This window comes from Petromyzon marinus, chromosome 54 (genome assembly GCF_048934315.1).
Source record: "Petromyzon marinus isolate PM22_M1 ecotype Great Lakes invasive population chromosome 54, UKy_Petmar_22M1.pri1.0, whole genome shotgun sequence".
NCBI lineage: Eukaryota > Metazoa > Chordata > Hyperoartia > Petromyzontiformes > Petromyzontidae > Petromyzon > Petromyzon marinus.
The window spans coordinates 6,677,599-6,779,694 of record NC_133720.1 but is presented as its reverse complement, the minus strand read 5'-3'; the positions used below and the strand labels follow the sequence as shown (position 1 = coordinate 6,779,694).

The 102,096-nt window shown below is 50.0% G+C and overlaps 1 protein-coding gene and 1 long non-coding RNA gene across 4 annotated transcripts; one reads left to right on the top strand and one right to left on the bottom strand.

Annotated features, from left to right (window-relative positions):
* Positions 1 to 17,858: 17,858 nt before the first annotated feature.
* Positions 17,859 to 92,333, bottom strand: LOC116954274 (forkhead box protein F1-like). Of its 3 annotated transcripts, XM_076052140.1 has the most exons (4): positions 91,529 to 92,333; positions 85,244 to 85,513; positions 25,147 to 26,759; positions 17,859 to 18,173 (listed from the first exon to the last, which is right to left on the bottom strand). In XM_076052140.1, exons 3-4 carry the CDS (start codon positions 26,447 to 26,449, stop codon positions 17,992 to 17,994), a joined length of 1,485 nt encoding a protein of 494 aa, XP_075908255.1. In that variant the 5' UTR covers positions 26,450 to 26,759; positions 85,244 to 85,513; positions 91,529 to 92,333; the 3' UTR covers positions 17,859 to 17,991. The 3 variants fall into 3 exon arrangements, with proteins under 3 accessions (XP_075908255.1, XP_075908256.1, XP_075908253.1); XM_076052141.1 differs by lacking the exon at positions 91,529 to 92,333 and having other exon boundaries at positions 25,147 to 26,459; positions 85,244 to 85,829; XM_076052138.1 differs by lacking the exon at positions 91,529 to 92,333 and having other exon boundaries at positions 85,244 to 85,821.
* LOC142905437 (uncharacterized) lies at positions 53,329 to 60,511 on the top strand. Its single transcript, XR_012929614.1, has 3 exons — positions 53,329 to 54,719; positions 59,220 to 59,303; positions 59,669 to 60,511. It is a non-coding gene; the product is annotated as an uncharacterized LOC142905437 (long non-coding RNA).
* Positions 92,334 to 102,096: the final 9,763 nt, after the last annotated feature.

The window sequence follows — 102,096 nt, the reverse complement described above, 5'->3', positions numbered from 1 at the left end:
CCCGATGATGCTGGATGTAATTACCAGCGAAACGTCGTACTCAAACTGTAAATGTTGTGGATTCACTCTTCAACACACCGGTGGGCTAAAGTAGTGAATTATTTGTCTTTTGTCAACGTGACACTTTTTTTGCTGATTGGCCGTGTCGGGTGGTGGAGGGTTACGACACATTTATAAATAACGCGATCTAACCCAAAAAAACCTTTATTATGAATAGTTACAAATGTAATCGATTTTTCAGTAGTCACAGTACGCCGTGAAGGAATCGATTCCAACGATAGCGACACTACTGATGAGAAACGAAAGAGTCGAAGCCGTTGACGAGTTAAGACGCACTTCCCAGAAATCTGGGCCAATGGGTTTTGTAAAATGCGTGGGGTTTCGTTGTTGTTGTTGTTATTGTTGGTCTGACCCGCTCCACATCGGGCCCAGTCTGTGAGAAAAAAAAGAGGTTCATGGCCCCCATCGGATTCCGCCTCCGATATAAGTAAAGATTCTGTAAACGCGTAAAACTCGGCTACTCTCAGAAGGGCCGTTGCCCGATACGTCACCGATTACAGTTATATACCCCGGTTTACGTCGGTGGGGTGGGGGGGATGCGTTTGTCGCCAGTGTGGTTGTGTTACTAAGCAAACTGTGCATATCAAATTTTGGTTTAAAGCTTTCGTGACTGCAGTAATTCATATTCTTAGCTCTTTCGGTAAAGTCACGTTGAAGGGAAACAATAAAATAATAAAAAATATATAAAACAAAAAATTCTCACGACGTGGAGGAAAATTCTCACGACGTTTCGACCATAGTTATGGTCGAACCATAGTTATGGTCGAAACGTCGTGAGAATTTTTTATTATTGTTTTATATATTTTATTATTTTATTGTTTCCCTTCAACGTGACTTTACCGAAAGAGCTAAAAATATGAAAAAACTGTGCATATATTATTCGCACGACCGTATTGGGGAGGGTTATAGGCAGTGCCGGATTAGGGGCCGTCCATAAATGACGTCACGCGATTTTTGACGATTTTTGACCCCCCCGCCTCGTCACACGGCGTCACAAAAAGTCAGACCCCCCCTCAAATATGACGTCACAAGGCTCTGCCCCCCCCCAAAACCATATTTCCATTTTGAAAATAAAACATGCTTCAAATCGCTTTAAACTATTGTCATTGTAGTGCGTACTTAATGTGGCGCTGCATTCTGATGTTGTAGGAGAAAACATTTATTAAAAAGTATATTTAATTAAGAAGAACGTGTTGTCTATATTTATTTAAAATTGCGCATTTTGATGTGACGTCAAATTTCTCAACCCACCCCCCCCACCTCGTCACACATCGTCACAAATGTCTGACCCCCCCCCCCCCTAGGTGCGTGACATCATTTATGGACGGCCCCTTATCCCAGTAGCAAAAGTAGCAAATGCTACGGGCCTATCAATTCCGGTTCAGTGATTCGGCTCGGTTGCCAGAGTCGTGTGACCACTGGGCAAGCAACCTTGAAGAGAGGGAGTCACGTATCGACGGCCAATTGTGACGTCAGCAACGTCGATATTGCGGTCATGTGACGGCCAATTGTGACGTCAGCAACGTCGATATATTGCGGTCACGTGACGGCCAATTGTGACGTCAGCAACGTCGATATTGCGGTCACGTGACCACTGGACAAGAGACCTTGAAGGGAGGGAGGACCGTATCGAGGACCAATCATGACGCCAGCAACGTCAATATTGCAGTCACGTGACCACTGGACAAGGGATCTTGAAGGGAGGGAGGACCGTATCGAGGACCAATCATGACGCCAGCAACGTCAATATTGTAGTCACGTGACCACTGGACAAGGGATCTTGAAGGGAGGGAGGACCGTATCGAGGACCAATCATGACGCCAGCAACGTCAATATTGCAGTCACGTGACCACTGGACAAGGGATCTTGAAGGGAGGGAGGACCGTATCGAGGACCAATCATGAAGCCAGCAACGTCAATATTGCAGTCACGTGACCACTGGACAAGGGATCTTGAAGGGAGGGAGGGCCGTATCGAGGACCAATCATGACGCCAGCAACGTCAATATTGCAGTCACGTGAGCACTGGACAAGGAATCTTGAAGGGAGGGAGGACCGTATTGAGGACCAATCATGAAGCCAGCAACGTCGATATTGCAGTCACGTGACCACTGGACAAGGGATCTTGAAGGGAGGGAGGACCGTATCGAGGACCAATCATGACGCCAGCAACGTCGATATTGCAGTCACGTGACCACTGGACAAGGAATCTTGAAGGGAGGGAGGACCGTATCGAGGACCAATCATGAAGCCAGCAACGTCGATATTGCAGTCACGTGACCACTGGACAAGGAATCTTGAAGGGAGGGAGGATCGTATCGAGGACCAATCATGACGCCAGCAACGTTAATATTGCAGTCACGTGACCACTGGACAAGAGACCTTGAAGGGAGGGAGGACCGTATTGAGGGCCTATCATGACGCCAGAAACGTCGATATTGCAGGGTCCGTTGGCGTTCCTGTGCGCTGGGAGTCTCGTCAACCCCTCGGGAAGTCCTCGCGTGTGCGCACGCGGCCGGCGGTGGGAGCGAAGGAGCTGAGTCGTGTCGCAGTTGACGAAGGTAGGGGGAATCACGCGGCAGAGGCAAAGGAGGACGACGCGGGGGCCACTACCAAAATTTGTATTTCGTTATTGATCGATGGCCGCCGACCCTGTGTCCTCGATAGCGATCACGGCCGAGAAAGATCGAGGCACAGTGGGCGTGGGTCACGTGCTCCCGAAAAGTGCGACGGCGAATATCGAAACGACGACGCATAACGAGAAAGGACGACGATGATGCTGTCGGCGACGCACGTGTGTGGGTTGAGGCGACGCCAATCACGTGGTCGGGTTAATAAAGTGACGACGTACTTGTGAAACGACGTGAAACGGGGAGACGTAAATCAGGATATTACTGTACACTGTACGACAGAACCCCTCTTAACGGCCATCCCTGTTGACGACTAATCGCTTAACGATGGGCCTCCATCGAGCATAATGTGTAGTGTATAGTGTAGTGTATAATAGTGTATAGTGTAGTGTATAGTAGAACCCTCTTAACGACCACCCCTGTTGACAACTAATCGCTTAACGACGGGCCTCCATAGAGCCCAATGTGTAGTGTATAGTGTAGTGTATAATAGTGTACAGAGTAGTGTATAGTAGTTTAGTGTACAGTGTAGTGTATAGTAGTGTAGAGCAGAACCCCCCTTTAAGACCACCCCTGTTGACTTATCACTCAAACAACACGCCTTCATAGAGCCCAATGTGTAGTGTATAGTAGCGTATAGTAGTGTAGTGTATAGAGTATAGCAGTGTAGTGTATATTAGTGTAGTGTATAGTAGTGTAGTGTATATTAGTGTAGTGTATAGTAGTGTAGTGTATAGTAGTGTAGTGTATAGTGTAGTGTATAGTAGTGTAGTGTATATTAGTGTAGTGTAAAGTAGTGTAGTGTATAGTAGTGTAGTGTATAGTAGTGTAGTGTATAGTAGTGCAGTGTATATTAGTGTAGTGTATAGTAGTGTAGTGTATAGTGTAGTGTATAGTAGTGTAGTGTATATTAATGTAGTGTATAGTAGTGTAGTGTATAGTGTAGTGTATGGTAGTGTAGTGTATAGTGTAGTGTATAGTAGTGTAGTGTATATTAGTGTAGTGTATAGTAGTGTAGTGTATAGTAGTGTAGTGTATAGTAGTGTAGTATATAGTAGTGTAGTCTATAGTAGTGTAGTGTATAGTGTAGTGTATAGTAGTGTAGTGTATAGTAGTGTATAGTGGTGTAGTGTATATTAGTGTAGTGTATAGTAGTGTAGTTGTATAGTAGTGTAGTGTATAGTAGTGTAGTATATAGTAGTGTAGTCTATAGTAGTGTAGTGTATAGTAGTGTAGTGTATAATAGTGTAGTATATAGTAGTGTAGTGTATAGTAGTGTAGTGTATAGTAGTGTAGTGTATAGTAGTGTAGTGTATAGTAGTGTAGTGTATAGTAGTGTAGTGTATAGTAGTGTAGTGTATAGTAGTGTAGTGTATAGTGTAGTGAATAGTAGTGTAGTGTAGTGTATAGTGTAGTGTATAGTGTAGTTTATAGTAGTGTATAGTAGTGTAGTGTATAGTGTAGTGAATAGTAGTGTAGTGTAGTGTATAGTGTAGTGTATAGTGTAGTTTATAGTAGTGTATAATAGTGTAGTGTATAGTGTAGTGTATAGTAGTGTAGTGTATAGTGTAATGTATAGTAGTGTATAGTAGTGTAGTACATAGTGTGTGTATAGTATAGTGTAGTGTATAGTGTAGTTTATAGTAGTGTATAGTGTAGTTTATAGTAGTGTATAATAGTGTAGTGTATAGAGTAGTGTATAGTGTAGTGTATAGTAGTGTAGTGCCTCCACTGAGCCCAATGTGTTCGCTTACCGATCATTCCCCTGTTGTAGGTACAGTAAATATGAATGCGTGCATTGATTAACCGTGTTCATTTTAATATTACGTGTTTATAAAGTTGTTAGCAACGTTATGCATTAATATCGACTGTTTAAATATTATAAAGTACGTTTTTCTGGGTGAAACATTTTAACTTTCGATGCTATCGGAACGCATGAAGCCTTTAACTTCTACTTCCTGTACTCGCTGAACGACCAAATCACTCAACGACAGGCTCACTGAAATAAATTACTGTCGCTAAGAGGGGTTTTTATTATTCCTTTTAAGGTCACAGTGATATTAGCGAATATGTTGAGTTTAATTTGTTATTGTACTTGTACACCACTGTCATCGGAGCAGCAGCATCACCAAATAATCTCTTACAGCTTACATAGTGCTGTTTGTTACTGGCCGCTTGGGGCTTTGGGCATTTGATGAGAAACTGTGTTACAAAAAAAAGCGTATAATGTGTCAAGGCGCTATTTCTTTTGTTATTCACAGAATAAAGCGTGGTGAAAATCGATTCCTTCAGCATCAGTAATATCATCATCATCATCAACCATGGTGGATGAAGGCCTCCCTCCCCGAGTCGTCGCCATCTCTCACGATCCTGCGATGCAAACAATCTGTTTAGCACCTGCACATGAGCTGATTTACTCACTTCCCAGGAACCACGGAGCGTTGAGCCCAACGTTGATCCAAGCAAATGCCAACGTTGAGCCCAAAGTTGATCCAACCACATGGCAACGTTGGGGCAACGTTCATTCAACCGCATGCCAACGTTGATCCAATCGCATGCCAACGTTGATCCAACCACATGCCAACGTTGATCCAACCGCATGCCAACGTTGATCCAACCACATGCCAACGTTGATCCAATCACATGCCAATGTTGATCCAACCACATGCCAACGTTGATCCAATCACATGCCAACGTTGATCCAATCACATGCCAACGTTGATCCAATCGCATGCCAACGTTGATCCAACCGCATGCCAACGTTGATCCAACCACATGCCAACGTTGATCCAATCGCATGCCAATGTTGATCCAACCACATGCCAACGTTGATCCAACCACATGCCAACGTTGATCCAACCACATGGCAACGTTGCTCCAACCTTAATCCAACCACATGCCAACGTTGATCCAACGTTAATCCAACCACATACCAACGTTGATCCAACGTTAATCCAAGCACATGGCAACGTTGAGCCCAACGTTAATCCAAGCACATGTCTGTGCACGCTACATGGCTATACAGTGCTGTACACGGGCCTTTCATAATCCAGCCATGATTTAATCGCTCCTTCTCCGCGCGGGGGACGTCATCCCAGACGCGTTCCATTCCTCTGGCTGCCAATCCGTCACTACTCTTGACCCTCGGCTACCGTCCTGCCCAAGCCCCTCGACTCTGACTTTTCTTGGGGCGGCGCGGTGGCGAGATGTTATCACCCTCGCCTGGTATGCATGATGTCGTGGGCTCCATCCCGACCCAGACGATGCCCACTGTATATTTGGAGTTTGCGGTGTCTCTCTCTCTCCCGGTGGTCACGTGGATTTGCCTCCGGGTCCTCCGGTTGCTCCCTAAACATTTAGAATTGACGCGCGTTCAAGGTGTTTGGTTGCCATAAATTTCCACGTGATAAGCCACTTCGTTGAGCTATCATTCGTGATAGCCAGGTCGCTTCTTAAGAATCGCTACATATTTTGATTTAAAGCTTTCGTGACTGCAGGGATTCATATTCTTGGTTCTTTCGGTAAAGTCACGTAGAAGGGAAACAATAAAATAATAATAAAAAAAATTATTATTAAAAATTATATTTTTATTATTTAAAATAATAAACAATTGTATTATTATTTAATTGTTTCCCTTCTACGTGACTTTACCGAAAGAACCAAGAATATAAGAGCTACATAGCTCAGTGGGGCCTTACCTGGTAAACAAAAACAACACAACAGTTTAGTTTTAACAGTTTGATTGATGATCTCACGACTCAGCGCGGGTGTTCTCGTAACCACGTGCTCCTCTTTCTGTCTCTCTCAGTGGAATTCACGGTGTGCATCTACCCATGCTTTTATCATCATCATGGTCTATCCACTGCTACATGGAGATCAATATGATGATGTCATTAACCTGCGTGCGGTTTCTCGTCCACGTACTCCTTTTTCTATTTCAATAAAAATTCCGAGCATGCATCCTCTACCCATGCTCCTTCGCGCACTTCCATTTGATTTCGTGACTTATGTTTAAAATCCACGAAATACAGGGACTCCGCTGCTTACGAACATTCGACTTACGTACTTTCAGAGATACGGACACACCTATCCGTACGTCCAGTTGCCCGCTCGGACCGAGAGTCGTAAGTTCAACCGCCGCGCAATAGATGGCGATGGTGGCATCTAAGTCTGCAGAACGTGAAGACGCCGGTGGCATCTACATCTACAGGAGATTATACAACTTTTAAGCCATTGGCCGTGTATAGTGTGCAAGCCGTACAACGCGTTTGGAATCGACAGGAGTAAAGTTGGACCTACGAACAAATGTACTTACGAACAGACCTCTGGAACTCGTTCGTAAGTAGAGGCGTTCCTGTAGCAGATTATACATCCATATATAGCGAATGTTCCTTAAAACTAAACATTTTTCTTTGGGCGCATTGTGAGTTTACTTTTTATTATCAAGTTTAGTTTTCCGAAATCACTCCTACCCTGCTACGCAGTAAGCATTTGGAACGTTGGGGGCCAACGTTAGGGCAACGTTGACCCCCAACGTTGGGTCAACGTTGAACCCCCAACGGTGCCAACCACTTGGCCACAACGTTGGCCCAACGTCTGCACATTTTACTACATGGGTATAACTTAGCTGCGTGTGAAGTTCCCGTAGCGAACACACAACAGAGACGAAGATCCCCCCCGTGTAGCCTGTAACAGACTGTTGGGGCAAGTGCTGTTAGCGAACGCTTATGAAGGCAGGCACGGCACACGAGGGGGTGGGTGGCCAGCACCACGCCCGGCCGCCTTTGTCTTCCCCTAGTGATGATGTTGACACATTGCACCAGGTACTTATTTGAGGCTGAGTCAACCTATAAAAGGCCCAGGACCGGTTCAGACAATCGTCAAACTGGTGTTGGCCGTAAGCGGGAATCGAACTCGGGTGGCCAGGTTCGTAGTGCAGCGTAGCGCTAACCGCTGCACCACCGCTCCCCACACACACAGCACACACACACAGCACACTCAAATAAACTCCATGCACACGCACAACGCAGGGCAATAGTCTAGAGATGCAAAATTTGACATTTATTGAAATATGTCACAGTATATTACACAGAATAATAATACAATAATGATTATAATTATAACCGTGCAGAGAACGCATGAAACCTTAAAAGTCATATACGTTATCCATCGGTTGAGTGTTTTAATACTGTACGGTAATGCGTTGGATGTGCTGTATCAATTAATGTGAAAATACGTCGATTGAGATCGACAGCGACGGTCTGGGGAAGGAGCCTTCATCTAGCAGTGGATTGACCATGACTTTTGCTGCATAGCATACACAGACACACGCATCACGTACAACAGCCCGGTTTTTTTAAAAAAAAATATCGAATACACTGTTAGATGACGGTGCCAGCTCCTCCCACGTTATTCTGGCCCTGGGAGGCACTTTGACCATACTTCCCCACGCCGGTCCATCAGTGCGCATTTGGCGAAGTCCATAACCCCTCGGTATTCGCGTACAATCGTGTTCACGCCATCTGTTGTGAAGGCTCCTTCACGCCATCTGCTTGGCTCGTGCGAGCTCTGTCCAAATTGACGACAGCACTTCGATTCATCAATTGAACTCATCGATTAATTGGGGGGGGGAGTGGGGGGAGGAGGCGGCGAAAGGTGGGGGTGCATTTGAACCCATTAAGCACAGCACAACATTTCGCCAAACGCAACGCAACACGAGTTCGTTACACGTGCGCTATTTGATGCATTACATAGTGAATACTCGATATTTATCGATTTTGGTGGGGGGGGGGGTGGGGGTGGGGGGGTGGTGGCTACGGGTACGCAGGGTTGGGGGGGGGTCCGGGAGCGGTGGCGGAATGGTTGAGCGCAACTGCGCACAACAGATCGCCCCTGCTCCGAGTTGGATTCCTGGCCACGTTCGTCGACGTCTATCCCCGCCGGTCCGCGGCCCACGTGCTGCGTGTCGTGGGGCTCCCACCCCCCCCCGCCCCCCCCCCCTAGGTCGTCTCAGCCTAAAAAAACCGATTTCGTTTGTTGTACTGCACGTGGCGCCGTGCGTAGTACAGCAACTCGACAGCGTTCCAGCAGCAGCGAAGGGGTGGAGGGGGTGGGTGGGGGGTTACAAAAGGTGGCGGCGGTCAGAGTCGTGGCTGTGAGAGGAGTCCAAAGTGACGTCCCGTGGTGCTGTCCGCACAAGGCGCGGTGCCGGACCCTTAATAGGTGCTCGCTAACAACGACCCGTCGGTCTGCGCGGTGTGCGTGCGTGCGTGCGCATGCTTCTCGTGGCTTATAAATACGTTGATACACACACACACGCAAACATACCCTGAACCCATACTCGACGCTCACGTGCAAAGGCACACACAATGACAAATGTACCCCGTATAGCCTTCGAAGACTTTTGCGGCAAGTGCCGTCGGCGAGCAGCACTTATGAAGGCCGGCACGGCAGACGAGGGGGTGGGTGGCCAGCAGCACCACCACCACCACGCCCGGCCGCCTTTGTCTCCCCCAGTGGCGATGTTCACACACCGCACCAGGTGCTCATTTGAGGCTGAGTCGACCTAGGAGACGCGCAGGACCGGTTCTGATAATCGTCACCCGTGTTGGCGGCCGTGAATCGAACTCGGGGCGCCGGGTTCGTAGCGCAGCGCGCTAACCGCTGCACCACCGACCCCCGAAAGCGCACGCAAAGACAAAGGTCCCCCGTGTAGCCTTTGGCTTTTTTGGGCAAGTGCTGCTAGGGATCAACTTTGAAGGCCGGGGCAGTACACACGAGGGGGTGGTCGGCCCACACCACGCCCGGCCGCCTTTGTCTCACATTAACACATACGTACACACAGACAGGCTTAATACGTTACAAATCAACAACACAAGTCAATTTCAATCAACCAGGCTTCAGAACTGGGGATCGTACCGTAGGGTAGGTGTTGGGTAAAAAAAAATAACAATATTGGATGGGCTGTGTATATATATTGGTGGGCTGTGTATATGTATATTTGGAGTTTAACACGTTGGCTTTCGCGACCAATATCATCTATAACAGAGGGGTTTTTTTGGGTTAGATCGCGTAAATATATAAACGTGTAACCGTTAATTTGCAGCGCTTCTTTAAGCGATCGCTTTAAGCGCCGGCAATAAACGGTTACACATTTACACATTTACGCGATCTAACCACACAAAAAAACCCCTCTATTTATGGATGTGTATTTTATAGTTTGCGTGTCTCTCTCTCTCCCCCGTGGTCGCGTGGATTGTTCTCCGTGTCCTCCGGTTTTACCCCTCCACATTTCTCATCAACATCGCGCATTGAAGAGTATTTGGCTGCTAATAAATGTCCACGCGACGCTAAGCCACTTTGTTTAGCTCGCATTTGTGAGAGCGAGGTCGCTTCTGAATAAGAGCTACGGAGCTCAGCGGGCCTCACTCACCTGGTGAAACGAAATAAATAAAATGTTTACTTTGTAACCCAATGTCCCAACACGCGTTGAAAGTTTGCGCCAATGGTACGTAGTCAGAGGAGACTTTAACTCCCAAATACACAATGGATGAAGTCATTCAACACATTCGTCAATAACGCACACGCTCTCTGTGTGTGTGTGTGTGGCTTTAAAAGTAAAAAAAAATACAACAGCCGACGTTTCGGGCAAACGGCCCTTCTTCACAGCACATAGAGAGGTATCGCTCTTTCACACAGGGTGGCCCAAAAGTCAGGATGCACGAGGTTGTTATGTTCATTTTTAACAAATAGCAAAAGGTAATATCATTTATTTTAACAAATGTTCAAACTCACAATCGGTCAACATCAATGCACGATGCATGCATATACTTTTTTGTTAGATTAATGTATGCATATTGAACTTCCTTTGCACCGTACGTACAGTAGCCATCCTTGCTAATCGAAGGTGCGGGGGGGGGGGACAACAAGCTAAACACAAACATTTAGGATTGTTGTTGTTGGTGTTGTTTTAAGATTACAGGTGTAGAACGTCGAATTATTCATTCAAATCTGTTTCGGCGTCTAAATTCATTCAGGGGGTTTCTTGGCCGCGTTTTGTATCGAACGGATTTGAGGTGACCACCCAACATGAAAGAGAATGGAAACAAAAATCGATATTCGTAGTCAGTTGTAACAGATGGGGATTAGTCCACAATCTTGCCGCACCACCACCTCCCGGCGAGCCACAGTAGATGACCCTCACGGTGGGGGGAAGGGAGTTCCACTACCATCTCCGTGTGAACCACCAACCCTCGCTCTTGTATCCACACGGGCCACGTGGGGCATTAGCTCACCACCGGTATCAGCCCGGCTCTCCATCATCATCATTGTAGCAAAATAGATATTATTAATAATAATGATGATAGTCGATACAAAATACTAACGTAATGAATAATTTAATCAATTGCTTTTAATGCTCGTGTCCTCAACACCTTTGGGCCACCCTGTTATACTCGCGTTTGTGTTTCAAGGTCCCACACACACACACACACGGTGCCGTCATCGGCGACGCAATGTCTTGAGTTCTCGTATTCATGGTTCGGTGCTTTGTGCACTGACAACAACAACAACAGGATTGGTTGAACGCGTAGTTGGGCTTTCGCGACCAATATCATCAATGAAACGTCGTACTCGGAGTGTAAATGTTGTGGATTTGCTCTCCAACACACCGGTGTTGCTGTACTAGTAACGAATTGGCCACGTTCTGTTTACGTGACAACCCTTACAAGTTGGCCGTGTCGGGTGTTGGTCGCGGGTTTTCACGACACATTTATTCTTAAGCGATCTAACCCAAAAAACCTCGATTATGGATTATCTTTATCCGTGGTTTTTTTGATTTAGGTATCATTTATGTTGATTTTGGAAACATTACTTTTTGGTTATTTCGGTAAAGTACACGTACGTAGAAAGGAAATTATTTATTTTATTTTATTTCTATATGATATGACAGTACAAAGACGTGACTTTACGAAAGAACCAAAGAGTAATTCCTGCTGTCACGTTAGCTTCAAATCAAGTTTGTAAACATTGTTGAATCGTTTCGGATATTCCCATAATTGCCGTTGGTTCTCGTCTGATATGTTCCACTCGTGCATACTGTGTGTTCGCAAATGTTCGTCATGTATACATTTCTTAAAACCAGGTCTCCCTGCAAACGAGACGTGTGTGTGTGTGTGCGTGCGCGTGTTTTTATGTTTAATCAAGTTGTATCGCCGAATAAATCATTTGCGAACAATCCTCAACATATCGTTTGCAATTAGTGTCCGTCTGAATGGGCGCCTGTGGGTTGGACGATGATATGACAGGACAAAGACAAAGATCCCCCGTATAGCCTTTAACAGACTTTGGGGGCAAGTGCTGTGAGTGAGCAGCACCTCTGAATGCCGTCACGGCACACGAGGGGGTGAGTGGCCAGCACCACGCCCGGCCGCCTTTGTCTCCCCAGTGGCGATGTGTTACGCACCGCCACCAGGAACTCGTTTTGAGGCTGAGTCAACCCTAGGGGAGGCCCAGGACCGGTTCAGATGAATCGTCACTGGGTTTGGTGGTCGTTCAGCGGGAATCGAATTCGGGTCACCGGGTTTGTAGTGCAATGCGGTAATCACTGCACCACCGCTCTCCAGCGATGACAAGTACACAACAGAAAGGTGCACACACGCAGCGCGAACACAAGACACAAGCACGGGGTACGCGACGCGCACGCAACGCATATACAGACGCACCGTTTACGTGCGCCAACGTGGAAACAACACAAACGCAACACAATTTAAAGGACGCGGACAGAACACACACACACACACAATTGACACACACGTGGAACGCAACGGCGCGCTCGCGAATACACAACGCAACATTGCAAAGGTGCACGAAGTAAAATATCGATTATCTATACATATATAAATAAACCCATAACAATTAACACAATATAATTAGTAGACATGTAACGATGTACACACACACACCGCCGCAGCCCGAATTGTTCGATTAATCGTGGCAACTCGTGAGCCCCCCCTCCCCCCCCCCCAATTAGATTGATTAATCGATTATTAAGTTTTCTCGTTTCGGCTTCGTCCGTTCCATTCGGTCCGGAACTGTAACGTCGGTCACATCTTTGGCATACAATTTGCATACACCCGATGGTAACTGTTTCGGGGGAAGTAATCGACGTTTTGAAATCGATTACTCGACGGGTCGTTATATGCCTACTAGTTCCGTCTGTTCCTTACACGGAAGTAAAAAAAAAATATGCTCATGTTGTCGCTAAAATTCTAGGTGCCAAGAATTCACGAAATATAGAATCTCATCATCTTATAAAAAAAAGTACTTGTCTTGCAATAACGCAATAACTTTAACATCTTTAAAAAAATATTTCTCGCTTCTAGAGAAGATTCCCACTTGTAATTGGATTATTTTTATTATGGAAAAAAAAACATTGGAAGGTGTGGGTGGGTGGGTGGGAGAGGGGGCAATTATGGATGTGAGAAACAAAATCCGGCTGGAGATAGTCAGAAGCTGTTAAAATCCGGTAGTAGTCAGATTTCTGCCGTTAAAAATCCGGTGGTGGTCAGAATTCTGCCGTTAAAAATCCGGTGGTGGTCAGAATTCTGCCGTTACAAATCCGGTGGTAGTAGAATTCCGCCATTAAAAATCCGGTGGTAGTCAGAATTCTGCCGTTACAAATCCGGTGGTAGTAGAATTCTGCCATTAAAAATCCGGTGGTAGTCAGAATTCTGCCGTTAAAAATCCGGTGGTGGTCAGAATTCTGCCGTTAAAAATCCGATGGTAGTCAGAATGCTGCTGTTAAAAATCCGGTGGTAGTCAGAATTCTGCCGTTAAAAATCCGGTGGTGGTCAGAATTCTGCCGTTAAAAATCCGGTGGTGGTCAGAATTCTGCCGTTAAAAATCCGGTGGAAGTCAGAATTCTGCCGTTACAAATCCGATGGTAGTCAGAAATCTGCCATTAAAAATCCGGCGGTGGTCAGAATTCTGCCGTTAAAAATCCGGTGGTAGTCAGAATTCTGCCGTTAAAAATCCGGTGGTAGTCAGAATTCTGCTGTTAAGAGTGAGCGGTCATAACAAGCTAACTCACGGATAGGCCGTCACCGATGTCCCACGTGCACTTTGCAAGATCGTGTCTACCGCTCGTATTTAAAAGGCCTTGCCGAGGGCCTACGAGGGCTCAGCTCCACGTGCGTCATACCCAGGAGGTAACTCAAACTCGTGCCCCCTCCCCCTCCCCCACACGGCAGCACCTCCAATTGGCACGGTTGGCTTACGTACGGTGCGAAAGAAGTTCAACGTACACACACACAGCAGGCTGCTCGTCGTTAAAATCCACCGCAATTAGATGTTATGTATGACCTCGATCTAGCTTACGTTCTTTGGAGGAAGGGGGGTGGAGGTGATTAGGAATTAAACTAAAAACGATTCATCATTTTACCAGGTAAGGCTCCACTGAGCAATGTAGCTCTTTTTCAGAACCGATCTGGCCATCACAAATGACAGCTCAACGAAGCGACCGTGGCACCCACCCCTCCGCGGCCTGGTGTAAGACCTCCCCGCCGGCGTTTGTGCACGTGACAAAAACCCCGCTCGCGCGAATACAACGGGAAGCGCAATAGCGCTCCGCGCATCCCTCGCAGATGGAACGGATGGAGTCCCGCACGCTCTGCTCCAGCGCCTCCTGCTGGCGAGGCGGGGGTGCGCACGGCACCTCCTCGACCGCCACCACCCACCCAGCCAGGAATGGAGTTTGACAACACCTGCGTGTGATCCACCCCTCCCCCGCCGCGATGCCGTTGCCTCTCCACACACAGTGCCGGACTACAGGCCACGGTGCAGTAAGCATAGCGAGCGCCGCGACCGGCCCCGTACATATAACGTCGTTCTGGGGGCTGCTGTTCCGGCTGCCAGTTAAGCACTGGTTACATATATTGCAAACGTAAGTCTGTACGTGTGGGCCTCTGTACAAGCATGTCTATAGATACAACACATATTGCAAATGTTAAGTCTGTACATGTGGGCCTCTGTACAAGTATGTCTATAGATACAACATATATTGCCCGTGTAAGTCTATGCATGCACTGTGCTTTGAACAAGGCCCATTTGCCCGAAGCGGTTTCGTTTTAAGGCCACGTGTTTGATTTTGTTTGCTGTCCACGTAAATATATTGGAGGCTCAACCTATAGGCACATGGGATGAATTGGCAGCCCCGCCTAGATTTACATAGCCACGCCCACGCAGTTCCAGCCCCGCCCACTGCCGACAACCCCCCGCCTACCGTTTAACATAACCCACTATTGCTCGGGTTAAAACCCGCGCCCTCCTTCGGCCGCATCTCGACGAGTCGACCACGTGGCGAATCTGTGGCTTCTGGGGGCCCAAAGCGTGGAAGCGCGAACTCGGCATACACCGCTTCCCAGAGGCAGACTTGGCAGCGGCGAGCATCGGCGACCGTGCTGTACTGATGAGTTCTACTTATGACGAAGCCGGTTCCACGGTTGTCTCATCACTGGTGCCTGTCAGTCGGGTGACATTCACTCAAATTTATTTTGATGGAGTTCTGCAGGAGCTTCTTCTGGTGGCTTGCGCATAATGCACAGAGGCCGCGTGTGCGTTTGTGTACACGCGTCCGCGTGCGATTTGAAACTCGTAGTTTTTTCTCTCTCTCTCTTTCTCTCGTCATTTTACAGATTGGATTATGGCCAGGAGGCAAAAATCTTGAATTTGTAACGAATGCTTCGGGAGGGACAAACGCATGGGACACACTTTCGAACGACCACCAGGCCAAACTGGGACGTTTGGGTAGCCTTAGACATAGGGCTACAGAACAGGTCCTTGCAGGGTGGGCTGGTAGGAACATTGGAATTTTTCACTTCGTTAAAGTATTGAAAGGGGACGGACGGACGGACACATTAATCTATTGCAGGCTGGTACACTCAGTTTACAACTTCGTTCCTACCAGTATAAAGGGACTCCTCTATTTACGAACATTCGACTTAGGAACTTTCAGAGATGCGAACAAAGCTGGCCCGTACGTCGAGTTGCCTGTCGTAAGTTCAACAGCAGCGTAATAGATGGCGGCGGTGGCATCTAAATCTGTAGAACGTAAAGAACCAGTGGCATCTAAATCTGCAGGAGATTGTACAACTTTTAAAGCAATGCCCCGTGTTTAGTGTTTCCCTGCGTTTAGTGTACATGCCGTACAACACGTTTGGAATCGACAGGAGTAAAGTTGGACTTACGAACATACACACCTCAGGAACCTAACTCGTTCGTAAGCAGAGGAGTCCCTGTACACCTATTGTACGTGAAGATCCGTCTATAACGTATCTTGCCCAGTAAAACGTGGAACGTTGGGGCCAACGTTGGACCAACGTTGGATGGCTACCCAGTGAACATGGAACGTCAGGCAAACTTTAGGTCAACGTTGGTCCAACGGTTCGGACCCCGTGGCCCAAGGTTGCCAAAGCGTTGCACGGCTACCGAGTGAATTTGGAACGTCGGGACAAACGTTGGGTCAACGTTGGTCCAAAAGTTCGAACCCTGTGGCTCAACGTTGGCCCGACGTTGGCATGTTTACTGGGGCGTACACGTAGGGACTCTAGCATCGAGTTTTGACAGCGAGGCAAAACGGCAGCAGGTCACCCACCGCTCACAACGGGGCATATTTCCTCCGGAGACTTCGAAACACACACAACAGATAACACAACACGACGCGAAATAATAAAATATATAATGTGTATGCGATGAGTGTGTGTGCAATAATATAATGACCAACTCCACGCCGATTGGGTTAACAAACTGGCGGCACGTGATTGGCCACAATTTGTCCGCGTTGACCTGTGTGGTCACGTGCATAGGAAAACAACAACAATAACAACACGTGACCGTACCGCTTGTTATTTTCAAATTCTACATTCTCTACAGCACGCACGTGCTCACAGCACGTGCCTCTCTTGCACGTCTTATATAGTGGGGGGGGGGCAGTGGGGACAGGGGGGAGGGGGTGAGGTGAGGGTGGAGGGGAAGGTGGGGGAGACCAAAATGTTTATAAAGCGGGCACATTTCTGGTAGGCTCAACCAAGGCCACGTGGCTGCGTCTTGCAAACTCCCTCCCCTTCATCAGCTCCGCCCAAGTTTTGCATAACCACGCCCCACCCAATCAACTTAGCCCCGGTCCACACCATTTACATGGGGGGGGGGGGGGACAACAGCGTGCTGCAGTGTATACTGTACTTTATAAAGCGAGCAAAATTCTGGCAGGCTCAACCCAAAAGGCTACGTGGCCGATTCATAACCACGCCCACTCAGCCACTAGCCCCCCGCCCGTCCATATAAGGGGAGGGGGGCGTGACCTGTCATTAGCTCCACCCACTACTCTGTAGGGCCCCACCCACTCTGCCAACCACGCGCGATGCTTAAGGTAAGGCTATCCCCCCGCCCCCCCATATTAAAGAGTTCGAGCCACGTGGCGAGAGGATGGGAAAAAAAAACCCATTTAAGTCAGAGAGACGACATTCAGACTTTCTTCGCAAACGATGCACGGGGAAGCTCTGGGGCAGACTTCGTGAAACCCACGGAAACTGTCCTGGCCAAACCGAGACGTTTGGTGGCATTGTTCATACGCCGTGCAGGTGTTTATAATATGCATTACAACCGTTTACATGGAGGGGGTTGGGGGGAGTGGTGGTCGTGGCATAGGTGAGAAGGATGGAGGGCAGCTACGGGTATGGTGAATGACTGCGCAGGGTTTGGGGGTAGATAGGCAGGTAGGCACACGTGTGAGATAGGCCGGTGATAGGCAGGTGATCGGCCAAAACAACGAGTGCCTGGCTGGGTGGGGCGGGCGGCCAGGTGATCGAACAGTCACACAGGTGAGCGACCTTACAGACAGGTGAGCGACCTTACAGACAGGTGAGCGACTCTCCAGATAGGCGAGTAGGTGGGCAGCAAGGTTATCGGCAAGGCAGACAGGTGAATGGCTGGACGGGCAGGTGAGTGACTGTCCAGGCAGGTGATTGACCGTATGTACAGGTGGCTAATTGTCCATACAGGTCAGTGCTTGGGTGGGGGGCGGAGGGGGGCGAGTGACTATCCTGTCCATACAGGTGAAGGGCTGGGTGGGCAGGCGAGTGATTGTCCATACAGGTGAGTGGCTGGGCAGGTAGGTAGGTAGGCAGGTGAGCGAGGCTGCCGTCTGTCCACCACGTAGGTGAGTGGCTGGGCAGGCAGGCAGGTAGGCAGGCAGGCAGGTCGGCTGAGCGAGTTGTCCCGACACGCAGGCGGCGAGCGGGGCGTGCTTAGTTGAGGCAGGGCTTCACGTCGTGCAGGTAGGCGGGCTGCGACGAGTAGAAGCCGCCCCCGTGGAGGCCCGCGTGCTGCAGGGGACCCGCCCCGCCCCCGTGCAGGGAGTTGAAGTGGAAGCCGAAGTCTTTGTGCTCGCACAGCGCCGGCGAGGAGCTCCCGTAGCGAGACATCACTCCTGCGGGACAGCGATCGCATTGGTGAGCAAGACAAAGACCACCCGTGTAGCCTTCACAGACTGTAGGGGCAAGTGCTGTTAGCGAGCAGCGTCTATGAAGGCCGGCACGGCACACGGGGGGGGGGGGGTGGGTGGCCAGCACCACGCCCGGCCGCCTTTGTCTCCCCCATTGGCGATGTTCACACACCGCATCAGGTACTCATTTGAGGCCGAGTCGACCTAGGGGAGGAGGCCCAGGACCGGTTCAGGTAATCGTCACCGGTGTTGACCGTGAGCGTGAATCGAACTCGGGCCGCCGGGTTCGTAGCGCAGTGCACTGACCGCTACACCACCGCTCCCCGCACACACACAGACTTTTACACACACACATTGACACACGTGTTATCACACACACACACGTAGGCACGTGCACATATTAGACCAACTTTTGTTAGCCGTGGCCACACCACGGGTAGGTAGGGGGGGTGGGGGAGTAGAATCAAGGATGGAATTATTCGGGAAAAGGGATCGGAGAGGGAAGAGAGGGGAGGAAGAAATGGGGATGTTAGAGGATGGTAAAGTAACAGAGCGAGGAGAGATGAGAGGGAGGAGGATGAGGAGGCTGCTGTGTCAGGGCCTCCACGCTGCTGCTGCTGCTGCAGCTGCACGGAGGAGCGGCGTCTGTTTTCACAGTGGGCGGGGAGAGGGGTTCATCAGAGTGGGAGTGGCCACAACAGAAGCCACGTGATGTACGGGAGGCTTGAGCTGATGTAGGTGTGTCGTTTATTTTGGCGATGCTGCTGCTGTTTTGCTGCGCTGGCAGTAGCAGCACACGCACAATGGCCACCTACTCGACACGTGTCGTCAATAGCAACACCGTGGCCTTGAAAGAAAGCAATAGGCGACGTTTTGGGCGATGGCCCTCCCGTGTAGAACATTGCGCGATCCTTTCGCAAATCTCGAGTGAGCAGCGCCCCCCCCCCGCCCGCCACCCCCTCCGTGTTCGAGAACGGCCAGCGGAAGCAGAGATCACAGAGCTACCACTTAGCTCCATTCTTCGAGTGACCCACTCTGGTCCACGCACAGTGGAGGCCAACACTTGCCCACCCGCCCTGCCATTTGAGAGTTGCGTGACCGGTTAAACCGCAATGTTTCATTTTTATGAGATGGAACTTAGCGAAATTAGGAGCAGAGCCAAACGGAATGTACTTGGGTTGTTGTCGTGTTTGTGTGCAGTGATTGGTGACCGAACTGAGACAATTAACGCGCTGCACTCGAGAACATGACTTAATCACAACTCATTCTACGCGGGTCTATGAGTCTATATGTAAGTCTATGAGTCTCTGTGCAAGTCTACGGGCCTCTGTCTAAGTCTATGGGTCTCTGTGCAAGTATACGGGTCTCTGTGCGAGTCTTTTTGTCTCGCTGTAAGTCTATGGGTCTCTGTGTAACTCTATATGAGACTATTGGTCTGTAGGCGAGTCGATGGGTCTCTGCGTGAGTCTACTGGCCTCTATGTAAGTCTATAGGTCTCTGTGTAAGTCTACGGGTCTCTATGTAAGTCTATAGGTCTCTGTGTAAGTCTACGGGTCTCTATGTAAGTCTATAGGTCTCTGTGTAAGTCTACGGGTCTCTATGTAAGGCTATAGGTATCTGTGTAAGTCTACGGGTCTCTATGCGAGTCGATGGGTCTCTGTGGTCGGCACACTGGCGACCGACACTTGATACCATCAACTCCTGAGAACCCGGTTTCCATCAGTGGCCAATGGCTGGGCTGCCCAAAATTCAAATCCCGAGTGAATACACACGTCTCTTCGATTGTCAATAAATCAAAGCGTCTCATGAACATCATCAGTCACGGGATCGAGCCACGCTGCTGGATGGAGGCTTCACCCAAGCCGCTGCTATCTCTACGTCAGGATTCAGTGCCGTCTGTGCTCTGCCGATATTCAAGTCAGCGTATCTTTTTTTTCTCTCTAAGGTTTTATTTAACTTCGCTCGCGTTTGTCGTGGTAAAATGTTGTAATCGAAAGTTAGTCAACTTCCGCTTGTCCAATCAATTCCAAAATTTCCACAGGTACTCAGATCCGGAGACAACGCGCGCCTGTATCAAAGTCGGCAACAATTCATCAACTAATTGCCTCCTTTCAAACAATTACAATTTTTGCATGGACGCCTTATTACTTATATATAGTTGTGTAAGTGAAAAACACCGCGGGCCCTAAACTGTGGAATCGGCTCGCACAAAACGCAGGCGCCATAGACGTACGTCTCGCACCGTGAGTTAAACGAAGTTGTTAATAATAAAACCGTTGTTTAAAAAAAAAACCTTTTTTTAAGGAGTTTATTTGCTTAAACACGAGGTGCCTTTCGGACACGAATGGTGAATAATACAGGTCCGGTAATATCCGCTTTTTACGCGTCCCCCAAGTACGTCGTCACTTCATGATCAACGCCGTCGCTAGCTTGACGAGCGTCGCCTCAAGCCCCACACAGTCTCACGTCGCTGACTGCGGCGTCGTCCGTCCGTTCCTCTCTCGCTATCAGTCGCCTCTCAGCCTTCACCACCACCCACTACTACCACCACCACCACCCACTACTACTACTACCACCACCACCCACTACTACCACCACCACCACCCACTACTACTACCACCACCACCACCCACTACTACTACTACCACCACCCACCACTACTACTACCACCACCACCCACTACTACTACCACCACCACCACTACTACCACCACCACCCACTACTACTACTACCACCACTACCCACCACTACTGCTACCACCACCACTACTACCACTACCACCACCCACCACTACTACCACCACCACCACCCACCACTACTACCACCACCACCCACCACTACTACCACCACCACCCACCACTACCACCACCACCACTACTACCACCACCACCCACCACCACCTACCACTACTACCACCACTACTACCACCACCACCCACCACTACTACCACCACCACCACTACTACCACCACCACCACTACTACCACCACCACCACTACTACCACCACCACCACTACTACCACCACCACCCACCACCACCCACCACTACTACCACCACCACCCACCACTACCACTACCACCACCACTACCACCACCACCACCACTACTACCACCACCACCCACCACTACTACCACCACCACTACTACCACCACCACCCACCACTACCACCACCACTACCACCACCCACCACTACCACCACTACTACCACCACCACCCACCACTACTACCACCACCACCACTACTACCACCACCACCCACCACTACTACCACCACCACTACTACCACCACCACCCACCACTACTACCACCACCACCCACCACTACTACCACCACTACTACCACCACCACCCACCACTACTACCACCACCACCCACCACTACTACCACCACTACTACCACCACCACCCACCACTACTACCACCACCACCCACCACTACCACCACCACCCACTACTACCACCACCACCCACCACTACTGCTACCACCACCACTACTACCACTACCACCCACCACTACTACCACCACCACCACTACTACCACCACCACCCACCACTACTACCACCACTACTACCACCACCACCCACCACCACCCACCACTACTGCTACTACCACCCGTTAAATCGCGTCGATGTATTGACGTCGTTTCAATATTCACCGTCGCCATCGCACCTTTCAGAGAACACATCCCCGACGTCAACCGGGGGTGGTGGTGGGGGGGGTTATTGCCGTACTCTGATATTTAGTTTTTTTAAAATCATAATCGCATCTCTCACAGTCACTGGGGGACCACAGTTGTCCAAACCTTGTCAAGGCAGCCAGCCAGGCAGGCGGAGAGCCGACGACGCTATCAACAATTGCCCAAGCTCTGCGATCCTCTATGTATATATGTATGTATATTGATACGTGTTCAGCCAATCAATGGAAACCGGAGCACCTGCAGAAAACGCACGCGTCAGAGAGACGGGGAGTGACGCTGTATCCCACGCAGAAGGCACAGATGGAGATTAGTCCGCATTTCTGCTGTACCACCTTCTCCCGTCAGAGTCCGGGCACGAGCTTTTCCTCGATACCGCCCCCCAACGGATAGGAGAAGGGAGCTTCACACAGCATCTGTGTGTGGTCCACCAACCCCCAGCTGCTGCTTCTGCTGCTATCACCAACCCAGTGCTGGGTCACACACACACAGTGCTGGGTCACACACAGTGCTGGGTCACACACACACAGTGCTGAGTCACACACATTCAGTGCTGGGTCACACACACACAGTGCTGGGTCACACACACACAGTGCTGTGCTGGGTCACACACACACACACACAGTGCTGTGCTGGGTCACACACACACAGTGCTGGGTCACACACATACACAGCGCTGGGTCACACACAGTGCTGAGTCACACACACAGTGCTGGGTCACACACACAGTGCTGGGTCACACACACACAGTGCTGGGTCACACACACACACACAGTGCTGGGTCACACACACACAGTGCTGGGTCACACACACACAGTGCTGGGTCACACACACACAGTGCTGGGTCACACACACACAGTGCTGGGTCACACACACAGTGCTGGGTCACACACACACACACAGCGCTGGGTCACACACACACAGTGCTGGGTCTCACACACACACACAGTGCTGTGCTGGGTCACACACACACACAGTGCTGGGTCACACACACACAGTGCTGGGTCACACACACAGTGCTGGGTCACACACACACAGTGCTGGGTCACACACACACAGTGCTGTGCTGGGTCACACACACACAGTGGTGGGTCACACACACAGTGCTGGGTCACACACACACAGTGCTGAGTCACACACACAGTGCTGAGTCACACACACGCAGTGCTGAGTCACACACACACAGTGCTGAGTCACACACACACAGCGCTGGGTCACACACACACACACAGTGCTGAGTCACACACACACACAGTGCTGTGCTGGGTCACACACACAGTGCTGGGTCACACACACACAGTGCTGTGCTGGGTCACACACACACAGCGCTGGGTCACACACACACACACAGTGCTGAGTCACACACACACAGTGCTGAGTCACACACACAGTGGTGGGTCACACACGCACAGTGCTGAGTCACACACACAGTGCTGAGTCACACACACAGTGCTGAGTCACACACACACAGTGCTGAGTCACACACACAGTGGTGGGTCACACACGCACAGTGCTGAGTCACACACACACAGTGCTGAGTCACACACGCACAGTGCTGAGTCACACACGCACAGTGCTGAGTCACACACACACAGTGCTGAGTCACACACACCCAGTGCTGAGTCACACACACACAGTGCTAGGTCACACACACACACAGTGCTGGGTCACACACACACAGTGCTGGGTCACACACACACAGTGCTGGGTCACACACACACAGTGCTAGGTCACACACACACACAGTGCTGGGTCACACACACACAGTGCTGGGTCACACACACACAGTGCTGGGTCACACACACACAGTGGTGTGCTGGGTCACAGACACAGTGCTGGGTCACAGACACAATGCTGGGTCACACACACAGTGCTGGGTCACACACACAGTGCTGGGTCACACACACACAGTGCTGAGTCACACACACAGTGCTGGGTCACACACACACAGTGCTGAGTCACACACACAGTGCTGGGTCACACACACAGTGCTGGGTCACACACACACAGTGCTGGGTCACACACACAGTGCTGGGTCACACACACACAGTGCTGAGTCACACACACACAGCGCTGGGTCACACACACGCAGTGCTGGGTCACACACACACAGTGCTGGGTCACACACACACAGTGCTGAGTCACACACACAGTGCTGAGTCACACACACACACAGGCTGGGTCACACACACAGTGCTGGGTGACACACACACACAGTGCTGGGTCACACACACACAGTGCTGAGTCACACACACAGTGCTGAGTCACACACACACACAGGCTGGGTCACACACACAGTGCTGGGTGACACACACACACAGTGCTGGGTCACACACACACAGTGCTGGGTGACACACACACACAGTGCCGAGTCACACACACACAGTGCTGGGTCACACACACACACACAGTGCTGGGTCACACACACACACAGTGCTGGGTGACACACACACACAGTGCCGAGTCACACACACACAGTGCTGGGTCACACACACACAGTGCTGGGTCACACACACACAGTGCTGGGTCACACACACAGGCAGTTGCCATGTGCAGCAGCAGCGTAGCCACCGCCACCGCCCGGCTATAAACAGAACGAGGTTCACACTAAGAGGGGCCAGGATCCTGAGGTGGTGATTGTTTGTGGAGTGGGGGGGGGGTACATTATACATTAAGCTCGAGTTGCAAGTCCATTAATACCCCGAGTTACGTCTCCCCCTTTAACGTCGTTTTGCAAGTACGTCGCCACTGTATTATATCAACACCGCTACCGCTACCTTGACCTGCGTCGCCTCAACCCCCACACGCTCACGACGCTGACTGTAGCGTCGTCCGTTCCTCTCTCGCTGTCTGTCGCCTCTCAGCCTTCACCACCACCACCCACCATTACTACCACCACCACCCACCACTACCACCCACCACTACCACCCACCACTACTACCACCACCACCCACCACTACCACCCACCCACCAATACTACCACCACCACCCACCACTACCACCCACCACTACTACCACCACCACTCACCACTACTACCACCACCACCACTACTACCACCACCCACCACTACCACCACCACCCACTACTCCCACCACCACCACCCACCCACTACTGCTACTACTACCCCTGTTAAATCGCTGCGATGATTGGCGTCCTTTCGATATTCGCCGTCGCAGCAGCGAGGAGCGTGGTCATTGCTGTACATCCGACAAATTCCACATTCCCAGGCCGGGGGACGTCACGGCCGACTCCCCGAGCGGACTCACCCGAGAGTGCTCCGGGGGGCTCGCGCACCGTGGCGTGAGCGTTGTACATGTGCTCGGGCGACGAGGACGACGAGGCTGCGGCCGACGCTGCCGCCGGGTTGAAAACGAACGGGTTCGGCGCCTGCTGCTGGTGACTGTGGTGGCCGTGGTGGTGAGGGTGGTGGTGGCCCGGGTGCGTGGCGGGGTGGTGGTGCGTGGCGGGGTGGTGGTGGTGGTGGTGATGGTGGTGAGAGTTGTGCCACGCCTGCTGGCCCGACTGGCCCCCTACTCCGCCGCCGCCGCCGCCGCCGCCGTACGAGCCGCCGACATCGAGTCCCGAGGAGACCACGGAGCCGGCGAGCTGCGGGTTGAACTCCACGTAGGGCAGATGCGCGGACGAGGCCTCCGCTCCCGTCGCCGACGAAGCCGACGCCGACGCAGACGTTGCGGCCCCCACCGCCGCCTGCTGCTGCTGCTGCTGCACAACGGCGGAGAGGACGGAGCCGTTGCCGGCAACGCACGGCTCCACACCGGCCAAAGCCTCCTGCAGCGATTGGTGACCCCCCACCGCGAGGCTGCCTACGCCGCCTACGCCGCAGCCGTTGGAGCCGGGGTACTGGAGGCCTCCCATGGGCGCCTGGAAGTCGAAGACGGAGTGGTTGAAGGCGAGGCCGTTCATCATTCCGTACATGGGCTTCAGTGCCTGGCACTTGCGTCGGAAGCCGCGCGGGCGGCGTCGGAAGGAGCCCTCCTCGAACATGAACTCGCTCGCCGGGTCGATGGTCCAGTAGTGGCCCTTGCCCGGGCGTCCGAGTCCCTTGGGCAGCTTCACGAAGCACTCGTTGAGCGACAGATTGTGGCGCACCGAGTTCTTCCAGCCCTGGTAGGCGCCGCGGAAGAAGGCGAAGCGGCTCTGGAGGAACTGGTAGATCTCGCTGAGGGTGACGCGACGCGACGGGGCGCTCTGGATGGCCATGACGATGAGGGCGATGTAGGAGTAGGGGGGCTTCTCGGGCCTCCTCGACCCCGCCGTCGTCTTGCGCGCCGCCGACTTGGAGGAGGAGGAGGAGGAGGAGGCGGCGGCGGCGGCGGCGGCCGCGCAGCCGGCGGACGACGAGGAGGAGGACGAGGAGGAGGCGGACGATGGAGGGGTGGGGAGGCCGCCGGGAGGAGCGTGGCACGCGGGGTCCGAGGAGACGCCGATGGGGGGCAGCCCCGGCACGGCCGTGGCGAGGTCGGCGTGGGAGAGCGAGGAGGAGGAGGAGGAGGAGGAGGGGGCCCGCAGAGTCCCCGCGAGGCGAGACGCGGGGTCCACGGTGGCCATCGCGGGGTGCCTGGTGATGGGAGTGGTGGCGAGCGGAGGTGATGGATGGGCAGGGGAGGAGGGGGGGATGATGGGTGTGATGATGTTGTTGTTGCTGATGGTGATGACAATAGTGGGGGCGATGGCTCTGATGATATTGATGAGGGTGGAGCTGCTGATGATGATGATGTTGTTGATTGTGACCGAGCGGATGGTGATTTGTTAGTCAAGATGAAGATCGTAAGAAGTGATGATTATGATCGAGATATCTGCTGCTGCTGCTGATGATGGTGGTGGTGGTGATGGAGGCGCATAAGCGAGAGGAAGACACCTGTGCAGGTAGGGGACAATGGACACACAACACCTGTTAGCGCTCCATTCATATGCAACCTACACAGCCAGTGCAAAAAAAAAGATTAAGACTAAACGATTTTGTATTTTATCAGGTAAGCAAGGCACACTGAGAGCTACGTTGCTCTTTCTCAGAAGAGGCCTGGCCGTCACAAGTGAGAGCTCAACGAAGTGGCTTATCATCATCAACATCGTCACGTGGAAATGTACAGCAGTCAAAGAGTCTTAAGCGCGCGATGCTTATTCGAAATGTGGAGGCGGAAAGACCGCAGGAGCCGGAGAAAAATCCACGCGACCACGGGGAGGGAGACGCGCAAACTCCAAATATACAGCAGCAGCAGCAGCAGGCGTAATCAGGGTCGGGATCGAACCCACGACCTCCTGCATACCAGGCGAGGTAGTTAACATCTCCTAGCCACCGTGATGATGATGATGATGATGAAAGAGAGAAAGACACGCAAACTCCAAATATTCAGCAGGCATAATCAGGGTCGGGATCGAACCCACGACCTCCTGTACACCAGGCGAGGTGGTTAACATTTCGCCACTGCTGTTAGTCGTGGCCGGGAATCGACTCCCAGGCACGGGCTCAGAGTGCAGCGCCCTAACCACTGCGCCGCCGCTCCCCCAAGATTTTGTCGAGAATATGGAACAAACCCTAGACACGTACACCCTGGCAGACACGCACACGAAGACACGTACACCAAGACACGTACACCCTGACAGACACGCACACGAAGACACACACACCAAGACACGTACACCCTGACAGACACGCACACAAAGACACGTACACCCTGGCAGACACGCAGACTAAGACACGTACACCCTGACAGACACGTACACCCTGACAGACACGCACACCAAGACACGTACACCCTGACAGACACGCACACTAAGACACGCACACCCTGACAGACACGCACACTAAGACACGTACACTCTGACAGACACGCAGACTAAGACATGTACACCCTGACAGACACATACACCCTGACAGACACGCACACAGACACGTACACCCTGGCAGACACGCACACCAAGACACGTACACCCTGACAAACACGTACACCCTGACAGACACCCACACGAAGAGACGTACACCCTGACAGACACGCACACAAAGACACGGACACCCTGACAGACACGCACACAAAGACACGAACACCCTGACAGACACGCACACAAATATACGTACACCCTGGCAGACACGCACACGAAGACACGTACACCCTGACAGACACGCACACAAAGACACGAACACCCTGACAGGCACACGGGGTGGGGGGGGGGTGGACGGAGTCATCGTCACCGGTCGAGGTGGCCGGCGCTTGGAGCCCGATGCGTCCCGCACGCGCGCGGACAAATGACATTTAAGCTATAGAAGAAAAACAAAAATACTCAATTATATAATCTTGAATTTTGATTTCAAGCTTTCGTGACTGCAAGGATCCATACTGTTTTGTTCTTTCGGTAAAGTCGCGTAGGTAGAAAAATAAAATGAAAGCAACTCAATTACATCACGACGTTTCGGAGCCAAAGCAAGCTTCCTTCATCAGATCTAAACATCACAGCAAATTACTGTACTATCCCTAAAGTAATTCCTATTCCTACAGTAATTCCTATCCCTACAGCAATTCCTATTCCTACAGTAATTCCTATTCCTACAGTAATTTTGCTGTGCTGTTTACATCTGATGAAGGAAGCTTGCTTTGGCTCCGAAACGTCGCGATTTAATTGAGTTGCTTTCATTTTTGTTTTATTTTAAGTAACATTTTGTATCAATCTTTTTTTTAGCCTACGTGACTTTACCGGGAGAAAAAAACCAAGTCGTGTAAATCATCTTGATCTGAAGCTTTCGTGACTGATGACCGACGCTTGTGTGACTTCACCGAAAGAACCAGAGAGCATCGATTATATAACGCGACATTATATCGCGTGCACTCGTTTAACGGGGAAAAAATATATATACACGCGATGAAAAACATTAAAATCGCGTTATATAATTCATAAGGATCGCTGGATTGGCCACTTAACGCGACACACCTGCGTGCATTCGAAGCCTCATTAATCACATCCCATCCCTCCAACCACAGACATTTAAATATTAGCTAATTAATTCGCTAATTGCGTTGTGGGTGCAGAGGGGGGCTTGGAAGAGGGAGCTGGGGGGGGGGCTCACGTCGATAACGAGGACAAAGACAAATCAACCCACGTGACAATCAGTGACAACGTCCACTGATTGTGATGATAAACAGTTCTACTGTCTGTGGTAGTCTACAGCTGCGTGGTGGTCTACAGCTGTGTGGTGGTCTACAGCTGTGTGGTGGTCTACAGATGTGTGGTAGTCTACAGCTGTGTGGTAGTCTACAGCTGTGTGGTGGTCTACAGCTGTGGTGGTCTACAGCTGTGTGGTAGTCTATAGCTGTGTTGTGGTCTACAGCTGTGTGGTGGTCTACAGCTGTGTGGTGGTCTACAGCTGTGTGGTGGTCTACAGATGTGTGGTGGTCTACAGCTGTGTGGTGGTCTACAGCTGTGTGGTAGTCTACAGCTGTGTGGTAGTCTATAGCTGTGTGGTGGTCTACAGATGTGGTAGTCTATAGCTGTGTGGTGGTCTACAGATGTGTGGTAGTCTACAGCTGTGTGGTGGTCTACAGCTGTGTGGTGGTCTACAGATGTGTGGTAGTCTACAGCTGTGTGGTGGTCTACAGCTGTGTGGTGGTCTACAGCTGTGTGGTGGTCTACAGCTGCGTGGTGGTCTATAGCTGTGTGGTGGTCTACAGCTGTGTGGTGGTCTACAGCTGTGTGGTGGTCTACAGCTGTGGTAGTCTACAGCTGTGTGGTAGTCTACAGCTGTGTGGTGGTCTACAGCTGTGTGGTGGTCTACAGCTGTGTGGTAGTCTACAGCTGTGTGGTGGTCTACAGCTGTGTGGTGGTCTACAGCTGCGTGGTGGTCTACAGCTGTGTGGTGGTCTACAGCTGTGTGGTGGTCTACAGCTGTGTGGTGGTCTACAGCTGTGTTGTGGTCTACAGCTGTGTGGTGGTCTACAGCTGCGTGGTGGTCTACAGCTGTGTGGTGGTCTACAGCTGTGTGGTGGTCTACAGCTGTGTGGTGGTCTACAGATGTGGTGGTCTACAGCTGTGTGGTGGTCTACAGCTGTGTGGTGGTCTACAGCTGTGTGGTGGTCTACTGTCTGTGGTAGTCTACAGCTGTGGTAGTCTACAGCTGTGTGGTGGTCTACAGATGTGGTGGTCTACAGCTGTGGTAGTCTACAGCTGTGTGGTAGTCTACAGCTGTGTGGTAGTCTACAGCTGTGTGGTGGTCTACAGCTGTGTGGTAGTCTACAGCTCTGTGGTAGTCTACAGCTGTGTGGTGGTCTACAGCTGTGTGGTGGTCTACAGCTGTGTGGTGGTCTACAGCTGTGTGGTGGTCTACAGCTGTGTGGTAGTCTACAGCTGTGTGGTGGTCTACAGCTCTGTGGTAGTCTACAGCTGTGTGGTAGTCTATAGCTGTGTGGTAGTCTCCAGCTGTGTGGTGGTCTATGGCTGTGTGGTGGTCTACAGCTGTGGTAGTCTACAGCTGTGTGGTGGTCTACAGCTGTGTGGTGGTCTATAGCTGTGTGGTGGTCTACAGCTGTGGTGGTCTACAGCTGCGTGGTGGTCTACAGCTGCGTGGTAGTCTACAGCTCTGTGGTGGTCTACAGCTGTGTGGTGGTCTACAGCTGCGTGGTGGTCTACAGATGTGGTGGTCTACAGCTGCGTGGTGGTCTACAGCTGTGTGGTGGTCTACAGCTGTGTGGTAGTCTACAGCTGTGTGGTAGTCTACAGCTGTGGTAGTCTACAGCTGTGTGGTGGTCTACAGCTGTGTGGTGGTCTACAGCTGTGTGGTGGTTTACAGCTGTGGTGGTCTACAGCTGTGTGGTGGTCTATAGCTGCGTGGTGGTCTACAGCTGTGTGGTGGTCTACAGCTGCGTGGTGGTCTACAGCTGTGGTAGTCTACAGCTGTGTGGTGGTCTACAGCTGTGTGGTGGTCTACAGCTGTGGTAGTCTACAGCTCTGTGGTGGTCTACAGCTGTGTGGTGGTCTACTGTCTGTGGTAGTCTACAGCTGTGGTAGTCTACAGCTGTGTGGTGGTCTACAGATGTGGTGGTCTACAGCTGTGGTAGTCTACAGCTGTGTGGTAGTCTACAGCTGTGTGGTAGTCTACAGCTGTGTGGTGGTCTACAGCTGTGTGGTAGTCTACAGCTCTGTGGTAGTCTACAGCTGTGTGGTGGTCTACAGCTGTGTGGTGGTCTACAGCTGTGTGGTGGTCTACAGCTGTGTGGTGGTCTACAGCTGTGTGGTAGTCTACAGCTGTGTGGTGGTCTACAGCTCTGTGGTAGTCTACAGCTGTGTGGTAGTCTATAGCTGTGTGGTAGTCTCCAGCTGTGTGGTGGTCTATGGCTGTGTGGTGGTCTACAGCTGTGGTAGTCTACAGCTGTGTGGTGGTCTACAGCTGTGTGGTGGTCTATAGCTGTGTGGTGGTCTACAGCTGTGGTGGTCTACAGCTGCGTGGTGGTCTACAGCTGCGTGGTAGTCTACAGCTCTGTGGTGGTCTACAGCTGTGTGGTGGTCTACAGCTGCGTGGTGGTCTACAGATGTGGTGGTCTACAGCTGCGTGGTGGTCTACAGCTGTGTGGTGGTCTACAGCTGTGTGGTGGTCTACAGCTGTGTGGTAGTCTACAGCTGTGTGGTAGTCTACAGCTGTGGTAGTCTACAGCTGTGTGGTGGTCTACAGCTGTGTGGTGGTCTACAGCTGTGTGGTGGTTTACAGCTGTGGTGGTCTACAGCTGTGTGGTGGTCTATAGCTGCGTGGTGGTCTACAGCTGTGTGGTGGTCTACAGCTGCGTGGTGGTCTACAGCTGTGGTAGTCTACAGCTGTGTGGTGGTCTACAGCTGTGTGGTGGTCTACAGCTGTGGTAGTCTACAGCTCTGTGGTGGTCTACAGCTGTGTGGTGGTCTACAGCTGTGTTGTGGTCTACAGATGTGGTGGTCTACAGCTGCGTGGTGGTCTACAGCTCTGTGGTAGTCTACAGCTGTGTGGTGGTCTACAGATGTGTGGTGGTCTACAGATGTGGTAGTCTACAGCTGTGTGGTAGTCTACAGCTGTGTGGTGGTCTACAGCTCTGTGGTGGTCTACAGCTGTGTGGTGGTCTATAGCTGTGTGGTGGTCTACAGCTGTGTGGTGGTCTACAGCTGTGTGGTGGTCTACAGCTGTGTGGTAGTCTACAGCTGTGTGGTGGTCTACAGCTGTGTGGTGGTCTACAGCTGTGTGGTGGTCTACAGATGTGGTGGTCTACAGCTGCGTGGTGGTCTACAGCTCTGTGGTAGTCTATAGCTGTGTGATGGTCTACAGCTGTGTGGTGGTCTACAGCTGCGTGATGGTCTACAGCTGTGTGTTAGTCTACAGCTGTGTGGTAGTCTACAGCTGTGTGTTAGTCTACAGCTGTGTGGTGGTCTACAGATGTGTGGTGGTCTACAGATGTGGTAGTCTACAGCTGTGTGGTAGTCTACAGCTGTGTGGTAGTCTACAGCTGTGTGGTGGTCTACAGCTCTGTGGTGGTCTACAGCTGTGTGGTGGTCTATAGCTGTGTGGTGGTCTACAGCTGTGTGGTGGTCTACAGCTGTGTGGTGGTCTACAGCTGTGTGGTGGTCTACAGCTGCGTGATGGTCTACAGCTGTGTGTTAGTCTACAGCTGTGTGGTAGTCTACAGCTGTGTGTTAGTCTACAGCTGTGTGGTGGTCTACAGATGTGTGGTGGTCTACAGATGTGGTAGTCTACAGCTGTGTGGTAGTCTACAGCTGTGTGGTAGTCTACAGCTGTGTGGTGGTCTACAGCTCTGTGGTGGTCTATAGCTGTGTGGTGGTCTACAGCTGTGTGGTGGTCTACAGCTGTGTGGTGGTCTACAGCTGTGTGGTAGTCTACAGCTGTGTGGTGGTCTACAGCTGTGTGGTGGTCTACAGCTGTGTGGTGGTCTACAGATGTGGTGGTCTACAGCTGTGTGGTGGTCTACAGCTCTGTGGTAGTCTACAGCTGTGTGGTAGTCTATAGCTGTGTGGTGGTCTACAGCTGTGTGGTGGTCTACAGCTGCGTGGTGGTCTACAGCTCTGTGGTGGTCTACAGCTGTGTGGTGGTCTACAGCTGCGTGGTAGTGATGTGGTACAGGGGGACGTGGAGCTGAGTGGACTTGCCGATGACTGGCACCAGCGGTGTCAAGATCGGCCTCTGTGGAGAAGGCTCGTGAAGGACGCTGCTACTGGGCAGTTGGAGGCAGTCGCCCTCCAATAATAACGGAGGGCGGAGGAGCTACTCTCACAACAACGAGCGGAGCGCCGGGTGGCTAAAGCACAGCAAGTTGGCACAGTAGGGGACACAGGTGGTGCATCAGCCAGTCATCTCAGTCGACCCGTGGCACTTGGTTCTGCCCCCGTGACCTCCTGCCAGCGGGCGTTCGACACTTCACGTGACCTCAAGGTGCACATAGCCTGGCACAGGCGTCGTGGTGTCACGTCTCTCGCACCGTGCGTGACCAACCGTGCCAATCGGAGGTGTCGGCGTGACAATAAACGGAGTCAAGGCCGTAGCCATGGGGTCAACATTGGGGGGGACCAAATCTTCCAGGGGGTCTGGGGGTCCCCCCCCCCCCCCAAGAAAAAAATCTAAATTTGAAAATGAATTTCTTGGCTAAAATATAAAAATAAATTAACTAACACATAGGATGGACTTTTTATTCATGCTTCACAACAATGTCTAATAGTTCTAGATTTGAAGTTTTCGTGACAGCAATGATCCATACTCTTTGGTTCTTTCGGTAAAGTCACGTAGGTAAAAATGCAAGAAAGTTAAAATAAAACAGATTTCGTTTTGATTTAAAGCTTTAGTGACTGCAGTGATTAATATTCTTGGTTCTTTCGGTAAAGTCACGTTGATGTTTCTTGCCGTTGGTTTTCACACCTGATGATGACTGTTTGTGTTACAGTCGAAACGTCGTGAGAATTTTATAGTTTTATATATAGTTTATTGTTTCCCTTCAACGTGACTTTACCGAAAGAACCAAGAATACAGATTTAGTTGTTTCAATTTTTGTTTTATTTGAACTTCATTTTATTTATATTTTTACCTACGTGACTTTACCGAAAGAACCAAAAGTAATGTCTAATAGTGTAATGTCTTACATTGCTCTGTTTTTTCTTTTTTTTTTACCATTTCTTGTTTCATTGTATGTAATGGTAGAGATTAGGGATTCATAAAGTACAACCATAACCACAATCATATAAACATACAACTTTTATAGCAATATATTGGGGGGGGGGGCATTTTGAGCATATTACGGCCTTGAACGGCACACACAAAATCAAGGATGTTTGTTGTTGTTGTTGCTGTTTTAAGATTGCAGGAGTCATCTTTGAAACATTCGTTCAAATATGCGTTGTCGTCTCAATCCGTGCAGGGCTTCTTGGTCGACTTTACTGTTGAACGGATTGGAGGTGCCCACCACCCCCCTCTCCACAGGAGGAAGAAGAAGACTAAGAAGAAGAAGGCAGAGCATCGATATTCACGGGGAGTTGGAACAGATGGAGACTGGTCCACGATTTGCCGTACCACCTTGTCCCGGCTAGCCGGGGTGGAAGGAAATGTTTGACAATCGTCTTCGTGTGATCCACAAACCCTCGCCATCGCAGCCAACACGGGCCAAAAAAACAAGAGCAGTTCTAAAGAATTGATCCGTAATTAGAAGGTGGTTTGTTTTTTTCTGGCAAAAGTGGTAGGGCCTTTCGCGAATACAGTGAAACCTTGGATTGCGAGCATAATGCGTTCCTGGAAACGTGCTCGTAATCCAAAGCACTCGTATATCAAAAACGAATTTCCACCATAAGAAATCATGGAAACTCAAGATGATTCGTTCCACAGCACAGAAATACTGTATTCATATAAAAAATGATGAATACAAAATACCTTTTTATTTTTTTATTATTTAAATTTAATATAAAGTAATAAAAATTATTAATTACATGTAATCGTGACTGGTGTGAGGGAGACGAGAGAGAGGAGGAGGGTTATTGTATAGGACGACTTTCACTTGCAGTACAGTTCGTAAAGAACAGTCACTACACTTGGACACAATAAAAACATGCTTTACGCACACACACGTGGTCACAACACTTTACTATAGTAAACAGTATACACGTGGTCACAACACTATAGTACTGTAGTAAACAGTATATACGTGGTCACAACACTATAGTAAACAGTATTCACGTGGTCACAACACTATAGTAAACAGTATACACGTGGTCACAACACTATACAGTCCTGTAGTAAACAGTATACACGTGGTCACAACACTATAGTACTATAGTAAACAGTATACACGTGGTCACAACACTATAGTAAACAGTATACACGTGGTCACAACACTATAGTAAACAGTATACACGTGGTCACAACACTATTGTAAACAGTATACACGTGGTCACAACAAACAGTATACACGTGGTCACAAAACTATAGTACTGTAGTAAACAGTATACACGTGGTCACAACACTATAGTACTATAACTATAGTAAACAGTATACACGTGGTCACAACACTATAGCACTGTAGTAAACAGTACACACGTGGTCACAACACTATAGTACTGTAGTAAACAGTATACACGTGGTGACAACACTATAGTACTGTAGTAAACAGTAAACACGTGGTCACAACACTATAGTACTGTAGTAAACAGTACACACGTGGTCACAACACTATACTGTAGTAAACAGTACACACGTGGTCACAACACTATACAGTACTGTAGTAAACAGTATACACGTGGTCACAACACTATAGTACTGTAGTGAACAGTATACACGTGGTCACAACACTATAGTACTGTAGTAAACAGTATACACGTGGTCACAACACTGTAGTAAACAGTATACACGTGGTCACAACACTATAGTACTGTAGTAAACAGTATACACGTGGTCACAACACTATAGTACTGTAGTAAACAGTACACACGTGGTCACAACACTATAGTACTGTAGTAAACAGTACTGTAGTAAACAGTATACACGTGGTCACAACACTATAGTACTGTAGTAAACAGTATACACGTGGTCACAACACTATAGTACTGTAGTAAACAGTATACACGTGGTCACAACACTATAGTACTATAGTAAACAGTAAACACGTGGTCACAACACTATAGTACTGTAGTAAACAGTATACACGTGGTCACAATACTATAGTACTATAGTAAACAGTATACACGTGGTCACAACACTATAGTACTATAGTAAACAGTATACACGTGGTCACAACACTATAGTACTGTAGTAAACAGTATACACGTGGTCACAACACTATAGTACTGTAGTAAACAGTATACACGTGGTCACAACACTATAGTACTGTAGTAAACAGTATACACGTGGTCACAACACTATAGTACTATAGTAAACAGTATACGCTCGCACGGATGTTGACGATACGCGTGAGGCACACCGACTGAGACCGAGCATGGAAGATGATTACCCACAATCCCGCAGCGAGAGAGAGAGAGAAGAACCATTGGCTCAGTTGTGATCACGTGACGCTAGGTAGACAAAGCGATTACCCACAATCCCGCAGCGGGAGAGAGACAGAAGTACCATTGGCTCAGTTGTGATCACGTGACGCTCGGCAGACAAAGTGTATCTATACACGTACTGCTCGTATTGCAAGACATCGCTCGTTTATCAAGTTATTATTTATTAAATAAATTTGCTCGTCTTGCAAAACACTCGCAGACCAAGTTACTCGCAATCCAAGGTTTCACTGTATATAAATGCGTCGTTTAACCTGCCACCGCCACCCGGCACAGCCAATTAGTAAGGTGAGTCGCGTAAACAGAACGTGCCAATCAATTCTGGCTGTCGCCTGATGAAGCTGGTCGTAATTACTGGCGAAACGTCGTACTCCGATTGTAAAATGTTGCGGCTTGGCTCTCCAACACACCTGTGTGCTGTACTAGTACACTACGCTATACACTACACTATACACTACACTACTATACACTACACTACGATACACTACACTACTATACACTACACTATACACTACATGCTAGTGCTGTACTAGTACACTACGCTATACACTACACTATACACTACACTACTATACACTACACTACGATACACTACACTATACACTACATGCTAGTGCTGTACTAGTACACTACGCTATACACTACTATACACTACTATACACTACTATACACTACACTATACACTACAATGACTACATGCTAGCGCTGTACTAGTACACTACGCTATACACTACACTATACACTACACTACGATACACTACACTACTATACAATACACTACATGCTAGTGCTGTACTGGTGACGAATTGGCACGTTCTGTTTACGTGAAAGGCTACTGCGTGTTAAACTAAAGAAGTGTGTTTCTAACCCAAGTGCACAGTACGCTTACTAATATCGGAAGGAAGAGAACGTTCCAGACGGCCGCAGAAGCAGCGGGGAGCTGTGCACTTGGGTTTGAACACACACTTCTTTAGTTTAACACGGAGTAGACTTTCGGCGACCAATATTATCCATTGCACAGGTTTTTTTTTCTTGGTTAGATCGCGTAAATATATAAATGTGTCGTTAAACCCGCCACCACCCAACACGGCAGTTCGCGCGGGTACGCCGCAGTTCGTGGTTGCACGCGACTGGTTGCACGCGACTGGTTGCACGCAACCTGGGTCGACCGAGCGACCTGGGTTGCACGCGACTGGTTGCACGCGACTGGTTGCACGCGACTGGTTGCACGCGACTTCGCGTCGCCCCCGAAACTCATCTCGAGCCCGCGTCTGCGCCCACTGCCGTCGTCCCCTCCATTCTTCACGAAGTCGTGGCGAGAATTTCCGGCCATTAACTCTAATTGCCGTTCATAATCGGCGCGTCGTTGGCATAATCCGCGGATGACTAATTCACCGTGTTTATATTTTTGTTTTGTTTATTTTACATCTTTTTTTTGCCGATCCTTTTTGCGAAAAATGTCTTTCTAATGTTTGCTGCGGATAGCCGTGATGGTGGGGGTGGGGCGGTTGGAGAGGGAATATCTCCGAGACCCACTCCTCCCCTGAGTATGAATTCCATTGCTCCTTTCGTGCGATCTCCATCCTTCGATCGTTCATTCCTCCGCCCGTGTTGACGACTCGGTTCTACCAGACACGACGGACTGTCCCGTCACAACCACCACCACCACCACCCTGTTCAACGACCACCACCACCACTCTCTTCAACCACCACGCCGTTAACCACCACTACTGTTCATCCGCCACCACTACCACCACCACCACGCTGTTTATCCAACTCCACCGCACTGTTCATCCACCACCACTCCGTTCAACTACCACCCCACTGAAGGTCACCATTAATCGCTCACCCACTCATCCATCCACCCATTCACCCACTCATCCATCCACCCACTCATCCATCCACCCACTCACCCACTCATCCATCCACCCACTCTCCCACTCACCCACTCATCCATCCACCCACTCATCCATCCACCCATTCACCCATCCACCCACTCACCCACTCACCCATCCACCCACTCACCCACTCATCCATCCACCCATCCACCCACTCATCCATCCACCCACTCACCCACTCATCCATCCACCCACTCTCCCACTCACTCACCCACTCACCCATCCACCCACTCATCTATCCACCCACTCTCCAACTCACCCATCCACCCACTCACCCATCCATCCATCCACCCACTCACCCATCCACCCACCCACCCACTCACCCACTCACTCACCCACTCACCCACACACTCACTCACCCATCCACCCACTGACCCATCCACCCACTCACTCACCCACTCACCCATCCACCCACTCATCTATCCACCCACTCTCCCACTCACCCATCCACCCACTCACCCATCCATCCACCCACTCACCCATCCACCCACCCACCCACTCACCCATCCACTCACCCACTCACTCACCCACTCACCCACTCACCCATCCACCCATCCACCCACTCACCCACACACCCACTCACCCATCCACTCACCCACTCACTCACCCATCCACTCACCCACTCACTCACCCACTCACCCACACACCCATCTACTCACCCACTCACCCACCCACTCACCACCATGCAGCGCACAGTCCCCTTCTCTCTCCCCTTCTCTCTCGCGCTTCTCCATTGTTGAACTCACCCCGCCATCGTCGCGGTGGTCACCACCACGACGATGGCGCCTCTCGAGTCCTCACAAGGACCTTGCTCAATCCCCGGCACGTGTTGTCCACCATTACCAGTGACGTCACCAGCGTGGGGCGGGGTCAGGGGGGAACCACGCCCCCCCCTTCACCCCCCCTCCACCCCGGCGTCATGAGTTGGGGAGCCCCCTTTGACAACCCACCACGAGATATGTTGACAACAACAGTGTCAAAGAACAACAACGACAACAACACCTGTGTCAAACGCCGTTTGAAGTTCTATTTTTATGGAAATGCTTAATGATGCGATTAGGCAAGTGGAGGGGCGCTTGTACGCACGTGCGTGTTGAACTTCTTTCGCACCGTACGTAGCCAACCGTGCTAATCGGAGGTGCAGTGTTGAGTCTATGGACATTGTTAGTCTATGAGCAGTGCCAGTCTACGCGTAGCGTTAGTGTATGGGCAGTGTGCATCTTCTTGGTTCTTTCGGTAAAGTCACGTAGAATGGAAATGAAATAATAAATAATAAAAATCTCACGACGTTTCGGCCACAACACAAGTGGCCTTCTTCAGGTGAAGAAACAGGTCTATCCAGAAGACGGAGCTTAAATGAACGCTGTCACGCAAGGGCCGAGTCTTTTTATAGCTTTTCTTAATATATAGAAGTTCAACATGCAGTGTGCATGTTGAACTTCTTTCGCACCGTACGTCGCCAACCGTGCTAATCGATTAACACGTCTAGCCTAGGTGCGAGCGTGCGAGACGAATCGAATATTGGGACCACCCCCCCCCCCCCCCCCACCTTAACCGATTTCCGCACCCGCTGAGCTGATAATGTCATTACCACGCCACTGAACGTTGCCAATTACACCTCTGACAGTGCTGGTTGTGGCTGGCCGCTTGTTGATATGGGCCTGTGCCTAGCTCCTGCACGAGTATTACAGAATGTGTAATTGGCTTTTGATCACGCATCTCGAGTCGTGTGTGCGATGGTGCAGCGGTTAGCGCTACGCTGCGCTAGGAACCCGGGGTCGATTCCCGCTCACGGCCAACACCGGTGACGATTATTTGAACCGGTCCTGGGCCTCCCCTAGGTCGACTCGGCCTCAAATGAGTACCTGGTGCGGTGCGTGAACATCGCCACTGCGGAGACATAGGCGGTCGGGCGTGGTGCTGGCCACACACCCCCTCGTGTACCGTGCCGGCCTTCATAGGTGCTCGCTAACAGCACTTGCCCCTACAGTCTGTTAAGGCTATACGGAGGATCTTTGTCTTTGTATCTATTGGCACCTTGGGATTGTGAGCGCTTCGATAGCTCCCGTCAGTTTACAAACTCAATTTAACTCTGCCAGTTTTTGGTTTTGTTTTTACAATCCGCGCACTGTAACGGATTAAAAAAAGATAGAGGTGCAGCCAGGAAATTACGCTGATCGTGCCACTGCTAGCAGAAGTGGCCTGCCATAGAAGGAGCGTTCAGATGAACTCTGAACTAAACTCTACTCTTTGGTGTATTCGGTAAAGTCACGTGGGTAGAAAATTAATGGATCAGGTGAGAAGACGGTCGCTTGTGTTGCGATCGAACCGTCGTGATCTATTAATTTTCTACCCACGTGACTTTACCGAAAGAACCAAAGAGTATGGATTCCTGCAGTCACGAAAGCTTCAAATCAAGATTTCAACTAGACTCTTTTTTTTGTTGTCAAGATTTCAACTTATCAAGATTTCAACTAAACTCTTTTTTTTTATCAAGATTTCAACTTATCAAGATTTCAACTAAACTCTTTTTTTGATCAAGATTTCAACTTAGCAAGATTTCAACTAAACTCTTTTTTTTATTTGACCAGGTAAGGCCCACTGAGCCACGTGGCTCTTTTGTCTGAATCGACTTGGCCGTCACACACGATAGCTCAACGAAGTGGCCGACCATCATCATCACGTGGACATTTATAGCAGTCGCTAAATACATTTGAGCGCGCGATGTTGATTCTCAAAATGGAGGGGAAATCGGAGGACCCGGAGAAAAAAAATCCGTTCGGCAACTGGGAGAGAAAGAGAGAGACACTCACAAACTCCAAATGCGTTAGGGTTGGGATCGAACCTACGACCTCCTCCTGAGCGCCACGGTGGCTTTGAGACGTTAACTACCTCGCCTGGTATGCAGGAGGTCGTGGGTTCGATCCCGACCCTAATTATGCCTGCTGCTGCTGTATATTTGGAGCTTGCATGTCTCTCTCATCATCATCACGGTGGCTTAGGAGATGTTAACTACCTCGCCTGGTATGCAGGAGGTCGTGGGTTCGATCCTGACCCTAATTATGCCTGCTGCTGTATGTTTGGAGCTTGCATGTCTCTCTCATCATCATCACGGTGGCTTAGGAGATGTTGACTACCTCGCCTGGTGTGCAGGAGGTCGTGGGTTCGATCCCGACCCTGATTATGCCTGCTGCTGCTGTATATTTGGAGTTTGCAGTGTCTCTCTCATCATCATCACGGTGGCTTAGATGTTAACTACCTCGGCTGGTATGCAGGAGGTCGTGGGTTCGATCCCGACCCTGATTATGCCTGCTGCTGCTGTATATTTGGAGCTTGCAGTGTCTCTCTCTCATCATCATCACGGTGGCTTAGGAGATGTTAACTACCTCGCCTGGTATGCAGGAGGTCGTGGGTTCGATCCCGACCCTGATTATGCCTGCTGCTGCTGTATATTTGGAGCTTGCAGTGTCTTTCTCTCATCATCATCACGGTGGCTTAGGAGATGTTAACTACCTCGCCTGGAATGCAGGAGGTCGTGGGTTCGATCCCGACCCTGATTATGCCTGCTGCTGCTGTATATTTGGAGCTTGCAGTGTCTTTCTCTCATCATCATCACGGTGGCTTAGGAGATGTTAACTACCTCGCGTGGTATGCAGGAGGTCGTGAGTTCGATCTCGACCCTGATTATGCCTGCTGCTGTATATTTGGAGCTTGCAGTGTCTTTCTCTCATCATCATCACGGTGGCTTAGGAGATGTTAACTACCTCGCCTGGTATGCAGGAGGTCGTGGGTTCGATCTCGACCCTGATTATGCCTGCTGCTGTATATTTGGAGCTTGCAGTGTCTCTCTCTCATCATCATCACGGTGGCTTAGGAGATGTTAACTACCTCGCCTGGTATTCAGGAGGTCGTGGGTTCGATCTCGACCCTGATTATGCCTGCTGCTGCTGTATATTTGGAGCTTGCAGTGTCTCTCTCTCCCCGTGGTCGCGTGGATTTTTCTGCGGGTCTTCCGGGTTTTCCCTTCCCCCATTTAGAATCAACATCACGCGCTCAAGAGTATTTTGCTACTGCTATAAATGTCCACGTGATGATGATCGGCCACTTCGTTGAGCCATCATTTGCGATGGCCAGGTGGCTTCTGAAAAAGTGCCACGTCGCTCAGTGGGGCCTCACCTGGTGAAATAAATAAATAAATTAGGCTAAAGTTTATAGTTTTTTTTTTAGGCGAGCTAGTTGACACCTCGTCACCACGGGGCCCCATGGACAAGGTTCCCCTTCTCTTTGGTTCCTTCGGTAAAGTCACGTAGCTATAAAATAAAATACATTTCGATCCCGACCCTATATATATATAAAAAAATACATTTTCTACCTACCACGTGGATTCCTGCAGTCACGGAAGCTTCAGATCGAGGTCCCCTTCGACTCGACGGTGTTTGGTGGCCTCTACTCTGTCACGCTTGCCACGTTGTCCCACAGGACCGGGTTGCAGATGCGTCACCGCCGGCTCGCAGCTTGCACAAATGTCAAGGTACGCTTTTTGGTGTTTTTTTTTTGAGGTTTGTCAAGCTATCAAGAAAACACCAAAACATCGTCGCGCGTAGGGATTTAAACGCGTTGCAGGGGATCGCTCGCTGTGGCGTGCGGTTCACAAAGCCAACGTCGGCTCGAGCCTCCCGTAAATCACGTGACTTGTGTGTGCCCCCCCCCCCCCCCCACTTAAAACCCCGCCCCCTGTGAAAACAGACGCTGCACCTCTGCTCAAGCTCGCTTCCGCGCGCTCCTCCGTTCTCTCTCCGTCTTCCCTCCCCTCTCGTAATCATCATCATCATCATCATCACGAACTCATCCACAAGATCTTTGTCGGGTCATTATTTTTACCCCCCCACCCCACCCCTCCTCCCATCTCCTCCTCTTCCTGCCTGGCGCTGCTTTCTTCCTGCATCTCATCTCGAGCCCAGTGCCCTCCCTTTGTCCCCCTTGGAAGCTTCCGCCTCGGCATCGCCGTAACCCTGTATTCGGTCATGTCGCCCCGTTGCACAACTGACTCCGCGCGCTCCGCTTCCCGTCGTGTGCCGCGGGTACTCAGATTACTTTGCCCTCGTTCTTCTCATTTCACTTCTAAACACGGGCACTTAAACCGGATCAGTGTGCGCGCGCGAAGCAGAGATGCGCGTGGAGAGAGAGGGAGAGACGCACGCGGAGAGAGAGGGAGAGACGCACGCGGAGAGAGAGACGCACGTGGAGAGAGAGGGAGAGACGCACGTGGAGAGAGAGGGAGAGACGCACGCGGAGAGAGAGGGAGAGACGCACGTGGAGAGAGAGAGGGAGAGACGCACGTGGAGAGAGAGAGGGAGAGACGCACGTGGAGAGAGAGGGAGAGACGCACGCGGAGAGAGAGGGAGAGACGCACGTGGAGAGAGAGGGAGAGACGCACGCGGAGAGAGAGGAAGAGACGCACGTGGAGAGAGAGATGGAGAGACGCACGCGGAGAGAGAGGGAGAGACGCACGTGGAGAGAGAGGGAGAGACGCACGTGGAGAGAGAGGGAGAGACGCACGTGGAGAGAGAGGGAGAGACGCACGTGGAGAGAGAGAGGGAGAGACGCACGTGGAGAGAGAGAGGGAGAGACGCACGCGGAGAGAGAGGGAGAGACGCACGTGGAGAGAGAGGGAGAGGCGCACGCGGAGAGAGAGAGGGAGAGGCGCACGCGGAGAGAGAGGGAGAGGCGCACGCGGAGAGAGAGGGAGAGACGCACGCAGTCGCACCGAGCGACGGGAAGAGGAGCACCATTGGCCCAACGGTTGGGCCATGTGCTTAGAACTCGATTAGCCCAACGTCGGCTCAACGTTGGCTCAACAACGTTGGTCAGACGTTGGTTCAACAACGTTGGTCAAACGTTGGCTCAACGTTGGGATGTGGGTGGAACCGTTTGGGAGCCAACGTTGGCCCAACGTTGCCCCCCAGCATTCTATATTTAACCGGGTTGGAGTGATTTTGGAAAATTTTACTTGATAACTAAAATAAGAGGCAACGTAGTAATGTCCCCTCTGAGACGAATATTGTCTTTTTTTAAGAACACTATGTCCATATATACTGTGTAGTGTTTGTTTATACAGTGCAGTAATACCCCGAGTTACATCTCCCCCTTTAACGTCGTTTTGCAAGTACGTCGCCACTGTATTATATCAACACCGCTACCGCTACCTTGACCTGCGTCGCCTCAACCCCCACACGCTCACGACGCTGACTGTAGCGTCGTCCGTTCCTCTCTCGCTGTCTGTCGCCTCTCAGCCTTCACCACCACCACCACCCACTACTACCACCACCACCCACCACTACCACCACCACCCACCACTACTACCACCACCACCTACCACTCACCACTACCACCACTACTACCACCACCCACCACTACTACCACCACCACCACCCACCACCACCCACCACTACTACCACCATCACTACCACCACTACTACCACCACCACTACTACCACCACCACCCACTACTACCACCACCACCACTACTACCACCACTACCACCACTACTACCACCACCCACCACTATTACCACCACCACCTACCACTACCACTCACCACTACTACCACCATCACTACCACCACTACTACCACCACCACCCACCACTACTACCACCCACCCACTATTACTACCATCACCACCTACCACTACCACTCACCACTACTACCACCATCACTACCACCACTACTACCACCACCACTACCACCACCACCCACCACTACTACCACCACCACCCACCACTACTACTACCACCACCACCCACCACTACTACCACCACCACCACTACTACCACTACCACCCACCACTACTACTACCACCACCACCCACCACTACTACCACCACCACCACCCACTACTACCACCGCCCACCACTACTACCACCCACCACTACTACCACCACCACCACCCACTACTACCACCCACCACTACTACCACCACTACTACCACCACCACTACTACCACCACCACCACTACTACCACCACCACCCACCACTACTACCACCACTACCACCCACCCATCACCACCCACCACTACTACCACCACTACCACCCACCCACCACCACCCACTACTACTACCCCTGTTAAATGGCTTCGATGATTGACGTCGTTTCGACATTCATCATCGTCGCACCTTTCAGGAACGCATCCCCGACGTACACCTTGGTACACTAACCCCCCCCCCCCACGCACTGACCAGCGTGGTGAAGTATGGTCGAGCAATCCCCCATGACCGACACAGCGTGGGGAGGGAGGCTTTCGTCCCGCAATAGTTCGTACCCCCGATTAGCACGGATAGCTACGTACGGTGCGAAAGAAGTTCAACATACACGCAACTTTGACGTCGTTTCGCAAGCAGTTGTCACTGTATTATGATGATGCTGCTGATAAAAGCACGGAGCTCCACTGAGTGAGACCACACAGAGAGGAGCACGTGGGTCAGAGAACGCACGCTGGTGATTAATGCCATCATCATATCGATCTCCATTCATCAGTAGATAAACCATGATGATGATGATGATGCTGATCAAAGCACGGAGTTCCACTGCGAGAGGAGCACGTGGATCAGAGCGGGCTTGGCCCGGACACGACTAAGGTCGATTGCTCTGGAACACAGAAACACCAAATAGGAATAGCGAGAGGGGCGTGCGATGATTTGAATCGCCTCCGATGAGCGCGGTGGGCTATGTGCGGTGTGAAAGAAGTTCACACAACTACTGTTCAGCGAGAGGAGATGGAGAGAGGAAGTCTAACGGTAGTATATTCGACTATTTGTTTTTAATTTTACCACGTAAGGCCCCACTGAGATGCCGCGTGGCTAATTTTTGTTTTTCAGAAGCGACCTGGCCATCACGAATGATGGCTCACACGAAGTGGCGTGTCGGCGTCGTCATCGTCGTCATCGTCATCATCATCGTCGTCGTCATCATCATCGTCGTCGTCGTCATCGTCGTCATCATCGTCATCGTCGCGTGGAGAAATGTAGAGCAGCGGCCAAACACTCTGAACGCGTGGCGTTCATTGTCAATGTGGAGGCGAAAATCTGAGGCCCCGCAGAGAAAATCCACGCGACCACGGGGAAAGAGAAACCCACGGCCTCCTGTATACCAGGCGAGGTAGTTAACATCCCCTAGGGCATCGTGGCGAACATGTTGTTTGTCGGTGTGCTGGGTGGGTGCCCCCTTGCATTCGCGTTGTAGGCGGCGACTTCGGGGGGGTCTGCTCCTGGTGGTGCTGGTGGTGTGCTATGTGGGCAGAGAGGGGCGGGGCTGGGTGGTGGGCGGGGGGGGCTGTGAGTTGAGCAATCTCTCTCTCAAGGGTCCCTGCTCAGCTCGTTCTCTGCAATCTTCATAATTTGTTTTTGTGTGGTTTGTTTTCGTCCTCATCGTCGTCGCTGCTGCTGCTGTGCTCACGGAGCGCCACGGATCTCCCCGTGTTCAATATGCGGGTAACCTTCGCTTAACGGCGTCATCATCATCATCATCTCACGTAGAACTACTTTCGCAACGTACGTAGCCAGCCGCTGTCATCGGAGGTGCGGGAGAGAAAAAAAATCCGTGCAACAAATCAAACAGGCGTCAACTTCCTCCATCCAGCAGTGGATAGACCGTGGCTGATGCTGATGATGCTGCTGATGGTGATGATGATGGTGGTGATGTTGATGATGGTGATGATGATGGTGGTGGTGAAGATGGTAATGATGATGATGGTGGTGATGTTGATGGTGATGATGATGGTGGTGGTGATAATGATGGTGATGATGATAGTGATGATGGTGATGATGATGGTGATGATGATGATGGTGATGATGGTGATGATAATGATGATAGTGATGATGGTGATGATGTTTGTGATGATGGTGGTGATGTTGATTGTGATGATGATGGTGGTGATGATGATGATGATGATAGTGGTGATGTTGATGGTGATGATGGTGGTGATTATGGTGATGATGATAATGATGGTGGTGATGATGTTTGTGATGATGATGATGGTGGTGATGATGATGGTGGTGGTGGTGATGATGGTGGTGATGATGGTGATGATGATGGTGATGATGATGGTGGTGATGATGATGGTGGTGATGATAATGATGGTGGTGGTGATGATGATGGTGGTGATGATGATGATGATAGTGATGATGGTGATGATTATAGTGATGATGGTGATGATGATAGTGATGATGGTGATAGTGATGATGGTGATGATGATGATGGTGGTGGTGGTGATGATGGTGGTGATGGTGGTAATGATAGTGATGATGGTGATGATGATAGTGATGATGATGGTGATGATAGTGGTGATGATGATGATGATAGTGGTGATGATGGTGGTAATGATGGTGATGATAGTGGTGGTGATGATGATGGTGATGATGATAGTGGTGATGATGATGGTGGTGATGATGGTGATGATGATGATGGTGGTGGTCGTGATGATGATGATGGTGGTGGTGGTGATGATGATGATGATGGTGGTGGTGATGATGGTGGTGGTGATGATGATGGTGGTGGTGATGATGATGGTGGTGATGATGATAGTGATGATGGTGGTGATAATGATAGTGATGATGATGGTGGTGATGATGATGATGGTGGTGGTGATGATGATGGTGGTGATGATGATAGTGATGATGATAGTGATGATGGTGATGGTGGTGATGATGATGATGGTGGTGATGATGATGATAGTGGTGATGATGATGATAGTGGTGATGTTGATGGTGATGATGGTGGTGATGATGATGATGATGTTTGTGATGATGATGATGGTGGTGGTGATGATGATGGTGATGATGATGATGGTGGTGATGATGGTGGTGATGATGGTGGTGGTGGTGGTGATGATAGTGATAATGATGATAGTGATGATGGTGGTGATGATGATAGTGATGATGGTGATGATGGTGATGATGGTGATGATAGTGATGATAGTGATGATGGTGAGGATAGTGGTGATGATAGTGATGATGGTGATGATGATGGTGGTGATGATGATGGTGGTGATGATGATGATGGTGATGATGATGGTGGTGGTGATGATGGTGGTGATGATGATAGTGATGATGATAGTAATGATGGTGATGGTGGTGATGATGATGGTGGTGATGATGATAGTGGTGATGATGATAGTGGTGATGTTGATGGTGATGATGGTGGTGATGACGGTGATGATGATGATGGTGGTGATGATGTTTGTGATGATGATGGTGGTGATGATGGTGGTGATTATGGTGGTGATGATGGTGGTCGTGATGATGATAGTGATGATGATAGTGATGATGGTGGTGATGATGATAGTGATGATGGTGATGATGGTGACGATGATAGTGATGATAGTGATGATGGTGGTGATGGTGATGATGATGGTGGTGATGGTGCTGATGATGATACGACTGCAACTCGTCTCGCGCCGCTCCGCACCAACACGGCCGCGAAGTTCATGACTCGTGGTCACGCGCCCTTGAAAACTCCCCCACCCCCACTAGCCCCCACCCCCCACTACCGCCCACCCCACCCACCCTCACCCTCTCCACCCCCCACTAGCCCCCACTCTTCACTAGCGTCCCCCCCCCCCCACCACTTGAGCAATTAAGCGCTGATTGATGGATGAGCTGGGCGGAGTGGAAGGGGCGATGGGGAGAGCTGTTGGTCAAGGTCGGGCGAGACCCCCGTGGCTGGCCGTGTTTTACTGTGTGCCTGTGTGTGTGTGCCTGTGTGTCTGTGTGTGCCTGTGTGTGTGTGTGCCTGTGTGTGTGTGTGTGGCTGCGTGTGTGCCTGTGTGTGTGGCTGTGTGTGCCTGTGTGTCTGTGTGTGTGTGTGCCTGTGTGTGTGTCTGTCTGTGTGTGCCTGTGTGTCTGTGTGTATCTGTGTGTCTGTGTGTGTGTGTCTGTGTGTGTGGCTGTGTGTGCCTGTTTGTGTGTGGCTGTGTGTGCCTGTGTGTGTGTGGCTGTGTGTGCCTGTGTGTGTGTGGCTGTGTGTCTCTGTGTGGCTGTATGTGTGTGTCTGTATGTGTGCCTGTGTGTGTGGCTGTATGTGTGAGTGTGTGGCTGTGTGTGTGTCCGTGTGTGTGTAGCTGTGTGTGTGTGTCTGTGCCCAGCCACCGCATGCCGAAACAGCGTTTGTTCGGCCGGATCGAGGGGGCTAAACGGGCGCGGCACGGGCTCAAGAAGAGATGGAGTGATGTGGTACAGGAGGACGTGGAGTTGAGTGGACTTGCCGATGACTGGTACCAGCGGTGTCAAGATCGGCTTCTGTGGAGGAGGCTCGTGAAGGACGCTACTGGGCAGTTGGAGGCAGTCGCCCTCCAACAACAACGGAGGGCGGAGGAGCGACGCTCACAACAACGAGCGGAGCGCCGGGTGGCTAAAGCACAGCAGGTTGGCACTGTAGGGGGCACAGGTGGTGAATCAGCCACTCATCTCAGTCAGTCGACCCGTGGCACCTGGGATTGCCCCGTGACCTCCTGCCAGCGGGCGTTCGACACTTCACGTGGCCTCAAGGTGCACATGGCCTGGCACAAGCGTCGTAGTGACGTCACCGCCACTTAGTGGCGAATGGCGGTTGTTGTGTGAGTGTGTGCGAGTGTGTGTGTTTGTGTGGCAATGTGGCTCGGTGTGTGTGTTACTGTTTGTGGGGAGCGGTGGTGCAGCGGTTAGCGCGCTGCACTACGAACCTGACGACCCGGGTTCGATTTCCGCTCACGGCCAACGCCAGTGACAATTATCTGAACGGGTCCTGGGCCTCCCCTACGTCGACTCAGCCTCAACATGAGTACCTGGTGCGGTGCGTAAACATCGCCACTGGGGAGACAAAGGCGGCTGGGCGTGGTGTTGGCCACCCACCCCCTCATGTGCCGTGCCGGCCTTCGTAGGTGCTCGCTCACAACACTTGCCCCAACAGTCTGTTCAGGCTACACGGGGAATCTTTGTGTAACTGTGCGTAACTATGTGTGTCTGTGTGTAACTGTGCGTAACTGTGTGTGTCTGTGTGTGGCTGTGTGTGGGAGGGCGAATGTCGTGGTCAGCACGCTGCGTTACGAACCCCACGTTTCGGTCCTGGGCCTCCCCTAGGTCGACTCAGCCTCAAATGAGTACCTGGCGCTGTGTAAACATCGCCACTAGGGGAGACAAAGGCGGCCGGGCGTGGGGCTGGCCACCCACCCCCCTCGTGTATCGTTCTGACAGCACTTTCCCCAAAAATCTGTTCAACCTATATGTGAGATCTTTGTGTTTGTGTGTGTGTATGGTTGGGTGTTTAGTGTGTCATTGTGTGTGTGTGTGGTTGGGTGTATAGTGTGTCATTGTGTGTGTGTGTGGTTAGGTGTATAGTGTGTTATTGTGTGTGTGGTTGGGTGTATAGTGCGTCATTGTGTGTGTGTGGTTGGGTGTATAGTGGGTGTCATTGTGTGTGTGTGGTTGGGTGTATAGTGTGTCATTGTGTGTGTGTGGTTGGGTGTATAGTGTGTCAGTGTGTGTGTGTGGTTGGGTGTATAGTGTGTCATTGTGAGTGTGTGTGATTGGGTGTATAGTGTGTCATTGTGTGTGTGTGGTTGGGTGTATAGTGTGTCCTTGTGTGTGTGTGTGTGTTTGGGTGTATAGTGTGTCATTGTGTGTGTGGTTGGGTGTATAGTGTGTCATTCTGAGTGTGTGTGATTGGGTGTATAGTGTGTCATTGTGTGTGTGTGGTTGGGTGTATAGTGTGTCATTGTGTGTGTGTGTGGTTAGGTGTATAGTGTGTCATTGTGTGTGTGGTTGGGTGTATAGTGTGTCATTGTGTGTGTGTGGTTGGGTGTATAGTGGGTGTCATTGTGTGTGTGTGTGGTTGGGTGTATAGTGTGTCATTGTGTGTGTGTGGTTGGGTGTATAGTGTGTGTGTGTGTGGTTGGGTGTATAGTGTGTCATTGTGAGTGTGTGTGGTTGCGTGTATAGTGTGTCATTGTGTGTGTGTGGTTGCATGTATAGTGTGTCCTTGTGTGTGTGGTTGGGTGTATAGTGTGTCATTGTGTGTGTGTGGTTGGGTGTATAGTGTGTCATTGTGTGTGTGTGTGGTTGGGTGTATAGTGTGTCATTGTGTGTGTGGTTGGGTGTATAGTGTGTCATTGTGTGTGTGTGTGTGGTTAGGTGTATAGTGTGTCATTGTGTGTGTGGTTGGGTGTATAGTGTGTCATTGTGTGTGTGTGGTTGGGTGTATAGTGTGTCATTGTGTGTGTGTGTGGTTGGGTGTATAGTGTGTCATTGTGTGTGTGTGTAGTTGGGTGTATAGTGTGTCATTGTGTGTGTGTGGTTGGGTGTATAGTGGGTGTCATTGTGTGTGTGTGGTTGGGTGTATAGTGTGTCATTGTGTGTGTGTGGTTGGGTGTATAGTGTGCCAGTGTGTGTGTGTGGTTGGGTGTATAGTGTGTCATTGTGTGTGTGTGGTTGGGTGTATAGTGTGTCATTGCGTGTGTGTGTGGTTGGGTGTATAGTGGGTGTCATTGTGTGTGTGTGGTTAGGTGTATAGTGTGTCATTGTGTGTGTGTGGTTGGGTGTATAGTGTGTCCTTGTGTGTGTGTGTGTGGTTGGGTGTATAGTGTGTCATTTTGTGTGTGGTTGGGTGTATAGTGTGTCATTGTGTGTGTGTGTGTGGTTGGGTGTATAGTGTGTAATTGTGTGTGTGTGGTTGGATGTATAGTGTGTCATTGTGTGTGTGTGGTTGGATGTATAGTGTGTCATTGTGTGTGTGTGTGTGGTTGGGTGTATAGTGTGTCATTGTGTGTGTGTGGTTGGGTGTATAGTGTGTCATTGTGTGTGTGTGTGGTTGGGTGTATAGTGTGTCATTGTGTGTGTGTGTGGTTGGGTGTATAGTGTGTCATTGTGTGTGTGGTTGGGTGTATAGTGTGTCATTGTGTGTATGGTTGGGTGTATGGTGTGTCATTGTGTGTGTGTGTGTGTGGTTGGGTGTATAGTGTCATTGTGTGTGTGTGTGCGGTTGGATGTATAGTGTGTCATTGTGTGTGTGTGGTTGGGTGTATAGTGTGTCATTGTGTGTGTGTGTGTATAGTGTGTCATTGTGTGTGTGTGTGGTTGGGTGTATAGTGTGTCATTGTGTGTGTGTGGTTGGGTGTATAGTGTGTCATTGTGTGTGTGTGGTTGGGTGTATAGTGTGTCATTGTGTGTGTGTGTGGTTGGGTGTATATTGTGTCATTGTGTGTGTGTGTGGTTGGGTGTATAGTGTGTCATTGTGTGTGTGTGGTTGGGTGTATAGTGTGTCATTGTGTGTGTGTGTGGTTGGGTGTATAGTGTGTCATTGTTTGTGTGTGTGGTTGGGTGTATAGTGTGTCATTGTGTGTGTGGTTGGGTGTATAGTGTGTCATTGTGTGTATGGTTGGGTGTATAGTGTGTCATTGTGTGTGTGTGTGGTTGGGTGTATAGTGTCATTGTGTGTGTGTGTGCGGTTGAATGTATAGTGTGTCATTGTGTGTGTGTGGTTGGGTGTATAGTGTGTCATTGTGTGTGTGTGTGTATAGTGTGTCATTGTGTGTGTGTGTGGTTGGGTGTATAGTGTGTCATTGTGTGTGTGTGGTTGGGTGTATAGTGTGTCATTGTGTGTGTGTGGTTGGGTGTATAGTGTGTCATTGTGTGTGTGTGTGGTTGGGTGTATATTGTGTCATTGTGTGTGTGTGTGGTTGGGTGTATAGTGTCATTGTGTGTGTGTGTGCGGTTGAATGTATAGTGTGTCATTGTGTGTGTGTGGTTGGGTGTATAGTGTGTCATTGTGTGTGTGTGTGTATAGTGTGTCATTGTGTGTGTGTGTGGTTGGGTGTATAGTGTGTCATTGTGTGTGTGTGGTTGGGTGTATAGTGTGTCATTGTGTGTGTGTGTGGTTGGGTGTATAGTGTGTCATTGTGTGTGTGTGGTTGGGTGTATAGTGTGTCATTGTGTGTGTGTGGTTGGGTGTATAGTGTGTCATTGTGTGTGTGTGTGGTTGGGTGTATATTGTGTCATTGTGTGTGTGTGTGGTTGGGTGTATAGTGTCATTGTGTGTGTGTGTGCGGTTGAATGTATAGTGTGTCATTGTGTGTGTGTGGTTGGGTGTATAGTGTGTCATTGTGTGTGTGTGTGTATAGTGTGTCATTGTGTGTGTGTGTGGTTGGGTGTATAGTGTGTCATTGTGTGTGTGTGGTTGGGTGTATAGTGTGTCATTGTGTGTGTGTGTGGTTGGGTGTATAGTGTGTCATTGTGTGTGTGGTTGGGTGTATAGTGTGTCATTGTGTGTATGGTTGGGTGTATAGTGTGTCATTGTGTGTGTGTGTGTGTGGTTGGGTGTATAGTGTCATTGTGTGTGTGTGTGCGGTTGGATGTATAGTGTGTCATTGTGTGTGTGTGGTTGGGTGTATAGTGTGTCATTGTGTGTGTGTGTGTATATATAGTGTGTCATTGTGTGTGTGTGTGGTTGGGTGTATAGTGTGTCATTGTGTGTGTGTGGTTGGGTGTATAGTGTGTCATTGTGTGTGTGTGGTTGGGTGTATAGTGTGTCATTGTGTGTGTGTGTGGTTGGGTGTATATTGTGTCATTGTGTGTGTGTGTGGTTGGGTGTATAGTGTGTCATTGTGTGTGTGTGGTTGGGTGTATAGTGTGTCATTGTGTGTGTGTGTGGTTGGGTGTATAGTGTGTCATTGTGTGTGTGTGGTTGGGTGTATAGTGTGTCATTGTGTGTGTGGTTGGGTGTATAGTGTGTCATTGTGTGTATGGTTGGGTGTATAGTGTGTCATTGTGTGTGTGTGTGTGGTTGGGTGTATAGTGTCATTGTGTGTGTGTGTGCGGTTGAATGTATAGTGTGTCATTGTGTGTGTGTGGTTGGGTGTATAGTGTGTCATTGTGTGTGTGTGTGTATAGTGTGTCATTGTGTGTGTGTGTGGTTGGGTGTATAGTGTGTCATTGTGTGTGTGTGGTTGGGTGTATAGTGTGTCATTGTGTGTGTGTGGTTGGGTGTATAGTGTGTCATTGTGTGTGTGTGTGGTTGGGTGTATAGTGTGTCATTGTGTGTGTGTGTGGTTGGGTGTATATTGTGTCATTGTGTGTGTGTGTGGTTGGGTGTATAGTGTGTCTGTGTGTGTGTGGTTGGGTGTATAGTGTGTCATTGTGTGTGTGGTTGGGTGTATAGTGTGTCATTGTGTGTATGGTTGGGTGTATAGTGTGTCATTGTGTGTGTGTGTGTGGTTGGGTGTATAGTGGCATTGTGTGTGTGTGTGGTTGGATGTATAGTGTGTCATTGTGTGTGTGTGTGTAGTTGGGTGTATAGTGTGTGTCTCTGTGTGTGTGTGTCTAGGTCGTGTCTGCATTAAGTGAGAACATCACGAATTCCACCGGGCGCGAGTAGGGTTCAGGCCACACCATGCTCTTGTAAGTACACCGTTGCGGCCTTCACAGGTGACCTCTGACAGCACTTGCCCCAACAGTATCGAGGCTATGCAGGGGGTGGGCATCTTTGTTTTCCGCTGTAAATCTGCGTGTGTCTCTTGTCTGTGCGAGCGTGTCTGCCTGTGTATCGTCGATGTATGTGTGCACCCGTCTGTCTTCCTTGCTTGCATCGCATTTTTCTCGAATCATGATGCCGAAACGTAAGGCCGCGCGCACTCTCTCGACTAGAGAGAGAGAGAGGACGACTCAGAGAGAGAGAGAACGACTCAGAGAGAGAGAACGACTCAGAGAGAGAGAGGACGACTCAGAGAGAGAGGACGACTCAGAGAGAGAGAGAGAGAGGACGACTCAGAGAGCGAGAGAGGACGACTCAGAGAGAGAGGACGACTCAGAGAGAGAGAGAACGACTCAGAGAGAGAGGACGACTCAGAGAGAGAGAACGACTCAGAGAGAGAGAGGACGACTCAGAGAGAGAGGACGACTCAGAGAGAGAGGACGACTCAGAGAGAGAGAGGACGACTCACAGAGAGAGAGAGGACGACTCAGAGAGAGAGCGAGAGGACGACTCAGAGAGAGAGAGAACAACTGATTATCAACGTGCTGATAGATGTTTAAACGTGTGGGGAGGAAACCGGAGCGCTCAGAACACCCTCACGTGCGAGGGGGTAACACTCTCTCACGTACAGGTGGTACGGGTGGACTCCACATTGCATTACTGCTGTACGTATGTTGAACTTCTTTCGCACCGTACGTAGCCAACCGTGCTCATCGGAGGTGCCGGGGGGAGTTGGGAGGAAGAACATTCACCACCGAGCTCCACAGTTGTTGTTGTTTTAAGATTACAGGTGTAGAACGTCGAATTATTCATTCAAATCTGTGTCGGCGTCTAAATTCATTCAGGGGGTTTCTTGGCCGAGTTTTGTATCGAACGGATTTGAGGTGATCACCCAACATGAAAGAGAATGGAAACAAAAATCGATATTCATAGTCAGTTGGAACAGATGGGGATTAGTCCACAATTTTGCCGCACCACCTCCTCCCGGCGAGCCACAGTAGATGACCCTCACGGTGGGGGAAGGGAATTTCACTACCATCTCTGTGTGATCCTCCAACCCTCGCTATTGCCTCCACCATGGGCCACGTGGGGCGTAGCGAACCACCGGTATCCGTCTGGCTCTCCGTCATCATTTGAACACGTGGTAGTATAAGTAGTAGTGGGGTGTTCTTCACGGAGACACACACTTTGTACTTGGAGGCAAGGCGTTTATTTAACAACCCCAGCAGGGTAACTCCCTTAAACGTACAACGTAGCTAACTAGCCCCCAACAAGGGTCACTACATAACGTACAGCACAGTTAACTCTGTACTCTGGTCCACGACTATAACCATGCAATGGGATACTACATAGCGGTAACCACCGCGGGGTAACTGTATACCCGGACCGGGTCCGTTGAGACACTGCCTGGTCTACGACGAATAAACCCCGAAGCCACCGAGACCGAAGAGACGGACACGGCGAGTTGATTCCCAGAAGAAAGCAGCCCAGATAGCTCTCGGGAATCGTCTCTCATCCTCCTCAGCGTGGCCTGGCTCCGCCCTCGGCCACGCCCCCTTCTGGATCTTACCAGAAGAACGAGGACCCTACACCACGTGTCCCATTACCTCTTCTGTCTGGTCACGTGTTCACTCAGACTCAGCATTCACCAGAGCCACGTCCCTCATGGACTCCCCTTGGTGCCCAAGCAGACGCCTGCTGACAGAGAGGGCCACTCACACCCCTGGTTCTCCTTGGGACTGCAACTGGCGCAACACGCCGTAGTGACCCAATATATGTCACTACAGTAGTAGTAGTAGTATTAGTTGTAGTATAAGTAGTATTAGTATTAGTAGTAGTATGAGTAGTAGTAGTAGTATAAGTAGTAGTAGAAGTAGTAGAAGTAGTAGTGTAAGTAGTAGAAGTAGTAGTTGTATAAGTAGTGGTATAAGTAGTAGTAGAAGTAGTAGAAGTAGTAGTGTAAGTAGTAGTATAAGTATAAGTAGTAGTAGTATAAGTAGTAGTATAAGTAGTAGTAGTGTAAGTAGTAGTAGAAGTAGTAGTATAAGTAGAAGTAGTAGTAGAAGTAGTAGAAGTAGTAATAGAAGTAGTATAAGTAGTAGTAGTAGTAGAAGTAGTAGTGTAAGTAGTAGTAGAAGTAGTAGTAGAAGTAGTGTAAGTAGTAGTGTAAGTAGTAGTAAAAGTAGTAGTGTAAGTAATCGTAGAAGTAGTAGTAGTATAAGTCGTATATATGAATGTGTCGTTAAACCCGCCACGACCACCCGGACACAGCCAATGAGCAGGAAGGTTTGTAACGTAAACAAAATGTGGCAAGTATCAGAATAGGTTTGTACCTATTCTGGCATCAACACAGGAGGTGTGAAGATGTTCAAACACCAAACAGAAACCTTTTGCAATGAATCGTGTCTGCATTAACCGCACACAGCACTTGTGGTGAGCATGCAAATGCAAACACGCTTTGATAATAATATATGGCGTTGTCTTTTAAATTGATTGGTTGACACCAGAGACAGCCTTCTTTAGGGCCTAGACTTCTTTAGGGCCTAGTCTCACCACCGGTGTTTGACCGTTTAGATCGTTTAAAAACAACAACAACAACAACCTTAAGAATGGATCCGTGGTAAAATGCGTGTAAAACCTCACAACAACATTTAACGATAAGAGTCTTGCGACGTTTCGCCGGCGATTTCAACAACAGCGGTAGTCAGCTTCGTCAGGCGATGAGCCAGAATTGTGAAACGTCTTCCCGTTTCCATCTTTAAAAAAAAAAAAAACACAGTTTAACACGTGGGCTTCCGCGACCAATATTATTCATAATCAAGGTTTTTTGGCAAATCGCCCGATGCTGCTGGATGTAATAACCTGCGAAACTTCGTACTTCTTAAATTGTAAATGTTGTGGATATACTCTCCAACACTACACTATATGCTACACTATACACTACACACTACACTATACACTACACTATACACTACATTATACACTACACTATACACTACACTATGCACTACACTATACACTACACTATACACTATACGCTACAATATACACTACACTATACACTACACTATACACTACACTATACACTACATTATACACTACACACTACACTATACACTACACTATGCACTACACTATACACTACACACTACACTATACACTACACTATACACTACATTATACACTACACACTACACTATACACTACACTATACACTACACACTACACTATACACTACACTATGCACTACACTATACACTACACTATACACTATACGCTACAATATACACTACACTATACACTACACTATACATTACACTATACACTGCACACTACACTACACACTACACTATACACTACACTATACACTACACACTACACTATACACTACACTATACACTATACGCTACAATATACACTACACTATACACTACACTATACACTACACTATACACTACATTATACACTACACACTACACTATACACTACACTATGCACTACACTATACACTACACACTACACTATACACTACACTATACACTACATTATACACTACACACTACACTATACACTACACTATACACTACACACTACACTATACACTACACTATGCACTACACTATACACTACACTATACACTATACGCTACAATATACACTACACTATACACTACACTATACACTACACTATACACTGCACACTACACTACACACTACACTATACACTACACTATACACTACACACTACACTATACACTACACTATGCACTTTACGCTACAATATACACTACACTATACACTACACTATACACTACACTATACACTACACTATACACTGCACACTACACTACACTACACACTACACTATACACTACACACTACACTATACACTACACTATACACTACATTATACACTACACACTACACTATACACTACACTATGCACTACACTATACACTACACTATACGCTACAATATACACTACACTATACACTACACTATACACTACACTATACACTGCACACTACACTACACACTACACTATACACTACACTATACACTACACACTACACTATACACTACACTATACACTACACTACACACTATACTAGTAACTCATTGGCGTATTGTTAACGTGACAGCCCTTACTAATTGGCTATCGGGTGGTGGAGGGTTACGACACATTTATATTTACGCGATCTAACCCAAAAACTTTGAAAAACAACAACAACCACTTTTATAACGAAGCCATCATCTTTCATTGCGATCGGGCTTTCGTAGCACGCTGCACGCGCCTGATGATTGCCAAGCAGGCAGGGAGTTACCACTGATTCAGAGCGCACTCGCTAAGACGCCCAGAATCATAATATTGTATTTGGACTGCAAGATTAATCCGATGAGCTGTAAAGCTCTTTTTTTCTCTCACAGACGTCCACTCGGGGCACGGGATAAGAACGTTACAACAGCAAACAGCACCAAAAAAACACGACGGTCGTGCCAAGTACAGGAAAGGTGAACAAATCACCCAAACACACACACACAAATACAACCACTAAGCCACCCCCATCCTTACCAGGCAAAGCCCCACTGGCTTATTAACTTATTTGTCAGAAGCCACCCGGCCACCACAAATGATAAGCAGCTCAATGTATTCATCCCAACTCCGGGTTGTTGTGCGTTCCCCCACCCCTCGTGACCAGCGTGGTGAAGTATGGTCAAACGAGCCCTACTGGTGACCCACACGGCGTGGGAGTGGGGGGAGGGGGCTCCATCCAGCAGTGGATTGACGGAGGGGGACCGCAGATTAATTAATTATTATTTCTATTGCTTTGCATGCCTGCCCCCACCACCCCCCTTCCTAACCACTGTGCTGTCAGCCATGGTCGATCCACTGCTGGATGAAGGCCTCCCTCCCTTCCCAAGCCGCCACCTCCACATCTCCCGAATCCTGTGGCGTAAGAAATCAATAATCCACCCGGCACCTGGACATGGACTCACATTATCGACACCTCTACAAACGCAAATATAGATGTTGGTGTTCATAGTAGGGGGCCATCCATCTCTCGTACGTACGCATGGGGGGGGGAGGAGGGGGTTAACCCAAACGCGTGCGTATGGAGGGGGGGGGGTCTACTGACAATGAGTCAGATAGTCCGGCGGTGGACTATCTGCTTAAACGCGTCAATATTATTAATCCTTGATCGGTTCTGCGTGGATTAAATATCGGCCGTTCTATAGAATTCTGGGAGGGGGGTGTGGTGTAAAAAGTCCGCGTGCCTACAGGGAGAGGTCAAGTTTTGGCCGATTTTTGCGTGCCTACTCAATGGGTGGCCCCTAAAGGGGTTTTTTTAGGGGTGGGTGGGGGGTTTAGATCGCGCATTTACAAATTGTAAATGTCGTGGATTTACTCTCCAACACACCGGTGGGCCGATGTGGTAACTAATTGTCGCGTTGTTCACGTGACAAACCTTACTGGCCGTGTCGGGTGGTGGAGGGTTACGACACAACATTTATACGAACACAAAAAAAAACCTTTATCGTGAATATTGGCCACGAAAGCCTGCTACGTGTTAAATAGATGTAGTAATGTACAAACCCTTGTGTTAGTAAAGAATATATAAGAATATACACAATACACTCGGATATACAGTGCTACTGACAAATGCCTCCTAGTGATATCCTTAATTGTCATTCATTTTAATATAAAGAATTTTATTCATTTATCCAGAGTCCTGCTGCTACATTGCGCTGTGTTTTTTTAAAAATTGACGATGATGATGATGAGTTGTGGCAGATAATCGGAGTACCCGGAGGAAAAATAAAAACCCCCACGCCTTGCGCGAGGGAGCAACGCTCGATCCCCCGTGCAGACGGCAAAAAGCCGACGGCGACTGCTCCACGCGTCGCTGTCGCTGCTCCCTCCCCCTGCCGTGCCACGGGATGCGGACACCCTCCACGACGCTCACCACGCGGGCGGGAAGGGAGTTACACGGCGACATCCGTGCGTGATCCACCAACCCTAGCTGCTGCTGCTGCTGCCTTCCACACTGCTGCTGGATGATCTCTCCTCGTCCTTAAAACCTTCACCATCCTCTCCCTTTCTCCCTTCCTCGCCATCCTCCCCCTACCATCAACCCTTGCTCGCCATCCTCCCCCTACCATCAACCCCTTCCTCGCCATCCTCCCCCTACCATCAACCTCTTGCTCGCCATCCCCCCCCCAACACTCAAACCCCCCACCCCCCATTTCACCCCATCAGCCAATCACCGATGTACAATCCACACATCTCGCGAAGCGCTTTGACCAAAGCGCTCAATAAATAAGTCAACATCCTCGGTCAAAGATGTCGAGGCGGCCACGTGCGAGCAGGCGGCGTGTGAGCCACCATCGCAGGGACAATTGACGATGGTGACGACGGTGGTGGTGACGGTGATGATGACGGTAGTGGTGGTGGTGGTGGTGATGACGATGGTGGTGGTGGTGGTGACGATGATGATGACGGTGGTGGTGACGATGATGATGACGGTAGTGGTGGTGGTGGTGATGACGATGGTGGTGATGACGATGGTGTTGGTGGTGGTGGTGGTGACGATGATGATGACGGTGGTGGTGACGATGATGATGACGGTGGTGGTGACGATGACGACGGTGGTGGTGACGATGACGACGGTGGTGGTGACGATGACGATATTGATGACGATGGTGGTGGTGATAACGACGATGACAACGACGACTGTGGTGGTGGTGGTGACGATGACGACGGTGGTTGAGACGATGACGATGACAACGACGGTGGTGGTGGTGACGGTGACGATGACGATGACGACGGTGGTGGTGGTGACGATGACGATGACGACTGTGGTGGTGGTGGTGGTGACGATGACGACGGTGGTGGTGGTGACGATGGTGGTGGTGACGACGACGGTGGTGGTGGTGACGATGACGATGACGACTGTGGTGGTGGTGGTGACGATGACGACGGTGGTTGAGACGATGACAACGACGGTGGTGGTGGTGACGGTGACGATGACGATGACGACGGTGGTGGTGGTGACGATGACGACGGTGGTAGTGGAGACGATGGTGGTGGTGACGACGACGACGGTGGTGGTGGTGACGAATTACACACGCGCGTACATTCACGCGCAGTTAACGCATAAAGACAAAGCCCCCCCCGCCAGCCCGTATTGCCTCAACAGACTGTTGGGGACAAGTGCAGTGAGCGGCGAGGCAATGTTGGTGGACAACAACACCCCTGTTCGTCAGTGAACAAGAGCTTTACAGATCATCGGATTACTCCGGTATGAACTAATTCCGATTCTGATTCAACACCAAGCCCCCCCTCTCCCTGACCTCCTTTGTCCACGACACTACCACACAGATGCAAAGACAAAGATCCCCCGTATAGTCTGTAACAGACTGTTGAGGCAAGTGCTGTTAGCGAGCACCTATGCAGGCCGGAACGGTACACGAGGGGGTGGGTGGCCAGCACCACGCCCGACCGCCTTTGTCTCCCCAGTGGCGATGTTTACACACCGCACCAGGTACTTATTTGAGGCTGAGTCGACCTAGGGGAGGTCCAGGACCGGTTCAGATAATCGTCACTGGGTGTTGGCCGTGAGCGGGAATCGAATCGCGCTGCGCTATGAACCTGGATCTACCAGGTGCATAGCGCAGCGCGCTAACCGCTACACCACCGCTCCCCCACACGCACACACGCATATATATACACACACACACAAACACCGGTCAACGCTGGTTCATCCACCTTCTTTCGCACCGTACGTAGCCCAAACGCGGCCAATCGGAGGTGCGCGTGTAAGGGCGACAACACTGAACGCGGAGAGTTCTAAAGAGCGGAGCTTTCAATCTTCCTAATCTCCAAAGGAAGAGCGTTCCAGACGGCCGCAAAAGCGTATCCGAGTTGGCGTGATACAGAGCACAAGCATCCCTCCGTGATATGAATACGAATTCCTGCAGTCACGAAAGCTATAAGTCAATATGTATCCCTCCGTGAATAATCGCAATTGGCGAGCACCGATTAATTATGAAGGATCCTCTGAGCACGTGGTGGCGATGTGGTCAGGACCCCCCCCCCCCGCGCGCCCGCCTTTGTCTCCCCGGCGCCGATGTTTACGGACGCCGCATTAGGGCATCGCTCTTCGGAGGAGTATTCGATACGACCTCTGGGAGGTGTCGGCACCGGTTCGGATGTCACTCGCCACTGATGTTGGCCGTTTCCGGGAATCGAATTTGGGTCTTCGGGTTATGCACACAGACTCGCACGCACGCACACACACACGCACACAGACTCGCACACACAGACTCACACGCACGCCCACACACAGACTCGCACGCACGCACACACACACGCACACAGACTCGCACACACACACACAGACTCGCACGCACACGCACGCCCACACACAGACTCGCACGCACACACACGGGCACACAGGCTAGCACGCACGCACACAGACTCGCACGCACGCCCACACACAGACTCGCACGCACACAGACTCGCACACGCACGTACACACACAGACTCGCAGGCACACACACGCACACAGACTGGCACACAAACACTCACACACACACACGCATGCACACTCACGGGCATAGCCGCATGGACACACAGACGCGTGCACACACCACAGACGCGTGCACACACAGCCGCGTGCACACACAGACGCGTGCACACACCACACACGCGTGCCAACACAAAGACGCGCACACTCAGAACGATGCACCATATATACACAACAAATGACAAATGTCCCCGGTATAGTCTTCACGGACTGTTGGGGCAAGTTAGCGAGCACCTATCAAAGCCGGGAACGGCCACACGAGGAATGGACACACGCAGACACAAAGGCAAAGATCCCCCGTGTAGCCTTAACAGACTGTTGGGGCAAGTGCTGAAAGCGAGCACCTATGAAGGCCGGCACGGCGCACGAGGTGGCGTCTGGCCACCACCACGCCCGGCCGCTTTTGTCTCTTCCCAGTGGCGATGTTTTTTACACACCGCACCAGGTACTCATTTGAGGCTGAGTCGACCAAGGGGAGGCCCAGGACCGGTTCAGAGAAGCGTCACCGCCGATGTTGGCCGTGAGCGGGAATCGAACTCGGGTGGGCAGATTCGCAGCGCTGCCCACTCGCTACACTACCGCTCCCCAACACACACACGCGCATACCACCCACAGCGTAATACACACGGAGACATACGTATGCGTCTATGTGTGTGCGTGTGTACGTGTGCGACACGCAAATCATGCACGGCCGTGTAGCGGCTGGCGCTACGCTGCGCTACGAACCTGACGTCCCGGGTTCGATTCCCGCTCACGGCCAACACCGTTGACGATTATCTGAACCGATCCTGGGCCTCCCCTAGGTCGACTCAGCCTCAAATGAGTACCTGGTGCGATGTGTAAAAACATCGCCACTGGGGAGACAAAGGCGGCCGGGCGTGGTGTTCGCCACCCACCCCCTCGTGTGCCGTTCCGGCCTTTATAGGTGCTGCTCGCTAACAGCACTTGCCCCTACAGTCTGCTAAGGCTATACGGGGGATCTTTGTCTTTGACATACACACACACAATTACACCAAATATTCATATACAGACGCGTACGGCTATTCACACGGACGCATACACAGGGGTATCCATTCACACACACAAACACACATACACAAACACATACACACAAATACACAAACACATACACACACAAACGCATACACAAACACATACAAACACACATACACACACATACACACACTTTAGACGAATACAAAGACAAACAAAAAACCCGTATAGCCTGCAACAGACTGTTGGGGCACGTGCTGTTAGCGAGCAGCACCTATGAAGGTCAGAGCGGCACACGAGGTGACGGGATGGGCCAGCAACCACGCCCGGCCGCCTTTGTCTCCCCCAGTGGCGATGTTTTTTGCGCACCGCACCAAGTACTCTTTTGAGGCTGAGTCGACCTAGGGGAGGCCCAGGACCGGTTCAGATAATCGTCACCGCCGATGTTGGCCGTGAGCGGGAATCGATCTCGGGTCGCCAGGTTCGTGGCGCAGTGTAGCGCTAACCGCTAAACCACCGCTCCCCACACACACCAGCACACACACACAGCACACTCAAATAAACAAATCATATACAAAGATACAAAACAAATCCCCGTGTAGCCTTTAACCGCCTGTTGGGACAAAAGCGCTGTGAAGCCGGCAGGTTCCACGTGACCGGGCCGCCGCCTTTGTCTCTCCAGTGCTGATGATCTGCACAGTACACCAGCTACTCGTTTAAGGCCGAGTCGACCTAGCGGAGAGCCCAGACGGGACAAGATCCGTACGCCTGCACGCACACGCGCGCGTACAAAACCGCGATACGGAATATACGGCGTGTCGATGATACGCACACGATACATCGTATACGATATGCATATGGGGCCGTCCATAAATGACGTCACGCACCTAGGGCGGGGGGGGGGGGTCAGACATTTGTGACGATGTGTGACGAGGGGGGGGGGGGTGAGAAATGTGACGTCACATCAAGATGCGCAACTTTAAATAAATATAGACAACACGTTCTAACTTAATTAAATAGACTTTTTAATAAATGTTTTCTCTTACAACATCAGAGTGCAGCGCTACATTAAATACGCACTACAATGACAATAGTTTAAAGCGATTTGAAGCATGTTTTATTTTTTTGTGGGGGGGGGGGGGCAGAGCTTTGTGACGTCATTTTAGGGGGGTCTGACTTTTTGTGACGCCGTGTGACGAGGGGGGGGGGGTCAAAAATCGTCCAAAATCGCGTGACGTCATTTATGGACGCCCCCTATGATACACATACACGACACATCGTATAGGATATGTACATCATACAGTTACACGATATATCACATATAGGTTTATGATTCATGAACACGATACATCATCAATTGTATGTATATGGTTCATGTAAATGATATATCATGTACGATACGTACAATACTTTATGATGCATGCACACGATGCATCATATATGACATGTATATAATACACGCGTGTACTTTCGGCTTCTGATATGTTTACAAGCGCGTGTGTGTGTGTGCTGTTTCGGCCTTCATAGGTGCTTCTCGCTAACAGCACTTGCCCCAACAGTCTCTTAAGGCTATACGGGGGATCTTTGTCTTTTTCAGAGTACCTGGTGTGGTGTGTGAAACATCACCACTAGGGGAGACAAAGGCGGTCGGGCGTGGTGCTGGCCACCCACCCCCTCGTGTATCGTTCTGACCTTCATAGGTGCTGCTCACAACTTACAGCACTTGCCCCAACAGTCTGTTAAAGGCTACGCGGGGGATCTTTGTCGTTGTGTTTCGCGGTTTAAAAAAAATATATATCATCAATGATGACGATGATGGATGTGCTGTGAAGGACCGTTCCCCGAAACGTCGCCTATTACATAAATCAGTTTAACACGTAGTGGCGGGTTTAACGACGCATTTACATTTACGCGATCTAAATTCCAAACTCCCCCCCCCCTTGTTATGGATATTAGCTAGACACATACTCCTAAGATCACACAGCGATGTTAACGAATCTCAAGGTGGTATCGGGTCACCGTGCGTACGCATTTCGTTACCCTACATTCGACATTCGTACACGTTCGCCTGCAGTAGGCACATTAGCAGTATTTAGGCACCATGATGTGTGTGTGTATATATATACGTATGATTTGTGGTGCTCGTAACTTAATAATGATGTAATCGTCGTGATGATCAGTCTGGAAAATAACGTGACCGAGCCGGGCTCGCGAACGTCACAGGGAATTAATTGTCTTGAAACTGCTGCGATTTGTATTCGTGAAATGATCTGACGCTCCTCGATTTCGTCATTCTGGTGACCCAGTACGCACACAGTACACACATGGTACACATAACAGTAAACACAGTACACACAGTACACATACACAGTACACTAATAGTACACACAGTACACTAATAGTACACACACAGTAGACTCATAGTACACACACAGTACACTAATAGTACACACACAGTACACACACACAGTGCACTAATAGTACACACACAGTATACTAATAGTACACACACAGTACACTAATAGTACGCACAGTACACCTACACAGTACACTAACAGTACACACACAGTATACTAATAGTACACACACAGTACACTAATAGTACACACAGTACACCTACATAGTACACTAACAGTATACACACACAGTACACTCATAGTACACATAGTACACACACAGTACACTAATAGTACACACACAGTACACACACAGTACACTAATAGTACACACAGTACACTAATAGTACACACAGTACACTAATAGTACACACAGTACACATACACAGTACACACACAGTACACTAATAGTACACACACAGTACACACATAGTACGCACACAGTACACTAACAGTACACACAGTACACTAATAGCACACACAGTACACCTACACAGGACACACACAGTACACTCATAGCACGCACACAGTACACTAATAGTACGCACACAGTACACACACAAAGTACATATACACAGTACACACACAGTACACCTACACAGTACACACAGTACACTAATAGTACACACACAGTACACTAATAGTACACACACAGTACCCACACAGTACACTCATAGTACACACAGTTCACTAATAGTATACACACAGTACACACACAGTACACACACAGTAGACTAATAGTACACACACAGTACACCTACACAGTACACTAACAGTATACACAGTACACACACAGTACACTAATAGTACACACAGTACACACACAGTACACTAATAGTACACACACAGTACACACACACAGTACTCACACAGTACACTAATAATACACACACAGTACACACATAGTACATACACAGTACACACACAGTACACTAATAGTACACACACAGTATACACACAGTATACACACATTACACACACACAGTACATACAAACACTAATAGTACACACAGTACACACACATTACACACACAGTACACTAATAGTACACACAGTACACACACAGTACACACAGTACACACACAGTACACACACAGTACACTAATAGTACACACAGTACACACAGTACACACACAGTACACACACAGTACACTAATAGTACACACACAGTACTCACACAGTACACACACACACAGTACACTAATAGTACACACACAGTACACACACAGTACACACACACACAGTACACACACAGTACACACAAACACTAATAGTACACACACAGTACACACACAGTACACTAATAGTACACACAGTACACACACAGTACACACACAGTACACACACACAGTACACTAATAGTACACACAGTACACACACAGTACACACACACAGTACACACACAGTACACTAATAGTACACACAGTACACACGCAGTACACACACACACAGTACACACAGTACACTAATAGTACACACACAGTACACACACACAGTACACACAGTACACACAGTACACACACACAGTACACACACAGTACACACACACAGTACACTAATAGTACACACACAGTACACTAATAGTACACACACAGTACACACACAGTACACACACACAGTACACTAATAATACACACACAGTACAGACACAGTACACACACACAGTACACTAATAGTACACACACAGTACACACAGTACACACACAGTACACTAATAGTACACACACAGTGCACACACAGTACACACACAGTACACTAATAGTACACACAGTACACACAGTACACACACAGTACACACACAGTACACTAATAGTACACACACAGTACACACACAGTACACTAATAGTACACACACAGTACACTAATAGTACACACACAGTACACAGACAGTACACTAATAGTACACACACAGTACACACACAGTACACACACACAGTACACTAATAGTACACACACAGTACACACACAGTACACACACAGTACACTAATAGTACACACAGTACACACACACAGTACACACACACAGTACACACACAGTACACACACAGTACACTAATAGTACACACACAGTACACACACACAGTACACACACACACAGTACACTAATAGTACACACACAGTACACTAATAGTACACACACAGTACACACACGTGCGTGTGCCACCCCAGTAGTTGTTTTGCGCCGATTTCTCTTCGCTTCGTAACGTTTGCCTACTCCTCCTCCTGCTGCTGCTGCTGCTCCTGTAAGATGAGAACTCTCGCAAACGAGTCCAGACGCTGGGTTGGCGGTGGTGGTTGTGGTGGTGGTTCTGGTTGGTGATGGTTGTGGTGGTGGTTGTTGTGGGTGGTAAGGGTCTCTCTCGTAATGAAGTTCCTAGGTCGCTCGAACGATCATGGTGGCAGCGGCTTACAGATCGATCTCTGACATTATCTTTGCGCCTACCAATAAGAACATGTGCACTCTAACGGCCGTAATATAGGGGGGGGGTGGGGGCGGACGGGGGGAAGGGGTCAGATCGCGTAAATATCAATGCGTCGTTTAAACGAAAATATAAAACTCGCCGTTGAATGTGTCGATAAAAGACGCGTTTATATCTTGCGCGATCTCACCCCCTCCGCCCTCTCTCCCCAAACAAACCAAAAAAATAATCCTCTACATCACGGACGATTTTGGTTCCGAAATCCCGACCACGTGCTAATCCGCCAAGGGCGTTCAAAAGTTGCAGTATTTGACCGCGCTCGTTAGAATCAACGGCGGTTCGTTGGCAGAGTAGGGGTCGCCCTTGTTTGACCGTGAGATGATGTTGCGATATAATCATTAGCGAAGGTGGAGCGACGAACGGGTGCAGTGGTGGCGGTGGTGGTGGGGAGCGGTGGTGCAGCGGTTAGCGCTACGCCGCGCTACGAACCCGGCGACCCGAGTTCGTTTCCCGCTCACGGCCACCAGCACTCGGTTGCGACGATTTTCTGAACCGGTCCTGGGACCTCCCCCTAGGTCGACTCGGCCTCAAATGAGTACCCGGTGAGCAGGTTTGTAAAACATCGCCACTGGGGAGACAAAGGCGGCCGGGCGGGGTGTTGGCCACCGACCCCCTCGTGTGCCGTGCCGGTCTTCATAGGTGCTCGTTAAGAGCACTTGCCCCAACAGTCTGTTAAGGCTATACGGGGGATCTTTGTCTTTTGGGGTGGTTGTAGTGGGTGGTCGTGGTGGGTGGTAGTGGTCATTTGATAACGAGTATTATTGTAGCAACAGCGGCGTTCAGTGAGGTTTTTATTATTGCATCCGAGGTCGATTCCCTCTCACGACCACCAACACCCGTGACTCGGTCCTGGGCCTCCTGCCCCTAGGTCGACTCGGCCTCAAACGAGTAACCCGGTGCGGTGTATAACAACAACAACAACATCACCACTGGGGAGACAAAGGCTGCCGGTCGTGGGGTCTGCTACACGACCCCCTCGTGTGCCACAGGTGCTACTCGCCAAAGCCACTTGCCCCAACAGTCTATTCAGGCCATACGGGGGATCTTTGTCTTTCGCTGGTGAATCTTGGTGCGTCTCTGTGTGTGTGCGTGTTTGTCCGTGTCACCGTCTGTGTGTGTGTGTGTGATGACGATGATACATCATCATTGCGATGGTGATCATGGTTCCTCGTGCTGTGCCCTTAACCCATCACTCGAACCGACGTTTGAACGTTAGTAGCAGGTCCGACTCACGTGTAAAAGCCACATTCGTGATGGAAAGAGCTCCATTGTGTATTGGCTAAAATGAATAACTAAAAGCGATTTCGTAATGGAACAAGTTAAAAAAAATGTAAAATAAACTATTTAAATATATAACATATTATATACATATGCGCACACACACACGCGCGTGTGTGTAAATAACAGTCGAGTGAGTATGCAGGCGCGTTGTGCGTTTCTGTTAACGTGAAGAAAACTCCACGCTGATCTCGGCAAACATTGACCCTTCAAATCCCGCGCGCGCTGGATGGCGCAATCAGAATGTTTTTTTTACGCCGGAGGAAATCCGGTGAGCTATGAAGCTCTGTTCCCACGCATGTCCTGACAGCAGCAGCAGCAGCTCGATGCCCCAATGTGGCGGTCCCCCTGCTGCTGCTGCAGCTGCTGCTGACCACGGCGAGAGGGCTGCAGCAGAGAGCGAGAGAGGATTGGCGTCGCGTTCCGCTGTTCCTGCTCCGAGCGCGTGGGAGGAGCGCGCGGGCCACAATGGGTTTACTGTGCGGGTCCATTGGCTTACATTGCCCATAGACTAACATTGCCCATAGACTAACATTGCCCATAGACTAACATGGCACATTTATTAACATTGCCTATAGGCTAACATTGTCCATAGACTAACATTGCCCGTAGACTAACATTGCCCATAGACTAACATTGCCCATAGACTAACATTGCCCATAGACTAGCATTGCCCGTAGACTAACATTGCCCATAGACTAACATTGCCCATAGACTAACATTGCCCATAGACTAACATTGCCCATAGACTAGCATTGCCCGTAGACTAACATTGCCCATAGACTAACATTGCCCATAGACTAACATTGCCCATAGACTAACATAGACTAACATTGCCCATATACTAACATTGCCCATATACTAACATTGCCCATATACAAACATTGCCCATAGACTAACATTGCCCATAGACTAACATTGCCCATAGACTAACATGGCACATTTATTAACATTGCCTATAGACTAACATTGTCCATAGACTAACATTGCCCGTAGACTAACATTGCCCATAGACTAACATTGCCCATAGACTAAAATTGCCCATAGACTAACATAGACTAACATTTCCCATAGACTAACATTGCCCATAGACTAACATAGACTAACATTGCCCATATACTAACATTGCCTATAAACTAGCATTGCCCATATACACACATTGCCCATAGATTAACATTGCCCGTAGACTAACATTGCCCATAGACTAACATTGCCCATATACTAACATTGCCCATAGACTAACATTGCTCATATACTAACATTACCCATAGACTAACATTGCCCATAGACTAACATTGCCCATAGACTAACATTGCCCATATACTAACATTGCCCATAGACTAACATTGCCCATAGACTAACATTGCCCATAGACTAACATTGCCCATAGACTAACATTGCCCATAGACTAACATTGCCCATAGACTAACATTGCCCATAGACTAACATTGCCTATATACTAACATTGCCCATAGACTAACATTGCCCATAGACTAACATTGCCCATATACTAACATTGCCCATAGACTAACATTGCCCATAGACTAACATTGCCCATAGACTTACATTGCCCATAGACTAACATAGATTAACATTGCCCATATACTAACATTGCCCATAGACTAACATTGCCCATATACAAACATTGCCCATAGACTAACATTGCCCATAGACTAACATTGCCCATAGACTAACATGGCACATTTATTAACATTGCCTATAGACTAACATTGTCCATAGACTAACATTGCCCGTAGACTAACATTGCCCATAGACTAACATTGCCCGTAGACTAACATTGTCGATATACTAACATTGCCCGTAGACTAACATTGCCCATAGACTAACATTGCCCATAGACTAAAATTGCCCATAGACTAACATAGACTAACATTTCCCATAGACTAACATTGCCCATAGACTAACATAGACTAACATTGCCCATATACTAACATTGCCCATAAACTAGCATTGCCCATATACACACATTGCCCATAGATTAACATTGCCCGTAGACTAACATTGCCCATAGACTAACATTGCCCATATACTAACATTGCCCATAGACTAACATTGCTCATATACTAACATTACCCATAGACTAACATTGCCCATAGACTAACATTGCCCATAGACTAACATTGCCCATATACTAACATTGCCCATAGACTAACATTGCCCATAGACTAACATTGCCCATATACTAACATTGCCCATAGACTAACATTGCCCATATACTAACATTGCCCATAGACTAACATTGCCCATATACTAACATTACCCATATACTAACATTGCCCATAGACTAACATTGCCCATAGACTAACATTACCCATATACTAACATAGACTAACATTGCCCGCAGACTAACATTACCCATAGACTAACATTACCCATATACTAACATAGACTGACATTGCCCATAGACTGACATTACCCATAGACTAACATCACCCATAGACTAACATTACCCATAGACTAACATTACCCATAGACTAACATTACCCATAGACTTACATTACCCATAGACTAACATTACCCATAGACTAACATTACCCATAGACTAACATTACCCATAGACTAACATTACCCATAGACTAACATTGCCCATAGACTAACATTACCCATAGACTAACATAGACTAACATTACCCATAGACTAACATTACCCATAGACTAACATTACCCATAGACTAACATTACCCATAGACTAACATTACCCATAGACTAACATAGACTAACATTACCCATAGACTAACATAGACTAACATTACCCAGACTAACATTACCCATAGACTAACATTACCCATAGACTAACATTACCCAGACTCACATTACCCATAGACTTACATTACCCATAGACTAACATTACCCATAGACTAACATTGCCCATAGACTAACATTACCCACAGACTAACATTACCCATAGACTAACATAGACTAACATTACCCATAGACTAACATTACCCATAGACTTACATTACCCATAGACTAACATTGCCCATAGACTAACATTACCCACAGACTAACATTGCCCATAGACTAACATAGACTAACATTGCCCATATACTAACATAGACTAACATTACCCACAGACTATTCTGTCCATGCTGACGGCAATGAGTTCAGGGGCTGCTGTCCCTCCCCCGTTGAAGGGGCGCAGCCCACAGTCGGTTCACTACACCCCAAACCTATAGGCGCACAACAAAGACAAAGATCCCCCGTGTAGCCTTAACAGACTGTTGGGGCAAGTGCTGTTAGCGAATAGCGCCTATGAAGACCGAAAGAGCACACGAGGGAGTGGGTGGCCAGCAACCCCGCCCGGCCGCCTTTGTCTCCCGAGCGGCGATGTTTACCACGCACCGCACCAGGTAACTCAATTGAGGCTGAGTCGACCTAGGGGAGGCCCAGCACCGGTTCGAGTGAACCGTCACCGCCGTTGGTGGCCGCGAGCGGGAATCGAAGTCGAGTTGCCGGGGGGGGGGGGGGGTGGGAGGTTTCAGCGGTCAGCGTCGGGGCGCTGACCGCTGCACCACCGCTCCCAACGCGAGTTTGGTGGACAAAGATGAGCGGGCCGGGGGTGGTGGTGGTGGTGTGGCCGGGGGTGGTGGTGTGGGCCGGGAGTGGTGGTGGTGTGGCCGGGGGTGGTGGTGTGGGCCGGGAGTGGTGGTGGTGGTGGTGTGGCCCGGGGTGGTGGTGTGGGCCGAGAGTGGTGGTGTTGGTGGTGTGGCCGCGGGTGGTGGTGGTGTGGCCGAGGGTGGTGGTGGTGTGGCCGAGGGTGGTGGTGGTGTGGCCGAGGGTGGTGGTGTGGGCCGGGAGTGGTGGTGGTGGTGTGGCCGAGGATGGTGGTGGTGGTGTGGCCGAGGGTGGTGGTGGTGTGGCCGAGGGTGGTGGTGGTGTGGTCGGGGGTGGTGGTGGTGGTGGTGGTGGTGTGGGTCGGGGGTGGTGGTGGTGTGGCCGTGGGTGGTGGTGTGGCCGGGCTAGAGCGCTGGCGCAACGAGTCGAGGCAACCCCGAGCTCGATTTCACCGATCGCGGGCAACATCAGTGGCCGTGAATTGCCTGAACGCGGCTCCCTCCCTCCCTCCCACTGCTTTTTGCCAACCCGCAGCGACGAACCGGGGTGATGAAGTATGGTCAAACGAGTCTGGCACGACGGGTACACGACGTGGAGAGGAGGTACCTCATCCAGCAGTAGATAGATCGTGGTACAACTCAAGCTATGCGACTCCAGCTATGATATACAACTCTATGAGACTCATGACTCAAGCTTTGAGACTCAATCTACGATCTACAATCTGTGCTAACCCAATCTATGAGATTCGAGCTACGCCACTCCATCTATCATATACAATCGATGAGACGATAGCGATGATACACAATATATGAGACTCAATTTATGATACACAATCTATGAGACTCAATCTATGAGACTCTAGCTATGATACACAATCTATGAGACCCTAGCTATGATACACAATCTATGAGACTCAAGACTCTAGCTATGATACACAATCTATGAGACTCTAGCTATGATACACAATCTATGAGACTCTAGCTATGATACACAATCTATGAGACTCTAGCTATGATACACAATCTATGAGACTCTAGCCATGATACACAATCTATGAGACTCTAGCTATGATACACAATCTACGAGACCCTAGCTATGATACACAATCTATGAGACGCTAGCTATGATACACGATGGATGAGACCCTAGCTATGATACACGATGGATGAGACCCTAGCTACGACACGCAATCGACGCAACTAAAGCGAAGGGGGACACACACACTGAGTGCAACGCGCGGTGGGAAGCTACCCCGCGCTCCACGTGGCGCGCGGGCACGAATCCTCCTCCAGTGCCACGAGAGGCAGCGAACCCCTTCCCCTTCCCCCCGCTCGCAGACTCCGTCGCGCCAGGGGCGCGGGCGTCTCGAGGCGAGCGGCGCGGCGTTCTCCCTGCGCGCCACCCCACGGCAGCTGAGTGTCGGGGATTAGCGACGCGACGCCGAGCGGCTGAGCTCTCTCACCCTCCCCCCACCACCACCAACAACACCACCACCACCCTCCTCGTCGTCGTCGTCTCCCAGCGGAGTTGTAAATCTCGGGCTCCACGGGAGGCAATAATAATGTCTTAGAGAGGAGAGATTACTTCTTCTTCGTCTTCTTCTTCTTCTTCCTCTTCTTCTTCTTCCTCTTCCTCTTCTTCTTCGTCTTCTTCTTCTTATTCTTCGTCTTCTTCTTCTTCGTCTTCTTCGTCTTCCTCCTCCTCTTCTTCTTCTTCTTCGTCTTCTTCTTCGTCTTCCTCCTCTTCTTCTTCTTCTTCGTCTTCTTCATCGTCTTCTTCCTCTTCTTCGTCTTCTTCGTCGTCTTCCTCCTCTTCTTCTTCGTCTTCTTCGTCTTCCTCTTCTTCTTCCTCTTCTTCGTCGTCTTCGTCTTCTTCTTCCTCCTCTTCTTCGTCTTCTTCGTCTTCCTCCTCTTCTTCTTCTTCGTCTTCTTCTTCTTTTTCTTCTTCTTCGTCTTCCTCTTCTTTTTCTTCTTCTTCTTCTTCGTCTTCTTCTTCGTCTTCTTCTTCTTCTTCTTCGTCTTCTTATACGTCTTCTTCTACACATGTTTTTGTATAATCGGTGACGCCGCTGGGCAATGGCCCCATTCTTCGCAGCGCCCGAGAAGGTCGTGGCCCCGAAACGTCGCTGGGTAACGGCTCTTCTTCAAAGCACTTGAGAAGGGCTATTGCCCGAAACGTCGTTTGGGCAACGGCTCTTCTTCAAAGCACTCCAGAAGGACCATTGCCCCGAAACGTCGTTTGGGCAACGGCTCATTCGTCACTCGAGAAGGGTCATTTCCTGAAACGTCGCTGGGCAACGGCTCATTCATCACAGCACTTGAGAAGGGCTATTGCCCGAAACGTCGCCTATTATAAATTATTACTTTTGAAGGCCACACACACACACAGAGTGTTGATATTGACACGGGACGTGTCGAGTTTGCAGTTGTTGTTGTGTTGGCTGATCTTGTGTACCACTGCGAACTCAGCATGAGCAGCAACAGCAGCCGCTGCTGCCGCTGCATCAAACTGATTCGTCTCAGCAGCGACGGAACCGATTGCTGCTGAAATGACGCGCTCCGATGGCTTGCGCAAAGAAGACCGCTCACGCAGAGAGGCAGGCGTATGAAGGAGACCATGTGACCGTCCCGCTCGTCTCTTTTGCACGGGGATAGAGTGTTTCCCCCTCGCATGCACGCGCGCGCGCGGGGTCTCCTCCCGCACGCATACTAAATCGTCATTATACTGGTAGGAACGAAGTTGTAAACTGAGTGTACCAGCCTGCAATAGATTAATGCGTCCGTCCGTCCCCTTTCAATACTTTAACGAAGTGAAATCTCGTGCTGTTGGGTGTAAAATCAGCAATAGACAGCGCAGAGACTTGTCCTACCAGCCCACCCTGCAGGGAACTGTTTGGGCCCAGAACATCTCAATGTGTGTGGAGGACGACAGAGCTCGCTGTGTATGAGGCAACCGATTCCGCGTGCTCCGCCTCTGCGTGGAACGGGCTTGCGGACTGCGCCGCGATCGTGAGAGACGCGGTGTAGTAGCACAACAACAAGCAACTCTCGACATCCTTATGGAAGGAGCTCCCTACAGACGTTTCGTGGACCGAAACGTCGGACATCGTGCCGAGACCGCGTCGATCGGAGCGAGCCGTGACACGGGTACTCCTAATCGAGCCGAGAGGTGCTTTGTTCATTTTAATGTCGAACGGTGTCTTCAATGTGAATCGCCCGGATTTGAAAGCGTCAACGCGAGGCATGGTTTATCCACTGCTAGATGACCCCCCCTCCCCATCCTCCACCACCCCGCCCCTCCCGAGACACCACGCCGACGCTACAATCCATGCCACTCCAGAACATTTCCTACGCAGTACTCGGTGATAGGGGTCTCGACACAGCCCATCATCATCGTCTTTGCGGGTCGATAAAAACTCAGTACCACTTTGTGCGGGAAAGTCAGCAGCGGTTGTCCTGTAGAGACTACCTCCCTCCATCTCCTCCTCCCGGCCATAAGAATGTGGAATTGTCTCTGCAGGGCTGTAAACCGGGGGGGTGCGAAATGGTTACCTGCAGGAATCGCCTCTGGAGTGGGCGAGTTGCGAATTATTGTCACGCGCAAGATGTCCTCGACGTAGAACTTCACGATGCCCGATTCGAGTTAGACAAAGACGTGGAACTTCACGATGTCCGACTCGACTTAGACAAAGACTTAGAACTTCACGATTCCCGACTCGACTTAGACAAAGACGTAGAACTTCACGACGCCCGACTCGACTTAGACAAAGACGTAGAACTTCACGATGCCCGATTCGACTTAGACAAAGACGTAGAACTTCACGATGCCCGATTCGACTTAGACAAATACGTAGAACTTCACGATGCCCGATTCGACTTAGACAAAGACGTAGAACTTCACGATGCCCGATTCGACTTAGACAAAGACGTAGAACTTCACGATGCCCGACTCGACTTAGACAAAGACGTGGAACTTCACGATGCCCGACTGGACTTAGACAAAGACGTAGAACTTCACGACGCCCGACTCGACTTAGACAAACACGTGGAACTTCACGATGTCCGACTCGAGTTAGACAAAGACGTGGAACTTCACGATGTCCGACTCGACTTAGACAAAGACGAAGAGCAGCAACCCAACAGCGCCCTGCAGAGCCACTCGACTTGCAGGTTGGGTCACGTGCCGTTCGCGAGTCGCGGGCAGCACCTATGAAGGTGGGTCACGTGCGTACGCGCGTTGAACTTCTCTCGCACCGTACGTAGGCCGAGCGTGAGGTGTGGGGACACGACGGGAGTGGTGGGACAACACTACGCCCGGCCGCCTTTGTCTCCCCAAATGGTGATTTTTATTTTTTAAGGCTGTCAACTTGGGGGGGAAAGGGGGGAAGGAGGACATGCAGGACCGGTATTCAGATACTCGTCACCGCTGATGGTGGTGGTGGTGGTGGTCACGAGCGGGAATCGAACCCAGGTTACCAGCACCACGGCGATGTTTTTTGTTGTTGCACACCGCACCAGATACTCAGATAATCGTCACCGCAGCGCTAACCACTGCGCCACCGCTCCCCTACGAGCTTCCCGTGATTGAACGCGTTCGGTAACAGCGGACTCCTGGTTCAGTGCGCGCTGAACCTCGAGAGCCTCGTGCGAGTCGGCACGCATTAAGAGGCGTGTGTGTGTGTGCGTGTGTGTGTGTGCGTATGTGTGCGTGCGTGCGTGTGTGTGTGTGCGTGCGTGTGTGCGCGTGTGTGTGTGCGTGTGTGTGTGTGCGTGCGTGTGTGCGCGTGTGTGTGCGCGTGTGTGTGTGCGTGTGTGTGTGCGCGTGCGTGTGTGCGTGTGTGTGTGTGTGCGTGTGTGCGCGTGTGTGCATGTGTGTGTGTGTGCGTGTGTGTGTGCGCGTGTGTGTGTGCGCGTGCGTGTGTGCGCGTGTGCGTGTGTGCGTGTGTGTGTGTGTGTGCGTGTGTGTGTGTGTGCGTGGGGAGCGGTAGTGTAGCAGTTAGCGCTACGCTGCGCTACGAATCTGGCGACCCTGGTTCGATTCCCGCTCACGGCAAACACCCAGTGACGATTATCTGAACCGGTCCTGGGCCTCCCCAGGTCGACTCAGCCTCAAATGAGTACCTGGTGCGATGTGTAAACATCGCCACTAGGGAGACAAAGGCGGCCGGGCGTGGTGCTGGCCACCCACCCCCTCGTGTGCCGTGCCGGCCTTTATAGGTGCTCGCTAACAGCACTTGCCCCTACAGTCTGTTAAGGCTACACGGGGGGATCTTTGTTTTTGTGTGTGCGTGTGGCCTTCATAGGTGCTGCTGCTTCTCGCTCACAGCACTTGCCCCTACAGTCTGTTAAGGCTACCAGGGTGATCTTTATCTTTTGTGTGTGCGTGTGGCCTTCATAGGTGCTGCTGCTGCCGCTGCTGCTCGCTCACAGCACTTGCCCCAACAATCTGCTGACGGCTGTAGGGTGGGAGGGGATCTTTATCTGTGCCCCGTGATTAATTTCGACGGGTGGCGATGGCTCACGGTCTGTGGAGAAGGCGGGGAGGGGGAGGGGGGCTGAGGTTTTCATCTAGCAGTGGATAAACATGTGTGTGTATATAACTAAAGATGCAATCGCGATTTACTGCGCAAACCCCATCCCCCCAACCCCCACCCCCCCCACCCCGATGTCCAAAACGTGAAGCGGTCGGCAACAATCAGCACGAGTGAAGGGGCAATAAAGAAGTGACGCGAACGCGTCGAGTGAATTGAGAGAGAGAGAGAGAGAGGGGTGTTGTTGTAAGTGCTTAAGAGACGATGATGATGGTGATGATGGCGATGGCGATGATGATGGTGATGATGATGGCGGTGATAATGGCGATGGTGATGATGGTGAGGATGATGGCGATGATGATGATGACCATGATGATGATGACCATGATGATGATGAATATGATTGTGATGATGAGGACCATGATCGTGGTGATGATTATGATAACGATGGTGATGACCATGATGATGATGACTATGATGATGATGACCATGATCGTGGTAATGATTATGATAACGATGGTGATGACCATGATGATGATGACCATAATGATGATGGTGACCATAATGATGATGATGATCGTGTAAGCATGTCTATAGCGGGCTTTATTCAATGTGGCACATTGGCACGTGCCTGTGTTCACTACGAAAGATGATGGCAGTGTTAGATGACAATGATGTTGATGATAAATTAGGTGATGATGATAGCAATAATTACATTGATCATGTTAACTAAGATCATGATATATATAGATGAATCGTATCTAATGATCATATAGCTAGAGCTGATGATGATACAGTTGATACAGCTTATGATGATAGAGCTCATGATATGATTCATGACAATGATGATACTAACCATGATGATTTCGATGAAGATGATGACTTAGATGAAGATGCTTTTAATGATCATGATCATGTAGGTATGTGTGTATATATAATGGGTCTGTTCGCGATGCCACAGCCGTGCAGGTTTTTTTGGTGTGCTGTTATCAAGACCACTCCACCAACCCCTTCCATCGGCCCCTCCAAATCTAAAAGCATCGACGCGTCTGTTTAAACATTGCGACCGAATTGGTAATTGATTTAATGCGTTACAAGTGTCTACATGACATTGCTAATCGCCAACAAATACTAATATTTGAATTGACGCGTTTACTGGAAGTTAAGCTCACTGCCTTTCATTGTAAAAACGTGTAATTGGTGAGAGCTGCTGACCCTTGACAAGCAATGATCTCCATAATTAAAACTGTGATATCTGCAAAAAAAAGGTAATTGCCTAAAACGTCGGTCTCACGCCCCACGCCGCGTCGATTATCCGTGTGGGTGGGGGCTGTTAACCATACTTCAGATATCTGACACTTCTGGAACATCTCTAGAGTAAGCCTAGACCCGTCTATATTCCGTACGCCAGATTGTCAGTTCTCTTTAACCCTTGGAGAACATCACTGAAATAAGCCTAGGCTCGGCTATGTTTCGTGGAAACTTATCATCTCTCTCTCTCTCTAACCTTTCTCGAACATCTCTGGAGTAAGCCTAGACCCGTCTATATTCCGTACGCCAGATTGCCAGCTCTCTCTAACCCTTGGAGAACATCACTGAAATCTGCACGAAGTCACTCCAAGTCACGTCCGTCTGGTCTCCGCGTCGCGAGCCGTAAGCTCTCGGCGCGGAGCGGTGGCGCAGCGGTTAGCGCGCCGTCGCTACGAACGCCGGCGATGGGCCGGATTTGGTGCGTGCGAAACGGTCCGCTTGCATCTGCACAATTCCATGTAAATATATGTGTGTGTATATATACTGTAATTAATTCCTTCTTAGCGTATTAATATTTGTCTATTCGTGGCACCGACATTTGACACGTGCCTTAAATGGCGTGCGATTTAATTAAAGTATATTTTATTGTCACGGAAATTAGTTCGTTAAAATGTGTTTGTTTTAACAACAGTGATCCCAAACTAGGAATGTGACATCGCGGCCGAATAGCATTTATCTGCATTTTTATATCAATATTAAAGATAGGTGACGTTTCCGGCAAAAATGTCCCTTCTTCTTAGCACGTAGATCTATGAAAGGGCCATTGGCTGAAACGTCGTTTAATTAAACATACAGATGTATAGTGTTAATATTTAATTGGGGGCACTGTGAACTGAGGGACGTTTAATGTCGCGCTAATTGTGCTTTGTGCACCACTGCATCAGTATATATATAAAACAAAACCCAGTTTCACATTATGTACATATGTGTATGTTTCACGTAAAAAATATAGAATTAAAAACTATACAGTTGTAGTCAATTGCCACGATATTAACGCGTAACTGATCATACACAAATTAACAATGCACTGACTATAGGTGCCTCAACACGGATTGCACAGTACTAACCCAAGACAAAGCTCCCCCGTGTAGCCTGCGACAGACTATTGGGGCAAGTGCCGTCAGCGAACACCTACGAAGTCCGACGCGGCACGCGTGGTTTGCCCAGAACCGCCCGCCCGCCCGGCCGCCTTTGTCTCCCCAGTGTTGACGTCGTAACGCGCAGTGCGCCAACAGCTGCGCAAACACCGCTCCTGATGTGCGGGGGGACAGACGGACGGACGGGTCACGGTCGAAGGCTTTTGACTCTCGCCGCAAGACTCTCAAATGCCGTTCTAGACGGGGGCGCTTGGCGAGTTGAAGATTTCGCACGAACGTGGCCGAGCCTGTGCCCTGCCACACTATTGGACGCGTCGGTAAATCGGGGGGTGAGGGTGAGGAGGGGGGAAAAATGATTCCCAAATTTAAGTTTAAAAAAAATGTACCCGATGCATCATTGGTTCCACGCTCGCGTGTTCAGAGTCGGTGAGTCGGTCGCGAGTTCTGAATGGCGTTCAACACGAGACCCCCCCGTCTTAATTAGCGAACCGAGTAGTGAACCGAGTAGTGAACCGAGTAATTGCCCCCCCAAACCCCATTCACGGAGAGGGGGGGGGGCACGGAGTGAGACGCTAAAGCCATTCGAAAGATCGCGACTGTGCCGAGCGACATTGATGATTATAAGCAGGGGATCGCGCCACGCGGTGTTTTTGCAGCAACGCGCAACGTTGCGCACGCGGTCGAATGTGCAACAGGCGAAGAAGGTCCTTCTTCGTAGTTCGTGAATAAGGGCCGTTGTCCGAAACGTCTTCGTCCAAAACGTGCTCTGAATCCCGGCCCCTTTTGTGCGACAGGTATATGAAGTAAGCGGATGTATATATATGTAGAATAATACACTTGGAATTACATTGTACCGTGCGCGCGTGTTCGCAATTGAACGTATGTGGGCCGGTCCTGGACCTTCCCAAAGCCTCAAATGAGTACCTGGGTGCGGTGTATAGTAAAACATCGCCACTGGGGGAGACAAAGGCGGCCGGGCGTGGTGCTGGCCCACCGACTCCATCGTGTGCCGTGCCGGCCTTCGTAGGTGCTACTCGCAAACAGCACTTGCCCCAACAGTCTACACAGTCTTTGTGTGTCTTTGTATATTGCGTATATGTACAGGCGCGCGTGTGTGTGTACGCTTAAATAATTCATAGGTGCTCGCTAACAGCACTTGCCTTACAAACTGCTCTAGGCTATACGGGGGGGGGGGGTGTCTGGGTCTTTGCTACATGTACGTATATTGAACTTCTTTCGCACCGTACGTAAGCAACCGTGCTAATCGGAGGTGCTCGTTGACCTGACAGCACTTGCCCCCAACAGCCTCTGCAGGCGAGCAGGGATGATTTTTGTTGTAACCAACACGTGTCAACGTGTTTATAGTGCGTGTCTGTCTGTAATATGCAATGTGTGTGTGTGTTAATTGTCGGGGTGTGGGTGGTAAGAGCGGTGGCGCAGTGGTTAGCGCACCGCCACCACGAACTCGAATCTCCCCCCCGGTTGCCGGCTAATATCGGCGACGGTGGCGATATCGATCCGAAGTTATCGAACCCCCTCCTGCCTCCGACGTGCTCTCGTCTCCGCTATACACCAAGCAACCATCCGAGCCCGTACGAGCTGGACTCAACCATCGTGGTGAAGTATGGTCAAACGGCCCGCCCCCCCCCCCCCCCGAAAATCCACATCCCCGTGACCGACAGCGGCTCGTTTGTCTGTGTGTGGTGTGTGTGTGTTGTGGTGTTTGTCTGTGTGTGGTGTGGTGTTTGTCTGTGTGGTGTGTGTGATGTGCGTCTGTTGTCTATGATGTGTGTGGTGTCTGTCTGTGTGTGGTGTGTGTGTGGTGTGGTGTTTGTGTGTGGTGTGGTGTTTGTCTGTGTGTGGTGTGGTGTTTGTCTGTGTGTGGTGTGTGTTGTGTGTGGTGTTTGTGTGTGGTGTGGTGTTTGTCTGTGTGTGGTGTGTGTGTGGTGTGGTGTTTGTGTGTGGTGTGGTGTTTGTCTATGTGTAGTGTGTGTGTGGTGTGGTGTTTGTGTGTGGTGTGGTGTTTATCTGTGTGTGGTCTGTGTGTGGTGTGGTGTTTGTCTGTGTGTGGTGTTTGTCTGTGTGTGGTGTGTGTTGAGTGTGGTGTTTGTCTGTGCGTTGTGTGTGATGTGCGTGTGTTGTTTATGGTGTGTGTGTGGTGTTTGTCTGTGTGTGGTGTGTGTGATGTGCGTCTGTTGTCTATGGTGTGTGTGGTGTTTGTCTGTGTGTGGTGTGTGTGTGTGGTGTTTGTCTGTGTGTGGTATGTGTGATGTGCGTGTGTTGTCTATGGTGTGTGTGTGTTGTGTGTGGTGTTTGTCTGTGTGTGGTGTGTGGTGTTTGTCTGTGTGTGATGTGCGTGTGTTGTGTGTCTGTCTTGTGTGTGGTGTGTGTCTGTTGTGTAGTGTGTGTGTGGTATGTCTCTGTGTTGTGTGAGGTGTGTGTCTGTGTTGTAGTGTGCGGTGTGTGTCTGTGTTGTAGTGTGTGCGGTGTGTGTCTGTGTTGTGTGTGTGAGGTGTGTGTCTGTGTTGTGTGTGTGATGTGTGTGTCTGTGGTGTGTGTGTGCGGTGTGTGTCTGTGTTGTAGTGTGCGGTGTGTGTCTGTGTTGTGTGTGTGATGTGTGTGTCTGTGGTGTGTGTGTGGTGGTGTGTCTGTGTTGTATGGTGTGGTGTGTGTCTGTGTTGTGTGTGTGTGTCTGGTGTGTTGTGTGTGTGGTGTGTACGTGATATGTGTGCGTGTTGTGTGTCTGTGTTGTGTTGTGTGTGTGGTGTGTGTGTGTGTCTGTGTTGTGTGTGTTGTGTGTGCGTGTTGTGTGTGTGTTGTGTGTGGTGTGTGTGTGTTTCGTGTGTGTTGTGTGTGTGTGTTGTGTGTGGTGTGTGTGTGTTTCGTGTGTGTTGTGTGTGTTGTGTCTGCGTGTTGTGTTTGCGTGTTGTGTGTGGTATGTGTCTGTGTGGTGTGTGTGTGTGTCTGTGTTATGTGTGTTGTGTGTGTGTCTGGTATGAGTGTGCGTGTTGTTTGTGCGTGTTGTGTGTGTGTGTCTGTGTTATGTGGGTTGTGTGTGTGTGGTGTGTGTTGTGTGTTATGTGTGTGTGTGGTGTGTGTTATGTGTGTGTTGCGTGTGTGTGTCTGTGTTACGTAGTAATGCAGCGCCACCGTCACGCATTACATCCGGACCCGAGACGTCAACCAGCGCAGGCGCGGACTCACCCGAGGCAGGCGACTTGCGGGTTGTGCTTCAGAGCCCGTAGACGACGATGATGATGTTGTTGATGTTGTTGTTGTTGATGTTGTTGATGATGACGTTCTTGTCGATGTTGCTGTTGTTGATGTTGTTGATGACGACAGCCGTTATAACTCCTCCTTAACTTTCCACCGCACGTCTACCCATGTCCCTTCCTCCCACTCCTCCTCTTCAGCCTCCTCCTCGTGTCCAGTCAACCTCCTCTCCCCGGGAGAAGGGAGAGAGGGAGGGAGGATCTGGAGAAGAGCGAGCGCGGGAGAGGGAGAGAGAGAGAGAGAGACAGAGAGGGAGAGAGAAAGAGAGAGAGAGAGAGGCAGAGAGGGAGAGATAGGAATTGGAGTCGAACTCGAGCACCTCGACAACCCCGACGCGACTGCTTCAGTCGCGCGTTCGCCGCTGCAGCTCCCTCCGTGGCTGATCCCCGCGACGCCTGTGCGCGAACAGGGGGCAGGGGGGAGAGGATGTGAGCGGCGGAGGGGAGGGGAGGGAGACGTGGGGAGGAGGAGAGGAGGGGTTAGGAGTGTGGAGAGAGATCATGGGTGGTCACGGGGTTGAGATGGGTGGCGGTGACGGCGCGCTAAATGGATGATGGGTGGCTGGGTGGGTGCGCTGGAGAGGTGAAAGAGGTAGAGTTGGGTGGCGGCGGGGGTTGGTGGACGGGGGGATTGTTGGTCGAAGCGGATTTGTTTTTGGTGGATGGGTAGTTGGGTGCGTGGGTTGACGGTCGGGTGGATGGCTGGCTGGGTGGGTAGCTGGTCGGTTGTTTGAGTGGATAGGTGAACGAGTGGTCGGTTGGGTGGATGGGTAGTTGGGTGGTGGGGTGCGTGGGTTGACGGTCGGGTGGATAGCTTGCTGGGTGGGAGAGTGGATAGATAGCCGATCGCGTGGTTGAGTGGATAGGTGGGTAGGGATCTGGGTGGGTGAGCGGTTGAGTGACTCGAGTCGCCTCCACTAGCGATTTGACCTCGCGTGACATCAACCATCAACTCGGGCGGGGGAGGGGGACAATACCGCGACCGACCGTGATCCACCTCGGGTCGACTCGTGAGATTTTTTTTGTATTTGCTATCACACCACGCACTTTGTCAGACTATAGTCACAAGCGGACAATCATTATAACAACAACAACTAAAATACTGAACGGCAACTTCTGACCTGGCCCGGCCGAGTGGCTCAGCTGTCGAACGAGTGACTTTTAAAGTGAAAGTTGTGAAGTCAAATCCTGTTTGGGGTGCATGGGGGTTTGACTCGGCCCATCATCATCATCATCCCTCCGGGGTCGATAAAATACTCATCATCCGTACTTTTGCTTTGTTTTTGGTGGTGGTGGTGGTTGAGGGAGTGTATTTGACTCGGCCCATCATCATCATTACTGTGGGGTCGATAAAGTGAGTATCTAAATTGTGTGTAAGTAAACAGTGACTGTACTATGGAGATACCCCCCCGACACCCCCTCCCCGCCATAGGAATGTGGAATTTCCACCACAAGCTCGGCAGGGCTGTTCACGGGAGAATGCTCAACCACTCATTGCGTCGAAGCTCATTTAAGGCAGATAATCGTTGAGACTATCTCACGAATAACATCGTCGTTATATGTTTTTGTTTACCTTTAGCCGCTAACGCGATTAATTATTCGCATCCAGGACGGGCAGGGATCGTTCGCCTGTAGTGTGTGCGTGCGTACGCTTAAGTTCGGGGGAGCGGTGGCGCAGTGGTTAGCGCCACCGCGCTCCGAACCCGTCGACCCGAGTTCGATTCCCGCTCACGGCCACCAACACCGGCGGTGACGATTGTCTTGAACCGCTACTGGGCCTCCCCCTAGGTCGACTCAGCCTCAAGTGAGTACCTGGTGTGCGGTGCGTAGTAAACATCGCCACTGGGGGAGACAAAGGCGGCCGGGCGTGGTGCCGGCCACCCACTCCCCTCGCGTGCCGCGCCGGCCTTCGTAAGCGCTGCTGCTACTCGCTAGCAGCACTTGCCCCAACAGTCTGTTAAGGCTATACGGGAGATCTTTGTCTTATGTTTGTTTACGTTGGTGGGGCGGTGTGGCAGTGGTTGGCATCGCTTACCGAAGCCACAGCGCGCCGTGAATATTGTTTGACGGCCCACGGCCAACATCGATTGTCAGGAGTCATCGCTTGTCCCGCCTGGGCTCTACGCTGGGCTCGACTCAGCCTGAAACGAGTACCTGGGGTGCTGAGCGAAAAACGTCAGCGCTGGAGATACAAAGGCGGCGAGCCGGTCACGTGCGCCGCAAAGGCTACACGGGGGATTTGTTTTCATCGTTGTGTTATTTACTGGATATATGTTTATTTGAGTAAGTGCATGCGTGTGTGCGTGTGTGCGGGGAGCGGTGGTGCAGCGGTTAGCGCTACGCTGCGCTATGAACCCGGCGACCCGGGTTCGATTCCCGCTCACGGCCAACACCGGTGACGATTATTTGAACCGGTCCTGCGCCTCCACTCAGCCTCAAATGAGTACCCGGTGCGGTGCGTAATAAACATCGCCATCGGGAAGACAAAGGCGGTCGGGGCGTGGTGCTGACCACCCACCCCCTCGTGCACCGTTCCGGCCTTCACAGGTGCTCGCTAACAGCACTTGCCCCAACAGTCTGTTAAGGCTACACGGGGGATCTTTGTGTGCGGGGAGCGGTGGGCGCAGTGGTTAGCGCCCCTTTTCGCTACGAGTTCGATTCCCGCTCACGGCCACCAACACCAGCGGTGATTATCTGAACCGGTCCGGGACCTCCCCAAGGTGGACTCGGCCTTAAATGAGTACCTAACGCAGTTTTTTTTGTTTTTAAATGTCAGCATTTGGGGAGATAAAGACGGCCGGGCGTTGTGTCGGCAATGACCCCAGCACCATATTCTTGGTTCTTTCGGTAAAGTCACCACGTAGAAGAGAAACAATAAAATAATAAAATAATAAAAATATAAAACAATAAAATTCTCAACGCCGTTTCGACTGCAACACAAGCAATCATCATCAGGTGTGGTTTTCACACCTGATGATGTTTGCTTGTGTTGCAGTGAAAAGTACATCTGATGATGATTGCTTGTGTTGTAGTCGAAACGTCGTGCGAATTTTATTGTTTTATATATATATTTTTATTATTTTATTGTTTCCCTTCTACGTAACTTTACCGAAAGAACCAAGAATATGAATCCCTGCAGTCACGAAAGCTTTAAATCAAAAGACACACGCACCGTCTATGATAGGTGCTCGCGATGAGCACTTGACCCAACAGTCTATGAGAGACCACACGGGAGATCTTTGTCTTTTTTTTGCGTGTGTATGAATGTTTGTGTCAGTGCTGTATAGATCTCGTATACACATTCGACATGTGCATACGATATGTATATATGTACACGCACACTTATACAAAAAGACAAAGATCCCCCGTGTAGCCGTTAACAGACTGTTGGGGCAAGTGCTGTTAGCGAGTAGCACCTATGATGGCCGGAACGGCACACGAGGGGGTGGGTGGCCAGCACCACGCCCCGACCGCCTTTGTCTCCTTCGTGGCGATGTTTACTACGCACCGCACCGGGTATTCACACACACACAGACACGCACACACAGACACGCGCGTGTAAAAGCATTCACTCAAGAGTGTGAATGTGCCAATCATCACATGGCAGGACTCCTCCCGTAAACTTGCCTCGAGACTCGCATTGTCACTTTCGTCGTTATTGAGTTCACGCATCATCATCATCATTACTCATCACGTACTTCCATCCTCCTGATCATCATCACTCATCACGTACTCCAATCATCATCATAACTCATCACGTACTTCCATCATCATCATTTATCACGTACTCCCATTAACATCATCACTCACCACGTACCCCCATCATTATCATCACTCATCACGTACTCCCATCATCATAACTCAACACGTACTTCCATCATCATCATCATCATAACTCAACACGTACTATCATCATCTTCATCATAACTCAACACGTACTATCATCATCATCATCATAACTCAACACGTACTATCATCATCATCATAACTCAACACGTACTATCATCATCTTCATCATAACTCAACACGTACTATCATCATCATCATCATAACTCAACACGTACTATCATCATCATAACTCAACACGTACTATCATCATCATAAATCAACACGTACTATCATCATCAACATCATAACTCAACACGTACTATCATCATAACTCAACACGTACTATCATCATCTTCATCATAACTCAACACGTACTATCATCATCTTCATCATAACTCAACACGTACTATCATCATCTTCATCATAACTCAACACGTACTATCATCATCTTCATCATAACTCAACACGTACTATCATCATCATCATCATAACTCAACACGTACTATCATCATCATCATCATAACTCAACACGTACTATCATCATCATCATCATAAATCAACACTTACTATCATCATCATAACTCAGCACGTACTCCCATCATCATCATAACTCATCACGTACTCCCATCAACATCTCATCATCATCATCATCACGCGTCTGCTGTATACTAAGCAGCTCATTCATTACTTCAGCGCCTTGGTCAAGGGGCTATGCCCGTTGGCCGGCACCCCCTGCGGCTGCTGAGTCCGCACGCACGCGGCTCTCGAGGTGACCCTCTGCGTGGCCGGTGTCTATTCAGGGACCACCATCGCAGTGCGTCGCGATTCCTGAAACATCGACAGATATTTTGATGGAATTCGAGAACAACAACAACAACAACATAAAACAAGGATCCGGCTCTTCTCGTTATTTCGGTGCGCTATAGCGACTCAAATAAGATCAAGGGACTCGGGCGAGCCCTTTCTTAGGCACGTGCGCAACAACGGTGAACCATCGTGCCAACATTGAATGTCCGGTGGCCCCGAGTCTCATTTGAGGCTGAGTCGACCTAGTCCCAGATTCCACTCCCACCCCACCCCCCACTCCCCACCCCCCCCCCCCAGGTTGCCTCGACTTTAAACGAGTACCCTGGTGCAGCGCTTGGGCATCATCAGCGCCGGCGGGAGGACACCTCGGGAGAGTGCCGGGAATTTTTCGCTTTTCGCGGTAACGGAATTTACAGCGGCGCGATGCGCGGGCCCCCGAGCCGCTCTCCGACCTGCAACGCGGGGAGCGGTGGCGCTGCGGTGAGCGCCGTGAACCACCCCCGGCGGACGCCCGCCGAGGTCCCCATTCCCCGGGGCCACGGCTTCACGTGAGTGGCGAGTTGTTCTCAGGATGTGTGTATGTGTGTATGTATGTGTGTGGGGTTTTTTTTTAAAATCGACTTTGCCTAACGATTGTAGATTTGGTGCGGTGTCAGCTATTAACATCATCACCATGGGGAGACAAAGGCGGCCGGGGCGTGGTGATGACCACAATGGCCCCACTCATAGGTGCGCCGTGGCCGCCTTAATAGGTGCTCGCTGACAGCACCTTCCCCCCAACAAGCCTGTCCAAGGCTACCCGGGGGGGATCTTCGTCTTTTGTATGCAACGTACGTATGCATGTATATTAGTATATGTGCAGTATATACATGCGTGTGGATTTGCACGCACACGTGTCATATGAAATCAAATGCACACAGCGTTGCAGTCTGTATTTCCACTTAATTAAAAAAAAAATACATATCATTATTTATTCATCAGTCAATTTGGATTCTCATAGCAACATTTATATCAGCGGGATTTATTTAAATAACCAAAACTCCAGACTGGCTTTGACCTACGAGGTTCTCATCGGCGGAGCGTGCGTAGGCTAAACACATTGCAATGTTGATGCAGACATACATTACACACGTTTGTTTTAATGCACATTAATTAAAATAAACTATTTTTTTAAATCAGAAAACTCCTTCCAAGACGTCTGTCTGGGCATTGAGGAAGAGCAGGCCAAGCACCCTCTCGAGAGGAGGCCCTACCCGCCAGCAATGTCTTGAGCAAGAAATTGCTTAAGTAAAATCTAGACACAATCTTCCTTTGCTCAACGTCTTACCAATATACATATCCCGCTGTCACGCCGTTAAACAAATAAATTATGGTTGTAATCTCAATTTAAATGATTGTTTTTAACATAATTGATTAGGAAAAAAAACGATTAAAATGTTAAGTCTGCACGGCTGCTTGTTTGCAGATGTCTCATGCATTAGGACTACCGTCCGGAACGTCTAAATTATCTTCCCTTGTGCGTCCCAGCCCGCTAGTTCCAGGCGTTGCCGCACGTGGAGTGCGAGCCAGGGTCAGTACTCACACCGGGGTACGCAGAGGCCGCCGGCTCGAATCCTCGGACCGAACTCCCATCACGGCACTTGGGACAACGCTGCACGTTTCTCGAATCACTCCTCCTCCCTCCGACCTTCGCGTCTGTCCATCCAGCAGAGGTGTAAACAAACACAAAACTGAATCCACCTACAGCGAGGTCTATGATCTGATCGGGCAGGTCGCGTGGGGTGGTGGTGGTGGTGGTCGTGGTGGTGGTGTAAAGTGTGGGGCACTCCCACGGCTTACAAAGACGCCTGGGCCAGGGTGGAAGAGTAGGCCAAGACAGGCCTCTTCGGCGTTAACATCTCGCCGCGGTGGCTAGGAGATGTCAACTCCCTCGCCTGCTATGCAAGGAGTGCGTGGGTTCGACACGACCCTGACGGTGCCTGCTGCATATTTGCAGTTTGCGTGTATGTCTCTCTCTCTCACCTCGTGGTCGCGTTGATTTCTCTCAGGGTCCTCCGGATTGCTACCTACACATTTAGACTCGACATCACGCGTTTAGAGTATTTGGCTGCTATACAATTCCCACGTGTCGATGAGCCACTGCGTTGAGCTATCACTTGTGGCCGGATCTTCATATTCATCTCACCGGAATGAATGTGCTCGGACTTTTGCGTTAATGTGCACACGTGTATGCGCGTAAGTGTACTGATGCGTGTCTGTGTGTGTGCGTGCGCGCGCGTGTGTGTGTGTGTGTGGAGCGGTAGCGTAGCGGTTAGCGCGCTGCGCTACGAACCCAGCGACCAGAATTCGATTCCCCGCTCACGGTAACCACCAGCGCAGAAGATCTGAGCCGGTCCTGGGCTTTCCCCCAAGGTCGAATCAGCCTCGGTGCGATGTGTAAACATCGCTATCTCTGGGGAGACAAAGGCGGCCGGGCGTGGTGATGGCAACCATCCACCCCCTCGCGTGCCGTGCCAGCCTTCATAGCTGCTACTCGCTAAGAGCACTTGCCCCGACAGAAGATCTGGCTACACGGGGGGGGGGGGGTCTTTGTATATATCTAGGGGTTTTCTGTACGTACGTGTATATTTGTGCGCGCAGCGTATACATATATGTTTATATTAATACTCGTGTGTTTGTGTGTGTAAAAAAAAAAGACGGCGTCACACCCTCGTTGCGCGTGCTTATCTGGGCGTTATATAATGCGCGGTCAGCACACCCGAGTTCAATTCCCGGACGATGCCGAAAACTTAACACCTAGTGGGACGAGCGATAACGCAACCGGCCACAGATCCTCCACTCCGTTGTGTCGCTTCGGCCTTACGCGGGTGTCCTGCCTGGCGCGGTGCCTGCGAAGCAATCGGCATCGGGGAGAGAGTCAAAGGCGGCCGGGTTCGCGACACAGAACTTGCCCAACGATCATCGTCGTGATTTAAAGCTTTCGTGACTGCAGTAATTCATATTCTTAGCTCTTTCGGTAAAGTCGCGTTGAAGGGAAACAACAAAATAATAAAATATATATAAAACAATTTTTAAAAAAATTCTCACGACGTTTCGACCATAACACAAGCGGTCATCATCAGGTGTGAAAAACCAACGGCAAGAAACTTATATATATTTTTATTATTTTATTGTTTCCCTTCAACGTGACTTTACCGAAAGAGCTAAGAATATGATCATCGTCGTATTTGGGAGCGATTGCGGCCGTTCTGGCCTCGAGACAAGCGGCGCTCTCGCCAGGAGTAAGTATATGCCTGTGCACGGACGGCGGTGGATTAGCGCTCGCGAGGCTACAGTGTCGTCACCACAAACTCGAATGAGTTTACCCGGTTGTCGATGTGGTGTGTCGACGCGTCGGCGAGACCAAGGGGCTCGGCCGGGCGTGGTTGCTGGCCACCCCGGCAACCTTAGTGCGCCGTGCCGGCCTTCACAGGTGCTGCTCGCGAAGAGCACTTGCCCCCCCCCCCCCCCCCCCCCGACGGATCCGTCGAAGGCTACACGCACGGGGGTTCTTTGTCTTTGCAGCAAACTGTTGCCAATTGTGTCGATATGAACGAAACGTGTACACGACCACAAGTCGTAAAAACAAATCCACGCGTTAGCCTTGAGACCCCCAACGCACGTAACAACACGATCGCTTATTCTAAGAACATAATGCATATTGTCATTGTATGATAATTGGAATAGATAACATGCGTATCCCGTGTCTTCGTCATTGGCCAGGTTCAATCCACTGCTGGATGAGGGCCCTCCATTTCCTCATTCCCGATCGGCCGTCTTCAAACTCTGACGATCCTCTACGATCCTCCTCCTCCACCTCCTCCACCTCCTCCACCTCCAGCTCCTACTCCTCCTCCTCCATCTCCACCTCCTCCACCTCCTCCATCTCCACTACCTACTCCACTTCCTCCACCTCCTCCACCTCCTCCATCTCCTCCTCCTCCACCTCCTCCACCTCCTCCATCTCCACCTCCTCCACCTCCTCCACCTCCTCCATCTCCACCTCCTCCACCTCCTCCATCTCCACCTCCTCCTCCACCTCCTCCATCTCCACCTCCTCCTCCACTTCCTCCACCTCCTCCATCTCCACCTCCTCCTCCTCCTCCATCTCCTCCATCTCCACCTACTCCACTTCCTCCACCTCCTCCACCTCCTCCACCTCCTCCATCTCCACCTCCCCCATCTCCACCTCATCCATCTCCACCTCCTCCTCTTCCATCTCCACCTCCTTCATCTCCACCTCCTACTCCTCTTCCATCTCCACCTCTTCCATCTCCACCTCCTCCTCCTCTTCCATCTCCACCACCTCCACCATCGGTGGACGTCACCTTCGCTGAGATTCCATCATCCCTTTCGGCTGCCGCTCCGTAACTCTCCTTGACCACCGTCTGTCACCTCTTCTAGGCGTGGACCTACAACCCAAACTCACCCCCTTCAAACCACGGTGGCGAGGAGATGTTAACTACCTCGCCTGGTATGCAGGAGGTCGTGGGTTCGACTCTGACCCTGACGCCTGCTGCTGTACAGTCTTTGGTTTTTTAGGTAAAGTCACGTAGGTAGAAAAATAAAATGAAATTACAAAATATAAATATCACGACGTTTCGATCGCAACACAGCGGTCGTCCTCGGGCAGAAAAAAAATAATCCAGCAGTGGAACTGTCGTGGTATATTATTTTTTTTATTTTATTTTATTTTTCTACCCACGTGATGACTTTACCCAAAGAACCAAAGAGTAGGGATTCCTGCAGTGACGAAAGCTTCGAATCGAGATTGATGCTGTATATTTGGAGTTTGCGGTGTGCCTCTCCCTCTCACCCCGTGGTCGCGTGGATTGTTCTCCGGGTCCCCCGGGTTTTTTCCCCACTTCCCGCATCGAGAACCCACGCGTTCAGAGTATTTGGGTACAATAAATGTCTACGTGACGATGATAAGCCCACTTGGTTGAGCGATAAGTCGCCGTGGCTTCTGAAAAATAAAAGCCACGTGGCTCAGTGGGCCTTACCTGCGCGTGCTCTCTGATCCACGCATTCCTCCTCTCCCCTGTGTGCGTGTGATGGTTCCCAATTACGCAGTCTATACAGACACACGAACTGAACAACCAGTAAACTAAACGTGACCTTTTATTTCACCAGGTGAGACCCACCGAGCGGCGTAGCTCTTTTGTCAGAAGCGACACTGGCCATCGCAACTTATAGCTCAACGACGTGGGCTTGTCATCGTCATGGTGTGGAAATTGATAAGCAGCCAAAGACTCTAAACGCGTGATGTCGATTCCAAATGTGGAGGGGCGAAAAACCGGAGGAACCCGGAGGAAAATCTACGCGACCACGGGGAGAGAGAGAGAGAGAGACACGCAGACTGCAAATATACAGCAGCAGGCGTCAGGGTCTGGATCGAACCCACGACCTCCTGTGTACCAGGCGAGGTAGTTAACATCTCCTAGCCACCGTGATGATGATGAGAGAGAGAGACACGCACACTCCAAATATACAGCAGCAGCAGGCGTCAGGGTCGGAGTAGAACCCACGACCTCCTGTATACCAGGCGAGGTAGTTAACATCTCCTAGCCACCGTGATGATGATGAGAGAGAGAGAGACACGCTGACTCCAAATATACAGCAGCAGCAGGCGTCAGGGTCGGGGTAGAACCCACGACCTCCTGTACACCAGGCGAGGTAGTTAACATCTCCTAGCCACCGTGATGATGATGAGAGAGAGAGAGAGACACGCTGACTCCAAATATACAGCAGCAGCAGGCGTCAGGGTCGGGGTAGAACCCACGACCTCCTGTACACCAGGCGAGGTAGTTAACATCTCCTAGCCACCGTGATGATGATGAGAGAGAGATACACGCAAACTCCAAATATTCAGCAGCAGGCGTCAGGGTCGGGGTAGAACCCACGACCTCCTGTACACCAGGCGAGGGAGTTAACATCTCCTAGCCACTGTGATGATGATGAGAGAGAGAGAGAGACACGCTGACTCCAAATATACAGCAGCAGGCGTCAGGGTTGGGGTAGAACCCACGACCTCCTGTATACCAGGCGAGGGAGTTAACGTCTCCTAGCCACCGTGATGATGATGAGAGAGAGAGAGACACGCTGACTCCAAATATACAGCAGCAGCAGGCGTCAGGGTTGGGGTAGAACCCACGACCTCCTGTATACCAGGCGAGGGAGTTAACGTCTCCTAGCCACCGTGATGATGATGAGAGAGAGAGAGAGAGACACGCTGACTCCAAATATACAGCAGCAGCAGGCGTCAGGGTTGGGGTAGAACCCACGACCTCCTGCATACCAGGCGAGGGAGTTAACATCTCGCCCCACAGCTCCACGACCACACCGCCTCAACTACGTGCGCAGTAGCGGCCCTTGAAAAAAACCCAATAGGTGCTCGCAAACACACAAACACACGAACAGAGATCCCCCGTATAGCCTTAACGGACTGTTGGGGCAAGTGTTGTTCGCGAGCACCTAAGAAAGCCGATGCGGTGTGCAAACATCGCCACTGGGGGAGACAAAGGCGGCCGGGCGTGGTGCTGGCCACCCACCCCGTCGTGTGCCGTTCCGGCCTTCATAGGTGGTGCTCGCTAACAGCACTTGCCCCTGCAACGTGCGTAGGCTACCTGGGAGGTCTTTGGTGTGTGTGTACGTACGTATGCACGTGGAAGAATTGGGACCTGTGTTTGTGTATGCATGTGTGCGTGGTGTATTTATGTGTGCGTGGTGTATTTATGTGTGCGTGGTGTATTCATGTGTGCGTGGTGTATTTGTGTGTGCGTGGTGTATTTGTGTGTGCGTGGTGTATTTGTGTGTGCGTGGTGTATTTGTGTGTGCGTGGTGTATTTGTGTGTGCGTAGTGTATTTGTGTGTGCGTGGTGTATTTGTGTGTGCGTGGTGTATTTGTGTGTGCGTGGTGTATTTGTGTGTGCGTGGTGTATTCATGTGTGCGTGGTGTATTTGTGTGTGCGTGGTGTATTTGTGTGTGCGTGGTGTATTTATGTGTGCGTGGTGTATTTGTGTGTGCGTAGTGTATTTATGTGTGCGTGGTGTATTCATGTGTGCGTGGTGTATTCATGTGTGCGTGGTGTATTCGTGTGTGCGTGGTGTATTTGTGTGTGCGTGGTGTTTTTTTGTGTGCGTGGTGTATTTGTGTGTGCGTGGTGTATTTGTGTGTGCGTGGTGTATTTGTGTGTGCGTGGTGTATTTGTGTGTGCGTGGTGTATTTATGTGTGCGTGGTGTATTCGTGTGTGCGTGGTGTATTCGTGTGTGCGTGGTGTATTTGTGTGTGCGTGGTGTATTTGTGTGTGCGTGGTGTATTTGTGTGTGCGTGGTGTATTTGTGTGTGCGTAGTGTATTTGTGTGTGCGTGGTGTATTTGTGTGTGCGTGGTGTATTTGTGTGTGTGTGGTGTATTTGTGTGTGCGTGGTGTATTCATGTGTGCGTGGTGTATTTGTGTGTGCGTGGTGTATTTGTGTGTGCGTGGTGTATTTATGTGTGCGTGGTGTATTTGTGTGTGCGTGGTGTATTTATGTGTGCGTGGTGTATTCATGTGTGCGTGGTGTATTCATGTGTGCGTGGTGTATTCGTGTGTACGTGGTGTATTTGTGTGTGCGTGGTGTATTCGTGTGTGCGTGGTGTATTTGTGTGTGCGTGGTGTTTTTGTGTGTGCGTGGTGTATTTGTGTGTGCGTGGTGTATTTGTGTGTGCGTGGTGTATTTGTGTGTGCGTGGTGTATTTGTGTGTGCGTGGTGTATTTGTGTGTGCGTGGTGTATTCATGTGTGCGTGGTGTATTCGTGTGTGCGTGGTGTATTCGTGTGTGCGTGGTGTATTTGTGTGTGCGTGGTGTATTTATGTGTGCGTGGTGTATTTGTGTGTGCGTGGTGTATTTGTGTGTGCGTGGTGTATTTGTGTGTGCGTGGTGTATTTATGTGTGCGTTGTGTATTTGTGTGTGCGTGGTGTATTTGTGTGTGCGTGGTGTATTTGTGTGTGCGTGGTGTATTCGTGTGTGCGTGGTGTATTTGTGTGTGCGTGGTGTATTTGTGTGTGCGTGGTGTATTTGTGTGTGCGTAGTGTATTTGTGTGTGCGTGGTGTATTTGTGTGTGCGTGGTGTATTTGTGTGTGCGTGGTGTATTTGTGTGTGCGTGGTGTATTTATGTGTGCGTGGTGTATTTGTGTGTGCGTGGTGTATTTGTGTGTGCGTGGTGTATTTGTGTGTGCGTGGTGTATTTGTGTGTGCGTGGTGTATTTATGTGTGCGTGGTGTATTTGTGTGTGCGTGGTGTATTTGTGTGTGTGTGGTGTATTTGTGTGTGCGTGGTGTATTTGTGTGTGCGTGGTCTATGTACTCTCTGCTCCGTGTGTGTATATATTTGTGTGTGCTGTATGTAAATTGTGTGTACAGGATGTACGTGTATGAATGTTTCCGTATGTATGCACTATGTGTGTGTGTGTATATACGGTATATATGCTTTAACGTTACACGAGATTGTTTGACCATACTTCACCACGGCTGGTAAGTGCCGGTTTGTTTTGAGAATATCACTCCCTGCCAATGATATTAGCCGCATTGCGCTAAAAGCACTACGCCACCGCTCCACAGAGTTGCTATTTGGTATTCGTGTGTGTGTACTGCATATATATGTGTGTGGGGGGGGGGAGCGGTGGTGCAGTGGTTAGCGCGCTGCGCTACGAACCCGGCGCCCCGCGGTCGATTCCGAATCACCGCCGACACAAGTGACGATTATCTGAACCGCCACTGGGCCTCCCCTAGGTCGACTCAGCCTCAAATTAGTATCTGGCGTGCACGTGTGTAAACATCGCCACTGGGGAGACAAAGGCGGTCGGGCGTGGTGCTGGCAAGCCAACCGACCGTGCGCCGTTCCGATCGTCGTAGGTGCTACTCGCGAACAGCACTTGCCCCAAAAGTCCGTGAAGGCTATACGGGTGATCTTTGTCTTGCATGTTAATGACACACACACACACCTCAACACATTGGTCAACAGCGTCCCTGAAAGGAAAACATATATACGGCATAATAGGCGACGTTTCAGGCAATGAACCATTTCTCTGCGTTTACGTTTATCTTTTGGAACATAAACAGTGACCCCACAAAGAAAGAAAAAAAAGAGCCAGCCCGCATGCACTCATGACACAGACCACACACGCACACGAGAGGGAGAGAGAGGGAGAGAGATTCGCCACAGAGCCTACGAGGGCGGAGGAGGCTCCGGCAAGTTGCCGGGCGTCTCTTGTTTTGACCATACTTCACCACGCCGGTTTTGGCGGGTTGCTGAAGAGGGCCACCACCCCCCCACCCGCTCGTTCCTTCAGCAGACATCACCCGCCACCGACGTTAGCCGTGGCCGTCCGAGTTAGATGGTGAACGCGGTGGCGCTAACCACTGACGCCTCCACTCTTCTACTTCAATATAGCCCCTGGAGCAACGTCAATTTAGCCCCTGGAGCAACTTTAATATAACCCCTGGAGCAACTTTAATATAGCCCCTGGACCAACTTTAATATAGTCCCTGGAGCAACTTTAATATAGCCCCTGAGCAACTTCAATATAGCCCCTGGATAAACTTCAACATAGCTCCTGGATCAACTTCAACATAACCCCTGGATCAACTTCAATATGGCCCCTGTATCAACTTCAATATAGCCCCTGGATCAACTTCAATATAACCCCTGGATAAACTTCAATATGGCCACTGGATCAACTTCAATATAGCCCCTGGATCACCTTCAACATAGCCCCTGGATCAACTTCACTACAGCCCCTAGATCAACTTCAATATAGCCCCTGGATCAACTTCAACATAGCTTCTGGATCAACTTCAATATAACCCCTGGATCAACTTGAATATAGCCCCTGGATCAACTTAAATATAGCCCCTGGATCAACTTCAATATAGCCCCTGGATCAACTTCAACATAGCCCCTGGATGAACTTCAATATAGCCCCTGGATCAACTTCACTACAGCCCCTGGATCACCTTCAACATAGCCCCTGGATCAACTTCACTACAGCCCCTGGATCAACTTCAATATAGCCCCTGGATCAACTTCAACATAGCTCCTGGATCAACTTCAATATAACCCCTGGATCAACTTGAATATAGTCCCTGGATCAACTTCAATATAGCCCCTGGATCAACTTCAACATAGCTCCTGGATCAACTTCAATATAGCCTCTGGATCAACTTCAACATAGCCCCTGGATCAACTTTAATATAGCTCCTGGATCAACTTCAATATAGCCCCTGGATCAACTTCAACATAGCCCCTGGATCAACTTCACGACAGCCCCTGGATCAACTTCAATATAGCCCCTGGATCAACTTCAACATAGCTCCTGGATCAACTTCAATATAACCCCTGGATAAACTTCAACATAGCCCTTGGATCAACTTTAATATATCTCCTGGATCAACTTCAATATAGCCCCTGGATCAACTTCAACATAGCCCCTGGATCAACTTCAATATAGCCCCTGGATCAACTTCAACATAGACCCTGGATCAACTTTAATATAGCTCCTGGATCAACTTCAATATAGCCCCTGGATTAACTTCAACATAGCCCCTGGATCAACTTCAAGATAGCTCCTGGACCAACTTCAATATAGCTCCTGGATCAACTTCAATATAGCCCCTGGATCAACTTCAATATAGCCCCTGGAGCAACTTCAATATAACCCCTGGAGCAACTTGAACATAGCCATTGGATCAACTTCAATATAGCCCCTGGAACAAATTCAACATTGCCCCTGGAGCAACTTCAACATAGCCCCTGGATCAACTTGACTACAGCGCCTAAATAAACTTCAATATAGCCCCTGGAGCAACTTCAATATGGCCCCTGGATCAACTTCAATATAGCTCCTGGATCAACTTCAATATAGTCCCTGGAATGAACTTCAACATAGCCCCTGGATCAACTTCAACATAACCCCTGGATCAACTTCAATATGGCCCCTGGATCAACTTCAATATAGCCGCTGGATCAACTTCAATATAGCCCCTGGATCAACTTCAATATAGCTCCTGGGTCAACTTCAACATAGCCCATGGAGAAACTTCAATATAGCCCCTGGATCAACTTCAACATAGCCCCTGGATCAACTTCACTACAGCCCCTGGATCAACTTCAATATGGCTCCTGGATTAACTTGAATATAGCCCCTGGATCAACTTAAATATAGCCCCTGGATCAACTTCAATATAGCCCCTGGATCAACTTCAACATAGCCCCTGGATCAACTTCACTACAGCCCCTGGATCAACTTCAATATAGCTCCTGGAGCAACTTCAATATAGCTCCTGGATCAACTTCAATATAGCCCCTGGATCAACTTCAATATAGCTCCTGGATCAACTTCAACATAGCCCCTGGAGCAACTTCAACATAGCCCCTGGAGCAACTTCAACATAGCCCCTGGATCAACTTCAATATAGCCCCTGGATCAACTTCAACATAGCCCATGGATCAACTTCACTACAGCCCATAGATCAACTTCAATATAGCCCCTGGATCAACATCAATATAACCCCTGGATCAACTTCAATATGGCCCCTGGATCAACTTCAATATAGCCCCTCGATCAACTTCAACATAGCTCCTGGATAAACTTCAATATAGCCCCTGGATCAACTTCAACATAGCCCCTAGATCAACTTTAATATAGCTCCTGGATCAAATTCAATATAGCCCCTGGATCAACTTCAACATAGCCCCTGGATCAACTTCACTACAGCCCCTGGATCAACTTCAATATAGCCCCTGGATCAACTTCAACATAGCTCCTGGATCAACTTCAATATAGCCCCTGGATCAACTTCAACATAGCCCCTGGATCAACTTCACTACAGCCCCTGGATCAACTTCAATATGGCCCCTGGAGCAACTTCAACATAGCCCCTGTAGCAACTTAAATATAGCCCCTGGATCAACTTCAATATAGCCCCTGGAGCAACTTCAACATAGCCCCTGGATAAACTTCAACATAGCCCCTGGATCAACTTCAATATTGCTCCTGGAGCAACTTCAATATAGCTCCTGGATCAACTTCAAAATAGCCCCTGGATCAACATCAATATAGCCCCTG

What these genes read in the sequence shown, in the direction of transcription:
- LOC116954274 (XM_076052140.1), bottom strand. Translation starts at nt 26,449, where the DNA reads ATGGCCACCGTGGACCCCGCGTCTCGCCTCGCGGGGACTCTGCGGGCC. An exon ending in GCCCCCCGGAGCACTCTCGG is followed by an intron (nt 18,174 to 25,146) that starts GTGAGTCCGCTC and finishes GCTGTCCCGCAG; the next exon opens with GAGTGATGTCTCGCTACGGG.